Raw genomic sequence first — 144,179 nt, forward strand, 5'->3', positions numbered from 1 at the left:
ATGAATGCAACCGATGTCTAGATACAACGTGGGAAAAATTTGTATGTACGTATGTATAAGCGCACGGAGAGTCACCTCGGGAAACACCACGTAATTTCGATCAAACTTAGTTGAAGCACATTTCTTTGCCAAGCCAATAACCCTTAGGGATTGTTTCCACGTGTAACGAAGCTACGTATGAACGACACTGTCTACTACAAAGTGCTAAAAATGGCATTGGGGACGCACGTAAGTGAACAGAACAGACGTTGTGAACAGAATATTTTTCGGATTCAAACAGAAGAGTGGTTGACGTCCACGCCTGGGTCGACCGTCAACTAGTATAACATCGTGCAAGAGCGACAGATGATGGCACAATACAGGAGACGATTATGTGTCTGACATCGGAGCAACTGGGTGCCGCAAACACGATATTATACTCATCATTCACAGATATTTCCTTGTAAGTAAAAGATTGGTTTCTAATTTGAACCATGCAAACTGTGTGGAGGCAACATTGCTAGCAGCTGGCAGTGGTGCTCGTGAGTACGGTCCATCTTCTCTGCCGAACATCATCAAGGGGCATGAGTGTCGTGTTATCAGTTTCATCCGGAGTGGGATTACCGAAAGGATGCAGTTAGAAGGTATGTGAGAGTAAGTCTTCGATCGATTAAAATAGAAACCATTATGACAATTTTCACTAGTTTATAGATGGTGCCGCATGCATTTTGTGTCCAGTGGAAATGATCTTGAAGCCAAATGAAGAGTTTTGTAAGAACAGTTTTCGTCTCTATTGAAAACTTTCACTAAACTGTTCAAGAATGGTTTCCATAACAGATTCCATCTTATTTTTCAGAAACAAAAGCAATGTATCCCATCTGTAAAGCAAGCATGGAACTTTAATTTACTACAATGCAAATAAAGTAGTACATTACTAGTCCATATAAAGACGAAAAGCTTCCTAGAGACAACGCTCAAAGAACGTAAAATATTTAAAACTTTTGATCTAGAATTGAATAATTTTTAGCGTTATTTCATAACATACTTTTTATTAAGAGGATATTAAACACAACTCCTCATTGCGATATCAGTTTCAGAATCCTGACTGCGTCTTTACATTGTTTCTGTACAATCATTTTAGCAAAACGCTATCATTTACCCGAAGCCTTGCAACTACTTTAAACTGAGCTACGAGCACAAACCACTTGATATTAATCATTGGAATGAGTTTTTCAATAGCTGTAAACATATAAGTGCTATAATCAATTTTTAGCCATCTGCAACTTTGTTCGATCCTGAACAGCATCCTGGTGGAGCATCCAATTTCAGTGTGACAGAAGTTTCATTTCATAGTAAACTCTTGAGTAAAGTGAAAGTTCCATATCGATATGAAATGCTCGGTTTTGCCTAAATTTCATGCTGTCCGTTTTACATTGGGTGTTACTCCGCCAATATATGCTAGAAGGTTTCGTAGAGTTAGAAATAAGTTGTAGAGATTTGCTGGCTGAGAGCTGCATTGGCGTCACCAAATAGCTCAAACTGCAGTAAGGTGTTTACGAAAGGACAAGTTTCCAGGTCTAATATAGTTGTAGGTACATACTTTTAATCTTCCAGGATGTGTGAATCAGCGTACTTTTAGTAGTGTATTCCGCATCCAGTTATTAATTTTAATAAACTATTAGGTGAAGTAAAACGTATAAATCGGATATACCAATATAGGTATGTAGCTTTAATCTTTCAGGAGATTTTACTCTCTTTATATCTATCGTTACAGTTACAGTATTCTGCACCCAGACTTTAATTTTAACGTACAGTGAGGTGATGTAAAACGTATAAATCGTATATACAAATGCAGGTATATAGTTTTAATCTATTAGAATGTATTAATTTCCCTAGTTCTATGGTTAAAATTATGGTATTCTGCATCCAGAAATTAATTTTAACGTACTGTGAGCTGATACAAAACATATTAATCTATTACAAAGTAAATTCACTAACTCACATACGCCTGGAGAATGTTCAGATGCTTTATTCGAAGCTCGTATTTAGGGCGTTTTATCTATGAGATTTTTAAATATGTTAATAGTAGTTGGTGTGTGTTTATTTTCATCGAGAGCTAACATGATATGAAAATTTAGGCAGTCGAAATTTTATCATATTGTATTGTTTCGCCGTTATTGTATTGCAGTATTTCTTCAATGATGGCACGCACTCTCAGTTATCAGCATAGACAGGAACGGATCATTTGATTTTGTGGACGCGTGCCAATTTTTATGATATTCTGCTCTGGTTTTTGCGATATCCGTTTATTTCGGTGATTTGCGTTCTTTCTAACGTTGCGTTGTGAGCTTTCAGGCTTCATTTATTACTAATCCAATAATTACCGATATTTCATTATGTCACATCGGGTGTATAAAATGTTCTCTCTCTTTTTGTGGCTGATGGTGGAAAATGTGGCTCGGAAAACTGGCATATTGCAGTAATATGACTCATTCAGACTGCTCAATTAAAAAATTGCTGGACCGTGTCTAATCTGGCAATGAGCCCACGTGAGTCACGTTAGATATACGTGATGGGAATACGAAAGGTATAAAATGGGCGCCAGTGTTAAAGATCATAATTTTCTTATTTCCGTGCACAGAGAATGGATAATGGTGTTGCTTTAAATGAGAAGAATCGATTGTGACCGCCCGACATTTGAGTATGAGTATCAGGGAACCATAGAAGCTTTTCGGTTTTTAATACACCGAAATCATCAGTAAAAGAAAAGAAGAAACGACAGGGGCTAATATTCCGTTGAAGTCAGAGTCTTTATAGTTGTAGCACTGGCTGAGTTGGAAAAATAAAGTGAATAACATCGCCTAAAATTACAACAATTGTGGATAAAGAGATTTAGGGGAAACGCACGATCACTGCGAGGAGTAGTCACAAAGGTGTAATTACCACCTCGAAACATTCTGGCGCGCCCGCGTGTGTGTGTATGTGTGTGTGTGTGTGTGTGTGTGTGTGTGTGCCCGTATGAGAACACAGTGTCACGATGCTGTGGGGGGATGACGTCAGACTGTCACGACTACAGACATTTATCTGCAAACAAACAAAAGCTGCACTACACAACTTTATTTTTTCGAGGTGATGATTAAAATTTTATGACTACCCCTCGTAGCATCTATTTAAAGTGATTGTCGATACTGATCTAGCAGATGAGACGGCTTTAGATTTCGGTGCTTCATTCAAGAGCGTAAACGCTAGTCGCTTGTATAAATTATAAACTGATATACACGCCGAGATGTGGTACAACTGACAGCGAAGTACAATAGCGGGGCACACGTAAATGCTTCGAAGTTCCTTGTTTCAAATTGGCCTCCAAAGCACCCTTGTTGTTTCCTGTTTCAGTGCAACAGACACATGAACACTGTGACTGGATCTTGGAGCACTGAAAAATAATTGGCTCTTTAATGCATCTCGTCTCCTGTTAAAATACGTCTACGGTCATTCGAGAGAATGGTTGATGGACAGAAAACACACACGTGTTCTCTGTATTATGCATAGACACTTGTTGTGTTACGTAGTGGTAACAACTATAACACTTCATGACCAAATGAAGATATCTAGCAATAATATACGACATATGGTAGATTCCCAAAGGAGTGAATATTTTGCCTCATGATTAACGCTTTGTATATACGAGGTACTGAAGCAATCATGTTTTTTAATGAACTATTTGCGTTTCTGGTGTAGAGGATCTTAAAACTGGCTTATCGCTACATAGCGTTTCCGTGATTTTGCACTGAGAATTATTGCCGAAAAGGTGGGAATATTAGACGTACAGTATGTGTTACCGGAGGACATAAAGGATTATTCGTAAGTACCTCCAGTGTTTCAGATGACGACTGCACAAAAACTACAAGACAGTGAATATAGACACACATCAGTGGACACAGCATCTCCCAAGTTTATAGCTCACCCTAGAGGTGCTCAATATGGGCTTCGTTTTTGGCATGGGAAGTGTCAATTCTTGGGTGCAAGTCGTTGGCGCGATGTGTCTGGGAAGGAGCGAAGGCATTCCACGTTGCGAATCTGGTAACTGAGTTGCCTATCTGCAGGTGTGAACTAATACGATGTGACAATACGGTGACGAGACTCAACACTGAAGTTTGTGAACAGCACAACCTACTGGTGTAATCTGTAATTATATGTATTCTGCTAAGCGTCAGTAGGCTTCCTTTTACCAGAGGGACACTAATACATAGCAATAACAAGAAACAAATTCCTATTGGTTCTCTGATAACCTACGTTGGGACACATATGTCCTGTTGTTAGTCAAAGGGTTGAGTTGTCACTTGACACCTTTGTCGAAAATTATGTATCTGTGGTTGTGTGACAAATACATTGTAGGTGTGCGCGGAATCTGGGAATCCAGATTCTCCTCGTTTTTAAAACGTTGTAATACAAGATAGATCAAAAAAAGAAGAGAGTCATTGTCTTCGCGAATATCTAGTGAATCTTTGTACTGAGCATCACACTGAATGATTATTGAATGGCTTCGGATTAATCAGAAATAGGAGACAGTTAATTAAATTCATTTATTGGTGATTAAGTGTAATTTTATTTACTTATCTCTGGTTCAATGGGAACACGAACCCGAAGCTACTGGGTAAAAACGCAGTGTTCGGAATGCTAATAAAAAACTAAAATTTAATAAATCACTAAGAAACTGACGAAAACAGGAAACCATCAGCTGCTATTATTTAGTATCAGGCAGTCATAGTTACTTAGTATGATACAAAAAGATCAAGATTATATTAAAATTGAATTAAAAGCAGTCTTGACCACAATATTGCAGTCAAGACTGTTTTAATTCAACTTAAAAATATAATTTAGACCGCTGATATTCTCCTCGAGCAACGTTTTCAAAAATTATAAAGATTGTAGGTTATGATGAATATAGTAGGCAACAACATACGACTAAAATTAATCATTCTCTGGCACATCATACTGCGTCGGTTTTCTAACTAACCTTGCTGAAGATCATCTATTGTATTCCTGTGTTATCACTACACTTGTTTCAAAAATTATAAAGCTAACATAGGAAAGCTTTATAAATTTTGGAAAACAACTGCTTTGTCATTAATCCCCTTTGAACCAATAGAATATTAAGTTAGGGGAGTAGCAAAGCCTATAGCTATTTAAGAAACCAAAAGAAAAGCTCTGCAGAGCATTTGATGCACTTGAAAATGCCTTCTGTGGTCTCAAGAAGTCGTTAAATTATTCACATGAATTAAAGAATTCGGGCTGTGGAATGAAATGGGCAAAAGCGACCGAGAAAGTAGCAACACGAAATACTGCTCTCCATTTACATAATCCGGTGAGTTTTTCGCGAGCCTTCCTTTTATATTTTACTGGCAAATGGTGAATTAATGCAACATTCAGTGTGCTTCTGTTAGTACCGTGCATTTTCGACTGACACGAAACTTTTCCTGGTGTAACAGCCTGAAGGGATTAACACGTTCTGGAAAACAACGGAACGAAAATTTTGGAGCTGTTCCTTTCTCTGGTTACCAGCTGCAAAACTAAATGTTACAGTGAACCAGCAGTCATTATATCTGAACTTGTGGTCGCTTTTAAGCGTTTGACGAGCGTCCTTCATCTTGTCACGTAGTAGCGTACAGTAATGAATGTAAGTTTAATATCATATGGAAGCATGTTCCACTGAACTAAAACTAAATGATGGCACTTTCATAATTGTAACAGTGTATAGGTCCCACTCAGGGAATTTCCAGCTATTTCTAGAAAACTTGGATGCTTTGTTGTGCTATCTGTCAGACAGGGGGAAGCAAATTATCATTTGTGGGGATTTCAATGTTGATTCCCTGAAAGAGTGTAATAGAAAGAATGACCTTGTAGTATTACTCAGTTCTTTCAATTTGAGCTCCGTCATTGATTTTCCTACTCGGATAACAAAGAACAGCAGCACATGTATAGATGACTTTTTTATAGACCAAGATAAGTTTAAGGACATAAATGCTTATCCTGTTGAGAATGGTCTTTCAGATCATGGTGCACAGCTAGTTACAGTGCATGACATAGCTCCATGCAGTATATCAAATCAGAATTTCAAAGCAGTGCGTTCAATTAACAATATAAATATTGCAAACTTTAGGGAAAGCCTAAAGCAGCTAGACTGGGATGAAGTGTATAAGGAACCCGATGCAAACTTGAAATATAACTTATTTCACAATACATTTTTAAGGGTATTTGAAAATTGTTTTTCCAAGAAAATAGTTAAACATAATTCCAAGAAAACATATAAAAAACCTTGGCTAACTAAAGGCACAATAATATCTTGCAACTGTAAAAGAGAACTGTATCTAACAGCAAGAGGGAGTACTGAGCCCGCAATTGTTCAATATTATAAAAACTATAGTGCGGTACTAAGAAAAGTTATTAAAAAGTTCAGAAGCATGTGTATCATGTCTGAGATCAGTAACTCTGATAATAAAATTAAAGCAATTTGGAATATTACTGAAAGGGAAACAGGGCAACCAAGACCACAGGAAGACTTTAGTGCCATAAAACTGAATGACAAGTGTACTAACAAACAATCAGAAATTGAAAATATTTTCAATAATCATTTTTTAAATGTTGTGGAGAAAATAGGATCTAGTTCTTCACTAGAAGAGGCAAGGCTTCTAATAGAAGAGGCCATACCTGTGCAGTTTGAAACAACTGTATTTCCACCAACCTCTCCCTCTGAAATCAGTAAAATAAAAAACTCACTGAAAAGTAAAAGCTCTTACGGAATTGATGGCATTTCCAGCAAGATACTTAAAGCTTGTTCCCCACAGATAAGTAGGATTCTCAGCCACGTATGTAATAGCTGTTTGGAGCAGGGTGTTTTCCCCGATAGACTGAAATATGCCACTGTAAAACCATTGCATAAAAAGGGGGATACGTCGGATGTCAACAACTATCGCCCAATCTCTCTTCTGACAGCTCTATCAAAACTTTTTGAGAAAGTAATGTATTCAAGAGTAGCCTCCCATATTTGTAAAAATAAAGTATTAACAAAATGTCAGTTTGGTTTTCAGAAAGCCTTTTCAACAGAAAATGCTATATACGCTTTCACTGATCAAATATTAAATGCTCTGAATAACCGGACATCACCCATTGGTATTTTCTGTGATCTCTCAAAGGCCTTTGATTGTGAAAATCATGGAATTCTTTTAGATAAGCTAAATCATTATGGTTTGAAGGGGGCAGTGCACAAATGGTTTAATTCATACTTAACTGGAAGAATGCAGAAAGTTGAAATAAGTGGTTCATGTAATGTTAAAACAACAGCTGATTCCTCAAACTAGGGGGCTATCAAGTACGGGGTCCCACAGGGTTCGGTCTTAGGTCCTTTACTGTTCTTGATATACATTAATGACTTACCGTTCCACATTGATGAAGATGCAAAGTTAGTTCTTTTTGCTGATGATACAAGTATAGTAATAACATCCAAAAACCAAGAACTAAGTGATGTAACTGTAAACGATGTTTTTCACAAAATTATTAAGTGGTTCTCAGCAAACGGACTCGCTTTAAATTTTGATAAAACACAGTATATACAGTTCCGTACAGTAAATGGCACAACTCCAGTAATAAATATAGACTTTGAACAGAAGTCTGTAGCTAAGGTAGAATTTTCAAAATTTTTAGGTGTGTCCATTGATGAGAGGTTAAACTGCAAGCAACACATTGATGGTCTGCTGAAACGTGTGAGTTCAGCTACGTATGCTATTATGGTTATTGCAAATTTTGGTGATAAGAATCTCAGTAAATTAGCTTACTATGCCTACTTTCATTCACTGCTTTCGTATGGCATCATATTCTGGGGTAATTCATCGTTGAGTAGAAAAGTATTCATTGCTCAAAAACGTGTAATCAGAATAATTGCTTGAGCCCACCCACGATCATCCTGCAGACATCTATTTAAGGATCCAGGGATCCTCACAGTAACCTCACAGTATATATATTCACTTATGAAATTTGTTGTTAATAATCCAACCCAGTTCAAAAGTAATAGCAGTGTGCATAGCTATAACACCAGGAGAAAGGATGATCCTCACTATGCAGGGTTAAATTTGACTTTGGCACAAAAGGGGTAAATTATGCTGCCACAAAAGTCTTTGGTCACCTACCAAACAGCATCAAAAGCCTGACAGATAGTCAACCAACACTTAAAAATAAATTAAAAGAATTTCTAAATGACAACTCCTTCTACTCATTGGCTGAATTTTTAGATATAAATTAAGGGAGGGGAAAAAAAAAGAAAAAAGGAAAAAAAACCAACTTAAACATTAGTGTCATGCAATATTTTGTGTAATGTAATATCTTGTACAGACATCTTTTATTAACCTGACACGTTCCACATCATTACGAAGTTTCGTATTCATGATCTATGGAACAAGACTTAATCTAATCTAATCTATCCTACAATTTTTTATCTAATGTTCGTCTACTTTACGCAAGGACTACTTTACTTCCATAATATTCTACTCGAGAGGATGCCATCATCATTTAACCATACGGTAGAGTCGCATACCCTCGGCAAAAATTACAGATGTAGTTTCCCCTTGCTTTCAGCACAGCAAGGCCGTTTTGGTTGATGTTACAAGGCCAGATCAGTCAATCATCCAGACTGTTGCTGTGCAACTACTGGACAATCTGCTACTCCTCTTCAAGAACCGCACGTCTGTCCTCTCAACACATACCCCTCCGTTGTGGTTGCACCTACGGTACGGATAACTGTATCACTGAGGCACCCAAGCCTCCCCACCAGTGGCAAGGTCCATGCTCCATGGAGGGAGATAGGAAAAAGAATAATCCAAGAACTGTAGCGCTGTAACAAACATTCTTACTTCTTACTCAGTAGCTTTTAGGGCAGTTTCGTTGGAGGCAGCCTCTGAAGGTGTAAAATGTTGGCGTAGGTATGATGGGAGAGTTTTCTAGACTGTCGCCGAAGATGACGTTTCTCGCCCGGCATTACCTCGTGAGGTTGTGGAGAAAGTCACTTTCGTCCCCATTTACTACCTTCTTCCATTGAAATCAGTGTTATAGCAAGAGCAGAAATGGGATAACTACTGATGCTGAATAGAATGATCAACCGCATTGGTTGAAACAGTGAATTTCATTGAAGAAGAGTTGCTGAAACCTTGTAATACGTTTTCTGTGGGCTTCTAAAACACCTTGGGGCTGATTATTTAACAAGTTCATGGTCACAATCTTACCCCTGTTTCTTTAGATTGTAACGCCGGAAATGCATTGTCTGAGGATGTTTGTGTAACCTAAACAGACTCAGAAGATGAGCTGGTGCTCTGTTTCTATAGAGGTAGTCATAATGATCTAATGACCACCTAGAAACAAATTAAGTAACGAAATCAATTTTGCTTTGTTTGTAGGTATGTGTATACAACCCTAGTACACATTGGAGCGCTTGCGCCGCTAGAGGAGCAAAAACAAAACGGAACAACCCATTGATAAAATTGAGTAGCATCCTGTAATTTGTTGTCTTTATTCATAGGGAAACAACGCTGCAGCAGTCCATGTTCAGTTGGCGGAAGTGTACGGCAACAGTGCAGCGTCATATGACATATGTTAGGCACCAGAGACACTTCCATTGTGGTTAAACAAGTTTAACTGACGAAGAAGGAAGTGGCAGACCATCTCTCTGTGAACAATAGTGATTCACTCTAGAACTGTAAGCCACGACGCTCGAAGACCGGCGTGGTGATAGTGGAAAAAGTGAAAATCAGTCACGGATAACTTTTAAACACTTTGTGCTACATTCTGAAAACGACAAAGGCCACCGCCCAGTGGATTTTGCCGCTGCTCACACTCATTCAAAAACCCTGTCGAACCGAGACAGCAGCGGAAATGCTACAGCTGTATCAGGCCAATCCACGTGACTTTCTGAGCCGCCTAATCACCACGGACGAGTGCTGGCTGTTTCACTATGACCCCGAGACGAAGACACAAAGCAATCAGTGGAAATAAGTGGCTTTCTACCTCATCGTGTCAAGTGACGATGAGTATTTTTGGGGACTGCCACGATATGGTGCTATCGTAGTATACTGGTAAAGGGAAAACGTCACAGTAGCATAGTATCTAAATCTTCTGACTAGGTTAGGGGAGGCTGTCAAGGCGAAGCTTCGCGATAAGTTCTTTCTGCACAAGATGAAGTCGCACATGCTGCTTCTTTGGGTTATCAGGTCTTGGCATAAAAAAAGAAAGAAAATGGTTCAAATGGCTCTGAGCACTATGGGACTTAACATCTATGGTCATCAGTCCCCTAGAACTTAGAACTACTTAAACCTAACTAACCTAAGGACAGAACACAACACCCAGCCATCAAGAGGCAGAGAAAATCCCTGATCCCGTCGGGAATCGAACCCGGGAACCCGGGCGCGTGAAGCGAGAACGCTACCGCACGACCATGAGCTGCGGGCTCTCGGCATCCCCAACCCCTTATTCGTCTGACATGGCAACCAGCGGCTTCTTCCTCTTTCTTGGAATATGAAACCACTGTGAGGCAGACGTTTACAGAATGTCTATGAGGTGAGTATCACGGTGGAACGTTTCGTGAACAGCCAAAATTCAGACCTATACAGCCACAATCTCCGGCAATTTATCCGTCGTTGAGAAAAATGTGGTGCACTGAAGGATTTATACCTGGAGAAGAACTAACAACGTCACTAAGTTTCATGGTCATAATATGATTATTTTTCGAGTTTAGAATTAGAACCTTGTGAGTATTCTTTGTAAAGCCATAAATTACATTTTAGCTCAAATGTTCGTTTTTCCCCCGGAAAAACTGATCAACACAATAAATATTAAAACACAAAGTAATTACAGACATGGGCAGCGAGTGGGCGTTGATTTAAATCAACGGGGACAGTTAAAAATTTTGCTGGACGGGGTTCGACCCGGGTCTCCTGCGAACTAGGCAGATGCGCTAACCTCGAAGACATCTGGACATAGTGGTCATCGAACTGCACGAACTACCTAGCACGCCTCCCATCACACCCAGCTTCTTAACTTACGCGCACACTGCCATCGTAGTGCCCCTTGTCCAGCATCATCGTTACTCAAGGCATTTCGCCGATTCCCATAAGAGTCCGCGCCTGGACATGTCCGAAAGAACAGACACCACATATATATGATAAATATTGTTCTTCAGATGGTTCCAGTCATATTAATGTGACTACTGTCTATGGTCGAGTCACTCACAGAGGGCAGGTGGCAGCACTAACACTAGAGCACGCGGATATCAGTGCAGTCGTTGTTGCAATGCGGAAACGGAGCGATTTATCTGACGCCCATAAGGTCTCGATCATTTGCTTTCGGGCCAAGGATGAAAGCATTTCCGAAACGGCTAAGGCTACAAACTTTTCCTGTGCCGCCGTGGCTAAAGTACACTCCTGGAAATTGAAATAAGAACACCGTGAATTCATTGTCCCAGGAAGGGGAAACTTTATTGACACATTCCTGGGGTCAGATACATCACATGATCACACTGACAGAACAACAGGCACATAGACACAGGCAACAGAGCATGCACAATGTCGGCACTAGTACAGTGTATATCCACCTTTCGCAGCAATGCAGGCTGCTATTCTCCCATGGATACGATCGTAGAGATGCTGGATGTAGTCCAGTGGAACGGCTTGCCATGCCATTTCCACCTGGCGCCTCAGTTGGACCAGCGTTCGTGCTGGACGTGCAGACCGCGTGAGACGACGCTTCATCCAGTCCCAAACATGCTCAATGGGGGACAGATCCGGAGATCTTGCTGGCCAGGGTAGTTGACTTACACCTTCTAGAGCACGTTGGGTGGCACGGGATACATGCGGACGTGTATTGTCCTGTTGGAACAGCAAGTTCCCTTGCCGGTCTAGGAATGGTAGAACGATGGGTTCGATGACGGTTTGGATGTACCGTGCACTATTCAGTGTCCCCTCGACGATCACCAGTGGTGTACGGCCAGTGTAGGAGATCGCTCCCCACACCATGATGCCGGGTGTTGGCCCTGTGTGCCTCAGTCGTATGCAGTCCTGATTGTGGCGTTCACCTGCACGGCGCCAAACACGCATACGACCATCATTGGCACCAAGGCAGAAGCGACTCTCATCGCTGAAGACGACACGTCTCCATTCGTCCCTCCATTCACGCCTGTCGCGACACCACTGGAGGCGGGCTGCACGATGTTGGGGCGTGAGCGGAAGACGGCCTAACGGTGTGCGGGACCGTAGCCCAGCTTCATGGAGACGGTTGCGAATGGTCCTCGCCGATACACCAAGAGCAACAGTGTCCCTAATTTGCTGGGAAGTGGCGGTGCGGTCCCCTACGGCACTGCGTAGGATCCTACGGTCTTGGCGTGCATCCGTGCGTCGCTGCGGTCCGGTCCCAGGTCGACGGGCACGTGCGCCTTCCGCCGACCACTGGCGACAACATCGATGTACTGTGGAGACCTCACGCCCCACGTGTTGAGCAATTCGGCGGTACGTCCTCCCGGCCTCCCGCATGCCCACTATACGCCCTCGCTCAAAGTCCGTCAACTGCACATACGGTTCACGTCCACGCTGTCGCGGCATGCTACCAGTGTTAAAGACTGCGATGGAGCTCCGTATGCCACGGCAAACTGGCTGACACTGACGGCGGCGGTGTACAAATGCTGCGCAGCTAGCGCCATTCGACGGCCAACACCGCGGTTCCTGGTGTGTCCGCTGTGCCGTGCGTGTGATCATTGCTTGTACAGCCCTGTCGCAGTGTCCGGAGCAAGTATGGTGGGTCTGACACACCGGTGTCAATGTGTTCTTTTTTCGATTTCCAGGAGTGTATATAGTGCATGGTAAAACGGAGCTATCCAAAACCGGCGCCATGGCAACTGTGGTGCACCGCTGGCCATAGATGAGAGGGGTGAAAGACGGCTGCAGAGATTTTTTTCGAGAGAATGGACATGCAACTGTTGAGTAACTGACCGCCCAAATGAACCAAGGGTCTACCAACAGTGTGTGAACCTCCGCAGCAGGCACCCTGGTTCATACACCCATATCGACTGCCGCTCATTGGCTACGAAGGCTGGAATTCACACGCCAGGACAGCAACTGGACGTCCAGTGAGTAGCGACAGGTGGCCTTTTCAGACGATTCACGTTTTATTCTCAGTCGAAGATAAATGTTTGAAAGCAAATAGCCTGCAACAATCGTCGGATGGGTCCAGCCTGGAGAAGGGAGCTTTTTGATCAGAAGAATGTTTTCGTGGCGTTCCCTGGGTGGTCTCTTCATTCTGGAAGGCACAACGAGTCAACAAAAATATGAACCTATTCTTGGCGACCATGCAGTCTGGGTTTCCTCGGCATGATGGCATCTACCAGCAGGACAATGCAAGTGTCACACAGTTCGCAGGGTACGCATGTGGTTCGCCGAGCACCAGGATGTGTTTATCGTACTACCCCGGCCATCGAACCCAATCCAGGAACTGTGGCTCCACCTCGATCGGGTTACACGCATCATGAATCCTCAACCGAAAAATCTAGCGCAGCTGGCCACTGCACAGGAATCGGGATAGCTCCACATCCCTGTCGGTATCTTCCATAACCTCATTGACTACATTCTTGCGTGTCTGTCAGCGGTCTCCGCTGCAAAATTGGTTATTCTGGCTTTTAGACCTGAGGCCACATTGATATGACTGGAAAATGTAAATGCAAACGGAGAAGGAGCGTGGCTATATACAGGGTGTTCTTAAGTCCTTCCATCAAACATCTAGTGGTAATAAATCACGTTATAGAGCACAATATGTTCGCTGTCGCTTTCCAGTGACACTAGGCGACCTTTTGTATTTGTCGTCCCTGGGACAGTGCGATTTCTCTGAACTATGTGGGTCTATTAATGCGATGTGCTGCATACTACCTACCGCAGTAAATTGATAGATTGGTTTTCAACAAGAAAACCTTAAGAATGAGTGTCTCTAAAAGGCGAAGTATATTTTAGAAGCGAATCAGGAACTTAAATTTTGATGGGCCTACCCCTTTTCATACGCAGCAGATGACTGGATTATAGACAAAACACATCGTATATGCACGCAACAGGCACATAATCAATACAAAACGACGCCAAGCAGTTCCGGGAAGTGCCAGCGAATATTTTTTCTTTCAGTTGCTCGCCATCACATTATCTATCAACCACAGACGGTTGATGCAAAGATTTTGGAACATCCTGTGTGCCAGATAACATCTAGAGTGCCGGCCATGGTGGCCGAGCGGTTCTAGGCGCTTCAGTCCGGAACCGCGCTGCTGCTACGGTCGCAGGTTCGAATCCTTTCTCGGGGATGGATGTGTGTGATGTCCTTAGGTTAGTTAGGTTTAAGTAGGTCTAAGTCTAGGGGACTGATGACCTCAAATGTTAAGTCCTATAGTCCTTGGAGCCATTTGAACAATCTAGAGCTACGAGTCCGGATGGCCTCGTCAATGCAGTCACGTGATGGTATCTGTGATGGTAGTGGTGAGAGTTGTGAATTATGCACAAATTCATCAGTGTACGCACTGTCATTTCCAAACTTATTCTGCAGGTGGATATTATAAAGCTATCATCGCTGCGCTCTTCGGTTTGCAGCGTTTACACTCACCTGACAACTGCACTAAAATTCTAAGACGTGCACAGAGTGGTATGGTTTCATGTCTCACTGATGCCTTCAGAAACACCTCAATTAAGGTATTTCTAGTAGTTTTGGTCAGATGACCGGTGACATCTCCGTCGATGACTTGCCGTCCGGTTAAGGCTCTGCAGGGTGGGCGTACCGAAAATTAACAAATTTAGAGGCTGTCACACCTCTGTTGACGAACACAGGCACCTAGATGGCAAGAGGTTGGGATTCAAATCTCATAGGCCACTGGACTTTTGAACTGATGCCTAACGGATGAAAATCAAACGAATCATATAAGTAGCAGTAGGTGGAAAGTAAACTATCTAATCGGACACGATGCTTAACCCCAATATCTTACAGGAATTAGGAAGCTATGAACAGTCTCCAGAACATGAAATATTGTACTACACCTAAAACATGAACGTAAGAGACGAAGCCATTTATAATCATGATAAAGCAGAAAATACACGAATTCCCAACAAATGGTCTAAAATTGGTCTAGTAGAGAGTGTTTTGTTCCACTACGAGCTACAACAATTGAGATGTGAAGGGCCATCAGCGTAAACCGAAATTTAAGAACTGGAGAATTGTTAGAAAAATGGCTCAAATGGCACTGAGCACTATGGGACCTAACATCTGAGGTCATGAGTCTCCTGGAAGTTAGAACTACTTAAACCTCACACATCACACACATCCATGCCCGAGGCAGGATTCGAACCTGCGACCGTAGCGGTCGCGCGGTTCTAGACTGAAGCGCCTAGAACCGCTCGGCTACTCCGGCCGGCAACTGTTAGCAAGAAATACTAAAAACGATTAAATGAAAAAAAGTCTGATTGTGGCAGTGAAATTACAAGTAGTAGGAATCCTATCGAAGAGGCCACAATATCAGCCTCAACGTCAATGACGTCCGCCAAGAACACAAGGAGAGCAGCAATACCAACAGACTAACACGTCCCATCACAATGATCCCAAGACCCAAAAACGGCCAATAAACAAGATTTTAGTGTGTCATGTCAGGGACAGGCCTCTGTACTACCATTTCTTGGAATCTGCAGGCTTTGCTGCTGATTGGCACATCTCTTTTAATAGAAGACAACCATAATCAAAATATGAACTGAAGCACAGTTAATGAAGCATACATGAAATTCAGAGTCTCTTGGAAGAACCCCGAGATAGTTCATTAACAGGCACATGTGTAAATACACGCACATGCCAAATGCATCTGAAACACATTAATAATTAATATGCATGCAGGCCGATGTATATGATAGAGTGTAGCAATTCGTGTTCCTACTTATGCTTCAAGGAGCCTGGAGGTCTACAGTGAACACTTGCTAAATGCCGCGTAGCTGCCTGTCGTCCACTAGAATGTGAGGTTTGTGGGGCAATGATTCAAATGGTCTCTAGCACTGAAACCATGCTTTTCTGCACGCATATTCGTTGCACCTAATTTGTTCCTTACCATCAGAGATTGTTTCCAAGAGTTTGTCTCCGTTTTTCAAAATGGTTCTATGTAGTTAGTACAGAAGTCATTAATATTTTGCCCTTGTTACGCATAGGGCCAGCCTTATGTAGATAACAACATAATAAAAATGGGAATGGTGCTACTCTGGTGAAGGGAGACAAGATAGTTACAATACAAACATCTTCAAACTATGAGGAACATAAATGTAAACTCCGTCCACAGGTTCTGTCGGGCCCATCTGCACCGACCGACCGTCGTGTCGTCCTCCGTCGTGGGGAAAGCACGCCGCTATCCTGACGGTGCCTGTTAAATAGCTCCTCAATTGGCATCACGAGGCTGAGAGGACACTCTTCCAGTTTTCCCGCCACCGAAAAACTCCTGGCAGCATCGGGAATCGAACCTGTCTCCTTCGCATGGCAATCAGCCACGCTGATCACTTAATTGCGGAGGCGATCTAATCTAAGACTTAGCTGGTAAACAAGAACTCCATTCTGTTCGTGGCAGACAATGACGGATTAAAAATGTACTCTCGGTACCGGAACGATAATACTGCGAAGGAAGAAAGGAAGATTTAGGTTTAAGGCCCCTTCGATATATGTGTCGTTAGAGACTGACCACAGTGATTCAAGGATGAGGAAGTAAATTAGCCGTGTCCTTTCAAAGGAACCATCCCGGCATTTGCCAGGAGCGATTAAGAGGAATCACGGAAAACCCAAATCTCGATAGCTAGACGCGGATTTGAGCCCACGTCCTCCCTAATGAGAGTCCAGTGTGCTAGCCACTGCGCTACCTCGTTCGGCGATAACACTGCTATAGTACATTCGTATCACACTATTATCTATTCGACGTCCAGTTCCGTGTCTTCCAGGAAGCAACAAACCATGCGATGTAAAATCTATATTTGAATCCCTTTCAAATACGTACAGAAGAGCGTCGCCTCCGACCATAAACACACAGCGGGTAAGGACCGGAAAGCTCGGCTTTCGTGTCAGGCTGCAGTTTGGTGTGGCCAGCAGCATGTCGCATCATTTGCATGGTAACTCCGACTAAAAGTTTCGGTCGTAATATTCTTAAGTGTGCCTGAATATTTAGTGTTTCGGTCACAGATAAAGATTAAAACACGGAACTAGCGAGTGGCGCAATGCGGCTCAGATGCCTTTCTGCGGGTTCTTTACCCGCCTAGCACGTTGTTTTGGGGAATCTAATGGGTTGCGCTTTTGTCCACCCAACATTGCTGCACTGTTCATGTGCTGTCAAACAAACTGTAGTCTAGTAATTCTAAAGATACTGAAAAACCACGAATACAAATACGATTACAGATTACCCCGCTACACTACGTCAGTTCCTTTTATGAGTGTTAACAGCGATACATTATTTAATAGGAAATCCTAAAAAGCGTAAAATACACTACTGGCCATTAAAATTACTACACCCCAAAGACGACTTGCTACAGACGCGAAATTTAACCGACAGGAAGAAGATGCTGTGATATGCAAATGATTAGCTTTTCAGAGCATTCACACAAGGTTGGTGCCGGTGGTGACACCTACAACGTGCTGACATGAGGAAAGTTTCCAACCGATTTCTCATATACAAACAGCAGTTGACCGGCTTTGCCTGGTGAAACGTTGTTGTGATGCCTCGTGTAAGGAGGAGAAATGAGTACCATCACGTTTCCGACTTTGATAAAGGTCGGAGTGTAGCCTATCGCGATTGCGGTGTATCGTATCGCGACATTGCTGCTCGCGTTGGTCGAGATCCAATGACTGTTAGCAGAATATGGAATCGGTGGGTTCAGGAGGGTGATACGGAAAGCCGTGCTGGATCCCAACGGCCTCGTATCACTAGCAGTCGAGATGACGGGCATCTTATCCGCATGGCTGTAACGGATCGTGCAGCCACGTCTCGATCCCTGGGTCAACAGATGGGGACGTTTGCAAGACTACAACCATCTGCACGAACAGTTCGACGACGTTTGCAGCAGCACGGACTATCAGCTCGGAGACCATGGCTGCGGTCACCCTTGACGCTGCATCACAGACAGGAGCGCCTGCGATGGTGTATTCAACGACGAACCTGGGTGCACAAATGGCAAAACGTCATTTTTTCGGATGAATCCAGGTTCTGTTTACAGCATCATGATGGCCGCATCCGTGTTTGGCGACATCGCGGTGAACGCACATTGGAAGCGTGTATTCGTCATCGTCATACTGGCATATCACCCGGCGTGATGGTATGGGGTGCCATTGGTTACACTTCTCGGTCACCTCTTGTTCACATTGACGGCACTTTGAACAGTGGACGTTCCATTTCAGATGTGTTACGACCCGTGGTTCTACCCTTTATTCGATCCCTGTGAAACCCGACATTTCAGCAGGATAATGCACGAACGCAAGTTGCAGGCTTTTCTGGATACAGAAAATGTTTGACTGCTGCCCTGGCCAGCACATTCTCCAGATCTCTCACCAATTGAAAACGTCTGGTCAATGGTGGTCGAGCAACTGGCTCGTCACAATACGCCAGTTACTACTCTTGATGAACTGTGGTATCGTGTTGAAGCTGCATGGGCAGCTGTACCTGTACACGCCATCCAAGCTCTGTTTGACTCAATGCCCAGGCGTATCGAGGCCGTTATTACGGTCAGAGGTTGTTGTTCTGGGTACTGATTCCTCAGGATCTATGCACCCAAATAGCGCGAAAATGTAATCACATGTCATTTCTAGTATATTTGTCCAATGAATACCCGTTTATCATCTGTATTTCTTCTTGGTGTAGCAATTTTAATGGCCAGTAGTGTAATTAGTCAGCTCCTGTTATACACCCCTGACTGGAGACGGTGCATCTTAATCACCTATCGAAAGAAGTACACCTTATCCTCAGGTGAAAGACTGCCTACAGGACTGAATAGGAAACAGTAAGGTTTCCCTAGAGACAAAGTCGTTATTGTCTCAACACATAATGTGCTTCTAACTGCTTTCCGAAAGACGGTGTACTGAGTAATCGATGAGAGTTGGTAACACTGGTATTATTACCAATTCGTGAAGTTGCAAGAACTGGAACTGATAATACGCCGATACGCTAGCTTGTAGGATTACTGACGGTGAAACATAGCGTGTTCAGACCGCACGAGAATCAACCGTGACGCATTAAGTTGCGCGAGTGGGTACAGTTTTCGTTCGATTATTGTCAATTAATGACTGAATTGCACTGAAGCACATAGATTAACAGTATGCAGCTTACATCGTTGACAATGTTATGATAACGACAAAAAGCAACATGCAGTCTCAGTTCCAACAGAGAAGCATACGAGTTTACAATTCCTGTAGGGATTCTAATTTAAATTCCTTCCATGAATTCGGACACAGCTGCCGACCCGCCTTGAGCAGCAGCGAATATTAAGTCTAACGGCAATAAATAAATCAATGAAATGTAGTACTTACTTTGTTAAGGAGAAGGGTAACGTAAGAAAGTTACATTAGTAGAGGGAAGTCGTAGAAGCAGACGGGTCTTAGGACTTACGGAACGCAGAACGTTTTAAAGGAGACGGAAGAAGAGGAAGCACATTGAAGATGCAGACCGAGGAATAAATTATGAGACTAATTTTGAATCATTCATGAGTACTTAATGAGGTTTGAAAAGAACAGTAGAGGAGACAAAGCCTCAAGCAGGTAGCGAGAAATGAAATCAGAGAGCTCTCCACATTCACAGAGGCCTGTATGCAACATTAAGTCAGCCGGGACACATATGCTGAGAAAGTCTCTAAAATCTCTCCTACAGACTGCGAACTTGAAGCCCTTTGAATATTTACAGGCAGATCACAGTACTAGCTGTGGCAGCAATGAATCTTTCTGAAGACATTGTTATTTGTAGCAGTACGAATGCTCGAGATTAACGCAGTTAAAGAATGGTCACAATGCCACTCGCGTTGTCTCGTCGTTGTGCATAACCTACCTTAAGCATGTCTCAGTTTCGTACAAGATGATTTTAGAGTGCTTATGAAACATCGGTGTCTATGTATCGGGCAGATACTGAATAACTTTCGCGACGAAATCTTTCGTCAGTCAGTTCGCCCACTTACGTCAAACGTTTTTAAAATATTAACAATTAGTACAAGGGTGAGAATTTACGTAACGCAAAAGAAGGAGATACATGTTATGTACGCAGTTTAAAGTGCTAATGCTTGACTCTAGAAAGTAACTTCCGCGTTAGACATAATCGGTACAGATGAGAGATAGCTGTAGTTAAGGCACTGATAACGAACTACGGCTTTGGAACAAGTTTATTTGTAATCTTCTTAATAATCAACGATAGATGATCGCATATCTTCATCGTTGTCGACTAAAAACTAGTGAGACCACATCAGCTGTTTGAAAAAAAATAAAAGAAATAACTATTGTTCACAGACGAGGTGAGTGAATACACTCGCCATACTTCATACTCTCCCGGTTACACTACATTATATATAGATACGGCTACCAGTGAGACCGCTGCGTTTGTGCCTACGTGCAAGAGCTCGTTTCCGTTAAGAGATATAATGCAGGAACAGACACTGTTTACAGTATTCTTCGCTTAAGGAAAGATTTGGACTCAAATGATAATTAGTGTGCAAAACTTAAGAAAGAAGGGAAATTTCGCATTATCCAAGTAACATAGCTCGATGAAACTTGGATCACACGTAGAAAGAACTGCTGCAGTACTGCACAGTACAGTACAGTACAGTACAGAAGGAAACTGAAAGAAATACGCAATGAGACGAACATAAATAACTTTACTCAAAGAGAATAATTATTAAGAAGTCACAGCGGTTTGTGATGGTCTCCTGAACATTAGCAAATGCGCGACATGGTTCTTAAAAGGGTGAGTGACCACCACGAATGGCAATGCATGCTCCAAAACGTGTTCCCATTCCGGCCACAAGGTGGGGAAGAAGTTTCTATAACAGAGCTTCCCATTCCTTCAACAGTGTGGTTGACAACTGTTGAATGATCGTTGGTGCATGCGGACGTGCTTCGATACCTCTACCCAACACATCCCACACGTGCTAGTTGGGATTTGAGGCTGGGAAATGAGCAGGCCAGTCTATTCGCTCAGTGTCTTTCCAGACCAAGAGTCCCTCCAAGTGTGCTGTTAGTTTGTCATCCATAAAGCTGAAGTTAGTGCCGAATGACCCCTCTCAGGTGCCAGTTATAGGGGGCGATTTATATCATACACTATGTGATCAAAAGCATCCGGACACCCCCAAAAACATACGTTTTTCGTATTAGGGGCATTGTGCTGCCACCTTCTGCCAGGTACTCCGTATCAGCGACCTCAGTAGTCATTAGACATCGTGAGAGAGCAGAATGGGGCGTTCCGCGGTACTCACGGACTTCGAACGTGGTCAGGTGATTGGGTGTCACTTGTGTCATATGTCTGTAGGCGAGATATTCACATTCCTACACATTCCTAGGTTCACTGTTTCCGATGTGATAGTGAAGTGGAAACGTGAAGGGACAGTACAGCACAAAAGCGTACAGGCCGACCTCGTCTGTTGACTGACAGAGAGCGCCGACAGTTGAAGAGGGTCGCAATGTGTAATAGGCAGACTTCTATCCAGACCATCGCACAGGAATTCCAAACTGCATCAGTATCCACTGCAAGTACTAAGTCAGGCGGGAGTTGAGAAAACTAGGATTTCATGGTCGAGCGGCTGCTCCTAAGCCACGCATCATGCCGGTAAATGCCAAACGACGCCTCCCTTGGCGTAAGGAGCGTAAACATTGGACGATTGAACGGTGGAAAAACCTTTTGTGGAGTGACGAATGACGGTACACAATGTGGCGATCCGATGGCAGTGTGTGGGTATGGAAAATGCCCGGTGAACGTCATCTGAGGGTGGGTGTAGTGCCAACAGTAAAATTCGGGGGCGGTGGTGTTATGGTGTGGTCGTGTTTTCCATGAAGAGGGCTTGCACCCCTTGTTGTCTTCCGTGGTAATATCACAGCACAGACCTACACTGATGTTTTAAGTACCTTCTTGCTTCCCACTGTTGAAGAGGAATTCGGGGATGGCAATTGAATTTTTGAAGACGATCGAGCACCTCTTCATAATGCATGGCCTGTGGCGGAGTGGTTACACGACTATAACAATCCTGTAATGGACTGGCCCGCACAGAGTCCTGACCTGAATCCTATAGAACACCTTTGGGATGTTTTGGAATGCCGACTTCGTGCCAGGCCTCACCGAACGACATCGATATCTCTTTTTTTAATATAATCCATTATGGAGTCGAGGTAGCAATTGTCGTTATACTGGTTATCACTGTTAGCATTCAACCGCGATTCTTATACATATTTTAACAACGCGTTTCAAGAGACAATGCTCTCATCATCAGGTTGTAAAGTCTATGTCATGAAATTAAACGGACTAAAAAGACAAAATAGCATCACAAACAGTTGGGAAGTCCATATAGTAAAACAGAATTAAAAGTATATTGGACTGTGGGTCCTCGTCTTACATTGAAGTTGTTGACACAAGTCGATGGCCGTCCCATAGCTACCAAGTATGCTGTCGCACTGTGCCGGCTCGGGAGCTGTTGTGGACTGACGTGCCTAGGTGTTGTGGCGTGGTTACAGCCGTGTGCTTGACAGTAACGCTATGCTATTGGGCGCCTTATTTCCTTATTGCATTGGTCTGCCATCGTCAGCCTCTAGCAACTCCGTCAGTGACATGCTACCAACTTAAAGTCGCATACCTACCCTAAAATAATTCTAAAAACCCGCTAAAAAATCTCATTTCTTTAAAATTATCTTGTGTACTTAGAATATTGCTTTGTTTCTTTTCATGGATAGCTATCTCGAATTCCTCTAGTAAATCAAGTTTCCTCCCTTTCTTTTCTACACTCCTGGAAATTGAAATAAGAACACCGTGAATTCATTGTCCCAGGAAGGGGAAACTTTATTGACACATTCCTGGGGTCAGATACATCACATGATCACACTGACAGAACCACAGGCACATAGACACAGGCAACAGAGCATGCACAATGTCGGCACTAGTACAGTGTATATCCACCTTTCGCAGCAATGCCGGCTGCTATTCTCCCATGGAGACGATCGTAGAGATGCTGGATGTAGTCCTGTGGAACGGCTTGCCATGCCATTTCCACCTGGCGCCTCAGTTGGACCAGCGTTCGTGCTGGACGTGCAGACCGCGTGAGACGACGCTTCATCCAGTCCCAAACATGCTCAATGGGGGACAGATCCGGAGATCTTGCTGGCCAGGGTAGTTGACTTACACCTTCTAGAGCACGTTGGGTGGCACGGGATACATGCGGACGTGCATTGTCCTGTTGGAACAGCAAGTTCCCTTGCCGGTCTAGGAATGGTAGAACGATGTGTTTGATGACGGTTTGGATGTACCGTGCACTATTCAGTGTCCCCTCGACGATCACCAGTGGTGTACGGCCAGTGTAGGAGATCGCTCCCCACACCATGATGCCGGGTGTTGGCCCTGTGTGCCTCGGTCGTATGCAGTCCTGATTGTGGCGCTCACCTGCACGGCGCCAAACACGCATACGACCATCATTGGCACCAAGGCAGAAGCGACTCTCATCGCTGAAGACGACACGTCTCCATTCGTCCCTCCATTCACGCCTGTCGCGACACCACTGGAGGCGGGCTGCACGATGTTGGGGCGTGAGCGGAAGACGGCCTAACGGTGTGCGGGACCGTAGCCCAGCTTCATGGAGACGGTTGCGAATGGTCCTCGCCGATACCCCAGGAGCAACAGTGTCCCTAATTTGCTGGGAAGTGGCGGTGCGGTCCCCTACGGCACTGCGTAGGATCCTACGGACTTGGCGTGCATCCGTGCGTCGCTGCGGTCCGGTCCCAGGTCGACGGGCACGTGCACCTTCCGCCGACCACTGGCGACAACATCGATGTACTGTGGAGACCTCACGCCCCACGTGTTTAGCAATTCGGCGGTACGTCCACCCGGCCTCCTGCATGCCCACTATATGCCCTCGCTCAAAGTCCGTCAACTGCACATACGGTTCACGTCCACGCTGTCGCGGCATGCTACCAGTGTTAGAGACTGCGATGGAGCTCCGTATGCCACGGCAAACTGGCTGACACTGACGGCGGCGGTGCACAAATGCTGCGCAGCTAGCGCCATTCGACGGCCAACACCGCGGTTCCTGGTGTGCCCGCTGTGCCGTGCGTGTGATCATTGCTTGTACAGCCCTCTCGCAGTGTCCGGAGCAAGTATGGTGGGTCTGACACACCTGTGTCAATGTGTTCTTTTTTCCATTTCCAGGAGTGTATATGAAACAGGCCATCCCCTTAATAGCATAGAAGATAACGTGGAAATATTGCACGTAGAAAAGAAAGGGAGGAAACTTGATTTACTAGAGGAATTCGAGATAGCTATCCATGAAAAGAAACAAAGCAATATTCTAAATGCACAAGATAATTTTAAGGAAATGAGATTTTTTTAGAGGGTTTTTAGAATTATTTTAGGGTAGATATGCGACTTTAAGTTGGTAGCATGTCACTGACGGAGTTGCTAGAGGCTGACGATGGCAGACCAATGCAATAAGGAAATAAGGCGCCCAATAGCATAGCGTTACTGTCAAGCACACGGCCGTAACCACGCCACAACACCTAGGCACGTCAGTCCACAACAGCTCCCGAGCCGGCACAGTGCGACAGCATACTTGGTAGCTATGGGACGGCCATCGACTTGTGTCAACAACTTCAATGTAAGACGAGGACCCACAGTCCAATATACTTTTAATTCTGTTTTACTATATGGACTTCCCAACTGTTTGTGATGGTATTTTGTCTTTTTAGTCCGTTTAGTTTCATGACATAGACCTTACAACCTGATGATGAGAGCATTGTCTCTTGAAACGCGTTGTTAAAATATGTGTATAAGAATCGCAGTTGAGTGCTAACAGTGATAACCATCGATATCTCTCCTCAGTGCAGCACTCCGTGGAGAATGGGCTGTCATTCCCCAAAAAACCTTCCAGCACCTTATTGAGCGTATGCTTGCGAGAGTGGAAGCTGTCATCAAGGCTAAGAGTGGGCCAATGCTATACTGAATTCCAGCATTACCGCTGGAGGGCGCCACAAACTTATAAATAATTTTCAGCCAGGTGTCCGGAGACTTTTGGTCACATAGTGTATATGGATTTGAGTATGGTACTCCTGAGCCAGTCGATTACATACGGATATTCTCATGACAATATTAGTACCCTGACGAACGCGAGCGGAAATATTGTGGAACGATTTTGATCCTGCCGCTGTCCAATTTGCTGCTGATCGTAAGGATTTCTATTTCTTGCAAGAGGCATAACACAACCTTTTTCAATGACAAACAATATTCTAATGCGATTTCTGAATGAGAAACGTGCTGCGTAAATTTCCCTCGTGTATAGATGGCTTTATTACTACCTAATTTGTACAGATGTGCTGATGCGCTAATCATTTGTAAATAACCGAGGATGTAGTACACTTGCTGAATGTCGCCTGCATAGTTTTGTTACTTTGGTGGCCAACAGGGTACTTTAGATATAACCCACTATTCACACGTAGCGGAGGAGGTGTTGTCTATGTCTAGGTTCTGGAAGAAATGGAAGAATTTTCTTGTAAAAACATTCTTCTGTAAACTGGAGTACTTATACATAAAAACTTACATATAGCGGATCTCTATGTGTACCATCGAGCATTACTTACAGAGTTACGTGCCTCCATGTCCTCCTTGACACCTTGTGGAGCATCTCATAAGTTATGCTTTGAAAGGTTACCTCAACATTTTTGTGCAATTCTTCATTATAACTGATCCGATGCTGAGTCACATGGGACATGATTTTTTCCCATATTAAGTTGTCTTGGGTAGTAAGGTTCGGGCTTTATGGTGGCCATTTCGATGAGACTGAGATCTCACTGAACCACGCCCAATCCAAAAGTCTCGAAGTAGTGCAACAAGGAACTCGCGCACCTGAATAGCAATGTGCGATGGAGTTTCACCGTGGTATAACCCCTCATGATACGTAGCCTTCGAGCTGAGTTATTAAATATTTTGCCATATGACTAATACGAATTTCCATTCATTTACCTTTAAAAAATATGGTCCGGAAAAATATTGTGATAATATTTAGGCCCACATCATAATACAGGGTGATTCAAAAAGAATACCACAACTTTAGGAATTTAAAACTCTGCAACGACAAAAGGCAGAGCTAAGCACTATCTGTCGGCGAATTAAGGGAGCTATAAAGTTTCATTTAGTTGTACATTTGTTCGCCATTTCAGCCAATAAAGTTTTTGTTCCCTTTTTCTTCGAAAATGCTACTGTAACTGGACTACAGTATCTGGAGATGTTAGAGAATTGGCTGTTCCCTCAGCTCGAACAAGAAGCACAACAATTCATATTTCAGCAGGATGGAGCGCCACCACATTGGGACTTATCTGTCCATAACTACCTGAACGTCAACTACCCGAGGCGATGGATCGGCCGCCAGGCAGCCCGTGACAGAGCTCTTCATCACTGGCCTCCAAGAAGCCCTGATCTTACACCCTGCGATTTTTTCTTATGGGGGTGTGTTAAGGATATGGTGTTTCGGCCACCTCTCCCAGCCACCATTGATGATTTGAAACGAGAAATAACAGCAGCTATCCAAACTGTTACGCCTGATATGCTACAGAGAGTGTGGAACGAGTTGGAGTATCGGGTTGATATTGCTCGTGTGTCTGGAGGGGGCCATATTGAACATCTCTGAACTTGTTTTTGAGTGAAAAAAAACCTTTTTAAATACTCTTTGTAATGATGTATAACAGAAGGTTATATTACGTTTCTTTCATTAAATACACATTTTTAAAGTTATGGTATTCTTTTTGAATCACCCTGTATAAGACGCGTTCATTTCCAACACGTGCACGAAATTTGGATTTTCCTTGGACCGAAAACCACAATTATTCATGAAAACTGCGATATTTCGCACGTTCATCAGAAAATGTCAATGTAATTTGGAAATTGTGCAGACAAAGCACGGTAGGCTGTAAGTCGCTACTCCATATCGCTGTCAGATAATTAATCCACAAAAAATGTTCCCAATGTCTTCATACAGTACTGACAACAATGCTTTTCGATATATTCAAAGCTGGAAACCAATAAAACAATTCCTTGCTTAGGGCAGATGACTGATTACTTTATAATGTCTAGCTGTGCGGAGTTGTTCGTTGGGAGAGTACTTATTTGTTTTCGAAGAAGTGGTTTTCAAAATGGGTTTCAATGTTCTTAGCTTTGCTAGTGGTTTGTAACATCATCCTTCTATAATCTCATAGACAAGAGTAACATTTTGGTCCAGCACACAATAAAACTGTCGGAGCACCATGCTAAGCATCGATTCTGAAGCGCGCACCGACTACGATTTCAAAACGGACGGTAAACAACAGGCAAATAAAGATCGAATGTTGTAATATGTGACGCCCTGAGAGTATAGCCGTCGTAACTTGGATGAGTGCGGGTAGGTTGTGGTCTCATGTTTTTGTTTTGATGGTGGTAATGAAAGGAAAAGAACAGAGTGAAACGTACATTGTCTGATCAAAATTATCCGGACATCACTACGTAATGCGGAATTGACTACTAGATGTTACGAGAGGCGAACCCATCAGTAAAAAAGATGGCGGCGACTATTGTGTTGTCAGTGGAGAAGCAATAAGAGCAGCAGGGGTCGGTGAGAATAGCTCGGTGCCTTCGAACGTGGTCTATTTTCTGGATGTCATCTGAGTAACAAACCCCTCAGGAACATTTCAACATCCCTATTGGTTCCCAAGTCGATTGTTGGTAATTTGTCTGTGAAGTGGAAGCGCGAAGAAGCAAACACAGCTAAATCAAGACCTGGCAAACCTAATGTACTGACGGCCAAGGACCATCGACTGTCATGGTGGGTGGTTGTAAAAAATAGCATGAAATCAGTGTAAGGAATCACTCGTGAGTTTCCAGTCGACGGATGCATCTTCGTCAACTGTTTCACAGTTCGGAGATGACGATTGTATCAGCATGACAATGTACCGTGAAATAAAGCAGCATCTTTGAGGCATTGGTTTGTGGACAGTAACATTCATAGACTGCTCTGCTCAGAGTCCTGATCTGAACCCAATGGAACACCTTTGGGATGAGTTAAAACGTCGACTTCGTTTCTTGATCCACGCGTCAAGATTATCATCATCACTGATTTCTGCTCTTGAGGAAGAATGGCTGTCATTCTTCCACATACATTCAGACACCTCATTGAAAGTATCCCCGACAGACCTCTAGCCATCGCATAGCCGAAGGATGGACACATCTCATATTAATATCCAACAATCGTTGTCCGAAGCTTTAGAGGAGATAGTGTAGCCTGTTTCTGTGAAACAGTACCCGCGGGCCCCAAGGTGAATGTTTCCAGTCGACGGATGCATCTTCGTCAACAGTTTCACATATCATTTTTGTGAGACATTCCATGGAGGTTTGGAATTATATACAAGACACTGGCGCAATGTCTGGTGGTAAAGGACCATACATCAACTCTCCTCTTACCCTTGCATGTCAAATACTGGCAAGTGAAAAATTCTTCCAACACTAGGATTCGAACTGAGAGTCGAGAGCCACCGCACAAACGTGCGTAAGTAGCCTCAGTTGTCGAGGTGGATCAACATGAGACGATAGTTTCAACGAAAGTTACAGCATTGTTAATTCTGTGTAATCACAACCGAGTCAAGAAACACACCGACAAGAAACACTGCATCCGCACAGGATGGTTTTCTTAATGGCCCGTCAATTTCTCCGTCCTTCGTACATTCGATCTTGTGATCTATCTTCAGTGACGTCGTCATCGACGGGACATTACAGCCTATTTTTTTCCTTCATTCTTTCGGTTTATTCAGTAATGACCAGTTACTCGGCGCACGCCAGCCGCTGTCGCCGAGCGGTTCTAGGCGCTTCAGTCCGGAACCGCGCGACTGCTACGGTCGCAGGTTCGAGTCCTGCCTCGGGCATGGATGTGTGTGATGTCTTTAGGTTAGTTAGGTTTAAGTAGTTCTCAGTTCTAGGGAACTGATGATCTCAGGTGTTAAGACCCATAGTGCTCAGAGCCATTTGAATCATTTTTACTCGGCGCATGCTCCGCTGTACTGAGAGCACATTTATGCATCTGAACCACATGAAAGATGCTTCAGTTCGTTATATGTTTCATAGTACTTCGTTCTTTCAAGACACATTAAATCGTACTACAGAAACGACTTGTCCCCTTAATAAAACAATTTGCGTTTGCGCAGCACCAGTGGTAGAAAAGAACATTGCTTGTGTTAAATGCAGCTTTGTAACTAGCGTGCATGATATATGAGTACAGAGTTCGACGCTGGTCTCTCTCCAAAACCCTTCCTTAATTTTTTATTACACAGCGGGAGCAACCTGTTGCATGCGGTCCATTCATCAGAGACGTGTAGGCCGTATGCTACTTGCTTTTAATAGTCATTTTCCAATGAAAATTATCTTGGTTTTAGTGCTCTACTCTACACCTAAACTCCGAAAGTCACCTGCTGATGTGTCGCAGACTCTACACTTCACTTTACGGAATGTGCAGGAGGGTACGTTTGATACCCACTATCGTTTCCACCATTTCGTGTTTCATCCGAGAATCGTGCGTGGGAAGAACAGTTGTCGGTGAACCTCCCTGTGAATTTCAGTTTCGCCAGAGGTAAGTTTCAGGAAGTAATGTGTTGCCCCACACTTCTTGGAACGTATGCTCTCGGAATTTCAACAGCAACCCTCTCCGTTATGTGTGTTATGGAACAGAAGGAAGCAATTTAAGGAGTGAAACAACACTGCATTTTCTTATACATTGGCACTGAGGTTTGGAAATGTTGAATTGAAGCCGATACTGAATGAGACCGTGCATATATACTTCCAGAGAAAGATAGTGGTGCACCCAGAAGACATGGATGTCAATGTAATTTTGTACATTTACACAACATCGGCGGGTATTTAATTGATTTGAGTAGTAACTCTTTGTTACAGGTAGAACGGCCCGCAGAGAGCCTTAGTGTTGTTCGTATTGTTACCAGGCCTGGCAGGCTATAAAAGCGGCGCGGAGAACTCCAGATCTTGAGTGATCACTGTGAAGGACAGAGAGATGTTGGTTACTCGTGTGAGACAGCGCTATGAGCACCTGATATAGTATGCAGGGAATCTGTGGGTCTCCATTTCGCCGGCTGGTCGAATGGTGCAATATACAAATTTGTGGGTTATTTTGATGTGACAGTGGCCTGATGTTTGACTGCATCGGATCGTGAGGGCAGGTATACTCGCTGTCAAGGTTCCAGTCGACGACGTCTGATTACCACAATGGGGGATCGCTGTATTGTGTACCAAGCACTTCGCCCTAACCCCCTTCACAATGCACTCGCCATCCGACAACAAGTAATGGACTCCCTGGAACAGTCTGTGTCATTACGCACCACTGGATGACGACCAGCAGGAGCCAGACTAGGGAATTACAGTCCCTTGTGTAAGCTGCCTTCAACACCAAAACACTAACGGCTAAGTTTGGAGTGGTTTGTAATCTGCCCCCTCCTTCCTTCTTCCATCTGTTGTCCACATCCAATAATGCCCAGTCCAAGTAATTAATAAGCAAAGTCTTTTATCTAGACTCGGGAGGAGCGAAGATTACAATAAAGTTTCAAGTTTACTTAGCTTGTCGTGTTGAGATGGCTCCAGTTCTTCTTGTCTAGGGGTCTGATTCTTGAGCTGAAAATCTAACGTCACGTCCTCACGGTTGGTTTGAACTAAATAAATAGGAAAATTGTTGTTGCAGAATGTTTTACGTAAATATAATTTCCACTGATTTTGTCACGTTTTAGTATAACATACAGTATATTACCAAAGCCGAAATTACATTATTCGCAAGTATTATACAAAAATACGTCAGATCACATCAGAGACAAGCTAAAGACTCTCACACTCTGCGGAAATAACAATATTCCAATGGGTTTACAAATTTTGTTAAAAATGAATTCCTACTAGTTTTCGTTACGTTATTAATTTCAATTATTATTTCATTTATTAAAACAGAAACAAACACAGTAAACAGAAAATGATTTCACCATTAATAATAGAAATTTTAAGTGTGCAAATAATTCGTAATTTCAAGTGTTTCTAAAAGAAATAATTATAACTGTACATTCAGAACTAGTACTTATCGGTTATAACATCTAAACTAAAACATTTTATAAATTAATTCGTTTTCATAAGTTTTAGCTTGAAATATAACATACTGTGTATAAAATTATATGAAAAGTTTCAGAAAAGCAACTGAGGTTACACTGGCCGGTGTAAAATTCGAAAAATAATATTAGTATCGACAACTACTGTTGAGGAAAACGTTACAGGTTCCATGACCGGGAAACATGGATTGATGATGAATACCGTCGTATTGTGTTGATCAGTAAATCGCAGATCAACGCTACCCCGGATGACCATCGTCGCCGAGTATGGCGGCGACGTGGAGAGAATTCCCATTTTTCTAATGTTTTGGAGAGGCACAGCGTCATTGTGTAGGGAGCCATCGGGTATGACTTTAGGTGACGGCTAGTGGTGATTGAGGCAACTGGGCGCGGTCAACGGTACGTGTCGGACATTCTGTGTGCTCATGTGTCACCTCTCATTAGTTAGGTTTAAGTAGTTCTAAGTTCTAGGGGACTGATGACTATAGATGTTAAGTCCCATAGTGCTCAGAGCCATTTGAACCATTTTTTTTGTCACCTCTCAAACGACAGTATCGTCGTGTCATTTATCAACAGAACAATACCCTTACACGTCCACACGTGGCTCGCATTTCCACGAAATGTCTGCATGTTATTGAGGCACTCCCGTGTCCAGCAATATCCCCAGATTTGACGCCCATAGAACATGTGTGGGACCAGATCTGACGTCATCTCCTTCCCAGTGCCAGTATCCAGTATATCGAGGACTAGTTACTACAGGATACAACAGCTTTATGGCACCCCTCCCAATCCATTCAATGCATTCTTTCAGGCCAGAGGGTACTCAAAATCGTACTGAGAAGTGGGCTCATACTGCCAAGTTCTTTGTAGGCTGAAGAGCCAAAGAAACTGGTATACCTGCCTAATATCGGGTAGGGCCCTCGCGAGCACGCCGAAGTGTCGCTGCACGATGTGGCATGGACTCAACTGATGTCTGAAGTAGTGCTGGAGGGAACAGAAACCATGAATCCAGCAGGCCAGTCCATAAATCGGTAAGAGTACGAGGGGGTGGAGATCTTTACTGAACAGCACGTTGCAAGGCATCCCAGATATGCTCAATGATGTTGGATGCCAAGGGAAGTGTTTAATCACAGAAGAGTGTTCCTGGAGCCACTCTGCAGCAATTCTGGGCGTGTGGAGTGTCGCATTGCCCTGCTGGAATTGCCCAGGTCCGTCGGAATCCACAATGGAGATGAATGGGTGCATGTGATCAGACAGGACGCTTACATAAGTGTCACCTGTCAGAGTCGTATCTAGACGTATCAGAGGTCCCATATTAATCCAACTTCACACGTCCCATACCATTACAGAGCCTCCACCAGCTTGAACAGTCCCCTGCTGAGATGCAGGGTCCATGGATTCATTAGGTTGTCTCCACACCCGTATACGTTCATCCGTTCGATACAATTTGAAACGCGACTCGTCCGACCAGGCAACATATTTCCAGTCACCAACAGTCCAATGTCGGTGTTAACGGGCCTAGGCGAGGCGTAAAGCTTTGTGTCCTACTGTCATCAAGGGTACACGAGTGAGCCTTCGCCTCCAAAAGACCATCTCGATGATGTTTCGTTGAATGGTTCGCACACTGACACTTTTTGATGGCCCATCATTGATATCTACAGCAACTGCGGAGGAGTTGCACTTCTGTCACGCTGAACAGTTCTCTTAAGTTGGTCCCGTTCTTGCAGGACCTTTTTCCGGCCGCAACAATGTCGGAGACTGGATGTTTTGCCAGGTTCCTGATATTCACGGTACACTCGTGGAATGGTCGTATGGGAAAATCTCCACTTCATCGCTACCTCGGAGATGCTGTGTTCTATCGCTCGTGCGCCGACAATAACTCGACGTTCAAACTCACTTAAATCTTGATAACCTGCAATTGTATCAGCAGTTTCCGTTCTAACAACTGCGGCAGACACTTATTGTCTTATATAGGCGTTGCCGACCGCAGCGCCGTATCCTGTCTGTTTACATATCTTTGTATTTGAATACGCATGCCTACACCAGTCTCTTTGGCGCTTCAGTGTAAATCTCACTCTGTTTTGTAATCACTGATATAAAATCACGTAATCCCCTCAACCCGAGAAGCTTCATTTCGTTTCCACCTCCCAGTGTGGGTGCTTCACTTATTTTGTCAGGCTGTACATTATTAAACTTAACTGATTTTAACAATAGACCATTTTGTACTGTAACCTCTCAGTAGCACCGAATATTGAGGTATAGTGCTGCATCTTTCACCACCGGGAATCATGTACAGCTTCTGTAAAAATGTACTGCGCCGCTGAAAATACGAACATCGGTGTGTAATAAGAGAGCCGTGAAATTCTGCCGACCGGGCACTGGTAGCGGGCGTGCCCTTCGAACTGGAAGTTATGTACCTGTCGATAAAGCGAAAGCACAGCGGAAACCAGAGTCTAGGTCGTCTCTCTTCCAAGCGGCGTTCTCTCGAAAGCGACGGGAGATCTTGCGTCGCACTTAATCAGCAACATGAAAAAAGAAAAGACTGCGATTCAGAACCCCAAACGTTGTAGTAAAAAAAATTATCTCCGTTCACCGTGAAACAACAGGGGTCAGGTGCCGTTCGTACACGAGTGCAAGCTGTGTGTCTCCTGATACGTTATAAAGATTGAATTATTGAACCCGGGCCTGAGAGCAGAGGGGGCTTGACAGGCAAACACGTAAATGGGAGAACATAAAAGCCCGCGGGCTGTTTGCACGGTTTAAGAAAACATCCTCTGTGTCAGCTGTTTTCTTACTGGAAGATTCAACAAAGCGTTATCGATCACCTGTCTGTAGCCCGCATCTCCGTACGTTAAAACAGTAGGTTTCATTTCTAGATGGCTGGGAGACATAACTAATTTTTGCAACAGTGTGGCGTGCAAAATAATATTTCTGTGCTGAATAGTATTTATTCTGTGTATTACAGCCAATAAATTGAATAAAGGTGCTCTAATTATTCTATACAAATTTCTTACTGTATGCACGGTGCTTGCTATCTTCCGTTCAAAGAAATCACGCAATTGTCTCGGAATGATATATTATTACATATGTTGGAGACGTCGCGTCATTAACTTAAGTAATGTATGTTACTCCACTTTTAAATTACTATAATTAGCTTTATATCGAATTATTCATCCAAAAGAAATAAACATTGCTCTTGATTTGTGTGACTGTCTCTCACCATTCATATTGTTCGGATTACTTACTTGGTCTGTTACTGTACTGCCTTAAGGACAAAACATTTCATTCGATTATATCATTATCCGTTCGTAGACTTTTTCACCTACTCCACTTTTTTCAAATTAATGTTCAATGCCCCTTCGAGATCGGTATCATTATAGACTCATCATTAAAGAAGACAGACGTTGAACGGGGATGTAGGCGCACATTCCTTCTCTGACGAATCGTCACAAAATTTTCCTGAAAGGATATAGTGAAATAGTGGTTAAACAAAGTTAAGACGGCTCAAAGGTGCTTCCGGAACGTGCGTTTCCTACGCAGAACTTTAAAACATTTAGGGAAATTATGTCATCCTTCTTTTCTTGAAACAAGTGAGGTTTTCTCCATTTGGACGTGATACATTCTGTATTCAAGCATACCTCATGCTTCAGAAGGAGAAAGGAAGGATGTGATAGTAACCCCACATAAGAAACTACGTTTCATCGATCAGGAGTGAGAAAGAAAAAATCTAGAAGATTCAGATTGTGTGTCCCATGTACTAATATTTTTCAGATGAGGCAGCTTGCTCGATGGGGGATTCCTTGCCGACACGTTGTCTTCATTTCCAATGTCCTTACACACGGAAAAGATCATTTAAGAGCTGTAGATAATAGAAATGGTAACAGAAAATAAACAATGGAAAATCCAGGATGGAGTGTAACAATTCTAAAAGAAAATTATTGTCTTATAGACCAGGATTTGATTTCAAAGAGTAGTGACGGACTGATTCAAAATGGTTCAAATGGCTCTGAGCACCATGGGACTTAACATCTGTGGTCATAAGTCCCCTAGAACTTAGAAATACTTAAACCTAACTAACCTAAGGACATCACACACATCCATGCCCGAGGCAGGATTCGAACCTGCGACCGTAGCGGTCTCACGGTTCCAGACTGAAGCGCCTAGAACCGCACGGCCACACTGGCTGGCACGGACTGATTATCTGTACGGTCAAACGCGTTGTTATGTGTCCGGTAATGTTAGTTTTTACTAACCCTTCATCGGTGAATGACTGAACATTTACAAAAGCCTCCATATTCAGAATACAACTTGGTGAACCACGTAGAATGACCCGAATAAACATGAAACTTAAGGTTACATGCAAGAGTGAGTATAATCACCAAACTACATTGCCCACTCACATCAATGTGACCACCTGTCAAAAGCATGAATAGTCACATTTTGAAGGACGGGATGCTATGAGGTGTGCAGGAAGAGATTCAGTGAGGCTTTGCAATGTACTGACTGGGACGTGAAGCCATGCCGACTCCATTGAGGTGGCCAGCTGCGTTAAGTTTCTCGGTTGAGGATCCATGGTGCGAACAGCCCGATCGAAGTTGTCCCTCAGATTCTGAACTGGATTTTAGTCCGAGGAATCAGGTGGCCAGGGATGAATGGTAAACTCATCCTGGTGCTCTTAGAAGATGATCCAGTGTGCGTTCGTGAATGAGCAGATCACCCAGGGAACGCCATGAAAACATTGCCAGACCATAACGCTCCCTCCTCCGGCCTCGACCTTTTGCTTTCAAATGTATCACGCCGTACACGCCAATTGCCATCTGTCTGATGGAGCATAAGATGTAGTTCATCTGAAGAGTCCATCAGTCGCCACTCAGTGTACATGCAATTGTGGTACTAGTGTGTGGACTCCAGCGTTTGTCGCCAATTAACAACAGTCAGTAAGTGTGCATCAACCAGACCCCTGCTGCAGAGACCCATACGCAGTGATGTTCGTTGAACGATCATTGAGGAGACACTTGATAGCACCTTGGTTCATCTGGGTAATCAGTTACTCAACAGTTGCACGTCTACAGGGTGAAAAGTATTTAAACCGAGAACCTCTTGTAGGTTGTAGGGGATATCAAAACAAATATTTTTCCCTAATGTCATTTTTTCCTATGAGGATTATTTAAACCGGTGGAGGCCGTATTACGCTCTTCAGTTGTTAGGGGCCGTATTACGATCTTCAGTTGTTAGAGGGTGTATTACGCTCTTCAGTTGCAGGCAACTGCTGTCCACCAGTGTAGTAGTGCTTTGTCTCCGTTTACGAATGGTGCGATACACCTGGAGTTAGTACACTGATATGATTGGTGCGTACTACGTAGCGCACCACAATGGACGAAACGGTCGAGCTGCACAGCGGGTTTATCAACAACACTATCCTAATCGTCGTATCCCGCATCATACGATCTTTGCTGCAGTGTACCAACCTCTGCGTGAGACCGGGTCATTTAGCAGATTACCTGGACAGGGACGCCGTCGCACGGTAAGAACGCTGCAATTTGAGGAAGCTGTCTTGCAGCATGTGAAGCGGGACCCTTCAATCAGCACTCGTGCGATTGCACGTGACACGGGGACGAATCAGACGAATGTAAGAGCAGTCCTTCGAGAGCAATTGTTACGTCCATTTCACTCACAGCGTGTCCACAACTTGGAACCAGTTGATTACCCACCCAGAGCACAGTTTTCGCAGTGGTACCTAGAACAGTGTGAAATGCATCCTACATTTCCATCCTTTGTGTTGTTTGCCGATGAAGCAAAGTTCGGGCGTGATGGAGTCTTCAACATGCACATTGCGCATGTTTGGAGTGAGGATAACCCACATGCCACAGTTACTAGCGCTCATCAACTGCGTTTCTTAGTTAATGTGTGGGTCGGTGTTGTTAGGGACTGTTTAATTGGGCCGTATCTGCTACCTAGACCATTAAATGGCAAGCAATATTACAATTTTCTCTCCAGAGCATTGCCACAATTGCTGGAAGATGTCCCGCTCCCTACAAGACAACGCATGTGGTTCCAACATGACGGGGCGCCGGCACATTTCAGTCGTAGTGTGCGTCGATTGCTGGACCGACTGTTCCCAGAAACGTGGATTGGCAGAGATGGTCCTGTACCATGGCCTGCTCGATCCCCAGATATGTCTCCTCTGGACGTTTTTGTGTGGGGAGAGATGCGCAACTTTGTTTACGCAACTCCTGTTGCATCAGAATAGGATCTGGTTGCCGGATAGTAGCAGCAGCAGGAACAATTCAGGATACTCGTGGAGTTTTTACCCGTGTCAGACAGAACATGATCCGACGGTGTAACCTTTGTTTACGTGTCATTGGAGGCATTTTTAAAACTCTACTGTAACTGAAATTGGGTTGTGTTAATGTATGGTCTCTTGGTCATAAAAAATGGAAAGGTGTTTGTTGGTTTAATTAATTTGCCGCCAGAGTAATCTCCCTCCACCGGTTTAAATAATCGTCATAGGAAAAAATGACATTAGGGAAAAATATTTGTTTTGCTGTCCCCTACAACCTCCCAGAGTTTGTCGGTTTAAATACTTTTCACCCTGTATTCGCCCGTACACATCACTGTAGCCATCGTTCACTCCTGTCATCTAAGGTCCGTGGGCTCCACAGTTGACTCGGCGCCAGTTTTGGATAGCACCATTTTGCCATGCACGGAAACTGTAACCAAGCGAATAGTTTATAAGCTTAGGCGTTTCGGAAATGTTTCCACCCTTTGGCCGAAAGCCATTGATCATGTTCTTTTGGACGTAAGAAAATTCGCTCCATTTCCGCATTACGACAACGACTGCTTTGTTTTCCGCGTCTCCCGGACACGATTAATACAGCGTGATCAGAAACAGCCTGAAAAGCGTGTGAGGGTGTTGCAGGGTAGGTTTTGATGAGAAATAAATGTAAAGAAAAAGTGGGATAAGCTGCGCCTTTTCCAGGTCGATTAGCATTGAATTTAGCCTGTCAGGCCGCTGCGTGCGTAAATTCAAGCGGTCCGCCAGAGATGGTATCGCCAAACGTGCTCTTCGTCTGGTTTCCTAAAACCGAAAAAGAGAGCGGCACAGAAATTAGACATGGACGGTAGTTAGTCTCGAACCCAAGCCAGACACTGAGCAGTCTCGTGCGCTATCAACTTACGATATGAGAAAAGCTGACTTTAATTGTATGTGGAGAGCCATTTGAATTTACACGCACTGCCTAATTAGCTAACTTTAGTGCTAATTTACTCGGCAAATGCTCAACGTATTGAACTTTTTAGGTAAGAATTATTTCTCACCGCAACCTACTCTGCAACAACCTTACAAGCTTTTCAGACTGTTTCTGACCACCCTGTGTACTTTCCACTGCTATTGCTGCCACCTGCCGTCTGTGAGGAGTTACTCCACACCGACTTCGAACGTAGGGGGTGGTCGCAGCAACGTAACCGAATCGTGTAGTATAAGCATGCAATTTCAGTGTGGTGGCTGTGGCGACACGAGCCGCTTGGTAGTATCACTACTACTGTCCAATGGCTCTCTTTCAATGTAACTGAACGCAACCCTTTCCGGTGGTGCGACTGTAGGCGCGCGGCAGCAGATACCAAAGCGGTACACGGCTACAGACGCGCCATTGGAAAGGGCTGCATTCTATTCTCTCTATAAAAAAAAAAAAAAAAAAAAAAAAAAAAAAAAAAAATGTGCCATTGGACAGGATCACGAGCACTACAGCGCGGCTTCTGTCGCCACAGCCGCAGCATGCCGTCTTGAGACTGCAGGAAGATTATGTACACTCTTTGACATAAAACTTGACCGGCGACCGGCCGTGCAGAGGCTAAGTCCGCGCCGATCGCGACATGGGACAAATAAACTGACCAACTCGCTAATTCTCTAAGTCCGGCTATCTGCACGATCTGGCAACACAGTAAACTGAGGCACTTCCTGGAGGGCATCTTGTCCCATGTTAGAGAAAATGTGTTATGTTTATGCCCGTGGTCTAGCGGTAGCATGCGCTGTTTCTATCTACAAAGTCGGTGGATCTAGAGCAGCTGGCACAAAAGATTTTTATAGCCTCTTCTGTCTGAATGCTGAAGACGTGAATTTAATGATAGCGCAAATTCAATCTATTTCACTTTCTGACACACCAATAACAAAATTTTAACCAGTAACGATTATGTGGCAGATTTCTCGCAGACTGTCGTCGTCAGGACTCCGTATGCCCTAAAGCTCCGGGATCCATTTGCTAGCTACCGGCATAGGCCGTAGCAACAGCAGCGGCGCTGCACTCCCCCGTTCTTTATCGAAAGCGCCTGCTCCGCTCAAAGCTTTTGATAATTTAAAACGCTTTATTTTTATTAAATGTTGCTCCACATAAAATTTCTACGATTTCCAGTCACGCTCGAAAGTAACGGAGATTACTGTATTACATCAATGGGCAAAAGCTGAGTATGGCCCGAAATTAATTTTATAGACTGGGACGAAATTAAGCGACCTCACTACATTCGATGAATTTATAATTGCTTCATACCTCGTTTCTTTTTCTTTCAAAGTCAATTATTTGTGCAACTTTTGGCCAATATTCGGATGTTTTCGTCAAGGCAGAGTGTGCGTCTGCTGTGTAAAGTGTATTACAGTTTTTTTTTCATTCCTTATGGTAAGTCTATGCGGTAAACTGTGTGAATACCTTGCAATGCTCTGTAGCAGTGCAGGAACACTGCACATTTGGAGTTCTATGTATGGATTCATGAAGTATTTAACGTAGATCCGAAGTGATAATTAAGGTCATCGGATCTAAACCAGAAAAAGTTATCGTTTTTGAAGTTTCAGAGAACGGAAAGGCATTGCTAACGCCGGCGTCAGAAAACCTCTACAGTTAAATGCTACTACCGGCCGGGGTGGCCGAGCGGTTCTAGGCGCTACAATCCGGAACCGCGCGACCGCTACGCTCGTAGGTTCGAATCCTGCCTCAGGCATGGATGTGTGTGATGTCCTTAGGTTAGTTAGGTTTAAGTAGTTCTAAGTTCTAAGGGACTGATGACATCAGATGTTAAGTCCCATAGTGCTCAGAGCCATTTGAACTAGTTTACAGAGACGCACCTTGGCATTTGCAAAGCAGACATCCGTGATATTAACATAATTTACTAAGTCGAAATTGCACGAACATTTGTGTGTAAAGGCATTCTTCAGATTTCCTATAAGGAATTGTTACTAGCAGTTTGTAACTCCATTAATTTGAAATGGCAGAAATTAAATATACTTTCTAAGTGTCTCATCTTACAGTGGATTATATAGTATGAGTCTTCGGTATGGGAAACGAATGCCAAGTGAATTTAGCGAGCTAATGCCGGGCTAAACCCGGAAGTGAATGCACTATCACAGTGTTGACAAATACTTGCTACGACGCTGCCAATTCTCAGCTCTCTTACAAGGCAGCTGTTTAGCGCAATGCTTGTCGGAATAATCCGATACGGTTCTTCAGAGGGGAGACGAGAGCGCACATTTAGTTTTCATGCGGCGTTCTCCCCTGATAGTTTCTGACGTCGCCTTATGGGCTATGTGTACATTTCAGGCATTCAACTATCATTAATCCAGAGTGTTACATGTTCCAGCTTCTGGCATGGAAGAAGTCTTTTGACGGTGACATTATATCATTTCAACATAGGGAAATCAAAACGGATGATTCAGTGTTTCCCATTCAGCATAAAGCATGTGAGACAATTTTCCGTAAGGTTCATAGTAATCTCAAAATACTGACGAAGTAAAAATACATCGAAAGCTTATTTGAATTGAATATAATGTAAGATATCAAACGTTTTGCACCTCGATGTCGAATGTGTCCATGTGCAATCTTTTGCAGCATACATATGTCATGATTACCACGAGAATGAAGAAATATGTTGGTAGGGATAGAAGCAAGAAGACACGCAGACAACAAATATTCGATTCCTCATGGCATTCATTTCGTTTGAGATTTAAGAAGGGGTAAAGCGGGATATTACTTTCGTTAACACGAAAGATATGTCGCACATATGGATAACGAGGAAGTCTGCGTCTTCATACGTTTCCTCCTTGAAATCTGTATGCTCTATTATATACTAAGTAGCCTGATCATTGTTTCCGTAGTGTTACCCTCTTGTTTGGCTCCTAAACGATGATTAGACTGTAACCAACAGCTGACCCAAGGGTAATTCACGGTCATGGTCCGAAATTAGCAGCACTCTACTACTGTGGCAAAGTCCGTACTATATTTTCGATTCCGCAGCACCAGTTTATCTCGTAACACTGTATTAAATCCACTGGAGTAATTGCAGATTTGTGCCAGAGTATCTGTCCTCCCATTGTCAACTTTATGTATCTCACTTCTCCTGTAGCGTTGATCACGAGGTGCCGAAGTAAATGAGTGTATTCTGCATGACGTAACATTCAGTATTCTCTTCTTTCATAGCCACTCTTCATGTGCATGCATCGATACCAAATAGGGATGTGAAATGTCTTGCGAGTGAGAGAATGACAATAATAATCGTAACAAGATCAAGCAGAAAATGAGTGAAGCTTATTGCAATGCAGAACGAGAATGACTGTGAAAATAAAAATCTATAAAAATAGGCTAATCGTAGAGTTGGCACACTGCAAATATCTTCTTAGCATTTTGTTACTGAATTTAGTTCTGGATGTTTGCAGAGAAAAACGAAAAACGACGGTTAATGCAGATAGTTCCGATGATGAAATACAAAACGTATTGTAGGTTAGTTCCTAGGATCGTAATATTAAATTACTTGAGTAACATGTTGAAAAAACACAGCGCCCTCCTGACACGGCCACTCGCAGCATGCGACGTGGTGAGCAGTGTGCCCAGTCACGTGGCGTTTGTGTTGACGAAACAGGAACGCTGCGGCAGCCACTGTGATGTGGAAATAGCAGCCGGTCTTGACTATGACCACATCACTCGACTACCCAAAAACTGACTCCCATTCTTAAATCCAATCCGTCATCAGAGCAATGTCAGAGTACAGAATGCAGCAGCGCCTTGGTAGCTACTTGGGGACCTGCTTGAGTCGTATTCTAAGGAAAGAGTAGTTGCTGGTTCACATTAAATTACACTAGCGAGAAGTAAGGAATTTTCGTTTTTCTCTGCAAACATCCAGAACTAAATTCAGTAACAAAATGCTAAGAAGATATTTGCATTGTGCCAACTCTACGATCAGCCTATTTTTATAGATTTTTATTTTCACAGCCATTCTCGTTCTGCATTGCAATAAACTTCACTCATTTTTTGCTTGATCTTGTTACGATTATTATTGTCATTCACTCACTCGCAAGAGATTTCACATCCCTATTTGGTATCGATGCATGCACATGAAGAGTGGCTATGAAAGAAGAGAATACTGAATGTTGCGTCATGCAGAATACACTCATTTACTTCGGCACCTCGTGATCAACGCTACAGGAGAAGTGAGATACATAAAGTTGACAATGGGAGGACAGATACTCTGGCACAAATCTGCAATTACTCCAGTGGATTTAACACAGTGTTACGAGATAAACTGGTGCTGCGGAATCGAAAATATAGTACGGACTTTGCCACAGTAGTAGAGAGCTGCTAATTTCGGACCATGACCGTGAATTACCCTTGGGTCAGCTGTTGGTTACAGTCTAATCATCGTTTAGGAGCCAAACAAGAGGGTAACACTACGGAAACAATGATCAGGCTACTTAGTATATAATAGAGCATACAGATTTCAAGGAGGAAACGTATGAAGACGCAGACTTCCTCGTTATCCATATGTGCGACATATCTTTCGTGTCAACGAAAGTAATATCCCGCTTTACCCCTTCTTAAATCTCAAACGAAATGAATGCCATGAGGAATCGAATATTTGTTGTCTGCGTGTCTTCTTGCTTCTATCCCTACCAACATATTTCTTCATTCTCGTGGTAATCATGACATATGTATGCTGCAAAAGATTGCACATGGACACATTCGACATCGAGGTGCAAAACGTTTGATATCTTACATTATATTTCTACTGGTCCCATGATTTACATACCAACGTTACATGTCACTGAGCGAACATAAGCACACCATACAAAAAAGTACTTGGTCCAGTCACATTAATGAGACCACTACCCATGTTTGACGTCGAAGTGCAATAACCACTCTCAGGCGGAAGTAGCAGTACTAGCAGTGGAGGGTACATAAAGCGTGTTGGAGAGGAGTGACGCGGAGAACAGTGCAGTCGTTGTCTCTTTGTCGTAATGCGAAAACGAAGCGATTTATCTGGTGTCCGAAAGGACATCGATTATTGGTTTTCGAGCCAAGGGTGGAATCGTTTCAGAAATATCTAAGGTCGTAAACTGATAGCGTGTTGCCATGGTTAAAGTATACCCTGCATGCCAAAATGGTAATATCCAAAACAGGCGCCAAGGTAACTGTGGTGCACCATGAGCCATGGATGACAGGAATGAAGTAGGGCTGTGGCTATGCGTACGTGCGAATAGACGCGCATCTGCTGAGAAATTGACTGCCCAAATGAACCAAGAGGCTACCAACAGTGTCTTTTCAACGACCGTTCAGTGAACATTATGCCATACGGGCCTCCATAGCAGGCGCATGGTTCATGCACCCATGTTGTCTGCTGTTCATCGCCGACCAAGGCTGGAATTTACACGCCAGTGCCACAACTGGATATCCAATTCAGATGAATCACGTTTTAAACTCCATCGGACAGTTGCCCGTTGGCATGTACGACTGAAAGCTAAGGCTCCTGGACGGGTGAGGTGCGTTATGGTCTGGGGAATGTTTTCGTGATATTTTCCTGAGTGATGTCATCATTCAGAGACACACACTGTATCAATACAAGTATGCATCTATCCTTGGGGACTCTGTTTCCCCCTACTAGCAGTTAGTTTTTCCTCGGCACGATGACATCTTCCAGCAGGCCAATGAAATATGTCACACATCTCGTAGTGCACGTGTGTATTTCTAAGAGCACCAGGATGAGTTTACTGGCCACCAAATGTCCAGGATTTAAACACAATCGAGAATCTGTGAGACCACAGCGATCGGACTGTTTGTGCCATGGATCTTTCACCGAGAGACGTAGTGCAGCTGGCCACGGGACTGGAGTCAACATGGTTCCACATCCCAGTCGGTACCTTCTACAACCTCATTGCTTCTCTTGCTGCAGGCCGGCTGGAGTGGCCGAGCGGTTCTAGGCGCTACAGTCTGGAACCACGCGATAGCTACGGCCGCAGTTTCGAATCCTGCCTCGGGAATGCATGTGTGTGATGTCTGTAGATTAGTTAGGTTTAAGTAGTTCTAAGTTCTAGGGGACTGATGACCACAGCAGTTAAGTCCCATAGTGCTCAGAGCCATTTGAACCATTTTTTTCTTGCTGCAGGCCTTGCAGCGGTGTGCACAGAACAATATGTGCGTTCAAGAATTTTGCTGATGGTCCCAGTGACATGACTGGACAACGTAGTAACCCCAGGAGACATAAAGGTAACACTGCGTAACACAGCCTTTAACTTGTTCACGGTCAGTCTGGCGAGGAGGAGAGGCCAAACCTAGCCAAAGCCACTGTTTGGTCATGAGACTTCGTAGAGCTACCAAATTTTTGACTGCAACATTTCATCCACTGTTTCTAACAGGCTACCAAATTGCAAGGTTGTTGACTGCTACGTTTCATTCACTGTTTCCAACAGTCCCTGATATGTTTTGTGGGATTAATTAACATCGAGTGATTTAGCGGGTGCGTCGAAGTGTCAGTGGGTGCCTAATAGTTCGTCAAAAGAGGAACACATGCGTGCAGTCCTGTGAACACGGTTAATGTTGCCTTTGAAGGCAGTAGTGTCTTTATCATAATCGTGACGAGGATGTAGAAGAAAGGTCAACACTTCATCTCCCACATAAACATCTAGGTTCATATTTAGTGTAACCTGAATGAGTGGACTCAAATCACGGAACGACTATGCGTGAACGGTTCTTGAGTCTGTAAGACCCTCCTTGTTTAATATGTTGAACGTAGTGCACCGGCACCTGTAAAACGAGCCACATACTACGACTGAGGCTGGTGTGCCCACATTTAAAATCAGCTGGCTATTCCTGTCGTTGCGACAGGTTTATAAGGCGTTATCTACGCCTCAGATACCTGCGTACCATACCGTTGCTCGGCCACCAATGCAATGACTCTTAAATAATCGACAGCGGGCAAGGAAGTGCTACGGAATTCGCATGGAGAATTATCTTTTAGACAGAGACGGGTGTGGTTAGTTTTAAAATTTTACATCAAGTTTTGAGCAGATCTTCATCTTAGCTTCTAAAGAGGCCAATTATTTTCTTTAAATCTTTGTATTATAACATGTTAAACAGGTACCACGTTTTTAAAATAGTGTACGCTGATGGCTCAAACTAGGTGGCTCCCTTCGTTGTGTTTCATGACCGTGTCTGCAGGGTTAACCTTCCTCCTGAATATTCAGTTTTTACTACAGAGCTCCATGCAATCCTGAAGACACTTGAGCAGGTGAACGTCATCAGAACAAAAAGTATCTCATCTGCACCGATTCCGTTAGTGCTGTGTTGGCATTACGCTACATGTATCCAGCGAAGAAAATGACGCAAAATAAATTTGACGTTCCTTTCCTTGCCGCGCTGGATTAGCCGAGCGGTACGGGCGCTGCAGTCATGGACTGTGCGGCTGCTCCCGGCGGAGGTTCGAGTCCTCCCTCGGGCATGGGTCTGTGTGTTTGTCCTTAGGATAATTTAGGTTAAGTAGTGTGTAAGCTTAGGAACTGAGGACCTTAGCCGTTAAGTCCCATAAGATTTCACACACATTTGAACACATTCCTTTCCTTCCTCGACAGAAAGTGAAACACGTATCATTTTGCTAGGTACTACGACATTTGGGAATCTGAGGAAACAAGTATTCAGACGAAGCAGCCAATTAGGACTGCAGAGAACACAATGGAACACAAAATGTCATGTCTCTGCTATATCGCCGTTGAGTCGGAGAGGCATGCAACTGTGGGAGAAGTGGCTAGCCACGCAGGACAATAAACTGCGGTCGATGAAGCTGGCTATGCGGCCATGGCGCACCTCATACCAGTCACTCCGGCCGTATGAAGTAACCCAGGCCAGAACAGGGCACTGTCTCCTAGAATGTTTTTGTACTCCAGCGAGACGACATCCAACGCAAAATCAGTGATGCTTATGATGGTGGCGTTCAACTCATTGTGCGCCTCATATTAACAAAGTACATCTTATATTGTGATGAGAGGGGAAAAAATTTTGCTGGGGATCTACCCTTTATTTTAGCTGATGTACTGATGACGTGACAAGTGTGGTAACGCTTTTAAAAGTTGATGTAGCGTTTTTAGGCGCATATTTTTTCATTTCAGCGATCAACGAGCCACATCTCTCTGATTTACTATTTCAGCTCTTTCATTTACTTTTTTCTCTCTTTTGTTCTAAATTTTAGAACTAATAGAATGTGTGATTTTCATATTTCTCTCTCTTTCTCTCTGCGTGTGTGTGTGTGCGTGTGTGTATGTGTGTGTGTGTGTGTGTGTGTGAGTGTGAGTGTGTGTGTGTGTGTGTGTGTGTGAGTGTGTGTGTGTGTGTATTTAGGACATCTTTATACTTCAATTCTTGTTAAAGTTTTATTATTTTACCACTTTTATCCACACTCATCTCATGAAATTTTAGTATAGACATTGAAGACATCACTGTCGTGCACCCAAATAAACTCATTTCCTAATGACACGAAAAAAATTGTGACATCGGCCGTAATTGGGCATTGAAATGAATTCAGTGGCGACAAGTGAAAATTTTTACTGGGGTGGGATATGAACCTGGATTTCCCGCTTTACCCGGGCGGTTCCCGTAACCGCTTTTTTTTAAATTGGGAAATCAATAGTCGGAAATTTTTGTATTTTTTATTTTTATTTTTATTTATTTATTTATTTGTTGTAATATATTTGTAATTTGTATGTCCTGTATACCACACCGAAAATAAATGTACCTAGCACCGCATCGTGCTGTGAGTACACAAAACAAATATCTTAGCACTTTCCTACACCGAGGTAATATGTTCAGAACGTCTCTCCGCAGTGCCGTATGATTGTTAGCCGCGCGAGCCGTATGCCGCATTGAACATACCGAAATGAAACTCTGTGAAATACAAATTATTAATTTATTGAATATTCATTTTTACTTACAAATTTTCACATTAAATGTTGAAAGTGTCCCCACTTGAAGGGAAGTAGCCCTGCTGGCGCGGCTAACAATCATACGGCACTGCGGAGAGACTTTTTGAACACCCCGTATATATGGGGAAACGAAAAATGTGCTTCGTGCACGATGAAGAGAGGTGTGTCGCTACTCTCCTTACGCTTCATCATCCAGGTACGTCTTCACGCATGTCGTATGTTATTCCACCAATAATCGGACATGTTCTTGTCAGCTCAGTCAATGGGTATCTTCTCCTACCTGCTGATGATACAGCTGCGCGGTGGGTCGCATAGGGCACTCCCTAAGTAATTAGAAAAATATTGTTCATATTTTGGGTTCCTTACAATTTTGCAATGACGTTGTAGGTAGTTCCAAAAGTCCAGTGCATCCTTAGGTCCATCGTGAAATAAGTATTGTACCGCATGCCTACGGACCCACGTGATGCGTTGGTTTCGGTGAGCGGGAAATACTGTTCATCCGGAAATAGTAGAAGCCGAGGTACGATGTGTTCCGAAGTTAGTCGTAGAAAATTCGACAAAATTTATCGCTCCAAGCGCCATACTTCTACCGCGCGACATGTGAGACGGTGTTCGTCCGTGTCCGGTACTTCGCAGTCTGCGCATAGAGGCAAGTCCACCATATTTGTCTTGTGGAAGCGTGATCGGGTGATTTTTTTACCGCTGACTGTGATGTACCATGTGGACCGCATGTCTGTATCCAGTGTAGCCGTGTGTATCGTCCGACACACCACCTTCCAACTAACCTGAGGGTTTTTGGCCTCCACGATGTTTGGTGGGCGCCTCTGCTGTAGGACGCTATGTATATCCCTCGCCGACGCGTTTCGTTGATGGTACTGCGAGACGAACATAACTGCGTTCAATGTAAAAGTGCCCGGAGTAGTAGAAGGGTGGGGGCATGTCTTGCGTCGTCAGGGGGGGTATAAGGGAGGACGGAGCTAAGGACTCCAGCAGCAAACCTGTCAAACTTTCCGAGTGGTGGCGCCACAGCTTGATGTGCCAGCTGACAAGCAGGACGACCGCTCTGTCGTGGACATGGATTAGGCCAAGACCTCCCCTTTCTTGGGGAAGGGTCAACGTCTCATAACTGACTTTGAGGAGCATGCCTGTACTGACGTAGGCTCCGAATGCTGCTCATAGACGTCGTGCCATCAGTAACGATATTGGAAGGACAGCGCTATGTGTGGAAGGCGCGATGCGAGGTAAACAATGACGAAGTGTGCCCTTTGGGGAATGTCGAGGGTCCGCAGACGAAGATTGGAGACCTGGATCCGAATTTGTTGTAATAAGCGGCGGTAGTTAAGAGCCGTAGTGTGCCGTATGTCGTCGTGAAACTCTATTCCGAGACATTTGACAATGCCACTATGTGGTAGGGGGTCGACTCACGCCGGGGCTCAACCCGTCTCCTATGGTCATTGTGACCGATTTGGTGACTTTGAGACAGCTGCCGGAAGCCACACCGTATGTGCTAATCCATTTTAGTGCGCTGGTTACATCGTCGCGATTACGAAGCACGACAACCAGGGCGTCTGCATATACTGTACAGCGAAATGGGACGTCACGTATGCTGAGTCCGGTGAGGCGTTGACGGACGCCACAGAGGAGCGGTTCCAGTGCCAGAGCGTAGAGTAAGGTCGACAGGGGGCAGGCTTGACGCACCGATCTGAAAATCGGGAGGGACTGCGTGAGACGCCCGTTAACGAGCACCCTGGAAGTCGGCCCTCGAAGGAGGCGCATCACGGCGTCTGTGAATTGCTGTGGGTACTGCATGTGTTGGAGAACGGACGTTAGGTACGTGTGATCCACTCGATCGAAAGCTTGGGTAAAATCTAGTGATGCCAGTGCTCCCAGGAAGCGGCGTGTCTTCGCTAAGGCTATTATGTCACGGTATAGACACAGCGCTGTGTGGATGTTATTGGTACCCCCTAAGGAAGCCTGACCTGATGAGATGACGTGGGGCAGGGTCGGTCGTATACATTTTGGTAATAAAAAAAATGGCTCTGAGCACTACGGGACTTAACATCTTAGGTCATCAGTCCCCTAGAACTTAGAACTACTTAAACCTAACTAACCTAAGGACGTCACACACATCCATGCCCGAGGCGGGATTCGAACCTGCGACCGTATCAGTCCCACGGTTCCGGACTGTAGCGCCTAGAACCGCAAGACCACCGCGGCCGGCCATTTTGGTAATAGTCTGATGAATATCTTCATGTCGCAGTTGAGGAGTGTTAGCGGGTGGTTATCATGTATTCGAGCCCCACCTTTAGGTTTGTGAACCGGTATAATTAGTCCTCCTACGAAGGCCGCGGGGAGCCGTACCGCGGGGGACATAAGCTCCCAACAGATGTCTCTCAACTTGGGAGCCAGTAAATACTGGAAAGATCTATGAAGCTCCACGGAGTGCTCATTGGGGCAAGGAGACTCGTTTGCCAGTTCTTTACCCTTGGCGTCGATAACTTCGTCTTACGTAATGTCGTTCACTAATTCAGTTTGCAAATTCTGTGGGACAGTGCCATAAACCAGTCGTGAGACTCGTGTCACCGTCGTCGGGTTGGAACATTGAGCAAAATAAAGTCGTGCGTAATGGTCGAAAAAGGCTGCACCAATATCGCGTTGTGTGGTGTGGTGACGACCGTCCTCAGTGGTGATGACCTGTATCAGCCCCCGTCTTCGCAGTTTACGCTCTCGAATGACGTGGTACATTGTGGGTCGTTCCGTTGCGAGTCTGTCATGTGTTCGCGCTCGCACTATCGTCCCTTCGAAGTTTCAGCACATATGGGCTACGATGTGTGCCTTCGCATGCTGTACTGTCGTCTGTCCTTCCGGTGTGAGTGGCAAGGAGACACATTCGCGAAGGATGGTGAAATAAAAATCGAGGGTCTGCCGCCTCCAAGCAGCGGTCTCATGACCATACATAATAAAGGTTCTCCGTAGGGCCGGCTTGGCGCAGTTCAACCAAGGAGACACAGTTGACTGATCGATATAGGATACGTCGGGAGGCGGCGGACGCGTGAACGTCACGTGTCCTCTATGGCGCGTCGACAATCCGGAGAGGTGAGATGAGCAATGTTTAATTTCCAGGGGTGGCGGCTGCGTCACACCCGCTGGCGACGAAGGGAGACGGCACATACATAGGAAAAGGCTACTGGCCACATCTTCGCGTCGCTCACTGTTGCTGCGAGAGAACGGGAGAGGTAAATCCTATCAATGCGACTAGACGAGTGACTCGTGAAATGAATCGATTTCGTCAGACATGTTCCCGTGTATCTCTTGCTGGAGATCACTGATAAGTGTTCCAAGTTCGGGGCACGGTGAATGGCTTGGCAGCTGGTCTTTAGGTACTTGGGTGCTACTGCAGTCTCCCCCTAATACGAAGTCATCGTACCCGTCCTGAAAATGCGGTGCTACTCCTTCTGCGAAGAAGAGCGATCGGTAACCACGGCGTACACATTGATAAACTGGACGCCTAGCACCGTTACGGCCATTCCTCTTGCGTCGGGGACATATCGTAGATCGTCCATCTCGAGGCCCTTTCCTGAAGAGAACTGCGACGCCACTGTTAGCTGTCGAGACGTGTGGCATATGAGCAGTATAACCATACATACCCGGGAAATCGGCGACGAAGACTTCTTGGAGAAAGACAATGTCAACGTCTGCTGCATTGACCATGTATGGGAGGAGAAACCCCTCTCCTCATCCACCACAGTGGGCGTAGAATCGTCTTCAGTGTCATCTGCCAAAGATCCGTAAGATAACAGTGGCTGCGGGAAAACACTTATGAGCTGAGTGGCCAAGGGTGAATCCGCAGTTGTTTCTGGTTGTGCACCAGTGACGGGCGCTGTGCTTTTGATCTGTTTGCCAGAGAGAGTGGAGACGGGTGTGTCGAAATCAGAGAAAGTGACAGGTGAAGGTGATCCCGTGTCATCCATTTTTCTCGTCTCGTCGGCTGTCCAGTCATCAACTGGAGAAGATGTCCGCTGGAGGCAATCGTCTGAGGGTGTGCGACGTCGCTTTCTATGTTTCGTCGGTGACCTTTGATTACGGACGTGGGTTTCTGCGTCCGAAAGAGTGCGTGGCTCTCGCATCACATCCACCTCAGGGAGAAAAGCAGTGGTCGGTACAACGCTGGCGTCGAGGTCCATTCTTTCGGCCGAATCTGCTTGTGGAGTCGATGGGTGGCTTTCTGCATTTCCTGCGGACCCCGTAATGGTGTCCGTCAATCCAGGACTTGCGGCGGGTGTGCATTCTAATGCTTGCTGTCTTCCAAGTGGTCTTATGTCTGCTATGACGGTCGATCGTGTCACCCCTGCATAATTGAGGGGGAGGGTCGTGAGCGTTGCAGGTGGTGCCGCGTCATCTAATGGAAATTGTGTAACACGACGTTGAATACACGCCGAGCGTACATGACCCTCCCGGCCGCAACCAGAACAAGTACGAGGCTGTCCATCGTGCATTACGATTGCGCGTCATCACCTATGACTAAGTAGGATGGCACGTGTTTCTTTAATTCAGTGTTGACTTGTCGGACGCCGTTGAGGACCTGGTATGTCTGGAAGGTGTTCCATTTTTCAGCCACGTGGCTAATTACCGTCCTATTCGGACGGAAAGCTGCGGTGACTACGTCCGGCGGCACTTCGAACGGGAGTTCGAAAACTCTTAGTGTGCGCAATCCTAGTCCTGCACGGTCAACGGTAATCGCCCCAATGTGACATCGGAGTGCTTGAACTTGGGACTGTTCGCACATCTGCTCACAATAGCGTGACATAACTCGTCATCGACCATCTTGACGTAAACGACGCTACTTGTGATGGATAGGTGGATCCCAATGATGTGCTGTGGTGGTATCTGAACTTCGTCACGGATGAATCGCTCGATTTCAAAGGCTCGTGGTCTTGCGTGGTCGGGCTAGAAGCTGATCTTGATGGCAGCTTTTCTGTGCGAGTGAGACATAGCGACTCAATGTCAACAGACGCGAGAACTAGCTGCAGCGAGGAAGTAAACAAATTACGCACGGTTGCAATTCTGCGGACGGGACGTAAACAAGACGTCCTCGCCGCTCACCTGCAGAAACCAGACTGACGCTTCGGATATCCGAGCACGATTTCCATCCGACCCAAACTCCTAATCCTTCACAAACTACTTAAATAGTGCCCGTTGTCCACTGTACTGATTGCCCGCTGCATCACGCAGTGGTTCAGGACAGAGTGTAGCTGCACTGAAATGATCTTAATGGCCGTCAAGCCGTATATATGTATGTATTTGTGGTGTCCTTTTTTTCTGGACATGTCCGAGAGAAAAGGCGCCACACATGTGTAGAAACTTATTACCACTTAGCGGGCCTGTTGCAGTACATTTCACAGTGTTCGCACGGAAAATCATTGAATGTATCTGCATTCATTGACAGCAGTTATTCCATTCTGCATTGAAGTTCTGGTGGTAAGTTCCTGTGGGACCACACTGCTGTGGTCATCGGTCCCTATGCTTACACAGTACTTAATCTATCTTAAATTAACTTACGCTAAGGACAACGCACACACCCATGCCCGAGCGAGGACTCGAACCTCCGACGGGGGGAGCCGCGCGTACCGTGACAAAGCTCAGCACTGAAGCTGATTGTTATTGAGAAAGAGTGACACTCATCTCCAGTCCTTGTTTAGGATCTTTCTACGACCACTGTTTTTACGCTGTGTGATGCTGCCACGAGTGGTGCACTATTACTAGTTCACACGTTGTATAGCCCCCGTTGAAAAAACCAGAAAATGGGTGGCTATGGGCACGTCCAAACACGATAGTACCTTTCTGCCATTCTGTCACGTCTCCACAGCGTCCCATCTTAATGTTCTGATTCCATGCAGCCAACTGGCACCTACGCGCTACTTCAATGGTATACCGTACGTCAGCGTTGGAGTGTAACGTGGCTCTCTGTTACCCGTTCAGCACCATCTACAATGCTCCAATTTGACCAATGTGTATTTTATGGAGGTGATTAATATTTTACTTGGCGAACTTATCTGAGATACTGCTGGCCGGCCGGAGTGGCCGAGCGGTTCTAGGCGCTACAGTCTGGCGCCGCGCGACCGCTACGGTCGCAGGTTCGAATCCTGCCTCGGGCATGGATGTGTATGATGTCCTTAGGTTAGTTAGGTTTAAGTAGTTCTAAGTTCTAGGGGACTGATGACCTCAGAAGTTAAGTCCCATAGTGCTCAGAGCCATTTGAACCATTTGAGATACCGCTGGTCAGTAACTTGCTCCTCACATCTATCCAACAGAAGAATACGGTGGTAGGTTTGTAGAACTGCTTCAGTTTCTTCTAACAACCACCCGCTGATGCGTCGCAGACTCGTATGTACACCGTACTGGTGACGACGCGGGGGAATAAACTCAGGGCCGGCCGAAGTGGCCGTGCGGTTAAAGAGGCTGCAGTCTGGAACCGCAAGACCGCTACGGTCGCAGGTTCGAATCCTGCCTCGGGCATGGATGTTTGTGATGTCCTTAGGTTAGTTAGGTTTAACTAGTTCTAAGTTCTAGGGGACTAATGACCTCAGCAGTTGAGTCCCATAGTGCTCAGAGCCATTTGAATAAACTCAGGCCCACCTTCAATCCTGCACCAAGACGTTTAGTCGCATTGATTCCATTACGTCCTGCCCTCAGATCATTCCGAAATCCGAGACAGAGATCATTTACTGCTTCGTAATTCCAATCACATTCGTATTAACATGTACTGTATGCAACGTTAAGTACTTTGCAGTCAGATGTATCCTTCTTGACGTTTAATTTCCAAGAGCGTTAGTGTGCGTTGATTCTGTTTCCCCGTTAAACATTTACTATTTTAGTTACCAGTAAAATGCTGATTTCATCTTCTTTGAAGAGCATCTATACTAATGATCAACTGAATTATAGGTAGCTTTAATATCTGGTAGATGGAGCTTCTGTTCTTTCCATTACTTTGTATGTCAGCGTAGCATGTGATAGTGATTATCATGAACTTCCTTCTAGACGTTTGAGGGAAAAGGGGTTTAGGATGGACAAGAAACTAAATCCAGTACATCTGAACATAACCATATCATTCAGACCAGTCACTCGGGGCACTCCACTTCCGAAGAGATTTGGGTAAAAACAACACAATGAACAAGTGAACGGCAGCAATGACATGGCAGCTCTCGAATGTAGAATAAGGTTTTTTTCTAAATTTCGGTTTTGTTCATGAAAACTTGTGATACTAGGTCGGAGTGGGGTGAAAAAGCGTGAAAATGGTTGCACATATTTTCAACGAACAAACAAAACACGTGAAAGATGTACGGTACGATGGAAAACGTTAAGGACAGACCATGATACTCTGTTACTCTCGTAAAAGTATTTAAAAAGTCTTTGAACGAATTCTTCCAACCACTTTGCAGATAAAATGCTGTCAAACTATAAAAAGGCATAAAAGTAAGACAACCTGTACAAATCTGTCTTCATAATTAATGTAGTTTCAAGTGAGAAATCAAAACAAAATAAAAACACACGCGATACAATTTTACACGTAAATTAAGGGAGTTTGTGTAATATATTTACAGAAATTGAGGGAGACCTACTAAAGTTGACGCATAGGTGTCGAAACCTCTTTGGGTAAGAGACAGGAAAAGGAACACACTATGTTTCGCTGTATTAAAAACCTAAATTTAAAGCCTAGAGAAGGTTACCGTGCCAATTTGTTGAGCGTTTCTCTATTAACCTCAATGAATGGTTGTTCAAAAATTATTCATGAACTGCGTTTATCGTTTTTTCTTATTTTTCTTTATCTGATCTCTTAGTGACTTCAATGAAACGAACTCAACACGCTGGTGAAAGCACATTGTTTCTAGCGTGCATTTAAGCGTGAGTGGCGGAACAGCCGCTGAGGGTCCACGCAGTTTGTGTCGTTTGAACAGCAACTCTGTTTTTCACGCGTTTTCGTTCCATTGACTGGCAGTGCGGTGCATGCTGGCGTGACCAGGTATATATAGGCAGCGACCTTTCGCGACAGCCGCAACGGCGACAGGCCAGCGATGCGTCTATGGCGGCCACCGTTGAATTTTATAGGGGCCACTGTTATGCCTCAACTGCAGCTGTCCTCAGAGTGCAGCTCAGCTCTCCACTCAGAATGAATGAGCTACGTGACAGATCATCTGGTGACGGTAAATCAGTAACTGAGGGGACAGTTGTATTACACAATAATTTCAGGATCTTACAGGCTGTTAGTTGACGAGTGATTCATTTGCCGATTAATATGTCGTCATAAGAGAACAACTCTTGTTTGTCTGACGATTTTAAATTAACGCGAGGCACACATATTGAGTTACATATACTTAATATTTAACCCACTATCTGTATAATATTAAGTGGTGGCTAAATTATGACCGCTTCAGTAGCCTGTATATTCGGCCTTGCAGTTTATAACCTGATGGCGGATGATCGTGGAACCCGATGGTCTAGTCAGTGAGCAGGCGATAAGGGTGCGAGTGTTATGGGTAAACGAAACATTAGAACACTTCCTGGAGGCCTGCAGGTGTGGAGTCTCCATCTCGTAAACGTGTGCCCTTGTGGATGCTTCAAAGCTGTCGTGGTTTAAATATACCTTGATCGATAGTAATACAGCTGAAACACAAAACGCCGTGACAAATGTAGAGATCAGAGAATTACTCATAGTCGGCTCGTGTGTAGGTTCCGTCGATTGGAACGTATCACCGTGTAGCATCTATGAAGGCAGCAGGAAGATACCATACCGAACGCTACATGTTCTCGCATATGAGGTACTAGTAATAGACTGGCACTGCGGACTGATGAATGGAAACAGGTTGCCATCCTCATGGGGCTGCTGAATTTTAGTTTCGTCTAATGTTGTTGTTATTATTGTGGTCTCCATTACGAGCACTGTTTTAACGCAGCTCTCCAACCTACTCTACCCGCGGTAAGGCTCTTCAGGTCCGAATAACTACTGCAGTCTACATCCTTTTGAATCTGCTTTCTTTATTGATCTCTTGGTCTTCCTCTACAATTATGATCCACAGACCACCCTCCAATACTAAACTGATGATCCCTTGATATCTCAGAATGTGTCTTATAAACTGATCCCTTCATTCAGTCAAGTCAGGCCAGTAATTCCTTTTCTCCCCGATTTTATTCAGTACTTCCTCATTGGTTACATGATCTACCGATTTAATCTTCAGCATTATTCTGTAGCACCACCTTTCAAAAGCTTCTATTCTCTCCTTTTCTGAATCGTTCATGTTTCACTTCCATACAAAGCTACGCCCTAGACAAATACTTCCAGAAAAGACTTCGTAACACGTAAATCTATATTCGATGTTAAGAATTTTGTCTTCCTCAGAAACACTTTTCTTACCACTGCCAGTCCACAAATTGTGTCCTCTCTGCTTCGGCTTATGTCCTCTCTGTTTCAGCCATCACCAGTTATTTTGCTGCCTAAATAGCAAAATCCATCTACTACTTTTAGTGTTTCGTTTCCTAATCTAATTCCCTCAGCAACGCCTGATTTAATTAGACTATATTTAAGTGCTCTTTCAAGTCCTTTGCTCTCTCTGAGATAGTTACAATGTCATCGACAAACCTCAAAGTTTTTGTTTCTTCTCCCTGAACTTTAATTCCTTCAAAATTTTTTCTTTGTTTTCTTCACTTTCTCCACAATATTCAGACTAAATAACACGGGGATATGCTACAACCCAGCCTCACACTCTTCTCAACCACTGTTACCCACTTCATGGTCTTCGATCCTTAGAACTGCCACTTGGTTTCTGTACAAGTTGTACATAAAGTTTCGCTCCTTCAGAGAGTGTACTTTCTCCAAATCCACAAAAACTATAAGCTTAGGTTTGCCTTTTTTAACCTACCCTATAAGATAAGTCTAATGAGTACTCGCATATCTCTAATAAGATGACTGCATTGTTAATTTTACTTTCACAGCTTTCTTTAATCTCGTGTTTTTAATTTGCTTTTAATTATCGACTTACTTAAAGTTCATGTTCTCCAGAAGAAATGTATTCTTCAATTTTTAAATATAAGAGTAAAATTTCCATAGTTTCCTAGTCTTATTGCAAAAGTGAAAGCAGAGAAAGAACATTTTTTATTTCCTGTCAGGGTTTCACGTGCTATCTTGGTGTTGCATATGTTTTCAACAGGATTGTACAATGCTAAGTGTGTCGGAATCATTGATATCTGAGACTTGGAGACACATTCTGCTGTAAGTCGGAATATTTCAAAGTAACATACGAAAGAAATTTTCAAGTTACATGTATATAGATGTTTTGTTTCTTATTGAGGCAGGCTCATATATATATATATATATATATATATATATATATATATATATATATATATATATATATATATATATATATACTCCTGGAAATTGAAATAAGAACACCGTGAATTCATTGTCCCAGGAAGGGGAAACTTTATTGACACATTCCTGGGGTCAGATACATCACATGATCACACTGACAGAACCACAGGCACATAGACACAGGCAACAGAGCATGCACAATGTCGGCACTAGTACAGTGTATATCCACCTTTCGCAGCAATGCAGGCTGCTATTCTCCCATGGAGACGATCGTAGAGATGCTGGATGTAGTCCTGTGGAACGGCTTGCCGTGCCATTTCCACCTGGCGCCTCAGTTGGACCAGCGTTCGTGCTGGACGTGCAGACCGCGTGAGACGACGCTTCATCCAGTCCTAAACATGCTCAATGGGGGACAGATCCGGAGATCTTGCTGGCCAGGGTAGTTGACTTACACCTTCTAGAGCACGTTGGGTGGCACGGGATACATGCGGACGTGCATTGTCCTGTTGGAACAGCAAGTTCCCTTGCCGGTCTAGGAATGGTAGAACGATGGGTTCGATGACGGTTTGGATGTACCGTGCACTATTCAGTGTCCCCTCGACGATCACTACTGGTGTACGGCCAGTGTAGGAGATCGCTCCCCACACCATGATGCCGGGTGTTGGCCCTGTGTGCCTCGGTCGTATGCAGTCCTGATTGTGGCGCTCACCTGCACGGCGCCAAACACGCATACGACCATCATTGGCACCAAGGCAGAAGCGACTCTCATCGCTGAAGACGACACGTCTCCATTCGTCCCTCCATTCACGCCTGTCGCGACACCACTGGAGGCGGGCTGCACGATGTTGGGGCGTGAGCGGAAGACGGCCTAACGGTGTGCGGGACCGTAGCCCAGCTTCATGGAGACGGTTGCGAATGGTCCTCGCCGATACCCCAGGAGCAACAGTGTCCCTAATTTGCTGGGAAGTGGCGGTGCGGTCCCCTACGGCACTGCGTAGGATCCTACGGTCTTGGCGTGCATCCGTGCGTCGCTGCGGTCCGGTCCCAGGTCGACGGGCACGTGCACCTTCCGCCGACCACTGACGACAACATCGATGTACTGTGGAGACCTCACGCCCCACGTGTTGAGCAATTCGGCGGTACGTCCACCCGGCCTCCCGCATGTCCACTATACGCCCTCGCTCAAAGTCCGTCAACTGCACATACGGTTCACGTCCACGCTGTCGCGGCATGCTACCAGTGTTAAAGACTGCGATGGAGCTCCGTATGCCACGGCAAACTGGCTGACACTGACGGCGGCGGTGCACAAATGCTGCGCAGCTAGCGCCATTCGACGGCCAACACCGCGGTTCCTGGTGTGTCCGCTGTGCCGTGCGTGTGATCATTGCCTGTACAGCCCTCTCGCAGTGTCCGGAGCAAGTATGGTGGGTCTGACACACCGGTGTCAATGTGTTCTTTTTTCCATTTCCAGGAGTGTATATATATATACAGGGTGAGTCACCTAACGTTACCGCTGGATATATTTCGTAAACCACATCAAATACTGACGAACCGATTCCACAGACCGAACGTGAGGAAAGGGGCTAGTGCAATTGTTTAATACAAACCATACAAAAATGCACGGAAGTATGTTTTTTAACACAAACCTACAGTTTTTTAAATGGAACCACGTTAGTTTTGTTAGCACATCTGAACATATAAACAAATACGTTATCAGTGCCGTTTGTTGCTTTGTAAAATGTTAATTACATCCGGAGATATTGTAACCTAAAGTTGACGCTTGAAACCTCCGACGTTCATTGCGTGTTGTAACAAACACGGGCCACGGTCGGCGAGCAGCATCTGCAGGGACATGTTTACGATGACGACCGTGTTTACGAGTGTGGCTGTAGTGCACTGTTGTGGTTTGGTCTAGCTGTCGCAGTGTCCGCATGTAGCGCTTGCTGCTATTGTTATTCTGCATTCGTCTCCGCACGCAGACCAACTGTAGTACACCGTGTTACCAGACGTCTGTGATAGTGTAGTGTTGTAGGAACTGTGAACATGGTGTATTCGAACTCTGAAAAGGCCGGAGATGATGCTCATCTATGGCGAGTGTCGACGAAATGCAGCTGAAGCCTGCAGGGTGTATGCAGAACGGTACCCGGACAGAGAACATCCAACGTGCCGCACATTGCAAAACATCTACCGCCAACTGTATGCAACAGGTATGGTCTAGCACGCAAACGGGTCCGTAACAGGCCCGTCACAGGAGAAGCGGGTGCAGTTGGCGTGTTAGCTGCTGTTGTCATGAACCCACACATGAGTACACGGGACATTGCGAGAGTCGGTGGACTGAGTCAAAGTAGTGTCATGCGCATACTGCATCGTCACCGCTTTCACCCGTTTCATGTGTCGCTACATCAGCAATTACATGGTGATGACTTTAATCATCGAGTGCAATTCTGTCAATGGGCATTAACAGAGAATGCGTTGCAGTTCTACCTGTCTACCGATGAAGCGGGTTTCACAAACCACGGGGCAGTGAATCTACGGAACATGCATTATTGGTCCGTGGACAATCCTCGCTGGCTCAGACAGGTAGAGCGACAGCGACCGTGGACTGTAAATGTATGATGCGGAATCATTGGCGACCACCTCATTGGTCCTCACTTCATTGCAGGGGCCCAAACAGCTCCAACATACATCGCGTTTCTACAGAATGATCTGCCAACGTTGCTCGAAAATGTCCCACTGGAAACGCGTCGACGTATGTGGTTCCAATGGCTCTGAGCACTATGGGACTTAACATCTATGGTCATCAGTCCCCTAGAACTTAGAACTACTTAAACCTAACTAACCTAAGGACATCACACAACACCCAGTCATCACGAGGCAGAGAAAATCCCTGACCCCGTCAGGAATCGAACCCGGGGACCCGGGCGCGGGAAGCGAGAACGCTACCGCACGACCACGAGCTGCGGACCGACGTATGTGGTATCAGCATGATGGTGCACCTGCGCGTTCCGCCATTAACACTAGGCTGACCCTTGACAGGATGTTCGACGGGCGTTTCATAGGACGTGGAGGACGCATAAATTGGCTAGTCCGTTCTCCTGATCTTACACCTCTGGACTTCTTTCTGTGGGGTACGTTAAAGGAGAACGTGTACCGTGATGTGCCTACAACCCCAGAGTATATGAAACAACGCATTGTGGCAGCCTGCGGCGACATTACACCAGATATACTGCGGCGTGTACGACATTAATTACTCCAGAGATTGTAATTGTGTGCAGCAAATTATGGCCACCACATTGAACATCTATTGGCCTGACATTTCGGGGCACACTCTATTCCACTCCGTAATTGAAAACGGAAACCACGTGTGTACGTGTACCTCACCCCTCATGGTAATGTACATGTGCGTCAGTGAAAAAGACCAATAAAAAGGTGTTAGCATGTGGACGTAATGCGCTGTTCCAGTCTCTTCTGTACCTAAGATCCATCACCGTTCCCTTTGGATCCCTACGTAATTCGGTGCTCTCCGATAGACACGATCGAACAGCGGAGGAGTGGTACTCAAGCGTCAACTTTAGGTTACAATATCTCCGGATGTAATTAACATTTTACAATGCAACAAACGGCACTGATTACGTATTTGTTTATATGTTCAGATGTGCTAACAAAGCTAACGGGGTTCCATTTAAAAAACGTAGGTTTGTGTTAAAAAACATACTTCCGTGCATTTTTTTAATGATTTGTATTAACCAATTACACTAGCCCCTCTCCTCACGTTCGGTCTGTGGAATCGATTCGTCAGTATTTGATGTGGTTTACGAAATATCGAAATATATCCAACGTTAATGTTAGGTGACTCACCCTATATATATATATATATAGGGTGAGTATATATATATTTCGTAAACCACATCAAATACTGACGAATCGATTCCACAGACCGAACGTGTGTGTGTGTGTGTGTGTGTGTGTGTGTGAGAGAGAGAGAGAGAGAGAGAGAGTGCCGTTGTTATTTTGGTTCAAATGGCTCTGAGCACTATGGGACTCAACTGCTGAGGTCATTAGTCCCCTAGAACTTAGAACTAGTTAAACCTAACTAACCTAAGGACATCACAAACATCCATGCCCGAGGTAGGATTCGAACCTGCGACCGTAGCGGTCTTGCGGTTCCAGACTGCAGCGCCTTTAACCGCACGGCCACTTCGGCCGGCTTGTTATTTTGTATGCAACAGATATCAACATATGAACAGTAGGGTACTAGATGAAATGTAGGAACACGGTTACATGTTATGGGCTATATCGTTAGCTCTGAACTCTAAAGATACGCAACAGTTCATGGTAATGTGACAAAAGTACGTACAATTTCTAAGATGTAGTACTGTCCAGTGAATGAGCCATGCTTGTTTCGACACATGGGTCTCTGTGTTCTTTAGAGAAATTTTCGACGTGCAGTAGCCTGCTCATCACCAAGGACCACATGTGCCATTTACACGTTTTCTGCAGCGTGTATAGCACAATCGTTAATGGGGTCGACTGTTAGTTACCAGTGAGGCCGGTGACTTGAGCTGGGTTCCGAAAACTTCGCGACTACCTTCTCCCCGGAAGAGTCACGTCGACAGTTGCGGAACTCTCTCTGTCTTTTCGTCTCGTGGACCTTCTAAAGGTTGTAACTTCTCTCAGGATCATTGTTGAAACTTCTGCAACCTAACGAGACCTAAGACTATCCACAAGTTGCCACATAATGTTCAGAAGAAAGTGTATGGAGAATATTCGACACGTTTGTATTCGAAACGGATTCAACGACGAGCTGCAGTTTATAGGATGTTACCCTAATATTGCTCAACAAGTACTACCAGTGCTATAAACACTACATCAGATATATAACTACAGAACATCTTTAGGCTGACTAGAATGCTGTGTAGTAAGATCACTTCTAAACCACGGAAAAACGTACTTCTGTTGCGAATTTCCTAATGTATTATGTTAAAATCATACATTAACTGTGGCAACATAATGTAAAAGAAATGATAAGCATTTTCTTCAAGTGATACAATCGTATTAGTGTCACGTGATTTTCGCTAATTTTTTGTTGTTGAAAGGTTTTTCATGTCTCACAAACTACTTATTAGTCGCATCATACCAAATGTAATCGATTTACAATATATGTAAATCAAAATACACCATCGCTGGACTTGAAACAAGCCTTCATAGACAAACTGTATGAAATATTTAAAGAAATAAAATTTTTGAAAAAAAAGACTGTGAAAAGATTTTTCTAAAAGTAAGAAATAAAATAGACTAAAGAAACATTTTACACACCTTTGAATGTGTTCAAAATTATGTGCAGCAGTAAGGTCACAGTTCGTAATAATTGGCGGAGAGCTATCGAGTGAAACAGGAGTAATATCTGGCATCCCACAAAGAAATGTTGCAGGCACTCTGTTGTTCCTGATCAACACAAACGATTTGGGAGACAATCTGAGCAGTCCTCTTACATTGTTTGCAGGTGACGCCGCAATTTACCGTCATATAAAGTCATCATATGATCAAAACGAATTGCAAAATATAATTTAGACAAGATATCTGTATGGTACAAAAAGTTGCAATTGACCTAAATCACGAAAATTGTGAAGTCATCCAAGTAGCTCTGAGCACTATGGGACTTAACTTCTGAGATCATCAGCCCCCTAGAACTTAGAACTACTTAAACCTACCTAATCTAAGGACATCACACACATCCATGCCCGAGGCAGGATTCGAACCTGCGCCTATAGCGGTCGCGCAGTTCCAGACTGAAGCGCCTAGAACCGCTCGGCCACACCTGCCGGCCATAAATTGTGGCATCTCCCTCCAATGACCTAAATCGTGATTAGTCTCTTTACATGACAGATTCCACTAAGGTTTCTTATATCTTCTTCTGTTTCTTCTTCGTTGACAGCAGAGGTGCTGCAGCTTGCGAAGTCATCCACATGAGCACTAAGAATAATCCACTAAATTTCAGTTACACGATAAAGCATACAAATCTGTAAGCTCAACCAAATACTTAGGAATTACAATGACGAAAGACTTAAACTGGAGCCATCACATAGACAATGTTGTGAGGAAAGGAAACCAAAGATTGCGATTTATTGGCAGAATACTTAGAAATTGTAACAGGTCTACTAAAGAGACTGCTTACACTACGCTAGTCCGGCCTCTTCTGGCGTGTTGCTGTGAAATGTGTGATGCACATGAGACAGGACGGACGGAATGTATCGAAAAAGTTCAAATGAGGGCAGCTCGTTTTGTACCATCGCAAAATAGGGGAGAGAATGCCACGGATATGATAAACGAACTGGGATAGCAGTCTTTAAAATAAAGGCGTTTTTCGCTGCGGCACGACCTTATCATGAAATTTTCGTCACCAACTTTCTTCTCAAAGTGTGAAAATATTTTGTTGGCGCCCACCTACAGAGGAATAAATCATAGTCATAATAAAATAAGATAAATCAGAGCTCGCCCGTTAAGATATAAGTCTTCGTTTTTCCCGTGCGCTGTTCGAGAGCGGAACGGTAGAATGTCCTAAAATGTTCAAATGTGTGTGAAATCGTATGGGACTTAACTGCTAAGGTCATCAGTCCCTAAACTTACACACTACTTAGCCTAAATTATCCTAAGGACAAGCACACACACCCATGCCCGCGGGAGGACTCGAACCTCCGCTGGGACTAGCCTCCCAGTCCATGACTGCAGCGCCTTGGACCGCTCGGCTAATCCCGCGCGGCGGAACGGTAGATAAGTGGCTTAAAAGTGGTTCGATGAACCCTCTGCTAGGCACTTTATTGTGAACTGTGGAATAATTATGTAGATGTAGATGCAGAATTGTAGACTGAAAATTTAAAGTTCCATCAGAAGAATATCCTCCACTACTCTTTAAAATTCCAAGATTCTAAGCTAAACTTTGAATGTTAAATTCTCAGTCGGCACGTCACTTGCTGTACATGATTTCAAGTGTCAATCAAAGGCAAGTCAAATGTTTCCCTAATCAGTTTTATTTCTCAGTTTCAGACAAATTATTTCACAAACATTGGCCCGCCTTCTTCGTATTTTTTTATTTCTTTTTTTTACATTTGAAGATCACACCAATGTAACTCTTTATCCTTGAAATAGTTAGGTCCAGAAGAGATGAGTGTATTAACTCTGTATTTACACAGCTAGCAGCCGCTATTCGTGAAATATTTCTATTTTCCTTCAAATCATTAATTAAGTTTTTCTCAATTGCCTTGACGACTTTTAGGTGATTAAATCTTTCGTTGCAACAATAAACTTCACGCTGATGGATTTGATACCACATTTCCCCATTCTCCACTCTTCGTTTGGCTGTGATAATTAGGACCAAAACCGGTTATGTAATTTCTAGGGAGCCTTGTTTTTACTCTGCTCAGATATCGGAACAAATTCGATTTATATAGTACTTCCTGATGCATTAAAAATGCGTTTACGGTAGCCGTCCCACTTTCATTGATCGCTACTCGTTTAATCAGTCTTTTACTCACAGCGTACTTTATTGAGACCAGAATATGGCAAGATCGGGAACGACTCAAAAATCGATAGAAACAGGCCTACCAGTCGAGGGCGTTGCAGCAAGTCGCCGGAGAGTAAACCAGTGGACAACAACTAGAGAAAGACAAGCAACGAAGACGGCACGGCAGAATAATAAGTCCAGCCAGTAACCAATATCGAACTGTAGTCCGACTCAGTAGCTGCCCGGTCATTGCAGAGGATTGGCAACTGAAGGGGCCTGGGTTCGATTCCCAGACGCGTCGGAGATTTTCTCCTCTCGGGGACTGGGTGTTCTGTTGTCCTTACGTTCCTATCGTCATAGCTGATATTCAACTGTTGAGGTGGTTGTATGGTTACGTAACGGAAGCCAATAAATAGAAAAATTTAAAAATTCGAAACCGTAAGAAGTAGTGAATTCAGAAAGAAGGCAACTACGTGTAGCGTGATCAATACAGCAGCGCAGAGAAATCACAACTGACTGTGGAGCTGTTGCTGGCGTTAAATACCAACCGCGGCTGCTGATTGGATGACGTGTCCTTGCGGCGCCACTCACAGCGGCAACACCAGCCCTCACTGATATAGCAGCACCGTCTAGCAGCTGTCATAGACTTCCCTACCTTCCTATGGGCCTTCAAACTCGCCGGTTCGCGATACCAGATCCTTCCCCCTGAAGTAGGCACTTAGGATTGGAAGTGCTCGGAACGATGCTTGGGAAGCGAGCTGGTGAAACGGATGGAGGCCCATCACACAAGCACGCCGGCTGGGAGGAAGAAATTGGAGCGCCTGGCAACGTGCTGGGGCGCGGCGGTGTGGGCAGTGGCAGTGTGGGCGACGATGGCCGAGAGGGCGGAGAGTGCACGGAGACCTCCACTTCCATGCCCGCGTGCTCGGGAAATGGTGCTGGTGCCCTGGAGCGCCGATGTGAGAGAGGCAGAGCAGGTCGACTTGAGCGCAGTCGGTAGGCGCGGACTGAGCTGGCCAGCGCTCCATACCTCTTGGAGTATCAACCGTCATTAGGCACTGCCTGTGGGTGGCAACCACTGTGGCCGGCATCCGCGAGGGTCTTGCACCATACAAGTGTGCTCACACAGGTGAGGCCAAGAGATGGAGAAGAGCACGTAGCTGATACCCAGTAGGATCTCTGCCAGGCTACGGTCACGGATAGTGGTCGTCCTGTAGGTGCTCAGAAACATCGTGGAAGTGTCCACCGCTTTCAGCATCTATTGTTTAAACATTCGCACCATGTGCTCCACTTCGCCACTGGAGGATGGGTCAAACTGTTGACTAAACAAGTGCTTGATGCGTTGCAGAACTGTTTGAAAGCTGTCGCCATGAACTGAGGCTCATCGTCCTACATGATGTTGTGCGGAAGCCCTCTACGGCTAGAATGTGGATGGGAATATCGGGGATGGTATCAGTTGCGGAGGACGCCATGATCACCACATATGAGTAGTTAGAATAAGTATCAACGACAACTAGCCGCTCAGTGGCTCCAGAAAGAGGCCAGCGAAGTCCATGTGAATTTGGTCCCAGAGGCAACTGGGGGCTTGGCCCAGTGGGTGAAGGACTGGGAGGAGCAGCCTGGTTCTGGGCACAAGCAGAAAAGCTGTGCACCATGGCCTCCACGTCTTTGTTCAGTTCATGTCAGTAGGCATATCACCGCGCAACAGTTTTCATCCATGACATACCCAAATGCCTACAGTGGAGGTGTTGCAAAAACCTGAGGGTGCAGGGTAAATGAAATGAGAATCCGCGTCCACGTCCAGACGGAGAACATCGGAAATGACCGAAAAACAGTGGGAGAGGGGAGCCCAGGCCTAGAGTTCCAGAATGGTGGCCTTTGGAAAATAACTGAGCTACCCATGGAGCACATAATGCACAACGTTCCATGTGACAGAATGACGACGTGTGTCTGCAACGAAATAAGTAGCCGTAATGGGAAACCCAGCCAAGGTGTGGTTATTCCACATCAGTGTGGAAACAGGAGAATTCCTGTTGGTCAAATACCAGGTCAGGCCCCGAAGGCAGACAAGAGAGAGCATCCGAATTTGCGTGTCGAGTCGTGAGCCTGTATTTAATAGCATAATACGAGGAGTCGAGGAAGAGCTGCAGCCGTTGTGCCATCCACTCCTGAAGCTAAGAGCTTGGCCCAAAGAGCGTGATTGGTGGTTTGTGCTCTATAACGAGGTCCTGAATAGGTCAACGTGGAACTTCTTAACGGCAAAAATGATTGCCAATGCTTCTTTTTCGATCTCCGAATAGATATTCTGAGCAGGTGCCAGCATCTTTTACCCATAGGTAATCGGTTGTTCAGTACCGTGATAGTTCCTACTTGTATGCGCCAGCACTGCACCATTCCATAGGAAGAAACACCAGCGGCCAAAACCAGTGGTCGTGACAGAGAAGGTAGGTCGTAATCATTGAACATAAAGTATGTTCTAGTATTCCAATAGAAACACTGTGCAAGCAGAGAGTGTTACAACATGTACCTCAGTGAGATATTTATGAAACTTCGTAGAGATGTTAATCACATAAGTCTCATTCTGTTCGGAACCGATGCTCATCGTCAGCATAAGTCTGAAGTGTGACCTCCACAAGCACAAATACACTGTTTTAATCGTTATAGTATGGAAGCAAACGATATCTTAATGTCATCAAGAGGAATTTCTTGTCATGCCTTAAATACAAGCTGAGATCGTTCATGAAGATTGATGGCTGGGAGCTAGCATGGAACTATAAATCCTCTCATCGCATCCCAGACGTGTTTCATGAGTGACAACTTAGGGGACGGTGGAGGTGAATCAAGGATTCGTACATTCCTCAAGACATTTGTGGCGTGAACCGTAGTGAGGGTTCTTGCATTATCCTTTTGAAATACGCTATTTGGTACACTTATCATGAATGGTATGGCAGCAGGATTTATATTAGTACCACATACTGGCGAGCATTCAGCCTCGCTTCAACAATCACCAAATCAGTCCTGTTCTCATACGCAACAGTTCTCACACTATTATTTGAATAGTTGGAGAGGCATGGTTCTAGAGGATCGCTGCTTCCTCTGGCGTTTTACCAGGTTCTCCACGGTCACGATGGTGTCACTCTGACCGCCAAAAACTCGCGTAAGACTCATCACTGAACATCACAGAATGCCATCCAATGTATCAGTTGTCTCTGGCTCAACGTCAGGCTAGTCTCTGTTGCTTGTGGCATGGCGGCAGTGGTAAACTTCGCTTGGCAAGTCGAGATCGCAACTCAGCTTCAAGCAATCTGTTACTAACAGTTGATGGTGACACTCTGCTGATCCGATTTAAGGCCATGACGAATACAAGCGGCCGCTAGGAGTGTCAAGCAGAGAGGGCGCCAGAAGCGCCCCCAGTGCAAGGTTTGTACACAAGGTGCCTCATAGTAGCAAGGCAACCATTTCCACGCTCACTACATTCAAATTTATTTTTAAATGTCTTTCAAGAGCCCAAGGAAGAGCAATTTATGTATGAATGATGGGGAGAAGGGGGGAGGAGAAGGAGCGCCAAATTATATGCAACTAATGCTGACTGCAAAACGGAGGTGGAGGGGCGCCAAATGACATGTCGTGTGTGTGGGAAATGTTCTCGTAGGGTCCTGCACTCTGATACTAACATCTGTCCGGATTTCAGCTGTTGCTAACCGTTTATTTATCTGTGAGTCGAACAATCCTACGCTCTCCTCGTGGTGCAGTCCTTCTACCACATTGTGGTGAAGAGGCTAATATTACACATGGAAATTAATAGTTCTATACAAAATTTCGGACTTGTTCCCTTTCCTTAGTACGTTACACCGTTATCGAGAAGTCGCAATGAATGTCATTCAGTGTTTTCACGATTTTAGGCTTTCATTATTGACAACAGATTTTGTTATGATAGAGTTCTTGTCAAAGATATACTTTATTTAACTTTTATTCATTGAATTTTTCATGATGTGTTGAGTACAAGTATTCAGAAGCCTCCGCCTTCCCATATATAGGTCGTATTCTTTTCCTAACAGTCAATATCAGTTAACTAGCATCTCTAGTTAAGTATCAAACACAAATTGCATGTAGAATCGGCAGTAAGAGGTATCCCCCACATTTCAGTTTGGTCTCATCACACAGTAAAAAGTGTAGAAACTAAGTATGTTTCTTGGTTGTGGAGCCCTCCTTTGTTGATAAATTGTATAAAATAATTATCGCGGCCTGGTTTGGAGCATTCTTTAGAAAAACTCATTTGGTTTTCAATAGCAAAATATTCTGCTATAAATGCCACTGCTCTATTCTGTATTCTGATGTACTTTTAGTAAGAAAAGTTACACTGTCTTATAGTCTATAGTTATTACAAAAAGATAAGTCAGGTTTTTTGTAAACAGTAATTACTTAACTTTCTGTTATTATATTATTTTCTACTTTTTCCTGTTCATTTTATAAAAGAGTATCAGTGTAGTACAATGGACTAATACTCGATATTTTTCGCATTAATACTTTGTAGTTCCATTGACTGCAGATTTTTCGTGGCTTTCAAAGCTGGTATTAATTCTTCTATAGAAATATATTCCACCCTTTTAAATATTCGTGTATGATATGGGGTTCGCAAGTATGGATGTAGGTGTAGTCGTACTCTGAACCGTTGCCATATCCTCTGTAACGAGGTGACGTTGTATTTTGTTGTTCCATTGTACACATTACAGCATCTCTGAAAGTGCTCTGAACCGCCAGGAAGCCTGCGATTGTTGTGTTGCGTCGATCACTAGACTACTTCCAATAAGGATCTTGCAAAGTGACGAAAATTTAAATTTAACCAACTTTATCTAGACCACCTGTATCTCGTGTTATGACAACACACAGAGTTAATGATTAAAATTCTTCAGTTAAATAAAACTTTATAAACGAAACAAAATTTCCAATTAAATATAAAACATGGTTATAATCTCTAATAAGTTCACTTCTATCAATGTACGCTCTGAGGTTGATATGGGTCTGGAGAACACCAAGTCAAAGAAAAGGTGGGAGGAGGATCATATAAACGATACGTTCACCACTGTACTGAAATTGACAAAAGGATTTGTAGAAAGACGTGAATGTAAAAAAGAGGATACAGTGGCATAAGTAGGAAAAAGGGTTGAATGTCAACCAGCGCAAACATATAATGTGACTCACCTAGTCTAATTATTCCATCCAGCGGAACGTTCTTACGTTTGCATAACACCGGGCAGATATTACCATCCAAGTCCCAGGATTTCCTCTCCCAACTGTGAAACAAGTTTGACGTTGTGCAATACATTGGGTGGTTCAAATCAAATGGCTCTGAGCACTATGGGACTTAACTACTGTGGTCATCAGTCCCCTAGAACTTAGAACTACTTAAACCTAACTAACCTAAGGACATCACACACATCCATGCCCGAGGCAGGATTCGAACCTGCGACCGTAGCAGTCGCGCGGTTCCGGACTGCGCGCCTAGAACCGCTAGACCACCGCGGCCGGCCATTGGGTGGTAATGACTTGTTTCATAGTGAGGCATAAAACGCCTTTGATTTACCGTAATACACTTTGTGTGTTTGTTTGTGTGTGTGTGTGTGTGTGTGTGTGTGTGTGTGTGTGTGTTGTGTGTCGCATATGCGAATGGCATGCACCAGCACGTGATACGTACCTTATAGAGAAAAATGTATACTGTATATGGAGAATGCTTAGAAAGGTAAGACCTTGTGGTAGGCTAAATAATGGAATTATAACAACCACACGAGCGTAATAAATAAATGAGGTGAAGGCAGAAAGATAATCTGGACAAAAATAATTGCGATGAATACAAAATTAGGAATACTGAAATGAATGGACGGAAATACCAAGCAAGCACAAACTGCAGGGGATTTATCCATACGTAGCTTTCCAGTACTGGAAATCACACGGACACTGTTTCTTCCACAAATATCAGATTGCTGCTGATGGAAATGCATCTCTTCATTCGGAAATGACAGTATTTTGAAATGTGTTTGCTGTGTAATTATCTCGGCTTTCACTATGAATCATTTGAGAACGTCAGGCGAAACATGAACTGAGATAGCTACACATAAGCTCCGCTCAGCTGTACCCCGTGAAAGTTTGACAGTTCTGTAATTTACGTGCTGCGGCGGACTAAATGCAGGCGAGGTGGTGATCCAGAGGGCAGTAGGCAGCGTACTGTGCTAACGAGGAGTCAGAATGAGAGCTCACGTTCTGTCTATTCACCGAGCGCATTTGTTCTTCTTAGTAGTGAGTACTTAAGAATTAGTACTGAACGCATATGTCCAACCTGCTCAAAATGTGCCGATTGGTTCCTCTTGTGTGATGTTCCACATTCAAAAGTGTTGAAAACAATTAGCAATATCGAACTTCCTAGTGCATATAAACATTTCATAAACTGATTATCTGGTATGAAGACATCCGCAGAGATACATTATTTATTTCACAAAAATTTCGATAAACCTAAAATTTTGATCTACTGTTACGGATTTGGGACATTGTAACTGACTTTTACCTAATATTTACATGTTAAATGCTTCATAGTCTCGTGTCTATTAGTCGTAGATTATGATAGAAGTGCATTTCTGCTTATATGCAAAAATTTGTAATCTGTGGCACAAATGAACGCAGAGTATAATTCTTGGAAAGGCGAAAGTTCGCCGTACATTGTTACAAAATGGCTCAGCAACAAATATCACCTAAGTACATAGGTAAGATTACAGTGGATACGAAAATATCGAAATGGTCTTGGCGGTGGAACAATGTAAACTACATTGATAAAAAAATCCTAACACTAAGAAATAAGTAATATAGAGTAACGAAATTTCTGGAATGCATTTGTCTAGGTAACATATCTAAGTGATTAACATTGCACTACCACAGGTTAATGAAAGCGCGAGATACGCTATTGCAAAATTGAAATACTGATTCGTTAACAGCAGGAGTAACCGCCAAAATGTTGAATGCAAACATGTAAACGTGCATGCATTGTGTCCTATAGGTGCTAGATGTTTGTGGGGTGGAGTTCCGTACCTGTTGTACTTGCTGGGTCAATAAAGGAACGGTTAATGCTGATTGTGGATGACGCCGGAGTTGTCGTCCGAGGATGCCCCATACGTAATCAATTGGAGATATAGCTATTGACAGAGCAGGGTGAAGCAACATTCGACACTCTGTAGAACATATCAGGTTACAACAGTGGTATGTCGGCGAGTGTTATCCTGTGGACAAAAAAGAAATGGAATGCTATTCACGAATGGCAGCATAACAGGTCGAATCACCAGACTGACGTACAGATTTGCAGTCAGGCTGCCTGGGATAACCATGAGAGTGCTCCTACTGTCATATGAAATCGCACCCCAGACCACATCTTCAGTGTGTGTCTAGGCCGCAGACGGGTTGGCTGCAGGTCCTCATCTGGCCTTCCCCTCACCAACACATGGTCATCACTTGCACTCAGACAGTATTGGCTTTCACCAGAAAACACAACAGACTTCCACTCTGTCCTCCAATGAGCTTTCGCTTGACACCACTGAAGTCACAAACGGCGGTGGTTTGGGGTCAGTGTATTACACGCTACAGGGTGTCCATGAAGAAATCCATTTCTATCAGTTCGTTATGTCACTGTGATACCAACAGCTGCTCAAATTGCAGCTGCAGACGCTGTACGATGCGCCACAGCTATATGCCGAACATGACGGTCTTCCCTCTCGATAGTACCTCGTGGCCGTATGGAGCCCGGTCTGCTTGCGACCGTACAAATACATTCTCGTGATCACCACTGCGAGCAGTCATGTACAGTAGCTACATTTCTGCGAAGTCTTTCAGCAATATCTTGGAAGGAACATAGAGTTTCTCGTAGCCCTATTAAACGACCTCATTCAAACTCAATGGGGTGATGATAATGGGCGTCTTTGTTACCTTAAAGGCATTCTTGACCAATATCACCTCACTACGCCAGTCTCAAAGCTAACAAACGCCCACGACCCCTGCGGTTCGTATTTAAAGGAAATCTGATTTGCATCCTCGTAGTGGCAGTGGCACTACTAGCATCACTCTTATGCGACTGGTGCTAAATTTGAATAGACATCATCTTTCAGATGTAGAAAGACGCCTACCAACTTTCGTTTATGTCGCACAACTCCTACTTGGTGATAGGATGTTTTTCCTTCAGTGTAGTTGCCTGAATAACTTTTCCTGCTACACAATGTGGATATTCTGGTAAGGACAAGCCTTCTTCCTAGAACAGTCTTCTATGGCATACAATATCTGGTCAAAAGTATCCGGACACCACTGTGTAAGCCAGAATTGACCACTAGATATCACTAGAGGCGAGCCCGACTGTTTGAAAGAAGGTGGGGAGTATTTCGTTGTCCGTAAAGAAGCAGTAACAACACAGTGGATTGGTAACGAGATCTCATTGAGTTGGAAGTTGGACTAGTCATGGGAGGTTACCTGAATAACAAATACCTTAGGCATTTCAAACTTACTACAGCTGCGCAAGTCGACTGTTGGTGGTGTGATTGTGAAGTCGAAAAGCGGAGGAATGACCACAGCTAAACCAAAACCAGGCAGATCTCGTGGGCTGATGGACAGCGACCGTCGAGTCTTGCTGAAGGTGGCTGTTAAATTTCACATGATATCAGTTGAAGGAATCAATTGTGAGGTTGAACGTGTTACCAGCAGCCCAGATAACTCAATGACTGTGCACAGGGGGTTAAAACGAACGGTGTACAAGTGCCTAGCTGGTCCTCATAAGCCACAAATTTCTGTAGTCAATGACGTTTGAGGTGGTGTAAAGAGTGACGCTACTACACTGTGAATGACTGGAACCAGTAATTTGGAGTAATCAGTCACGTTATACCCTATGGAAATCCGGTAGAATGGTTACCTGCCGTCATGCGTAGTGCCAACAGAGAAGTACGGAGCAGGTAGCGGTACTAAAAAAAAAAACTCTCTCCTCCCGAACAGGCCATGAAGGCCCAACGGTACCGACCGGCCGCCGTGTCATCCTTAGCCCATAGGCGTCCCTGGATGCGGATATGGAGGGTCACGAGGTCAGCACACCGCTCTCCCGGCCGTATGTCAGTTTCCCAGACCGAAGCCGCTACTTCTCAATCAAGTAGCTCCTCAGTTTGCCTCACAAGGGCTGAGTGCACCCTGCTTGCCAACAACGCCCGGCAGACCGGATGGTCACCCATCCAAGTGCTAGCCCAGCCCGACAATGCTTAACTTCGGTGATCTGACGGGAACCGGTGTGACCACTGCGGCGAGGTCGTTGGCATAGGTTGAGGTACGGCATGGGGGTATTTTTCTCTTTTAGGTTGTGGTTCTATTATTCTGGTTCAGAAAATTCTAAATGCAGAAGGGTATGAATACGTTTTACAGCCGTTGTGTACTACGCAGAGTAGTGGAACTGTTAGGAGATGGTGATTGTTTGTACCAGCATGACAGTGCACCCTGTCACAAAGCAATATACGTGAGGCAACGGTTTGTGGACATTACATTCCTAAAACCGTCTGGCCCGCCTGAACCGAATGGAACACCTTCCCTGGTTTCTGCTCTTGAGGAGAAATGGGCTGCAATTCTTCCAGAGACCTTCAGACTGCTCAGTGAAACTGTTCCCAGCACAGTTCAAGAAGTCGTAAAAGCATTACACGCCCCATATTAAAGTCCACTAATAGGTGTCCGGATACATTTGATTAGATGGTGTGTGTAATGGGGATGAACAAACCCTGGTGGTAACAACACTCAACAGTAGGAAACACTGAGGTCGAGCTTCCGTGGTTGTTACAGAAGTATGCCTGAAACCTTCGGCCTATGTCAGTATGACAGCTTGTCTTCCCGACTGAATATGACATGGATAAAGACTTTTCTATGCCGCAAGGCCTCAGTTGTGTCAAAGTAACTTAAGGAGAATCATAATGAATTACAGTAGAGTTCCTGTCTTCCAGTTTCGTCGTACATCATAAATATGCAACATCTGTAACATGTTATCGGGTGCCTCGATGAAAAGAAAGTATACATTGAAGATTAAAAACATAAAATAACAAAATTCAAAAGTTATTTTAGCATTTTCGTCATTTCGATGATTACAGCAAAGTAAGGCCTTAGACAACTTAATTGTAAGAAAATATACTGATACCACATCTCCTTCTTCCCCTGTTCGCCTGCCACTTCATTAGGTGGCGGGAAGTTGCTTTATGTACGTAATTATTTTAAAATCCTCCTTAAATATAGGTCTATAAATTTAACCAGCGGGCTTTCGGAAGAGAAACTGCATTTGCCTTCCACACACTTCCACTAAACAGGCATTTTACAATATTGAAAGCACGTCTCTCAATTTCATTGATACGTTTCTTCAGTCACAATCGTATATCGTGCAAACTAGCCAACAAAATTTAAGAACAGCTAGTATAACAAACATAAATGTACTCAGCTTCGCACATGTTCAATATATTCGCAGGATTCTCAAAGGAAATCGCGTCTTCCTACAATTGATCTTACTAATCCTTTTTCATTTTTTCCGTCACAGAACTGTCTGTTTCGTTGACGAGCGTTATTAAGAATCTCATCAATATAACACAGTACAGTAGTTATAAGTGATGGTGCAATGAAGTATTACAGGTTTCCTTCTTTCTTTTGATGTACTTTACTAGGAAATCATGGACATTTAAGACGTCCAGATATTTGTTACACGAACTCAGTCATGATCTACTTAGAGTTGAGCGTAGATTATGACTTTCTGCAAGCAAAAGCTTTACTGTGAAAAAGTATGACAACAATCCTCACTCTACGTCTTCGATTGTTTGTACATAGCAGAAACGTGAGTGTGACTATCACGCTTCTTCGGGAACCATTGTCATTAATTTCGTATCTAATAATGAAATGCCGTCAAAAACGCATATTTTGTTTTACCCAAAAAGAGCTATGCAGGCAAACTAAATGTTTCTGAATAACGCACATACTTCTTAACCGTCACTGCTTATGCTGAGGTGACAGAATTCGTGGGATTGAGATATGCACATACGCAGATGCGGCTAGTACTCGGTACACATGGTATAAAAGGGCGGTTCATTGTCGGAGCTGACATTTGTACTCAGGTGATTCGTGTGAAAACGTTTCCGACGTAATTATCGCCGCAAGACAGGGGTTATCAGACTTTGAACGTGGAATGGTAGTCGGAGATAGACGCATGGGACATTTCATTTCGAAAGTTGTTAGGGAATCCAATATTCTGAGACCCGCAGTGTCAAGAGTGTGCCAAGAATAACAAATTTCAGGCATTACCTCTCAGCACGGACAACGCTGTGGCCGATGGCCTTCACTTAACGACCGAGAGCTGGGGAGAGTGCGTAAAGTCGTCAGCACTATAAGATAAGCAACACTGCTTAAAATAACCGCAGAAATAAATGTAGGAGCCGGCCGCTGTGACAAAGCGGTTACAGTCGCTTCAGTCCGGAACCGCGCTGCTGCTACGGTGGCAGGTTCGAATCCTGCCTCGGGCATGGATGTGTGTGATGTCCTCAGGTTCGTTAGGTTTAAGTAGTTCTTAGGCTAGGGGACTGATGACCACAGATGTTAAGTGGTTCAAATGACTCTGAACACTACGGGACTTAACTTCTTTGGTCATCAACTTAGAACTACTTAAACCGAACTAACCTAAGGACATCACACACATCCATGCCCGAGTTAGGATTCGAACCTGCGACTGTAGCGGTCGCGCGGTTCCAGACTGTAGCGCCTAGAACCGCTCGGCCACTCCGGCCGGCAGATGTTAAGTCCCATAGTGCTTAGAGCCATTTGAACCATTTTTTGAATAAATGTGGGACGTATGACGAACGTATCCATTAGGCCTGTGAGGTGAAATCTGGCGTTGAGGGGATATGGCAGAAGACGAACGACACGAGTGCCTTTGCTAACAGCACGACATCGCCTGCAGCGCCTCTCATCGTCTCGTGAACATATTGGTTGGACCCTAACGACTGGAAAATTCGTGGCCTGGTCAGATAAATCCCGATTTCAGTTGATAAGAGCTAATGGTAGGATTCGCGTCTAGCGCAGACTCACAAAGCCATGGACCCAAGTTGTCAACAAGACAATGTAGAATCTGGCGGTGGCTCTATAAAGGTGTGGGCTGAACCGATCTTTGACGGGGAATGGTAATATTTGGCTACTTGCAGACCATTTGTAGCCATTCGTGGACTTCATGATCCCAAACAGCGCTGGAATTGTTATGGATGACAATGCGTCATGCTACCGGGCAAGAATTCATCGCAGTTTGTTTGAAGAACACTCTGGACGGTTGGAGCGAATGACTTGGTGGCCACCCAGGTCACCCGACACGAATCCCATCGAAAATTTATGGGACATAATCTAGAAGTCAGTTTGTGCCCCAAGTTCTGCACTGGCCACACTTTCGCAGTTATGGACGGCTGTAGAGGCAGCATGACTCACTATTTCTGCAGGCGACAACGACTTGTTGAGACCATGGTATGTCATGTTGCTGCACTGCGTAGGGCAAATGGAGGTCACACACGATATTATGAGGAACCCTCTGACTTTTGTCACCTCAGTGTATAATTTGCAAGATTACGTGCACTAAGAGTCAGCAGCTTTAGAATATCATGTTTTGACACCTCTGTAGTGAATTTGGTATTCTAAGTCGTACTGGAGGTGTCTTTAGTAACTTGTGCCTGCATGACAATCTTCGATCGAGTATGAAAAAACCTACAGTTCTCTTTGGGATCAGAAAAAAGTAGGGTTCTGAATTTCCATGCCTCGGAAGATAATACAGGAATAGCAATAATTTCCAATGTTTTCGAAGTCAGTAAGCGAGTTCTAGAGACTAGGCATCGTACCTAGAATTTGGAGGGACTGGATTCAAACACCCGTCCGACCGTCCTCATCACGGTTTTCTGAGATTTTCTTTAATACCATTAGGGAATTTTAAGTTAGTTGACTCATTTCCACAGTTTTCTATAGGCGAGACGTTAAAATCTTACTTGCCTTTTCTTCTTTCGAATTCCATGAGGTGTGTACGTGGTGAACAGAGGCGGGAAACAGAGAGAAAGTGAGAAAGGAGAGAGAGAGAGAGATTCAGTGGGTTTCGGGAGAGAAACCAGAGAAAGATGTGTAAGAAATGAAGGTTTTGTGTGACAAAGAAAAGAGCCGTCGGAGATGGCGTAAATGAGAGTGGTGGGAAACTATCGATTGTCCGCAGTGGTGGCGGTGTCGGCGCGTGCCAATTTCCTGGCTGCCGTGACGCTGCTACCTGCGGCCTGCGGGCAGAACACAGCAAATCACGGGCTCGGCTTTCCTCTCTTCACGTTCCACACAGAAACCTGCTTCCAAGACACGATACGCCTATCAGAGGCGCCATCAGCTTTATTCGTAGAAGCCGCTGTTTCCGTGATCTCGGGCGGAGAACGTCGCAGTGTAGTGGCTGGCATACATCCCATTCAACACAAATTTTAATAAAGACCAGCAGTTACGTACTACAGTCCTGGCACAAAATTCGACATCCATAATTTTATTACCGTGCTTATTTCTGTCTCTTGCAATAAAATTTCTGAAACGTAATTGAGAAGTACGTGAAAACAAGCGAGAGGAAATCATGACTCCATCCACAACTATAAATACTGTTTCTATTTACTTTTGGCCAATTCCGGCTCGTGCGCCATTCTCAAGCGGCAATTGTTATGCTTGCGTGCCTGTCCCCTCCCCCCTCCCCTCCCCCCTGCTGTCCAGCGCCCGGTATCAGTCAACGAAATATAAAACTAACGACCAGCACTCACGCATACAATTGTTATACACGGTCTAGTCACATTATGTGATCACCACCAACGTTCGACGTCGACCTGCAGTAACCACTGACACGGCAAAACTAGTAGCGGTGGGTATATAAGGGGTATGGGGGGGGGGGGGGGGAGGGCGACGCGGAAAGCTGTGCAGTCGTTGTCGTAATGTGGCAACGGAGCGATATTCTGACGGCCAAAAAGGCATGATCATTGGCTTACGATCAAAGGGTGGAAACATTTCCGAAACGGCTAAGTTTGTAAACTATTCGCGTACCGCCTTAGTTGAAGTACACCGCGAATGGCAAAATGGACGAGGACCATAGATGACAGGGATGAACGACGGCTATGAATATGTGTACTGGCGAACAGACGTGCAGTTGTTGAGCAACTGGCCGGCCAGATGAACCGAGTGGCAACAAACAATGTTTCCTCATCGACCGTTCAGCGAACGTCGCTGTTTGTGGGCTCCACAGCAGACACCTTGTTCATATACCCATGATGACTCCTGTTCGCCGGCCGGAGTGGCCGTGCGGTTCTAGGCGCTACAGTCTGGAACCGGGCGACCGCTACGGTCGCAGGTTCGAATCCTGCCTCGGGCATGGATGTGTGTGATGTCCTTAGGTTAGTTAGGTTTAATTAGTTCTAAGTTCTAGGTGACTGATGACCTCAGAAGTTAAGTCGCATAGTGCTCAGAGCCATTTGACTCCTGTTCATCGGCGACGAAGGCTGGAATTTGCACGCCAGTAACACAAATCGACGTCCGCTGAGTGGCGACAAGTAGCCTTTTCAGATAGAACACGTTTTATGCTCTATCGGGCAGAAGGTCCTTTGCGTGTAAGGCGTGAAAAGTCTTTAAGCAAACACCCTGCTACAATCGTCCTGACTGGAGGGCATTCCATCGGTGATCCCGGCACCCTGGAAGGGATAGACGTATTCATCTATGCTTGGGAACCATGTCCACCATTACATGCAGTTTGTTTTTGTGTACCAACAAGACAACGCAATTTGTCAAAAATTCAAATGGCTCTGAGCACTATGGGACTTACCTACTGAGGTCATCAGTCCCCTAGAACTTAGAACTACTTAAACCTAACTAACCTAAGGACATCACACACATCCATGCCCGAGGCAGGATTCGAACCTGCGACCGCAGCGGTCGCGCAGTTCCAGACTGAAGCGCCTAGAACCGCTTGGCCACTCCGGCCGGCGCAACTTGTCACACAGCACGTAGTGTACGTGCGTGGTTCGAAGACCGCCAGAATGAGTTTTCCGTGCTTCCCTGGCCACCAATGTCCCAGGATTTCAACCCAATTGAGAAACTGTGGGACCCTCTCGACTGGGCTGTTAGTGCCATGGACCCTCAACCGAGAAACCTAGCTCACATGCTCACGGCACTGGAGTCGGCATGGTTCTATATCCCTGTCGGTGCCTTTCAGAACCTTACTGGCTCTCTTGCTGCACGTCTAGCGCTACAAAAGGTGATTATTCAGGCTTTTGGCAGGTACTGGACAGGATAAGTGTATTTTAAAATCATTACACCACTCGGTGAGGAGAGCCATTCTTCCGCAAAATAGTGTCTAAAAGTGCGTCAGTTGTGCGACACACAATAGAGTAGTCACTGGGAGTACACTAAGGATCCGTTCTCGCTTATGCCACCACGAATTGCCGTCAGGTAAAAACCTGTTGTCACCGACAACGCTAGACACTCGTCTCCGGTCCCTGTCTGTTGGGCTCTTTTTTCCTATCACTGTATTCAGGTCGTGTTAAAGGCTGCGGGTGGAAAAAATAATACCTTGTAGACATGTTGGACAGTCCACGTTGATACACCAACTAATGGGGCAACCTCATTCTGTCTGCCATTCTACTATGTCTGCTCGTCGACCCGTCTTACTGCAGTAATTTCATACGTCCGACAGTCACATACATACCGTTTCCCAATCGTGACTTGTGTCAGTGGTGGAGGGTCACGTGACCGCCTGGTACCTGTTCTTCACCACCAACGACGCTTCAAAGGCACCAGTGTTTTCTTTTAATTGGGTGAATAATATGAGATATTTCATATCGTGAGTATAATTTAAAGTACGCAGCCGTGCTTTTCTGTCTATATGTGAAAGCTAATCTCAGGATCTACTGTGGGGATTCAGATACGATATTCATTAATACGAGGGTGTCTTGAAATGTAAGTCCTCCGAATTTTGTATGTGAAAACCCTTAGTTTTTTTAGACGAAATAAACTTTATTAATGTTCTACGTCTTTATTCTTCGTGTCTACATATTGAAACCTTCACGTCTCCTCTACACCTCTTTTGTTAATGATAACCTTCCCTGTTACAATAAACTATGAAACCTTTCCATAGGATTTCTATCTCTTGCTTAATAATAACAAATAGAATCTTCCCTTTGAAATTTATTCTCTTTCTCTATCTTCGCATACAAATTTAATTGCTCAATATTAAAAGTGATTTTCTGATTATTTCGACGAAATATAGAATGTGTCGTCGTCGTGGCTCTCAGTCGTTATCTGTAATACCCAAAACTGTTCCTTACCCTTTTTTGCTGTTACTGGATCGCCATCTGACATGAATATACTTACTCTGTTTTACTATACTCTATTAGCTGCTGCTGGGCTTTCATAATAAGTGGCTGTATTTATTACCAAAGCTTACGCTATTCTTTAATAGCAAAGCTGACGTTATTCTTTAATTAATTTGACCGAAGTTACGTAATTCATAGTTAAACTTTTTCTTGACAACAATAAAATTTTGCAAAGTTTTACGTTGATGGTTTTTGAGATGGATTATAATTAGAAATGCAATATTGCTGGCAAAAGTTAATTATATTCTGAGTGAAATGATTTTACAAACGTTCAAATGGGACTTACTTTTTACAATAATCTTACAACTAGCAATGCGCAAACATACCTTCAGTAGTCTTGAGTTTCTCAAAGAAAATAATTCAATAATATTAGTTCCTCTTATGATAATAGTTAGTTGATGTCTCTGTACATCCGTTTATAATCTCTTGTAAATCATTGCTGGTGGCTGGCAGGCACACTACTCCTCTCAACCTCTCGCTTCAGACCTGCTACCAACTCGCTTAACATCTCGCTTACTACTGACTTCCTACGAACGCTAAAGTGCAGTCTCTCCTGCCAACAATGCTTTCTGGTGCTGACAATCCCTGCTACCATTACAAAATGTATCAATGCGCGGTCTTTCCCGCTCTTTTCTTAAAATGTATCCATACGTGGTCTCTCCCGCCCTTTTTAAAATTATATCAATTTGCGGTCTCTCTTGTCAACAATACTTTGGTGCAGACATTCCTTGCTATCACAACTATTTCCAACATGACAAATATTAATTATTCCTACTTAATCCTATTAATAAAATATAACATATTTCATAAATTGTGGTTTGACAATAGACAATAGAAATATACACATCTTACAATATTTATTTCTCAACGCTGTCATCCCGTGCGACGGAAACGTTTCTCCCGACAGACGAGTTTTTTGACACCGTAGCAGTACAATGTTTGACTTTGTTGCTGTAGCCACAATCTCACCTCTGCTTGCTCCCCTCATCACCATCAAAATTATGACCTTGAAGGTGTTCTTTAAGTTTTGTAAACAGATCAAAATCTGATAGGATCAAGTCGGGACTGTATGGAGGATGATCGATGACCGTGAACCCGAGGCGTCTTGCCGCTTGTGTGTGGTCTGGCATTGTCATACTCAAGGACAGGGCGCTCCATGTGTGGATGAACACTTCGAATCCGAAACTCGACTACAACAAGACGCATTTACGTCACACACCGCCATGTTACACGCTACAATTCGGAGCCCTCTAGCGGCAGAGGTCTGCGCCAAATACGTACTCAGAAAGAATAATGATGTAGAATGTTAATAACGTTTGATTCATTTCGAAAGCTTTAAGAGTTTTCACACAAAAATATTATTAGGCATTACTTTCGAGCATAGACAGGCCGATTTACGATAGTCTGCGTGTATAATTTGTTATCTATTCCACATTTAATTTGCGTTTGTAATGACGTCTCGTGCCAATGATGGTAGCTGACGTCACATCTGTTAGAGACAAGATGTTCGAAATGTTCGCTAACGCATTTCGGCGACGCTAGGCATCTTTTATTTAATTCGCCAGCCCTGGGACGACGACATTCCACCGAACTAGTGAGGTCTACTAACAAGGCGATCTGCAGCTACATATTACTCACCCCAGTAAATTACTAGAGTGATTTACATCAAGAAAATTTTAAGGATGAGTGTTTCTAAGTGAAGAAAGATATTTCAGAAACGAATTAGGAACTTTAATTTCGCTTGAGCGAACCCCTTTCACGCAGAGCATATTACTAGATAACAGGCAACCCACACTGCATTTGTACACTGCAGAGTGCCTACATCTTGCGGCCTTTCGTGGGTATGTAACACCAAGAAGGAGTTGTGCGACATAAACTAAAATTGGTGGGCGTGTTTCTGCATCTGAGAGATGATGTCTATTCAGATTTCACGTCAATCGCATGAGAGTGGCTCTAGTAACGCCAGTATGAGGATGCAAATATTAGGTTTGCTTTAAATACACGCCGTAACGGTTGTGACCGTTACTTACCTTAGGCATTGGACGTAGTGAGTTGGTGATAGTCAAGAAAGCCTTTAAGGCGACCAAGACGCCATTATTAGCACATCACTGAGTTTGAAAGAGGTCATGTAATAGGCTTACAAAAACCTGAATGTTTCTTCCACGATACTGCAGAAAGACTTGGCAGGAATGTAGCCGCTGTACATGACTGCTGGCAGCAAGGGCACAAAAATGTACGGTCGCGAGAAGTCCAAGCACTACCGAGATGGAAGACCATCATGTTCAGCGTATGTCTCTGGGGCATCGTAGTGCATCTGCATCAGCAATCTGAGCAGCAGTTGGCACCACAGAAGAAGGCCAGTTGAGGGCCTGCAGCCAACGTGTCGGCGGCCTAGACACACTAGACGTTCACCTTAAGGTATGGTCTGGTGTGCGATTTCGTATAACAGCAGGAGCACTCTCGTGGTTATCCCACGCACCCTGACTACAAATTTTTACGTCCGTTTGGTGATTTGTGCTGCCATCCATGAACATCATTCCAGGGAGTATTTAACAACAGGGTAAGGCTTCCCCACACACCACTGTTGTAACACAGCGTGCTCTGCAGAGTGTCGACATGTTGTCTCGGTTTGCTCATTCACCAGATCTGTCTCCAATCGAGCACGTATGGAACAACATCGGAGGACAACTCTAGTGTCATCCACAAACAGCATTATCCGTCTCTGTATTGACTGAACAAGGGCAATAAGCAAGCAACTCCGTATCACAAACTGACATCCGGCACCTATGCAACACATTGCATGCACGTTTACATGCTTGCATTCAACGTTTTGGCGATTGCATTGGTTATTAATGTACCAGAACATCACATGTATAATGGCTTATCTCGCGCGTACATTAACCTGTGGTCTTGCGACGTTAATCACTTTTACCTAGAGAAATTTATTCCCGAATTTTCGTTAGTCTACATTAATTTTTTTTAGGTGTTAAGATTTTTTTCCGTCAGTATACGGGGTGATCAGGAATAGCCTGAAGAGATTTTAACGGTGCTGAGAAATAATTGTTAAGAAAAAAATTCAATACGTTGTGCCTGGGTTAATTAGCATTCAAGTTAACCAATCAGGCCACTCGGCGCGCGAAATCAAGCGGCCAGCCAGATGCAGTTAAGTGTCAGTAATTCTTATAGCGTCGATGATAGCGCCTGCTCAGCCTTTGTCCCTGGTTTGATCCTTACTACCGTGCCATGTTCAGTTTTTGTATCGCTCTCTCGTTCGGTTTTAGGAACCAAACGAGGAACACGTTTGGCGACACCGTCTCGGCGGGCCGCTTGAATTTTCGTCCAAACGGTCTGAGTGGCTAGCTACGATGCTAGTTAGCTCGGAAACGGTGCAACGTATCAATTTTTTTTCTTAACAATTATTTCTCAGCACAACATACCCTGCAACACTCTTGCAGTCTTGTCTTCTGTTTCTGAATTTATATACGGGGCCTGTTCAGAAAGTAAGCTCCGATTGATTGCCAAATTGAAACCACAGTGAACATCAGAAATGTTTTACTTGTAACAATTAGCTAGACCTTTCAGCTACTTCTCTAAGTAGTCGCCGTTCTGACTTAGACTTTTGTCATAGCGTTGTACCAACTTTTCAATAGCCTCATCATAGAAGGCAGCCGCCAGTGCTTTCCGCCAATTCTCCACGCTGGCCTACACCTCGTTGTCTGTGTCAAAATGTTGTCTTCAAAGACAGCGGTTCATGTGACCAGAGATGAAACTCAGGGGGAGACAATTGCGGACTGTATTGTGGGTAATCTAACATTTCCATTTGAAAACGATGCAGGAGCATCTTCATTGCACCTGCAGAATGCGGCTGAGAATTGTCGTGAAGATGAAACAGCACGACAGTTATGTAATGTTAGCTGCATAGCTTCAGGCGAAATTTCTCACCAGGCCCTCGTACTTGGCGGCAGACACTATTTTCTAGACATCTTTACGCACTCACTGCGAGCTCAGAAATGAGAAGAGCGACGTGATGCTAACTGGGGTTATACTAGAGACACTACCCAACACATCTGTGCAAAGCTTTATCGGATTTTCATAGTCGTTTCCATTTCGCGACCGATCGGAGCTTACTTTCTGAACGCCCATCGTATATATGTCTGTGTGTTCTGTTGTGAAAGTTATTTTATTAGTATCAACAACACAGCCTATTACCCGAAATTCGAGTGTCCATTTATCGTACAATCCGTGTTATAGACGCTACCATTTCAGGAGGAGGTAAGTCGCTGTGTAGTATTCACCTTATTGCTTGTGATTACTCACAAGCCAGGCGCTGCCCACATAATTCGTACAACTGACCTGCAACTGTCTAGCTGTTTCTGTCTCGCTTCCCCGACAGTAGAATAATACGTGAGACCGGCTCGTGTACATGGTCATGTGTTCGGCTACTGAGCTTAGCCCTCTGCACTGTGCACTGTGCTTTTTCAGCCTGTCCTGGCCGCGAAGTCCGACTCTGGGAACGCTCAGGCCGAAGTGACTCACAGAAAAAGCGGCGAAAAATAATGGCGAGAGCAGACTCGTGTCGCCTCGTCGTAGTACACTCACACGTAGCTGAGCTATTCCAGATGCAGCCAGCGCTCAGTATGTATCGTGGCCCACTCTAAGTTCCATAAATACCCCACAGCCTGCCCTTTCAGGTATAATGTGTCATTGATTTCACAACGTAGAAAGATTATTTATTTATTTGTTTAGCATGTGGCAATACAAACTCACGTGCGACTAACATCCATGTCTTGCATAATTTTACAAAATAAATAGAACTCAAACATTAAATCTGCCTATCAATGTATAAATTTTCAATCCATTCAAGGGTTGCGTCTGTCACTTCAAGGAAATCTTCTAGATTTTCATGGTAAGGTCGTCTGCTATAGCTTGTTACAATGTGTCTAATGGTCTAATATTCATTGCCACAGTCACACTGACAGGAAGAAACCTTTCCCAATTGGTGATTTCCTTTTGCACGGATGTCATGGCCTGTGCTAATCCTGTTAATTGTCTTCCTAGCACGATCGCGATAAATCCATGCCAGGTTGCCTTTTACGAGAGCTTAAGAGAGTCTGAGGTTCCTCATGGGCAATGTTATTCCACGTTTCTGACCATTTCCCGTTCATATTTAAATCCATTGCTGCCGGCCGAAGTGGCCGCGCGGTTCTGGCGCTGCAGTCTGGAACCGCGAGACCGCTACGGTCGCAGGTTCGAATCCTGCCTCGGGCATGGATGTGTGTGATGTCCTTAGGTTAGTTAGGTATAAGTAGTTCTAAGTTCTAGGGGACTAATGACCTCAGCAGTTGAGTCCCATAGTGCTCAGAGCCATTTGAACCATTTTTGAAATCCATTGCTTGCAGCGATTCTGCTAGTATAATGGGTGGCTGCCAGGATTCCAATTGGCTCATTCTAAGTGCAGGCACTCAGAGTGAATTTGGAACTGGGGAAGTTTAATTAATCTTATAGAGGGTAACCAGCGAAGAGGAATAGACTAGATGTATCCTGTTATTGTCCTCATTGCTGCATTTAGCTTAAAATCGATTCTTCTCAGATGCGAAATCTTAAGCCACATTGAAGCACAGTATTCTGCATTTCGTATGAATCTAGAGCATTATTAGAAGTAAATTCCAATTTTCTGTTTTTTTTTTAATGTTTCCCGGACACTCCCATGGAAAATCGTTTAATTTTACTCTTTTGAATATATTAACTGTTGTTGGTCACACAGGAATTGGTGTGTGTTGACAGGAGAAAAGTAGGAGGTAGCAATGATCACATATTCAAAAATCTAAAGATATATCGTTTTTGTTATTAATTTCGAACTATGCATATATATCACGAACAGCACTCCCCTTCGAAGTGCAGCTTACGTTATTTTGGCTTTGGCTCCTTTTCTGCATAAGGAACGCATTCTACTTCATAGCGGAGGTAATTGTCAATTTCTCTTCGTGTGGGGGTCATAATGAAATACTCAGCTGAGAACCGAAATTGGATGTCGTGTATTGTATAACATCAATGACAAATATGTGAGTATGAAAGCTGGAACGTTGAATTCTACATTTCATCGCCTATACTGAAATCTTCAAATCTCTCCGTTCGTTTCTAAGCTCAAAAACAGGGAAAGTTCTGCAGGTGTAAGATCATGGTACGCAGAACACACTGCTTCACACTGAATTAAATGGAAGGCTTTCATTTTGTCAAACTCCTTCACATCAATCTAGGTACGCCTATCGCACTTTAAGCTATAACGGTTGTTATTAAACCTCACTAAAAAGAACGAAAACTATAAAATACCGTTTCTGTAAACAGGACTCAGCGTGTAACCTGAAACCGCTTAACTCCCACATCCTTTTAGCCAGATTCTTAGAGCGTTCCTAACCCTTAACTTCCACACTCCCTGCCGTGCCGAGTGGCCGCGCGGTTTAAGGCGCCATGTCACGGATTGCGCGGCCTCTCCCGCCGGAGGTTCGAGTCCTCCCTCAGGCATGGGTGTGTGGTGTTCTTAGCATAGGTTAGTTTAAGTTATTTAAGGTAGTGTGTAAGTCTAGGGACCGATGACCCCCGCAGTTCGGTCCCTTAGCAATTCACACACGTTTGAACATTTCCCAACTGCTTGCTCATGCTTTGGAATTAAAAATTCATATTTAATGTAGAGACGTTGTTTATATTACTATTATTATTTCTTTCTTTTCTCAGACGTTATGTCTGGTCAGAAATGGAAAGTGACGCGGACCTTCATCAAGTGTGACTTCCTTTTAACTGTACGGTATATGTTGTATTGCGTTTAGGAACTTTCGGGTAATTGAACATGTATCAATAATTACGGATTTCTGTAGTTGTATATATAAGTTTGGATGTAGCTGTATTGCATTGATGTACTGGTGGATATTGTGTGGTATGACTCCTGTAGTTGATAGTATAATTGGTATAATGTCGATTTTATCCTGATGCCACATGTCCTTGACTTCCTCAGCCAGTTGGATGTATTTTTCAATTTTTTATCCTGTTTTCTTTTGTATATTTGTTGTATTGGGTATGGATATTTCGATTAGTTGTGTTAATTTCTTCTTTTTATTGGTGAGTATGATGTCAGGTTTGTTATGTGGTGTTGTTTTATCTGTTATAATGGTTCTGTTCCAGTATAATTTGTATTCATCATTCTCCAGTACATTTTGTGGTGCATACTTGTATGTGGGAATGTGTTGTTTTATTAGTTTATGTTGTATGGCAAGTTGTTGATGTATTATTTTTGCTACATTGTCATGTCTTCTGGGGTATTCTGTATTTGCTAATATTGTACACCTGCTTGTGATGTGATCTACTGTTTATATTTGTTGTTTGCAAAGTCTACATTTATCTGTTGTGGTATTGGGATCTTTAATAATATGCTTACTGTAATATCTAGTGTTTATTGTTTGATCCTGTATTGCAATCATGAATCCTTCCGTCTCACTGTATATATTGCCTTTTCTTAGCCATGTGTTGGATGCGTCTTTATCGATGTGTGGCTGTGTTAGATGATACGGGTGCTTGCCATGTAGTGTTTTCTTTTTTTCAATTTACTTTCTTCGTATATGTTGATGTTATGTGATCTAAACGGTTGTAGAAGTGGTTATGAAATTGCAGTGGTGTAGCCGATGTATTTATATGAGTGATTGCTTTGTGTATTTTGCTAGTTTCTGCTCGTTCTAGAAAGAATTTTCTTAAATTGTCCACCTGTCCATAATGTAGATTTTTTATGTCGATAAATCCCCTTCCTCCTTCCTTTCTGATTAATGTGAATCTTTCAGTTGCTGAATGTATGTGATGTATTCTATATTTGTGGCATTGTAATCGTTTAAGTGTATTGAGTGCTTCTAGGTCTGTGTTACTCCATTTCACTACTCCAAATGAGTAGGTCAATATTGGTATAGCATAAGTATTTATAGCTTTTGTCTTGTTTCTTGCTGTCAATTCTGTTTTCAGTATTTTTGTTAGTCTTTGTCTATATTTTTCTTTTAGTTCTTCGTTAATATTTGTATTATCTATTCCTACTTTTTGTCTGTATCCTAGATATTTATAGGCATCTGTTTCTTCCATCGCTTCTATGCAGTCGCTGTGGTTATCCAATATGTGATCTTCCTGTTTAGTGTGTTTTCCCTTGACTTTGCTATTTTTCTTACATTTGTCTGTTCCAAAAGCCATATTTATATCATTGCTGAATACTTCTGTTATCTTTAGTAATTGATTGAACTGTTGATTTGTTGCTGCCAGTAGTTTTAGATCATCCATGTATAGCAAATGTGTGATTTTGTATTGGTATGTTACAGTAATATTGTATCCATAATTTGTATTATTTAACATGTTGGATAGTGGGTTCAGAGCAAGGCAGAACCAGAAAGGACTTAATGAGTCTCCTTGGTATATTCCACGCTTAATCTGTATTGGCTTTGAAGTGATATTATTTGAATTTGTTTGGATATTAAGTGTGGTTTTCCAATTTTTCATTACTATGTTTAGGAACTGTATCAATTTAGGATCTACTTTGTATATTTCCAATATTTGTAGTAACCATGAGTGGGGTACACTATCAAAAGCTTTTTGGTAATCAATGTATGCGTAGTGTAGCGACCTTTGTTTAGCTTTAGCTTGATATATCACCTCTGCATCTATTATCAGTTGCTCTTTACATCCTCGTGCTCCTTTGCAACAGCCTTTTTGTTCTTCATGTATAATTTTGTTCTGTGTTGTATGTGTCATTAATTTCTGTGTAATGACTGAAGTTAATGTTTTGTATATTGTTGGTAGGCATGTTATGGGCGATATTTAGCTGGGTTTGCTGTGTCTGCTTGATCTTTAGGTTTCAGATACGTTATTCCATGTGTAAGTGTATCAGGGAATGTGTATGGGTCTGCAATGTGACTGTTAAATAATTTAGTTAGATGTGAATGTGTTGAGGTGAACTTCTTTACCCAGAAATTTGCTATTTTGTCTTTTCCCAGGGGCTTTCCAATTGTGAGTAGAATTAATTGCTTGGGTGACTTCATGTTGCAAAATTATCACTTCAGGCATTTGTGGTATCATCTTGTATGTATCTGTTGCTGCTTGTATCCACCGTGCATGCCTGTTATGTTGTACCGGGTTTGAACATATGTTGCTCCAGAAGTGTTCCATGTCTGTTATGTTTGGTGGGTTGTCTATTTTAATGTGTGTGTTATCTATTGTCTGGTAAAATTTCTTTTGGTTTGTGTTGAATGTTTGGTTTTGTTTCCTTCTATTTTCACTTTTTTTGTATCTTCTAAGTCGTTTGGCCAATGCTTTTAATTTCAGCTTCTTTTCATCTAATTGCTCTATCGCTTCTTGTTGTGAGATTTTACCTAACCTTTTTCGTTTTTTTCTGACATTTCATTTCCTATAAATTGTGTTAGCTGTGCGATGTCTTTTCTCAGTTTTTCTATTCTGATTTGTAGCCTGTGTTGCCATGCTGGTTTTGTGGGTTTCTTCTGTGTCTTGGCTGGTTCTGATCTCTGCCTAGTGTGTATATTTAGTGTAGTGAGTGCTCCTATATAAACCAGTAGTTGTAACTCTTCCATAGTTGTGTTTTCATTTATTTTGCTGTGTATGATTGTGTTGATAGTTCTTATAGTTGTTTCGACTTGTAGGTTATTTGGCGGTCTATGCAAGAATGGTATAATGTCTGTATTTGTGTCTTTGTATTCTATATATGTCAGCTGAAATTTTTCTTCTATATCTAACATGTGTGTTACTTCGAGTTCTATTTGTGCTTGTTCTGGTGGCTGTCTTAAGATTTCGTTCTCCTCTGATTGTTTAATTGATGCGTGTTGTTCTTTGTTTGTTTGGTCTGGGATGTTTGAGTCCATTACTGTATTTTCTTCATCTTCTGATTGCACATTATTTTGTTCCAGTATTTGTTATACTTGTTGTTTGATGTTTTCTAATTGTGACTGGGGTATCCTGTTATTTTTGATTATTATACGTATCTGATCAGCTAGTCGTTGTTCTGTTAAAATTTTTAATTCTGGGTGTCTGATAATAAATGTTGTGTATACTTGTGATCTGTATCCAGTTGTGTTGGTTCCTAGGTTTGTTGCTTGGTAATAACAGAACATGATGTGTCGATTAACTTCATCTGACCATCTCATCCTCTGTCTCGTTTTCCTTCTAGGGTGGTTGCAGGAAGCATATCCTGCAAAACACCTCTATTTGGATTTAAATCATTTTCCAGTTGGCTAGCAGTGTCGTTACTATTGTGGGCGGGCATAGGGTTCAAACGTCGTCCCCGACCATGACGGCGCTTGTCCGAGGCTTCTTTAGTTCTATCCTGAACCAACTAATCACACTAACAGGGGGGTTAGCCCTATTAGTGGTTTGTTCTTTTCGTCGCCTTTTACGACCGGCAGAACATACCGGAGGCCTATTCTTTTCCCGGGCCTTTATTATTATTATTATTATTATTATTATATTTGGCGTAAGTAATCATTATACTTGTATTTAGTTGATACCCGAATGGGACGCAAATCTCTAGATGTGATGTACATGTAAAGACAAACTAATGATTACAGCTTCAGAAAAATTGGATGATTTATTCAAGAGGAAGAGCTTCACAAATTGAGCAAATCAGTAAAGCGTTGGTCCCCCTCTGGCAGTTATGCAAGCAGATACTCGGCTTGGCACTGATTGACAGAGTTAGTCGATATCCTTTTGAGGGATATCTTGCAAATTCTGTCCAATGGGCGCGTTTGACGGTTCAAAATACCGAGCTCGTTGGAGGGCCCCGTCCACAATGCTCCAACGGTTCTCAGCTGGGGAGAGATCCACTGACCTTGCTGGTCAAGTTACGATTTGACAAGGTCGGAAACAAGCAATAGGAACTCTCGCAGTCTGAGTGCGGGTATTATGTTACTGAGACGTAACCCAGTCTCGCTTAATATGAAAGGCAAGAGAACGGGGCGTAGAATATCTTCGACGAATAGCTGTACTGTAAGGGTGCCATGGATGATAACCAAAGCGGCCCTGCAACGAAAGGAAACGGCACCATAGACCATCACTTCCAGCTGTGGGGCAGTATGCCGGACAACAGTCAGGTTGGTATCGCACCGCTGTCTGGAGCGCCTACAGACTCGTCTTCGGCGTGAAATCTCATTAACTGGAGTAGAATTGTTTTCAGTGATGAGTCTCATTTCGAACTGAGCCCCGATGACCAGAGAAAACGCGACTGGAGACTATAGACTCCTAGGGCAGCGGTGGGGTAACGGCCTGAGTGTCGCCCGTCATTCGGTTGAGAACCATGAGTGATTTTCTCGGGTGTCACGCTTTTTCATAGGAGGACCCTTTGTTTGTCAGCGTCGGCACCCTTACGGCACAGTGGTATGTCGACCATATTCTTCGCCGCATTTTTTGGCATTGATGGCGAGCCACCCTGGGCTTGCATTTCAGCAGGATAACGTCCATCCGCACACGGCGAGAGTTTCTACTGCTTATCTTCGTGATGCCAAACCCTCTCGTCAAGTGAGAACGTTTGGGGTATTACAGGCAGGGCCTTTCAACCAGCTCGGGATTTTGACGATGTAACGCGCCAGTTGGACAGAATTTGGCACGATGTGTCTCTCAGAAGGAGATCCAACAGTTCTGTCAATCAACGCTAATCCGAACAACCGCATGCACAAGGGCCACAGGTGGACTAACACGCCACTGGCTTGCTCAGTTTGTGAAGCTCGGTCTCTTGAATTATTCATCCAGTTTTTCTGAAAGCGTAATCATTAGTTTGTCTGTCCATGTAAATCAGATATACCAGTTTTTGGCCCATTCAGATAATTCCTTCGTGGTTCATAGTTTTTTCCGTAGAGTGTAAAATTACACTTTGATTATTCTTCAGACTCTGATAAAAATAACTTTTTGTCATCCTTTATCCCATAGCGAATGGTGGGATCTTTTCAGTTGCTGAAATTCGTGCAGTTAGGGTTGTTCGGGTACTCCAGCACTAGTAGCAAAATTTGATTATGACATTTCGCGTCAGTTGCGATTACGTCTTCGCTACTCATCACTGTACTACTTTTTGCGAGAACCTTATGCGAACTTTTGAACTTTATGTGTAAGTACCCAAAGTGACATTAAAGGAGAACTCTTACGTCCATCAGCGGAAAATCGTACGGCACTAACTAGCCATTAGCTTTTTGTGAATGAACTTTCATATACACATAATTGTTTGGCGTTATCTGAAAGACTGAAGGTAAACACCAGATATCCGTTACTAACACACGAGTGTCACTGTGGTGGAATGCTGTACTTAAAGAGATTAACAGGCTTGTAATGGAAGCAGTTTGAGAATTCCACAAGTGTACTCCGGTAGCTGCTCCTTTATCTGATGCAACACCGTGCCGACTGAAGCAGGCTGAGGTCCTCGAGAAGAAGGCACTTCTGCCAGGAACCCTCTCAGCGGCCATCGAGCGAAAACGACAGTCCTTCGTTTCTGCACGATCGACAATTTTCCTTCCCACATCGAAGCACTGGTTCACCTTCGTTTACTTTTGTCATACCTAAATGGGCTACTCCCACATGCATTCCATAAGTGAAATATTACCTATCTATAATGCACCAAAACAAGTTTTTGTCATAAAATCTTAGAGAGTCTGCCTCAAACTGTTTGTTTTAGTCTTGCAGAGGTATTCCCCATCAAAACAGCGCATCTTTAGATTGTTTCAGATGTATCATCCCAGACAAACGTGACATCAAAATACCGTAATAGACGTTTTCTCTACCTTAGATCTGAAATTTTTCCTCTGTCGTTCGTACATAACTCGTAGATTTCTGCTACTTCGGTTCTTAGGAAACCAAGGCCCATTCGCAATTCCATATGCGCTTAGTTTCGTTTTCAACTGTTATGTCTCACTCATCTAGCCCCTTGTTTAGCTCGTAATATCTATTCCTGCACCTACACACTGTTCACATACCCATCCAGTACATCTTCAACCGACTTCCATTCCCAAACCACGCCATATGTCCTAGCGCGTAATATTCCTTCAACACATAACAGACCTCCTATTCCCTTCTCCACGTTGCAGTTTCTCTCTTATCGTTTGTTTCCTGTTGAAAAACCTTAGCTCGTGATCCATGCCTAATTTATCACCAAGAAATTTAAATTTGTAACTTCAAAAGGCCCTCTGATGCATGTAAGTTATGTATTGCTAACACTTAGTTTACGCAACGGACTATTTACAGAATAGAAGAATTTGATGTTTCCAGAGCAAGTCTGAACAGCTTCACTAAACGTTAACATTTTATACTCAACTACGTCGCTTCGAAATACTCTAAATTTCTGAGAATGTTCCCATGATCAATGTCTCGATGAACAACAGGAATATAGATCCATTTATATCCATCAGCAATTTATATTTCCTTTGATTAAAAATCAAATTTCACAGCACAGTCAATTCGTAATAATACATCCAGTCTCGATTCTTTTGTCTAAAAGTGCTACTTTAAAAATACTTTTATAAGTTATCGTCTGTCTTGATCGTGTAAAAATTGCTGGCTGTGAAGTTGTTGTAATAGTTTCACTCGCACCTCGAAATTTAGTAGCGTGTGGATAGTCGGTATAATGGCAATAAAGAGGGAGAAATTCAATCACGTAAAAGTTTGTTCAAATGTGTGTGAAATCTTATAGGACTTAACTGCTAAGGTCATCAGTCCCTAAGCTTACACACTACGGTACTTAACCTAAATTATGCTAAGGACAAGCACACACACACACTCATGCCCGAAGGAGGACTCGAACCTCCCCCGGGATCAGCCGCAACAGTCCATGACTACAGCGCCCTAGACCGCTCGGCTAATCCTGCGCGGCCGTAAAAAATTCTTCTTCTATATTGCGACTCTGTCTTAGACCATAGCTGCAAGGAGTAATAAATTACTACGTTTCGTCTCTCCCAATAGAAATATTTTCTCAAAATTGAACAGAAAATTATTTGGTGTAACTCTGCTTTATGATTTACTTAAATAACCACCACAACACACAGTTAAAAGTTCCGTGTCAAATGGCCAATCATTTCTGAACAAATAACAATGAATTGTGGATGAAGCCCGACCAACAGGCAGTACATGCACTGATCAAAAATGAGAGTACAATGAGAATGGCTAGTTTCTAGCTGAAATCTAGATCTGCCAATAAAATTTCAAAAGAATGACTTATAGCTGAAATCTATTATTTACAAGTCAATATAACAGTCGCTGGTTGCAACAGCCTCTGGAGGGTAACCTGATAAATAATAATGTAATATTTCGGTAACCGTCTTGAGGTTGAAGCTATTCTGTCCGTATATGCTTACAAAAATGGCTCTGAGCGCTATGGGACTTAACATCTCAGGTCATCAGTCCCCTAGAACTTAGAACTACTTAAACCTAACTAACCTAAGGACATCACACACATTCATGCCCTAGGCAGGATTCGAACCTGCGACCGTAGCAGTCTCGCGGTTCCAGACAGAAGAGCCTAGAACCGCTCGGCCACCACGGCCGGCGTATGCTTACAAATACATTTGCTTTTGGAGAGGGTCGTCTTGAGCAAAAAATAATTTTTCAATTTCTTTTTATTTCCCAGATAGGTTTTTCTTAAGTTTCAGCATCATAAGTGGATTTTTTTACTATCTTTCCATAAAACAGGAAAAATGCTTTTTATTACTTGTACAGAAGTGGTGGAAAAATGGCAACGTGTTTTAAATTTTCAGAAATGTAATATTAAGCTCTTCGCAAAACGCAAAAACGAAAGAGATTCGTTACGGATCAGCCTGCCCCGATAGCTGAATGGGTCCGCCTCGATAGCTGAGTGGCCAGCGTGACGAACTGCCGTCCTACGGGCCCAGGTTCGATTTCCGGCTGGGTCGGGGATTTTCTCCGCTCAGGGACTGGGTGTTGTGTTGTATTCATTCTCATTTCATCCCCATCCGGCGCGCAGGTCGCCCAGTGTGGCGTCGAATGAAGTAAGACCTGCACCAAGGCGGCCGGACCTACCGCGTAACGGGCCTCCCGGTCAATGACGCCAAACGCTCATTTCCACTCCAGTCATGCTAAACATTCTAAAATATTGCACTAGAATGTGGGAACCACACCATGTAGGACTAACAGAGGATATTGAACGAATACAGCGTGCCCCGGGAGGAAGGGTCAATAGTCAGGAAAATGACAGGAACGATCATTCGAAGCAAAAAAGTCTAGTAAACATGGTATCTAAATGACATACCTTAAGTGTTAGCAGCACTTATTCATCTTCGTTACTGTGAAACACATCTCTTCTACCGAACAAGTGCTCATAGCTCTTTAGGTGTGCATTATAGAGCTTATGTTTATTAGATGATTTTTTTCTTGTTTTGGTCCATACCATCCCCTCCCAAACTACGGAAGACAAAGAGCTTGCAGTAGAAGAAATTATTTTCACAGTATCGAAGGTTAATAAGTGCTCACAGCGCTTAAGGTGTACATTTTAGAACCCTTATTTGCTAGACATTTTTTTGCTTCGAATAATCGTTCCTCTCATATCCCTGAATGTTGATCATTCCTCCTGGTGCACCACGTACAGCGACGGTCAGCACGAGTGGTCACAGATTTGTTTACCCAAAGTGAGAGCAGCACAGAGACGTCGACTACCTCGCGAAAACCTCCTTACAAAGTTTCAAGAACTAACTTTAAGTAAAATCCCTAGCAGTATACTGTATCCCCTACGTATCACTCGCGTGGAGGGGCATTTACACAGTCATTATTAGCGCAGTTCACAAGTGAAATTAACTAGAGAAAATCACTAATATATGTTATATTGTGGAGTACAAAACTGCTTAAAGGAAAACCTTTACGAGGACATAAGAGGTTTCAGCTTAAATCTCTGAATATACGTTGCTATAGGTACGGTACTGCAGTTTAATAGTTACTTCTAATGACATTGTGATTACAACGAATAATTTATCGAGACCCGTCAATAAGTACATTTTTTCGAAAGCCGTCCTTTTCTTTCTCCTTTCCCTCTTCAACTTGCAGAAGTGAAATATTTCTCTTCTTTCGGCTGAAATTTGCTGCATAATTGGCCCTAAATGAAACAAGAAACGGTCTATTGAATAATTTAGTGGTGCAAACGTTACCAACAATGACTGCATCATTTGTGGCCCATGACTAAATATTTCATCTTAAGAGGTGGAAAATTTAAGTAAATTTTGCAAAGTTTGCTGTTAATAATAATAATAATAATGACAACAATAATATTTCCGATTTCGTCTCTAAACGATCCTGTGCTAGCACTGCTTACTTAAAGGCTGTCGCTTACGAATGTGTCGCACCGACAAGTTTTCCTACCCAGCAGCTATCAGCCACTTAAATGTGACACTTTAATGACTTTGTTCCTGGTTGATGTAAAACACGCACACACAGACAGATCGTGCGCAGTAGTGTGACAGTCATGAAGATAATGGCAACTTCCTTTTGCTTTTCCATAACTTTCTACGTCTCGGAACACTTGATGATTTGTTGCGGTTATATCAGACTAGTGGGTCAGCTTGATATATCATGCGAATATGCTATTTAATTTTAAGTACGCATACAGACAAGATCAGCCATAATACAAATAATAACAGTCACAGTGTGTTCTATAGTAAAAAGTAATGACGATAACTTGGTGCAGTGTTCCACAGCTGCACTGTGTGAGCTGCACGGGCCTCCGAGTTCCCGCCGGAAGACCATCTCACCAGTCAGATCGGGCTGACGAACGGGTACGTTCACCACGGAGATGAAATTGGCAGCGCCAGGCAGCCCGTGCGAGAACATCCGGCAGCGCCACGCTACACGGAAATAACGCGATTGCCTTCCGCGCGCTTCCTGAAAAATCGAGATGGCTGACGCTGCACCACTCCACCAGGTTTTCTGCGAGCAGTTGGCAGTGTATCACTGCTCTCGGAATAAAACTGAGCATTTGCCTCTTCCTGTTCTCGTACCAGTATACAGCAGAGTATTTACTTCAGAAGCGAACGGAGCAGCCCATCTACTAAGTGTTTAAGAGGGAAAATACAAGGTAACTAAAACAGGACATCAGTCTCCCCTGGAGGTGAATACCCTAGAATCTCTGATTTAGTCTTAAAAACTACAAGAATCTTAAGATATTGGGTCGCCTTTCTGCTGCGTGGCGCTATGTGTTTGACAAATTTTATCAAAGATCACTGGATGTGAACAGAACATACGAACTAATCCACATATGCAATCAAGCAGTAACGGCACACTCGTGCATCAAACATATTTTTCTCGAAAAATGAGCTATAAAGCACGTACAAGTTTTCATTCGAATGGTGAGTGCGCCACGCTCAGTTCACGATTCTGATTCAGTAGAATATTTGGAACGCAGCTTCACTGTTTTAGTTGTCTTGAGCAGAAACTTTATGGTAACACTTTTGACACGCTATTTAGCCCAATATAGGATGCCTAAAGTTGTGAGTTACTGAAGCAGTGAAAGCTTAAATTTATTTAAGAGTCACCCGTCTCCGTAGCCGAGGTCACTGACCACGCCTGTACCGTGGCGCTCGAATTGGACGTCAGCTGGTTCGAAACCTGGTGGTGGGAAACTTTCACAGCCAACATTTGACTGGCACAGGGGGAAAGGCAGGGCGAAAAGTTTCTAATAAGCAGTGTTCGCACCAATGGCCTGGATCAAATTCCAGACCTCTGTGCACTGTCTCATGAAGTGAGGGCACATGACACTGTTGTTGGTGATCAGTACGTCTCGTGTCGGCGTTAAGTCTGGCGGCCCTCTTAGTGCTATCTGACGGGAGTAGGCTATGCCCCGAAACCGGCTTTCACCCTCTAACTTCCATTCATCCATAACAACACAAGCCTAGCACTACACTGTACAGGCACTCATTACAGTATCCATACGACACAGATACACATTGACACTTCATAACAAGTCGGAGAAGGCGACGGCAAACCTTATCCACTAGGATCTAATCTACACTGAAGAGCCAAAAAAAAAAAAAAAAAAAAAAAAAAAAAAAAAAAAAAAAAAAAAACTGGTACACCTGCCTAATATCGTGTAGGACCCCCGCGAGCACCTTAGGTGTCGCAACACGACGTGGCATGGACTCGACTAATGTGTGAAGTAATGCTAGAGGGAACTGACACCATGAATCCTGCAGGGCTGTCCCTAAATCCGTAAGAGTACGAGGGGTGGAGATCTCTTCTGAACAGCACGTGGCAATGTATACCAGATATGCACAATAATGTTCATTCCCGGGGAGTCTGGGGGCCAGTGGAAGTGTTTCAACTCAGAAGTGTGTTCCAGGAGCAATTCTGTAGCAATTGTGGACGTGTGGGGTGTCGCGTTGTCGTGCTGGAATTTCCCAAGACCGTCGGAATGCACAATGGACTACAATGGATACTGGTGATCAGACAGGATGCTTACCTACGTGTCACCTGTCAGATTCGTATCTAGACATATCAGGGGTCCCATATTACTCCAACTGCACACGCCCCAAACCATAGCCGGCCGAAGTGGCCGTGCGGTTAAAGGCGCTGCAGTCTGGAACCGCAAGACCGCTACGGTCGCAGGTTCGAATCCTGCCTCGGGCATGGATGTTTGTGATGTCCTTAGGTTAGTTCGGTTTAACTAGTTCTAAGTTCTAGGGGACTAATGACCTCAGCAGTTGAGTCCCATAGTGCTCAGAGCCATTTGAGCCAACCCAAACCATAACAGAGCCCACACCAGCTTGAACAGCCCCCTGCTAACATGCAGGGCCCATGGATTCATGAAGCTGTCTCCATACCCGTACACGCCCACCTGCTCGATACAATTATAAACATGACTCTTTCGACTAGGCAATATGTTTCCAGTTATCAATAGTCCAGGGTCGGTGTTGACGGGCCCAGGTGAGGCGTACAGCTTTGTGCCGTGCAGTCATCAAGGCTACACGAGTGGGCCTTCAGCTCCGAAAGCCCATATCCATGATATTTCGTTAAATGGTTCACACGCTGACACTTGTTAATGGCCCAGCACTGAAGTCTGTAGCAATTTGCGGAAGGCTTGCACTTCTCTCACGTTGATAGACTCTCTTCAGTCGTCGTTGGTCCCGTTCTTGCAGGATCTTGTTCTGGCCGCAGCGATGTCGGAGATTTGATGTTTTACCAGTTTCCTGATATTCACAGTACACTCGTGAAATGGTTGTATGGGAAAATCCCCACTTCATCGCTACCTCGGAGATGCTGTGTCCCATCGCCCGAGCGCCGACTATAACACCGCGTTCAAACTCACTTAAATCTTGATAACCTGCCATTGTAGCAGCAGTAATCGCAGTAACCGATCTAACAACTGCACCAGATACTTGTTGTCTTATATAGGCGTTGCCGACCGCAGCTCCGTATTGTGCCTCTTTAGATATCTCTATATTTGTATAGCATGCCTATACCAATTTCTTAGGCTTGTCAGTATATAACTGTGATGGAGGATTTTTGCATCTACTCCCCTATGCTCATTCCATGAGTATGGAATTACTTTGACTTTGGCTTTCGATGTCAACATTAGCTTTTAGTGTGATAATATTATTTCAAGATCAACCTTGTGAGAATTTTAGGTCTTTTAAAACTGATTGTTGTGGTGCAGAAGTTAAGCACTGGCCTTGTGTTCACAATCAGCACTATTTAAGTCTCCGTTACTCATCCTGACGTAGCCTTTAAGTGGTTTCCCCAAGTCACTTTTCGGCGAATGCCGGGATGTCTCCTCGAAAACGGCCACAGTTGATTCCTTCTTCCTCACTCAATCTAGACTTCCGCTACTGATTGCCCCTATAGTAACAAGATATTAAAATCTAACCGTCTACTTCTGACATTGTATGTTTTGAAGAAGAAGTTTTCTGAAGTAAACTAATTCAGGAATTTGCCAAGTAAGGGTGTGCTAATAAACCAGCTAGAGTATCTCATAATTTACACACCGGTCCTTTTATCACGAGTGTCATTTACTCTGAAATGACCACAGAGGAAACGTGGCAACTTCCGCAGTACTCCAAGGTGTGTCAGTTGAAAATATTACTCCTTCCAAAATATTCTTGAGTAATGAACACGAAGGGAAAGTAAAAGAAATTAAGATTAATGCAAAGAGGTCCTGGGAAAATTTCTTTCGGTACCATACATGAATGAGACAGAAAAAAGCCGGACCGATGTTTCTGGGAGCAATACATCCTTCACCACACACGGTGCAATGACTTGAGAAGTGCAAATGTAAACGTAGATCTAGACCAGAGATGAACCTAAAGTTTACTTTGACACCGATTAGCTAATTATTTGTTGGTAGCAGTGTTAAGACCACTGTCTATTTGTTCATGTTCCACCTCGTTAAGTTAAGTCACATTTATTTTGCAGGTTTCCGCAGCATTGTGAAATGTACACGGGTACTCCAGACTTGGTACAAACACTGCATTATTCACTCTTTCACTGATGCTTGAATGGAGTTTAATAGAATGAATAACAGTTTGTTCACGAATGAATATATTTTTCTCTGAAATCTGCGAACTTACATTTACAATCGTTTCTGATAATGTTGGTCTATGTCTTACGGAGAACAAATTCGTCTATGAAGTGTTAACTTCTGGAGTACTTTTGTGCTAGTGACAGAGACATTTCACTATTTTGTCGAAAGTCGACATGTTAAGAAACGTGGCTGTTGTGCTTAGGGTTTATAATTTATATAAAAAACAGCTACCAGCCACATGTATGGTTTAAAAAGGTTTATTATCTTCAGACCACGACCGGTTTCGGATTTTTCTTTGAAGATGGATTTGTAAAGAAAAATCCGAAACCGGTCATGGTCTGAAGATAATAAACCTTTTTAAACTATACATGTGGCAGGTAGCTGTTTTTTTATATAAATTATAAACCCTAGAGACATTTCAAATTTTGGGTGCCGTAAGAGCATTGTGTCAAACTATAGTTGGCCCCATTATTTATCTGCAAACATTGTTCTCGATTTACTAGGTGTTCGTATGCGGTCTGTGTATTGTATTATGGCGAAGAAGGAACGTTGATTAATGTGTACATCGTCCAAAACATTTCTTCACTTACTTGAATTAGACATACAGTGAAAGAGAGGAGACCACTGCTAGAATGGAGGAAGATTATTGTATAATATCCCGTCGACATCGAGGTGATTAAAGACGGAGAACAAACTCATATTAGGGAAGGATGAGATGGAGATCGGCAATGCCCTTTCAAAGGAACCATTCAGGAATTTGCCTTAAGCGACTTTGGGAAGTCACGGAAAACCAGCCCTCTACTAGAAATCTTATTAGACTGGGATCTGACCGATGGTCAGAAATTTAGTCAGAAGTGATTATAGAACGGGGCATTGTTTCGGCATTCTACCTTGTTGTCATTTTCAGGCAAAACTGTGCATCTGTCACACCAAGATATTTTTGAATTACTGTTTCATTTTCTGCTGTTAATTTTTTGTTTATTTTACGTATTATCGTACAACTTCGGCCCTACGTGACTTTGCAGATACATAGATATAAACTGTGACAGCAAGGTCATAAAAAATCTGTGTTGGAAATATTGTCATTATGGTCTGTTGCACACCTTCAATAAAACTCATGTCCGTAGCCCTCTACTGCCGAAAGTGAATATCGTATTTTCTTTCAGCCTGAGTCCACAGTTGTTGAAGCGTTTTTGAATAGTTTTATTATGCCTGCAACTTTAATTTATTCTCGTATTATTGTACAGTTTCGGCGTTAGGCTATTTTCAAGTACGTTCGGTGCATCATTTCTAGTTAAAGTTAAAAGCACTGACTGCCCAGAACTTAAGTTACAGTTGATGTAATAACGTACTGATAACTTTGCTAGACCTTTTATCATAAAATATCAGCGAAGGTAAATATTTTCAGTTTACTGGAAGGTGCTGTTACAAAGAACATATGCCAGCGGTATACTACATATTTACAAAGATAGTTCAAATGGCTCTGAACACTATGGGACTTAACATCTGAGGTCATCAGTCCCCTATAACTTAGAAATACTTAAAACATCTAACCTAAGGACATCACAGATATCCACGCCCGAGGCAGGATTCGAACCTGCGACCGCATCGGTCGCGCGGTTCCAGACTGAAGCGCCTAGAACTGCTAGATGACATCCACATGGATAATAGAGTTCCTGTATCTATACAGAAAACGAAAAGTCTTTATCGTGCATATAAAACGAGGATACACACTGAAGAACCAAAACATTACGCCCACTGCTCACCGCGAGACTCAGTGCCACATAGTAGTGCTGTTGACGCGTGGCGCGGTAACGGAAGTACAGGATGGCTGTAACTAGATTTTCGCTACTTGAGCCAGTGTAGAAGGAAAAGTATTTACTGTAAGTGTACCAAACTTTATAGGTATGATGTTCAGACTGTGCGCTCCAGGATTTGCGTCAGTGTCGTGACTCGCCTTTACGTTCCGGTACTGAATCTCTCTCTCTCTCTCTCTCTCTCTCTCTCTCTCTCTCACACACACACACAGAACGAGAGAGAGAGAGACAGAAGGAGAGAGATGTAAGTACATACTTGTGGAATACCAGAGCGTTGAAAAGTGCGAGTAACAGTTCACATTCCATACTTGCTGACAAACACACACACATAAAGAGAAACTCGAGCAAATGTAGATACCGTTCATTCACAAGGTCTTCCCAGTGCATGTGGAATGTTGAGAAACGTAAGGCTTCAACGTATTATATTTGTGTAGTACATTTTACCATGTCGTTATCTTTTCTACACCTGTTTCGGGCTGTATTTTTGCTTCTTCCGTCCCTGTTTAGCAGCTTCGGCATTTACAAAAAAAAAAAAAGGTTCAAATGGCTCTGAGCACTATGGGACTCAACTGCTGAGGTCATTAGTCCCCTAGAACTTAGAACTAGTTAAACCTATCTAACCTAAGGACATCACAAACATCCATGCCCGAGGCAGGATTCGAACCTGCGACCGTAGCGGTCTTGCGGTTCCAGACTGCAGCGCCCTTAACCGCACGGCCACTTCGGCCGGCGGCATTTACAAGTTTATTAATATCGTCGTAAGACTTGTTTATCGTCACCCTAAAAAGAGTAAAAGAAGTTGGGCTGCAAAACAGCGTGAAAGCTAATACGCTGTCATCGGAGCCAGGCACTCGTCGACACCACCGGCGGAAGGCGGGGATGCGACGCGTGACATGTTGTCGCCCATCAGCCACGGTGGCCTGAATTTTTCAGACAATCGATTTGCGGGCTCACCGCTGAATAGGACCACATCTGGTGCCGCGTGCGGGGGGTGCGGGGGCGGGGCGCGGGCGCGGCGGCTGTCAACCGCCGGGCGAACAAAGGGCTAGAGCCTCCTCGGCGCCGAGGCGCTCTCGCCTGCTGGCGGAAGATCCGGGGGTGCCCGCAGGCCGGCGGCGTGTGTCGCCCGACAAGTGCTGCCGCCAGCACATTATCTGCTTGCGCTACGCGGCCAGACTTTACCCGAGTTAAGTTCTGTCGTGCCCAGGCCTGTAGTCTAATTCGGTTCAGCTCACATGTTTCCGAACAGATACCTCGTCGAGACAAATGCTGATGTGGATTTGTAGCATATGCGTAAATTTCTTCCCACATCAGATTTGTATACAAAGGCAACATTTTGACGACTTCCTTTGCCATCATTGCCAGGAGATTTCTATAAGATACGTAGACTACTGGCCATTAAAACTGCTACACCAAGAAGAAATGCAGATGATAAACGGGTATTTATTGGACAAATATATTATACTAGAACTGACATGTGATTACATTTTCACGCAATTTGGGTGCATAGATCCTGAGACATCAGTACCCAGAACAACCACCTCAGGCCGTAATAACGGCTTTGATACGCCTTGGCATTGAGTCAAACAGGCATGTACAGGTACAGGTACAACAGCCCATGCAGCGTATTGTGACGAGCCAGTTGCTCGACCACCAATCACCAGACGTTTTCAATTCGTGAGAGGTCTGGAGAATGTGCTGGCCAGGACAGCAGTCGAACATTTTCTGTATCCAGAAAGGCCCGTACAGGACCTGCAACATGCAGTCGTGCATTATCCTGCTGAAATGTACGGTTCCGCAGGGATCGAATGAAGGCTAGAGCCACGGTTGGTAACACATCTGAAATGTAACGTCCACTGTTCAAAGTGCCGTCAGTGCGAACAAGAGGTGACCGAGACGTGTAACCAATGGCACCCCATACCATCACGCCGGGTGATACGCCAGTATGGCGATGACGAATACACGCTTCCAATGTGCATTCACCGCGATGTCGCCAAACACGGATGCGACCATCACGATGCTGTAAACAGAACCTGAATTCATCCGAAAAAGTGACGTTTTGCCATTCGTGCACCCAGGTTCGTCATTGAGTACATCATCGCAGGCGCTCGTGTCTGTAATGCAGCGTCTAGGGTAACCGCAGCCATGGTCTCCGAGCTGATAGTCCGTGCTGCTGAAAACGTCGTCGAACTGTTCGTGCAGATTGTTGTTGTCTTCCAAACGTCCCCATCTGCTGACTCAGGGATCGAGACGTGGCTGCACGATCCGTTACAGCCATGCGGATAAGATGCCTCTCAACTCGACTGGTAGTGATACGAGGGCGTTGGGATCCAGCACGGCGTTTCGTATTACCCTCCTGAACCCACCGATTCCATATTCTGCTAACAGTCATTGGATTTCGACCAACGCGAGCAGCAATGTCGCGATACGATAAACCGCAATCGCGATAGGCTACAATCCGACCTTTATCAAAGTCGGAAACGTGATGGTACGCATTTCTCCTCCTTACACGAGGCCTCACAACAACGTTTGACCAGGCAACACCGGTCAACTGCTGTTTGTGTATGAGAAATCGGTTGGAAACTTTCCTGATGTCAGCACGTTGTAGGTGTCGCCACCGGCGCCAACCTTGTGTGAATGCTCTGAAAAGCTAATCATTTACATATCACAGCATCTTATTCCTGTTGGTTAAAATTCGCGTCTGTAGCACGTCATCTTCGTGGTGTAGCAATTTTAATGGCCAGTAGTGTATTCTGTACACTGGGGTGACGAAAGTCATGGAATGCCTCCTAACATTGTGCCCCACCTCCTTATGCCCGAAGTAGTGCAGCAGCTCGACGTGGCATCGACTCAAACAGTCGCTGCAAGTCCCCTGCCGAAATAATGAGCCGTTCTGCCTGTATAGCCGCCCATAATTGCGAAAGTGATGCCAGGGCGCGATTGTGAACACATCTCGATTATGTACCACAAATGTTCGGTGGGATTAATGTCGGCGATGTGGGTGCCCAAATCATTTGCTCGAATTGTCCAGAATGTTCTTCGAACTAATCGCAAACAATTGTGGTCCGGTGACATTTTTGGGAATATGAAGTCATTGAATGGCTGGAAATTGTCTCCAAGTAGCCGAACATAATCATTTCCAGTCAATGATCGGTTCAGTTGGACCAGGGGACCCATTCTGTTCCATGTAAACACAGCCCACACCGTTATGAAGCCACCACTAGCTTGCGCAATGCCTTGTTCAGAATTTGGGTCCATGGCTTCGTGGCGTCTGCGCTACACTCGAACCCTACCATCAACTCTTATCAACTGAAATTGGGACTCATCTGACCATTCCATTAAATTTCCTGACGTCTAGGGTCCAACCGATACATTTACGAGCCCAAGAGCGGCGCCGCAGGCGTTGTCGTGCTGTTAGCAACGGCCCTCGCGTCAGTCGACTGGTACCATAGCCCATTAACGCAAAATGTCACAGCGCTGTCCTAGCGGATACAATCGTCGTGCATCCTAAATTGATTTCTGCAGTTATTTCACACGTGTTGCTTGTCTGTTAGTACTGACACGTCTTTAATTCAAGCCCGTCGGCTAGTGCGTTGCTAGTCATGAGGGATAGTGCTTTAATTTGGTGTTCTCGGCACACTCTTGACGCTGTGAGTCTCGGAATATTGAATTCCCCAACGATTTCCGAAATGAAATATCCCATGTGTCTAGTTTCAACTACTATTTCGCGTTCAAAATTCGTCAGTTCCCACCGTGAGACCATAATCACGTTGAAAACCTGAAAGCGGGAAACAAATGGTTCAAATGTCTCTAAGCAATATGGGACTTAACATCTGAGGTCATTAGTCCCCTAGACTTAGAACTACCTAAACCTAACTAACCTAAGGACATCACACACATCCATGCCCGAAGCAGGATTTGAACCTGCGATCGTAGCAGCCGCGTGGTTCCGGACTGAAGCGCCTAGAATCGCTCGACCACAGCGGTCGGCAAAGGGGAAATATTATCCATTTAGTCACAACACGGATGAAAGTGAGTGTTGAGTGATCAACACGGATGTTCACTGAAAGGGTTGTGACGAAAAAGAAGAGAACGACAGCCGCAAAAGTCACTGCAGAACTTGGGACACAACAACATACTGCTTCCCGTATTCTACAGTCAATTAATTCTATGATTTTCAAACCAATTCTTTTTGTAATTATCTCTACTCATGAGTTTTGTCGGTAATTAGTGTTTATGAAATTGTAATACGATGCTAGAAGAGAAAATGAGAAATAATTATGTCGAAGATTTGTAGTAAACAACGCTGGCGATATCAGGGAAATTCATACACTACGGAGCCCAAAGAATATATTTTAATGAAACAATAACGACGTTGGCGCATACGCGCTCAGTCGTAGTAGTGGAGGCAAAGCGGAGAGTTGCAAATCATTTGTGTTGCGGTATGTACGTGAACTGCTGGGGCACTAATGCCAAACGGAGATTGTTCTGGAGTTGGTTTCGTAATATGTGGCAAGACAAAATATGTAAGTGAGCGAGCACGTGTATGGGCATAGTACATTATTGTAAGAAGATTTGGTAATTGAAGGAGATTACTACCGTGTGTATTAAAGTTATTCAAGCTGCTCGCTAACCAATGGATACCATAAAAAGCATTACGTCGCACCACAAACAACTCATTGCAAAGTAAGGCCAAGTTGTAATTGTGTACAAGGCTTGCCAGCGTAGTAATTAAATTTTGAACATTACAGTGTTGTTTAGTCAAGTCATAAACATAGTAAGTGAAGCTAACTGATCCAGGTCATTAACCATCAGCAAATTCTCATCCTTTCACCAAAAAGTCCGAGAAAGTCACAAGTGAAAGACATAATTGAAAGAAAAAAATACAATTTATTTCATAGTTCGTTCAAATAATTATTGAAATCAGAGGCATTATCAATTACAGTTCTTCATACAGTGTTCCACTACTACTGCACACAATCAGTCAAACCAAAAGGTATTTAGAAGCAATTAATATTTCAGTAACAAATGTAGTTTCACGCTTATTTTTATATCTACGTGACATTGGCACTGCCAAATGAAACCATTTATGACCTTAATTTTGGAGCAGCTATTAAGTAACAGCAATTAGTTTTGTTAAAGTTTTTGCAAATTTCCAAACAGAGACCATTACTGTGACTTCGTAAATCGGCACAGAGTACATAAAGTGTTATTGGTGTTCGCTGCTATAAATATATCAGCGTATTCTAAATTAACGTCGTTGTGTTCATGTTACACGCTTCTTTAACATCAGTGGTGGTGCGGTTTTATTTTGTTCCTTTGCTACATTATTAGTCACTCCCACTTATTACGTGATTTCAACGTCACGTCAGTCATTAACCAAATTTAATTTTTGCTCGCATTCGAGCTTGCTACCGAAATTATTCTGCACTATAAATTTATTCAACCATTGTCGTATTTAACGAAACCCCATGTGGTAACGATCAGTATATAGCTACCTGTATTCTTTCGTTAAGCATTGTTCTTCGGAATTGTTGCCTTGTTTCCGTTAATTGCGGAACATTAGGTACATCCGTCACAAGGCCGTTTATGCACTGGAGAGAATGGGCACGTTATAAACTGAATGTCGCCCTCATGACCGCTGTCAGCAGAAAAACAACACGAAGTTAACTTCGTTAAGTTTGGAATTGCACAGCAATCGCCACTCATCACTGATGATAGTGCCCGTAATAGGAAAACGTGCTGTGGAGCAATCGAAGAAAGTTATTTGGTGGGATGAGTGTAACTAACCTGTTTCTACGGGTTATTACGTTAAGAGTGGAAATGGATACGCCTATTGATTGTGAAATTAAAGTGAGAAGATTAGGATCGCCACCGACTCTAACCATGCAACTAATCAAGGTTTGGCCGAGTCGGAAAATAAATTAATCTGATCACAGACCAAAAACTCATAAAAATACGTATGTCATGATATCGCTCATAGAGGATGCGACGTAATTAATAGTATTTCCCGTGCACTGTTCACGAGAATCAACCATTTAAAATAAAATAGAAAATGCATGAACACTGCAGAAGATCAGCTCCCAGCAACACACCTGAAAATAAGACTTAATCTAAAGCATTTCTTTTAAAATAAAAGGGTAAACTAATCACTGGACCTGTGCGTAAGGAAACGCGTTGGATGTGCTAACAGGAAAGCTACGAGGTGAGTGGCTTAGGTGCAAAATCGTAACCTCGGAATGCAAGAGAAAATTGTGTATAAAATCATTTATTCCTAAGATATGGATGTGAGGCATGTACACAATTCCTGATAACATTAATTCTTAAAACTTTAAAGAAAAGCATCGAAACATACACCGTTATAATCTACACCTAAAATCATTGGTGTGAATCATTCATACAACTGCTGTTGCCTGATAACTGATCGCAATAACTCGTGAAACGGTACACGTTTCGCAGTACACCCGCGTGCCCACGTGGTTCGTGGAGACGCAATTTCTAGGTATCGTGGCCAATTTGCAACAATATCTCATCACACAATCATGAACAGTTAACATTCTTTAAAACAAACATGAGACCGGACAGTTAGTGATGATGGTAGCCCAACAAACTTTAATGTTCAACCACGTCGTCGGCACCCCACGGACGAAAGATACATAAAGCAAGGAAAATTTACGAGAAGGCAAAGCTATAAATATTTAGAAAAATGAAACCTTATACAGGCACAGCTGAGGGCAAACAGACATTCATACAGAAGCGAGTGCTCACTTCTTATCGACACCTTTGTGTGGCGCTCTGCCGGTGGATCCAAGTCTGCTACAGAAATTTACTAAAAGAAAAATCTACCAAAGTTTTACATTCCTTGCTGCGACAAGGCAAAGCAATCTTTCAGAGTTGAAAACCGAGACCAAAAGCTAATAGCTCTCCCCTCGCCAAGTAACAACGCGCCACGCGTCAGTCTAACTCAGCCTTCTTCGACTGGAGCACAGCTGTGGACGCTTCCCGCGCCGGCGGCAGACTGCCTCCCTTTTTCCTCTCCAGCCTCCTCCACGCTCCGCGTGGCCCGGAAAACCCAAGGATGCCATTTCCGCCAGCAACCTAACGCAGGTGGATTTCTCACCAGTAGCGCAAACCTCTTTGCCTACTTGACCACTACGAGAGTTGGCTACTCTGTACACTTGCTGCTGAATCTGCATCACTATCGCAGACTTTCTGCAGCAGACTACACCATCGTCTAGCAGCGTGACACACAACCACATTCATTCAATCACACCACTATGAGATTTATGAGAAAATATAAACAAGGAAAAGAAAGAGAAATGCTAGTGAAAATGGGCTACCGTACTAATGAAAGGTGGCTACAGGACCCTTTCATGAGTTTTGTTTTACACTGTTTCCAATTTCTGGCCAAGTTTACATCCCGTGAGTGACACATGTCGAAGGTTCCATGATGCTGCTGTATCGTGGTATTCCTCGGGCCTATGGGTATTCTGCAAGTTCTCATTATTGCCAACTAGTATGTGACCATTTTGGCTGATCAGGTCCATCCCGTGGTTCAATGTTTATTCCCCAGTGGTGATGCTGGGTTCCAAGACGACAGGTCGCCTGTTCACATAGTTCTCATCGTCCAGTAATGGTTTTGTGAGCACGAGCCTGACTTATAGCATCTCCCCTGGCCGCCACATTCACCAGGTCTCATTAATGTTGAGCCTTTCTGTTCTACTTTGGAGAGAAGGGTGTGTGAACGCTATCCGCCTCCATCATCATTACCTGAAGTTGCCACTATTTTGCAGAAAGAATGGTATACAATTCCTTTGAAAACCATAAATGACCTTGTATTTATCCATTCTGAGACAAATGGAAGCTGTTTTTAATGTCACTGAGTTTCTTACACTATATTAGGCATGGTCGTGTGATGTGTTGTCCATCCCTTGTATATCATGGAAACGTCATGAAGTCGCGGTATGCTTCCATATGCTACCAGACATTATGTAGATGCCTATGATTCCTGAAAATAGGAAGCGATGCTCATTTCATAAGCTGGTGGATAATTTACCTCATTACTCTCTGGACTTTCGTTATGAACGCCCGTTTCAGTATACCACTAAGGATATGGTCACTGTGACGGTTAAAGTTGTTGAAAATCTTGATTTCAACGGCTTTTTGATGACAAAATGCCAGTAGGTTGATGCGTAGTATAAAATTCCCGTTTCATGAACGTAATTTTATGTTGGTTTATGAGGCTGCATTCAGCATATGGCAGTTCCCTAACTTCGTGACGTCTACAGAATATAACCTGACCATCTAAATATGAGGTGCATTCAGTAATTAAAGAGACAAATTGATGTAGAAATGAAACATCTTGTAGGAGGATCTTTATGCTTCCATGACCTTAGGTTGGCATCATTAGGATGTGCTGAGAACAGCTGACGGATAAAAATTGTTTTCTTTATAACATCAATATTGCCTTTAACGATGGCGTGGCCGCTTGAAGTTTCCACATTAGTCGAACAACGTTCAGTGATGATTTTATTTCCTCCTGAGGGCGAAAAGCTGGCTAAAAATGATTTTGCAGTATGAAAAAGTTGTATGAATCGGGGAAATTTTTATAAGATTGAAAGTGTGTACAGATATGAAAGAACGCTATGAAATGGATGATGACCCGTTTCTAAACAAGATTTTAACGTGTACTGAAATTTGGATTCATTATTTTTAACCAGAGTCAAAAGACCAGTTCAGAAACGTCCGAACCTCAGTGACTGATAAGAAACGTTCTGGCCGACCAGTTGCAGTGTCAACTCGTTCACTTGAAACTATAACTGACGACATTATTCGTGACGATCAACTTGTTAAAGTTGAACATACAGCAAGAACAGTTGTAGTACGTGTTGGTACAGTTCATAACGTTATCACTAACAGACTTAAGCACAGCAAAACAAGTGCAAGGTGGGCCCCGAAAGAGATAACTCAACAACATGATGAAACAAGGCTAAAAGTGTGTACAGAAATGAAATAATACTATAAAATGGGTAGTGACTCGTTTCTAAACAATATTTTAACGTTTACTGAAATAAGGATTCATTATTTTTAACCAGAGTCGATAACAGCTGCTCACCTTTCCGAAAGAAATTCAGAATGCAAGCATCAGTGGGAAAAGTCATGTTGACCGTCTTTTGGGATGTTCGAGAAGTCGTATTCCGTGATTATTTGGAAGATTACGTAAAATAAACTGTACATAATACTCAGACGTACTGATGAACAAAGTAAATCCAGCAATGAGAGCAATCCCGGATCTGGAAAAAGGCGCGATTTTGCTACACGACAATGCTCCCCCTTACACCGTACAGCTGTCGGAAGAAACCATTGAGAAACAGGATTGGGAGATACTACGTCATCCTCCCTATATTCCAGATTTTGCTCCTTCGGATTTTCATTGGGTCGGTCCACTCAAGGAGGCATTAATGGAAAAAAGCTCAGAGGAGGTCAAAGAATTTGTGGAAAAGCAGTTCAAATAACAAGACAGTGCTCTCTTTGCCGCAAGTATAGAAAAACTAGTTCGTCATTGAGATAAGTGTATTAATGTTGGTGGGGATTATATTGAGGAGTAGTATAAGTTCCATTTCATGAAAATCAATTGGTCATTTCAATTATTGAATGTCCCTCGTAAAATACCACACTGCCTACAGATAACTCCTGGCGATGAAGGCAGAGGATGTCAACCACAGCTTGAGTTTGCATACAACCCTGAAACGCCAAGTAATCCGTGAAACATATATCCAAGAAAATCGCCGCGAAAACCTACATTCGCATATCCTCCTTTACTTATTTCATTTGTTGTTGTTGTGATCTTCATTCCGAAGACTAGTTTGATGTGGCTCTCTTCTCCGCAATACCCTGTACAAGCCTCTTTGTCTTTGCATAGCTACTGACACCTGCATCCTTTTGAACCTTTTTACTATAGTCAAGCCTTGAGCTGCCTCAACAGTCTTTATTCCCCACACTTCCCACCATTGCCAAATTAATGATTCTTTGTTGTCTCAAGATGTGTCCTATCAGTCGATCCCTTCTTTTACACAAGTTGTGCCATAAATTACTGTTTCCCATTTCAGTTCAGTACCTCATAACCAGTTACCAGATTACCAGTATAACCTTGAGCATTCTGCCTTTGCACCACATTTCAAAAGATATTCTCTTGTTGTCTCAACTGTTTATTGTCCAGGTTTCACTTCCTGACTAGGAAGACCATCCCATAGTCTAAACAGTTTCGAGACTTGATCGATAGAAAATATATAAAAGTTGAGATGGCGGTTTTAATGCTCCAGATGTTCTACATAGGCTCCCTCTGAGCACAACGCATAGAATGTTCGTACAATCTTGTGAAACCATCATAAAAGTCCTTGTTTGGGATGTACTTCAATTCGAGCGTCACATCGGCTTGAATGTCGGTTATGTCGTCAAATAGTGGAACCATCGCATGAATTTCTGCACATTTCCGTTTTTTGGCAGGTTCATATTGACAACACAAAGTCTCGTCACCCGTGACGCTTACTTCCAGAAAAAAACTGATCACATTTTGCATTTAGATCAAGTCACGACAGGCGTCTAAGTGTCGTTGTTTTTGTTCGGGCCTTGCGGTGTGCAGAACCAAAATTGCATACATATTTCTTCTTCAGAGTATGCTGAAGAATCTTTTAACCCATAATTTAGAGATATTGCTCCATTGTGATTTGTGACACAAAAATAATAACACATTACCACTGCATAACCACTAATTAACACTTCCTGCTGACAAGTGACTGGTCGAATGCGCAATTGTTGGTTCAAATGGCTCTGATCATTATGGGACTCAACTTCTGAGGTCATTAGTCCCATAGAACTTAGAACTAGTTAAACCTAACTAACCTAAGGAGGCAGGATTCGAACCTGCGACCGTAGCGGCCTCGCGGTTCCAGACTACAGCGCCTAGAACCGCACGGCCAATTCGGCCGGCCGCATTTGTTATTTATAGTCCTTAGTTGAAGATGCTGCTGCAGTTACTGCGCTGAGGTTGCTTTATAGGCCAGGAATAATGTAAGTCTCTGGATTTTTTGCACGTAAGTTTTACCTTAGACGTATACTTCGGATGGAGCTAGTTAATTTAAGCACCTATCAGTGTCTTATCCAGAAAATAGTCTATTGAATCTGAAAATACACAATTCTTCTCATCCAATGAACAAAAACTACAGATAACATTATTGTACACCTTACTGAGATCTCACGTAGTCAGATCGTGCTGTGATTAAGACAATATCCTAGCATTCTGAAGAAGAGAATTTCCAGTCTTCATCCACTATCGCGGTTTATGTTTGCAGTTCTTTCAGTGAAGTACTTCGGGGAAAGGATGGGAGTATTCCTTCAAGAAGAACAGTATGAATCAGTTTCTCTTTGCTTGCACATACCAGGTGCTGTTCCGTCTCTGCTGAACTCTATGTCGGCGGAACGCCCGGGCCCAACGTCCGCGTTCTCCTCTAATCAGATCCCGTCCCCACAGCTACTGCCAAACCGTGTGACTTGCACACTAGAGGTGAGAAGGGGGGAGGGGGGGTGAAGTTAGCAGAGAGGAAACGTTTGTGAGTTATGTTTATAAAGGTCGATTGCTGGGCTACTACCTAGATTAAAAATTGTGTTAAAATTGTATGCAAACAAGAGCTTGGAGATGCATCCCGAGAACCACATTTAACGTCGAACGCCCTACACTGAATCATATATGCTATCTTTTGCCGCCAGTCGAACAACGTGGACGTCAAAATTTGTTCTATCGTGCAATGGAATAATCCTTAAACATCCAGATTTCTTTAAATATGAAAAACAATTGATCACGGATATGCATGAGAAATAGGGGAAAATGTGACGAACAAATTCTGTTCACACAAAATATGTTTACTACTGTTCCAAATGATTTTGGGACTGATACAAATAGTTGATGTTGCGTCTCATTCGGGTAGATCGTCTACAGATTAACAACAGATGATGTCAACAAGCGAAATGGTTAAAAATGGCTCTGAGCACTATGCGACTTAATTTCTGAGGTCATCAGTCGCCTAGAACTTAGAACTAATTAAACCTAACCAAACTAAGGACATCAAACACATCCACAATCGAGGCAGGATTCCAACCCGCGACCGTAGCGGTCGCTCGGTTCCAGACTGTAGCGCCTAGAACCGCAAGGCCACTTCGGCCGGCACAAGCGAAATGCGGGAGATGTTAGTATTCATTCTTATACTGTTATTGACTGACAAGCAGAAGGCCACTCGAATTGATGCTGGCAAACACCTCAATGACACGTATGATAGATGTTCTTCTTTTGTTCTCACCTCCATATTGGCCTACGATTTTCATCCAGCGCAATGCAGGACAGCGAATCTGCAAATATTACTCTATCCTTCCTTTTTTCCCCTTTATTTTGGATACTGAATGTATAACTTCAGATCAAATTTTTTTTATAAAAGTGAAAGATATCTGTCATGGAAGTGTTTTCAGTGGTTATAGAGAGTATTACATTTTCACTTAAAGACTTCGTCAAATGCTCTGAATTTGTAGATGACATTTCAGATTTTGGTCCATCGCACAGGTTCACTACAGACGATAATTAAGAGGGTGGGGGAATGGGTGCAAAAACTGGTTTAAGACTTTCGACAAAAAAATTAATGCCTCTTGATCTCAATTGTTCGCGTCGTGTTCTTAATATTATTGAACTAAGATAGGGGACAAAATTTTCAAAATTTTAAAGTTTATAGATTCTATGATGTTTCTGGGTTTCGATCAAAAAATGGTTCAAATGGTTCTGAGCACTATGGGACTGAGGTCATCAGTCCCCTAGAACTTAGAACTACTTAAACCTAACTAACCTAAGGACATCACACACATCCATGCCCGAGGCACGATTCGAACCTGCGACCGTAGCGGTCGCGCGGCTTCAGACTGAAGCGCCTAGAACCGCTCGGCCACCCCGGCCGGCGGGTTTCGATCATAAATGTATCTTTTTACCTATTAGGGATTTGAAAACTCCGCTCTTTAAAGCACATAATATGTTGGGCACAGGACACGGCGAGAAGAATAAGCTTGCCTACCCTAATTCTACAGAATATTTGGCCGGTCACGATACCGAATGAGGTGTCTCAGTGTTGTGGCACTGCTCTCTCATTAGCTAGGAACGGGGTTCAAATCCCAGACTGGCCACGTAGATCAATATTTATCGTAGTTTGTTTAAGTTGCGTAAGGGAAAAATCCTGCATAAATGGCCCACAAACCTCATTTGATCACTTGCAAAGCTGGTTACATTGTTAAAAGTCGCTATTAAATTTGGTTAGAACAGAAAGCAAAATAATCGTTTATGTAATGTCAGCTACTGTTCTTGGACGGCACTACCACCACCCCTAGCAAATCTCATAATAACTGGATAAAAACGACAGTTTTTTACACTGCCTGACAAAAAACAGCACCCAGAAAGGGGGGGGGGGGAATACACACGAAATGAAACTTCACGGCTTGACAGGGTGTGTACGTTATTTGTAGTGATTACAAAATCAAGTCAAATTTATAAAGAAATTGGCAGTATGGGCCCCACTTATCAATATGTAGATGTATCCCCTCTGACATGGATGCAAGCACTGATTCGGTAGTGAAGGGTGCCATGAAGCAATTGTGTCCTCTCAGAGGCAAGCTGACCATCAGCGATAGGTCTGTGGATCCTGCTGGACATAGGAGTACTCAGAATCACGCAGGCACTTCAAAGAGATACGTTTCTTGTGCGGATGAGCGTTGCTCTGTTGGAAAATGACTCTATGGTACTGTTGAATGAGAGGTTACACATGAGGACGCAGGATATCCCTGACGTACCGTTGTGCTGTCAGAGATCACTCAATCACTACCTGCCGTGATCTAAACTCATCCAAACGGTTCAATGATTCTGATCACTATGGGGTTAACATCTGAGGTCATCAGTCCCCTAGAACTTAGAACTACTTAAACCTAACTTACCTAAGGACATCACACACATCCATGCCCGAGGCGAGATTCGAACCTGCAACCGTAGCAGTCGCACGGTTCCGGACTGAAGCGCCTAGAACCGCTCGGCCACCGCGGCCGGCTCTGAAGCTCTTCCCGACGGCTCCCCACTGCATGACACAGAAAGTAATACCGCTGCGCCTCACCAAAACATTGGAGCACTGGGGTTTCTCCGTAGCTCTACGCCATACTCGTCGACAATGGTCATCTGGGGTAGTGCACAACAGCCATTAATCGCTAAGAACAGAGTAACACTATTCATCAGTAGTCCTTGCTTCCCGATTACGCCGGCCGGAGTGGCCGAGCGGTTCTAGACGCTACCGCTGCGGTCGCAGGTTCGAATCCTGCCTCGGGCATGGATGCGTGTGATGTCCTTAGGTTAGTTAGGTTGAAGTAGTTCGAAGTTCTAGGGGACTGATGACCTCAGCAGGTAAGTCCCATAGTGCTCAGAGCCATTTGAACCATTTTTCCCGATCACAGCACCAATCCAAACGCTTCCAATTGTGCTGTTGCGTTCACGGCGCCCTATACGAGTGGCAGTAATTCGCAAGACCAGATGCAGCTAGTCGCCGAACAACGGTATGGGATTACACAGAAAGCTGCAGGGAGTCCATTACTTATCCTCAGATAGTAGGCGAAGATGTGAAGCGGTTATGATGTACTTGTTGCTCAATACGGCGATCCACTCTCGTGGTCGACAGACGTGGCCAATGGCAACATTGACGACGAGTATGCCGGCCGTCACATTCCCTTATAATCGGGCAAGGGGCCACAATTACATCCGTGTGCCCACAAATCTGGATACTGCAGGATTCGATCAGCCGGTGAACTAGAGACCCACAATGTGGCCCCTTTCAAACTTTTTCTTACATGAGTACACGGCATCTCTGTTTCCTTGACTGTAATCACTCAACATCTGACGCTGTTGACGCCTCTTATATAACCTATCAGGCCTGGTAACAACGTTAGCGCACCCTGGTGTCCGTTCCACCTGTCGCAGAGAATTACAAATCTAATCAGTTACGTATCCGCCGATGTTTTTGTGCGTGTATAAGTTTACACTAACTTCCAACCATGTCTTCTGGTTGCCTTATGTCAGGGAACGTTCTTTCAGTAAGAATCAGTCTGTATTATTGACACATTCAACACAATGTTCGACTAAGTCAATATACGCTATTACAATTTAGCATTTGGCTATACGAGTATGCCAGATTTTAGCCCGGATGTGTACACGATTATAATCATGTCTGATGTTCTGAAATTTCAAATTTTCCGTGATAATTTAACCTGAAGGCGTTCATGTATTTTTCATAAACGTGTTTTGGAATTTGGGCAATGATAATATTAATGGACTGGCGCCAGTATTTCAATTTTACGTCACTCTGGCGACCTTTGTGACGCTAACATATCGCAGTTATGTAGCTGGGGACGAGGAACCTGAAGTTTGACTGGATTTCGGACCATGTGTTGCTTGTGGCGAATCTACACGTCATTGAGAAGTGTGTGCAAACTGAAAAATGAATGCTCCGTCCGAGATTCAGTCCCTCGGCCTTTCAGTATTCAGACACGCGCATTACCGCAGGACCACCAGGTCTGTCAACTTGGAACTTGTAATTTACTAACTCCGCTGTTTCTTCTTCTCCGTTTCTTATTTGGAAGTAGAACAATTAATGACCTCGTTTAATTAATGGCGAATATTTAGATTTCAAATTTCCTTACCAAACATATAAGCAACTGTTTAGAATTGCAGGGTTTGAGTGTGGTAGCTAACTGTCGATATAAAGGGTATCGCCCAATACCCTCCACTCTCAACAGTTTGTTACACCTGTTAGTTACAATTTAACAAATAACGAGTTCGTAACAAGAATGCGCTCTTCAGCGAACTCAAAACACTCAAGAAAAAATGCACAAAGATGGCAAATATGAAGAATAATCGAGTGTCTGGATGGAGATCTATTGCTTTTGCTGTAGGGATATTTCTGAAAGGCACACTTTAGCAACTCTTTTGTGCCTGTACTATATCGATGCACCTCCATCCGTTCTTAAGAAATTAATGCGCACTGTAGTCTAAATGGTAAGCAGTAGGGAAGTGGAAAAGAGCTTTTTGAAGATTGGGCGAATGGGCTTTTGTGAACAATATGGAGGCAATATAAGAGGATTAGAGGGAGCTGCTCGGCTGTAGGTGGAAGACAGGGCGGGAATCTGCGCAGCAGCAGAGACTGAAAGCCACGACAGGGGCCGCCTCCCTCCCTTGAATTATGGCCTGGTGGGGCCGCAGCCCAAAAAGAACAAACCTGCGATGGAAACGATAGAACCGGAGGTTAGCACTAAAGTCCTATTCCCGCAAGGGGAGCAAGATTTGCTCGGTTACTGGATTCTCTGAGAACATCCGGCGAACGCGGCCAGAGATCGCGGCGGCAGTCTGTGGTAAGTGGAGGCTTTAAGAAGCTATCGTTAGCGTTATCATTACATCACATCCGAATTACGGAGTTTGTTGAAATTCCTCTGGCACTAGTGTACATTTTCTGTTCAGTGTAGTGTGCAACCCTTCGTCTAACACGAAGGAATCGTATGGGAAGACTACTTCCTGACGTGATTGTCCCTGTTTCTAATACCTCTGTAACTACGGGGAATTAAGCCGTAAAGAAAGAAGAGTGGTGTAAGTTCGAAGGAAGCTATAAAAAAAAATTTCACCCTGAAAACACACGGCCCCTTCCTATAATACTACAAGTGTTCTGGAGTAACCCTGGAGGTATTCACAGTGGTGATCATATTTACGTTAACGCATGAAAATAAAGCACTCCGTCCTCAGGCCACAAGTGGCCCATCGGGACCATCCGACCGCCGTGACATCCTCAGATGGAGATGCGGATAGGAGGGACGTGTGGTCAGCACACAGCTCTTCCGGTCGTTATAATGGTTTTCTCTGACCGGTCGAGTAGCTCCTTAATTGGCATCACGAGATTGAGTGCACCCCGAAAAATGGCAACAGTGCATGGTGGCCCGGATGGTCACCCATCCAAATGCCGGCCACGCCTGACAGTGCTTAACTTCGATGATTTGACGGGAGCCGGTGTATCCACTGTGGTAAGGCCGTTACCAAGTTAATGGATAGGTGAATGCAAATTGATGCAGGTATTGTCCATACAGATTTAAATTAACACCGAGACCAAACTGTGCTGTTAGTATTGTAGTTTCAAGTTGATCTCTATGTATACATGGTATAAGTAGTATTGGGAGAAAGTAACGGGAAAGTCACTAAATTAACGATGCCAAAAATACGTGAAGTGTCGTGCAATGTAATCGACGTGTAACAAAGCGAATGTATAACTTGTAAACAACATTTCACTTTGCGTAAGATATCCTAAAATTGATACTGGGACAACTTTCAAAAAATGAAGAAATGATACTCCCAGTCTGTTCATAAGAAATCCATACCTATCTCAATCCTTCTTGACGGTAGATATGCTGCCATTGTCTGGGAATAGTGAGTCATAATTTGTTTTTACATTAGAAACTTCACATTAGAGATAAAAAATAATTTTGACAGACTGCATTTTCAGACTGAAAATACATATGCGCACAGCTTTATAACATTTGCCACATTTACGCAAATATTGACTTAACACCTATTGTTGTATCTGCTGAATTATTCAATACCGACATATGTCATATTGACATAATTAATAGCAGTCAATAGAAGCTTTAAACATGGTACACTTCATTCCAAAATGTGTTACAGCAGATTCTTAAAAGTGGTACACTGTCACCTACTCCATATACACCAACCACGCTGCGTTGTATCGCGGGTTGCCGCACATCCCATACGCCAAAAACACAACCGCGGTCGTGAACTAATGGCTGAAAAAAAAAGCTTTCAAACAAAAAAGAACTAGACCAAAAGCAGGAGAGCCAGGGAGATATGCCTGTGACCAAACCTGTGGCAAGCACACATAAAATGAAGGAAGCTGAGGAGACTGATTCGGACATCTCTTTGAAGAATGAGAACGGAATGGATGATGTCGCCCTTTGACGAATCCACACCAGAGTCTATTGTAATACCTGATTCAGCACAAGTAGGTGGAGGAGATTATATCTTAGGAAAATTCGGAGGAGTAAAGAGGAATTCATACAGCTACAGATGTCTGCTCGATACAAAAGGTACAGGGAAATGACCTTCAAGGTATGGCTCTAGAGTATGTGGATAAGGACAAAACAGTTTCCAAATTAAATTAAAAATACATTTCTTTTATCAATAAGAGTCATACGATGGGGAAATTGCCAATAACTCATGTTCCTACCGGGTGGGAAGTATCAAACGAGTAATCTGCTTCGTGTGTAACGGTCCTGTTGATGTTCATGGAGAGAAAAAGAAAAAAAAAAAAGAAGACAGTGATTCCCTTTTGTGTATCTCATAACTCTGCAGTTAGTGTCAATATATTAAGTATAATTATAAACAGTTTCTATCCAGTTTGGGTTAACTAGAAAGCAAATAAGTAGTTCACTCTGATTCATGTTTTCTGCCATAAATATCCCAGAAATGACCCCAACAAAAACAAACCAGTTACACATAGGTATCGTTTAGTGTATTCTCTAACTCATTTTTAAGAACTAAACATTCTGTCTCCAACGTACATAGCAGTACCACATGTGTATCATATCTTGGAGTAGCCGTATCATATATGAAAATTTCATTCCAAACAAGATACACAATTTTTATTTTTCCTAGTCTACATTTGTAACTTTAAGGAATTAAATAATGTGTCATTTTAAATCATTTTGTACTCACTAACATTTGCAATATTTTTTTCTAATATTTGCTATTATTATTTCAAAACCACAGAAAAACATTGTCGTCCTTTATCATATTTAGTTCGCCTTATCCTACGTATTTATGTTTAGTTTAAAATATCTTTACTATGTACAGAAAAGATGTCAGTTTGTAGTTTGAAGTGCGACCATGTGGAGCAGTGATTCAACACGTGCAGTTATGTATATTGTTGTTAATGACGGTGTTTATGAGCTCCATAGAAACAATTATCCCTTCTTTTGTAAAGCTGCTCTAAGCACGCCAAGGTTTTGAGATGGAGTACTGTGAGCAGCTACACGTCTTTGGAGATCATCCTAAAGATACGATACTGTAGTGCCTGCATTATTCTGAATTACCATGCAAAGTTGCTTCGGACATGTACGCATGTCCGAAGGAAAAGGCACTGCGGCGACTGCGCCTTTATGAAATATAGGAAATGTATTTAGAGTCACGAATATGGACAACCATCAGCTGTATAATAGAATGACGACAATGAAAATTTGGTATGCCGGACTTTTGACACGCCGGACATTTGCCACGCCGGACATTTGCCACACTTGCCGCTTCGCCAGGTAGCTTGAGTAGCGATCCCTCAGGTAAGGGACGCCCTTCCTCGTACTTCTTCTGTCCGCTTTCAAACCGCCGTCTCCACATCTTACTCGATACAACCAGTACTTAAGGGACCTTCTTATTCGACATCTTGGCGAAATACAGAGCTTCTTTTCCGAAATCGAAATATTTATAACTTTTGGGAAACGAAAGCAATACCGACGGTTATGTCAGTATGTAATTAGTTCTGCCAAATATAAATATAGATCCCTCTGCCTTTCACGCTTACTAATTGCGATAGAAACAGTCCATCGGCAGGGGAGCAACAAGAAAGGAACGATGTAAAGAGAATACGAATGTACGCTAATCATTTCTTTTTGATTACTGCATTTGTGCGTACTTTAATTACTACGGCTGCATCCCTTAAAGACAATAAGGAAAGAAGAAATGGGAATGTGAATGTTTGAAAAGAAGAACGACATACTCCATATTAATTTACTCTCTAAAATCCGATATCCCTTGCTGCGAAACGTTAGTTAATAAAGTGTAGCGGGACAGTGTTCAAAACATGACTGAAAATACGTTCACTAAATAGAGATAAGAACGTCTATGATTGACATGTCATCTAAAGTCGACGTTCAATTTTAAAATGTTAGAAATAAGGAAATGAAGTAATACAGAATGCTATGCTTGTAATGTACGTTGTTGTTCTACATTGTTTAGCTCTGGTATTTACAGGGTCACAGAGAAATCATCCTAGGTTTTGGAGGGAAAAGCCGTAATTGTAATGATCTGCACCACAACAGAAACAAGAAGCACAGCTTAAGGAAAAACAATGTAATGTGTGTTTGAGTTCACAAGCGACATTGAAGCAGATAGTACCTGTGACTTAAGTATGGGCAGAGGTTATATTCGGCAACCGGAATAAATTAATAACTGGCTCCTTTTACCGACCCCCGGTCTCAGATGAAACAGTTGCTGAACAGTTCAAAGAAAACTTGAGTCTCATAACAAATAGGTACGCTACTCATACAATTATAGTTGGCAGTGACTTCAATCTACCTTCCGTATGTTGACAAAAATACATTTTCAGGCCCTATTGTAGATAGAAAACAACTTCCGTAATTGTTCTAAACGCTTTTTTTAAATTATTTTGAACAATTAGTTCACGAGGCCATTAAAATTGCAAATGGTTACGAAAACACACTTGACCTCTTAGCCACAAATAATCCTGAGCATCACGACGGATACAGGGATTAGTGAACACACAGTCGTAGCGAGGCTCAATTCCGTAACAAAGAAATTCACCAAAACTAAACGCAAAATATATCTATTTGTAAAAGCAGCTAAAAATTCGGTTGACGTCTTTCCGAGAGACAGTCTCCAATTCATCCAAACTATGTAAGTGAAGAGCATATGTGGCTTAAGTTCAAAGAGATAGTATCAACAACACTCGAGAGATTCATACCAAATAAATTAATAAGAGATGGAACTGATACCCATGGTACACAAAACACGACATAAAGCTGCTGCAGGAGCACCGAAAAAGGCACGTATAATTTAGACGAACGAGAAATCTCCAAGATTGGCGAAGTTTTACTGAGGCTCGAAATTTGGTGCGGATTTCAATGCGAGATGGATTCAACAGTTTCCACAACGAAAGTCTCTCTAGAAATGTGGCGGAAAATCCAAAGAGATTCTGATCCTATGTTAAGCAAACCAGCGGAAAGGCTCAGTAACTACCTTTACAGAGCGACAGCGATGAGGAGGACGAGGGGGAGACAAGGGATCCAACCCTTCGGACCATGTAAAATCGTGGCAAATGTCCGGCGTGGCAAATGTCCGCACACCGAAAATTTGTGCCGAACCTGGACTCCAACCTGGATTTTCCACTTATTGTGAGTGGTCGCCTTAGCATTTGGCTCTGCGGACACGACTCAAGACTAGAACCAAAGTTTCATATATCGTCAACCACCTTAGAGGGGAGATATTTTGCTTCCATGCTTGCATGTCCGAAGTAGCTGTCCATCGTAATTCGGAGCAACACAGGCACTGAAATATCGTATTTAGCTGCCAACATTGAGCAGGCGACTTTCAAGTAAAATGTCTCTCCTCTACGGAAATATACATAGTGGATGTAAGAGTACAGGTTATAGAAACATGTTTGACGACATATGTAAGTTTGGGTTTGGCCATGAGTCGTGCTGGAATCACCAAATGGTAAGGCGACCGCTCACGATAAACGGGAAATCTGAGTTCGAATCCCGGTTCGGCAGAAATTTTCATTGTTATCATTCCATTACACAACTGATGGTTGTCCATATTCTTAACTGTGAATACATTTCCTTCATCATAAAGATGGCCTATGAGACTGAGGTTAGAAACATGAGCTTACCTCTATGTGCACTGAACTTACTTGTGAAGAAGTTCGTCCACGCAAGGAGTCCTGAGCGACAGTACTGTTTAATCGGTACTAAATGATTCAGGCTCCTCGCCAGGTTATTACATGTCTACTCAACCTGGACCTATCTGTGAAGAGTATGGTCGCCCACCGGCCTTAAGTTCAAGATACTTATCGGAGTGCTCGGTGCAGGCGCTATTTCCTGATAACATCGATGTACATATCTGTCACTAAACATACATACCACCTACATAAAGAATTCCACGCACATTAATCCATAGCTCAAACATCGCCTGACTGTCATGAAAACAGTTCAGAGTTCTATTTCTTCAAGTATAAAATAGATTCAACAATCATTATTATGCATCGTAACCATTGGTTGAATTTCGGAATGCCGACTCTATGTTTGGAAGATTTTTTCTACGGTCTATGAATATCTAGTACGTCAAATTTTCGGTAGTTGTATGCTGCGCACAGTTGTAGCAATTAGATTACAACTATCTTTCTTGCATGTGGTAATTTAAGGCAACGCTATGGCAACAATGACACCTTCACTTTCGTATCAATTACTTTACGTTTTCCAAACTGTTGCTATTTTTATGCTGTTCCTCTTATTTATGGAAATCGGTGTAACTTTTCACTCCAGAGGGATTGACGTGAACACATCGAAGTCGTGATACACCCGTGGCATTAATGATGACTCAGATGCTGTTGGTATGCAATTTTCCACGCCCATCTAACTGTGTGTCTGTGTTTCTCTCTAACTTCGTTTCAGACAAGCAGTTTGAAATGGCATAAAAGCGCATAAAATGTTCTGAACCGAGCCTTCTACAATCTACAGACAGCGACTGCACGCGAATATTTTTCACTCTTAGAGATTGACGCGGTATAGGTTCCGTCTGTGAGGCAGTGGTAAGAGCCCCCCACAAGCCGCAGAGGGCTGACGAAAAGTTTCCAAGTCGGCCACAGTGAGGAAGTATACGGACCGCCTGCAGAACTCAATAAACGATGGTGAAAGGGAGAAAAGACGAACGGACGTCTGAGGACAGCAGTTAGGAAGAAAATGTCAGCGAGGAGTGATCTAACTAAATGCTTCATGGTAACAGCATACAGCACAAAGCGCAATGACTTGTGCAGTTACGAAGTCACCTATTTTTTCGGAATTATAATAATGTATGTTTCTAGCTAACCGCAGTTCCTCTGAACATTTCTTTGCTCAATCTGTTTAAGTTTCTGGTATTTGGAGGTACATTACCGAACAGCAGAGAATATAAAGGTCGTCTCATCGCTTTAATTTTACCACAGACAAATTATTTAATTACTAGAGGGTACAACATCGTGCAAGTGAATTTTTTAAAAAAAGATCAGTCAACCGTTATTCAATATGTGTAACTTCTAAACTATGTGCAGAGCTGAAAAGAAGGCTCTGAGAAACGAATGTTAAACTCAATGACATGTAACAGAAAATGGTTCAGTCTTCCCTTTTACAATTTTAGCAGTGCTAAATCACTCATCTGGATACGAACTCAAGTTCCCTCCTCGCGTCTGTCTTTACGTGTAGGCTATGCTGCAATTATTGTGATTGCCGGCCGCGGTGGCCGTGCGGTTAAAGGCGCTGTAGTCTGGAACCGCAAGACCGCTACGGTCGCAGGTTCGAATCCTGCCTCGGGCATGGATGTTTGTGATGTCCTTAGGTTAGTTAGGTTTAACTAGTTCTAAGTTCTAGGGGACTAATGACCTCAGCAGTTGAGTCCCATAGTGCTCAGAGCCATTTGAATTATTGTGATTCGGTTATCACTAATATATACACTAATTCGCGATGGACGTTTTGTATATAATTTATAAATATTATATAAAGCTTGTCTTATTATCGTGTATTAAAATTTGAGTGATGCCACTGCAACTTAGTGAACAGCTGCCATAGCTCGAAAGAACAGCAATACCTTGACACAGTAGAAAGCGTGACCAGATTCGCATCTGGTGTGATGATCTAGTGGTTGAAGTAATGAACGTCGACTCAAAAAAATTTCTCGGATTACATCTCTCGATCGTCTCCAGCACGGTTTACCTGAAATTTGTCGATGAAGCAGATTGCGCATGGCCTATTCGCCGTTCCGCCGCTGGATATCGTTTCCATCACTCGGACGACAATGTGGGCGTAGTGAATGTCGACCAAGCAGGACTCGGCGTTCGAACCATACGAATCTTGGGCTGCTGCCTGTAGTTCCTGTCACGGTTGTTTCTGACGCGTTGCGGTGTTATGGGGAAGTATTCTGTCATGTGGAAAGTGGCACACATTCGAGACGTATCCTGTTCTGAACCGAATGTGTCAGGTGAGAACTGAACTGCGAAAACACATCACGTCGTACGTTACCGTTGGTGACTGTCGTCATTTATGACGGTCAACCGTGGACTTAAAGATCGAGCAGGACGGGCATATTCGCTTCGGATGCCTGCAGGGACGCCTCGCTCAGATACCTCGTGCTGACACAAAGCCTACATCGCAACCGATGACGCCGCCTATTACTTACGTTGGAACAGCGAGGAACACGACGAACGCGGAAGTTGTTGCGTACCAGTTACCGACCCCCGCGGGCTCGGTTTCCGCCTCCGAGATGCCACGGCCTCCATCTGAACCGTCGACGTGCTCGACAGCGGCAACCCCCTCTGCGCTTCTTCCGAGTGGAATAGAGGAGCACCTGAAAGGTCGATTCACGCACGGACGCGGAGATGCGGGACGTGCATCCTGTTCATCGTGATCCAAAGGATACCGTCAGGCGTACTCGGAAGCAGAAGTTGCCCAAACGCCGAAAGAACAGGAGGCAGTCCGCAGGAAATGTTTCGCAAGATGGTGAGACGTTGCAGGAAGATGAGGATAATCCCTCTGTGGCCCGAGATGTGGATCCAGTTCCAGCGGTTCCTGGTTCGCTACTGGCAACGACCGCCAAAGGACAAATATACTTTGACGATGCTCAACCGACTGACGGGCTTCCTGGCGGTGATGCTGCTAAGACACCAGATGAATGTCATTCATCACCTAACATACCACACTTCATCCTTGGTGACCGGGCGTCTGATGAGGTGGAAAGAATGATGTCAGACTCGAGCGACCTCCTGTCGCCGGCGGCCGGTGGATCGTCGGACGGGCATCTTGTCTCGATCGATCACTGATATGCATGTTTCCGGTGACAGTCAACCAGGCGTCGAGGCGCTTACTTGCCCCAACGTCTGCAGGATACATCATCCTATCCAACGACTCAGGTGTATCCGATATGTACGGTCTACGTGAACGGCATTAATTCCACGATCAAAACCCAACTGTTAATTCGGGTAGTGGACATTGATGTAGCGCTTCTTCAAACGGTCCGGCCAAATCTGCGCGTGGATGTTTATGGATACACTCCTTACGGCAACCCGTCTACCGAAGGTGGTGGTGATACGGCCATTCTAAGTAATACACGATGTCATAGAAGCAACAGATATTCAACATTTCCCATCAGCATCAGTCGCTGCGCTCACCATCGGTGCGGTCCGCATTATGTACGCCCTATCTGGAACGGCGAAACGTAGGGAGCGGACAGTCTGTTATTCTACCGAGGTAGCTCTGTTGCCAGGCGCCACGAAGCTCTTAGTGGTGGCTGGGTACCTTAAAGTGTCTTACGCCCTGAGGATCAAATCACTCATCGTGTCCCATGTCCGGCCTCGTCCCGCGATGGTCAGGGACCTAGTTTTGCACGATACATTGAAAATCATCCACGGTGAACGACGCGGATATACGTACTTCATCATCCACTCGGCCAGCACGTTGGGCAGGATTTACGTTTCCCAAGGTCTACGGCCAGGGACTGTCGGTGCGGAGCTGCGGCCCACCGCGTACACCTGCCATTAAGCCTTCAACTGTGGCATAACCGTGCCACAATAGACGAGCCGTAGTAGAGGACCGTGGACACTTAACGTCAACATTCTCCTGATAGAGGCTTGCCATCTAGCCATCACTGATACGATGACGTCATATCAATGATTCTGCCATACTGTGGTGGACCCACTGCGACAAACCAGCTATTTGTCGCACGCTCATGGCGTACGGGTGAGACAGGGCGGTTTGGCGACGGTCGAGCTGTGAGTTTTACTACACGGTCCTGAGGGAACTGGAGTTGCAACCACCTTCGTTGGAGCGCCAGAAGGCCGTCTACCAGACACTGGAGCAGCCTCAGCAGATCATGGCAGCCAGCTTGGAAGGGCCGTGGACTCGAACGAGGCTACAAGATTCAGTCCCAGGCGAATGTACTTCCCTCTATCACGTCGTAAGAGAACGGAGTCATCGTAAGAGGCGACTCATCACGAAAGTTATTGCGGCGGACGTTCAACGTCCAGAGACACAGATCACCATCTCCTGTGTCATCACATATTACTACTGCGCTCTCCATCTGACCGTTCAACAGCTTGACGATGACGTTGAGGACGTCCTGCCCGACCTGCCGCCCCAGGAAGGGCAGAAGGAGACAACACATCCTTGGAGGCCGTCACGCTGGAAAAAATATGCGTGGCCCTATCATAGGGTGCGAGAAACAAATCACCCGGACTTGTCGGCCTTCCACTTGAATTTTATATCACTTTTTCTACCGTGATGCGGGAAGTTTGGCAACAGATATGCTGTGAACTCCCGTATCCGTAATTTCACGTCCCCTTCCCCACGGGGGGGCCCTTCCATGGTCCTGGTCAATGGCTATCGCTACTGAGCACTTTGTACGACAACGCTGCACATTGTCAGCCTTTCGCTTAACCGTCACCCTCGAGCCTGCACCTTATGATATATGTCCTTTTCTGAGGGTATTCGCCTCCACAATGTGCGGTTTAAGTGTTGTGCCTGCGTGGACGATGTAGTTTTCTTGGCGAGGTCGGCAGAAGACGTATGTACGAGGGCAGTTCAATAAGTAATGCAACACTTTTTTTCTCGGCCAATTTTGGTTGAAAAAACCGGAAATTTCTTGTGGAATATTTTCAAACATTTCCGCTTCGCCCCGTATAGTTTCATTGACTTCCGACAGGTGGCAGCGCTGTACGGAGCTGTTAAAATGGCGTCTGTAACGGATGTGCGTTGCAAACAACGGGCAGTGATCGAGTTTCTTTTGGCGGAAAACCAGGGCAGAATGTCTACGGTGATGTGGCAGTGGACAAAAGCACGGTGAGTCGTTGGGCAAAGCGTGTGTCATCATCGCCGCAAGGTCAAGCAAGACTGTCTGATCTCCCGCGTGCGGGCCAGCCGTGCACAGCCGTGACTCCTGCAATGGCGGAGCGTGCGAACACACTCGTTGGAGATGATCGACGGATCACCATCAAACAACTCAGTGCTCAACTTGACATCTCTGTTGGTAGTGCTGTCACAATTGTTCACCAGTTGGGATATTCAAGGGTTTGTTCCCGCTGGGTCCCTCGTTGTCTAACCGAACACCATAAAGAGCAAAGGAGAACCATCTGTGCCGAATTGCTTGCTCGTCATGTGGCTGAGGGTGACAATTTCTTGTCAAAGATTGTTACAGGCGATGAAACATGGGTTCATCACTTCGAACCTGAAACAAAACGGCAATCAATGGAGTGGCGCCACACCCACTCCCCTACCAAGAAAAAGTTTAAAGCCACACCCTCAGCCGGTAAAGTCATGGTTACAGTCTTCTGGGACGGTGAAGGGGTTATTCTGTTCGATGTCCTTCCCCATGGTCAAACGGTCAACTCTGAAGTGTATTGTGCTACTCTTCAGAAACTGAAGAAACGACTTCAGCGTGTTCGTAGGCACAAAAATCTGAACGAACTTCTCCTTCTTCAAGACCTCACACAAGTCTTCGCACCCGACAGGAGCTCACAAAACTTCAGTGGACTGTTCTTCCTCATGCAGCCTACAGCCCCGATCTCGCACCGTCGGATTTCCATATGTTTGGCCCAATGAAGGACGCAATCCGTGGGAGGCACTACGCGGATGATGAAGAAGTTATTGATGTAGTACGACGTTGGCTCCGACATCGACCAGTGGAATGGTACCGTGCAGGCATACAGGCCCTCATTTCAAGGTGGCGTAAGGCCGTAGCATTGAATGGAGATTACGTTGAAAAATAGTGTTGTGTAGCTAAAATATTGGGGAATAACCTGGTGTATTTCAATGCTGAATAAAACAACCCCTGTTTCAGAAAAAAAAAGTGTTGCGTTACTTATTGAACTGCCCTCGTATCGCGATCGCGTGGCTTCAGCGTTATGGCGAGGTGGCCGGCAGCCTGTCAATTTGCGAAAGTCGCACAACATGGACGTTGGCACAGGAGTGACTATCAGTATGCTGGTGCCCACTGCCAACGTCCCAGCGAAGAAATGTTTGGGAGTGACCGTCCATGGGAACGTGCAGTTTACAGCAGCAGCTACGTATCACCGACTGCTTTATAAAATCCGCGTGCAATTACGTATCCATACCTATTAATAGTTTAATTTGATCATGTGGGTACATTTCGCGAACATCTACCTCGCCTGAAACTTAATCATTACACACACGCTCTTCCACTGCCCGCTGCAGTGGCTGCCTAGTTACAGGTGGCCGTCGGTCATTTCGTCAGCTATGGTAGGGTGTTCAAAACCCGTAACGAGACACTAATGATGCCGACACGTGCGGGAGGCTTGGAGTGATAAACGTGCACAATAGGGCGCCTGCTATCCTTCTGTCGACGATGCATCACCTATGTGCTTCGGACAAAGATATCATCACTGGTACACTCACTGAGGAGGTAGGGCCTCATACCCTCTGGCCGCCGATTTATGTTGGACACACTGCGCTGCTGCTACGTCACATTCGCACCTATTTGATCTTCATAAGTTATCTATTCGATGTCCTATCGACCACAAGGGCGCCCAGAGCCAAGAACGTCTAGTGCCACTTTCAACAGACACTGACTGCCAACGTGACTGAACGCCGACATCCGACAGTTGGCTGCAAGCTGGGTTTGAGTAATATACACTCTCCTTTCCTTCAAACCGCGGTGAGGACGCTGTGGTATGTGATAACGACTGAAAAATTCTCCACCCGACAACGTTTATTCACTATACATCTTGCCGACGACCCTCTCTGCCCCAGGTGAGCCACTGTAGACACCAACATGCACCATTTCGTTTTTGATACGACTGCCGACTGTTGGCTCCTCACATGCCGCATGTTGGCATTGTTGTTGCGGCGGACACCTCAGTCCGTAGAGTCCACCGAACTCATTCATTCTGACGTCACTTGCTACCCTGTTACTCAACATAACGAAACAGTGTAGCTTAAAGGTATGGCATTGTCATACTTTTTAATGAGGACTTTGCAGAGTTGATAGATTTTTGGCACTAGTTAACGAGCAACTGCGTGGTTTTGCGGTATAAGGCGTCGTATGGTTCAGTCTTTGCGAATTGCTTGAATTCGTTGTTTACGCATCCTCCAGAGCATTGGGGTGTACCGGGTGCGGGAAGTGATTGAAGGATGGATTGATGTGACACATCAACGGTAATCATAGGGTGTTTAACCCGTTCAACTCTCGATGAACAAGAAGATCGCCTGGGCACCGATGTTGGGTAACTGGTTAGGGACATGTAAGTCACCTAAGTGACATTCAGTTGATTGCGATCGTCTCAGAACAGCTGCATAGCGAAAAAACATGTGAGTCAAAAAACTATGGCTTTCAGTTATTTATGCATAGAATAAAACCGCTGCAAGGGATTCTGCTTTATTTCGTTTGCATAAAGAAAGGTTTGCAGCAATGCAGCAGATGACTCAGCTTCCAGCTCTCTGCTTTATTTGAAACAAATCTAGACGTAGACACGATTCTTTGCTTGGCACTGCTAAGAAATCTGCCATAAAGAGTCCACAACAAAGAATTTCAGCAATGAGTCTCAACAATGCCTCACAAGGCGTACGAAGCTTCACAAGAGGAGTGCTGTAATACGAACTAAACACATAGACCATGCCTACTTTTTCTTATTTGTTTATTTAATCTGTGGCACCTTAGCCAGCGTACTGGATAACTCACACACTCTTACACCCATGATTCGGATATAATATTTACATTGGCTGTAAACATGTTATTTACATCACGATGTGCTCCGATCACTGGCATGAGATGTCATTCCAAACGCCAATTCAATATGGAACATATAACAATCATGCCCACAGACAACTTTCCTAGTGAGCACTGCTTACATCGGCGTAAGTTATATGAAAATGATGATATTCATTTAATTAACGTTGTTCTCTGAATGTTATTCGTCGCCCCCAAACAAACGCTACGCCAGTCAAGTCGTCTGCCCGTAGATAATTAATACTACCCTAGCGAAGCCGGTTCGGTTCACTAGTTCATCTTATATTCACTATATGACGGAATTGTTCAAGTAACACGACATGGACACTAAAATAATTCTGAATCCCCCGAAAATCTGACACCCATTTTCCTCGATAGCATCCAAACACCATATCAGAAAACGATGAATAGCTTGGGCGTAACTATGTCACTTGGGCACAAAATAATCTCCTATACAGTTAGCTTACAAAACTCATGAAATAGCGATGTGCACATATACAAACGGCGGTAGCATCGTGTACACACGGTATAAAAGGGCAGAGCATTGGCCGTCATTTGTACTCAGATGATTCATGTAAAAAGGGAATTAACGGACTCTGAACGCGGAAAGTTAGTTGGAGCTAGACGCATAGGACACTCCATTTCAGAAATCGTTAGGCAATTCAATATTACGAGATCCACAACGTCAAGAGTATGCCGAGAATACCAAATTTCAGGCATTACCTCTCACCATGGACAACGCAGTGGCTTTTGCGTAGAGTTGTCAGTACTAAACGGCAAGCAACACTGCGTGAAGTAACCGCTGAAATAAATATGGGACGTACGGTGAACGCATCCGTTAGCACAGTGCTGCGAAATTTGGCGTTAATGGTCTATGGCACCAGACGACCGACGCGAGTGCCCTTGCTAACAGTACAACGCCTGCAGTGACTCTCCTGGGCTCGTGACCGTATCGGTTGGATGCTAGACGACTGGAAAAATGTGGCCTGGCCAGATGAGTCCCAGTTTCATTTGGTACGAGCTGATGGCATGGTTCGAGTGTGGCGCAGACCTCACGAAGCAATGGACACCAGGTTGTCAGCAAGGCACTGTACAAGCTAGCGGTGGCTTCATATTGGTACCCGTTGTGTTTACATGGAATGGACTATGTCCTCTGGTCCAACTGAACCGACTGTAACGGTTATTTTTAGCTACTTGGAAACCGTTTAAAACCATTCGTGGACTTCATGTTCCCAAAAATCATGGAATTTTTATGGGTCACAATGCGCCGTGTCAAATGCTCAAAATTTCCATAGCTAGATGTAGAAATCCGCTGTCTGTTGTATTTTTCATCTGAGGGCATATCAGAGCTGGGCCGGACTACTTTTCCCTCTTAAAACTAGCGTCTTAAGCTGTAAGAGAGGATCAATATGCGACTTAGTATTTGCTAATTTCGATGTCTGCGTGAGCTAATATAAATATAACTTAACCTCTGAGACAGTCTGAGTAGTTTAATCGTAAATCGAATTGATTATTTGCCGTTCCCTGGGATGGTTTATCAGTCAATTCTCTACACACAACAGCGTCGTTGTCTGGCGCTCCATTCTTTCGGGACAAAGTTTAATTACAAGTGCTGTTTAACTTGTATTGATGCATTTAATGTCCTCGCAACGGTTCTTTGCTGCCCTTTCTGCTTACACGTGTAAAGTTTGCCACACGGAGATTGTCTTTCCACAGAATACAGCGATTTTTCTTCAGCTTCTGACAAGAACATTCAACTATCAGTAGAATCACCTACAAAGTGCAGCACAAACCATTGTGAAAGGATAGGAGTTACTGATATGCTGTTTACACAAAAATAAAATTTTGAAATGGGTGGAATATAGAGCAATTGCTCATGAAAAGCACAGGGGGGAAAGCAGGGTACCACGTAATATTTATTACAAAAATCACTGATAACACAAATAAGACAGGCAGGCCGGAGTGGCCGAGTGGTTCTAGGCGCTACAGTCTGGAACCGCGCAACCGCTACGGTCGCAGGTTCGAATCCTGCATCGGGAATGGATGTGTGTGATGTCCTTAGGTTAGTTAGGTTTGAGTAGTTCTAAATTCTAGGGGACTGATGACCTCAGATGTTAATTCCATTTGAACCATTTTGAACAAATAAGACACTGATTAGCTATAAACAAGGGATAGTTTAACGGTCGCCAGCCCACTAGGGCAACGAATCTCCAGAGTCTTGAGAAAGGTAATGGCAAAGAAATTTAAGCATACAATCACCGGCTTACTAGCGGAAGGTTGTCACGCTTTTCCACAACACAACAGTACACGAGAAAATAAGTGAATCAGAAAGCACTGAGTTTGCAGTTAATTATTCTGAAATACTAAATTTAGAAAGTAAAATTAAATGGAGTTGCTGGTTAAATGGATGACTGGATTAACTTAAACTCTATTAAGTAAAAAAAAATTACTTTCAGTAACCTCAGTGTGACGTAATGAAAAATTTAGAAAAAGGCAAGCAATTTACTTTTGATTATGGAAAGATTGAACTGAATTTACTTTAAGCAAATGAGCAAGTGGTTTTGATTTTAAAATAACAACAATAAAATACATACCAAGCCAGCAAAAGCCACTCGCCAAGCAAAATACGGAATGAATGTAATTGCGCACTCTTAATTTGTGCTGTATCTTTAGATATTAGTTTTGCCAGTGAAATTTTACTTTACTTTAAGTAGCTTCTGTTATGTAGTACAAGACTGAACAGTTACTGAGGCAGAAAATTTAGACTGAAAATGGTCATTAGCAAACACATAAAACTTTCAGTAAATAATTAATTAGTTTCCATATTCTTACGATACTCGGTGATAGCATGGAAAGGAAAAGGGACCCTGCACGGTAATAATGTATGAGGACAATGACAACATAGGTGCCCTACAAGTTTTAAGTGTTGCAGGTTGTCATTCGGGTTAGCGACACTTTGTGAAAGAAATGTTGCTGGGTAATGCCTACGTAAGTTTATAATTTTTCACTTAACAGTCTTACGATGTTGTAACTGTGCGGACGTCGAAGAATGTAGCCGACGACTGTGCTAAGCTGCCGTTGTCGCTGCTGCTGCTGTTAGATGAGAACCCCGAGTCGCCTCCAGAGCCACGGATAATTATGGGACAGGCAATAGTTGGAACTGCAGCTTCCTCCGCCTGTCCACTCCTGCCGTGCGCTCAATACTCGTGGGTCAACAAATCAGACGCGTCTACATTGGCGCGAGCATAGCTGCACACCACGTCTGCGGGAGCGCCCAACAAACACTTCTGCACTCTTTCATAACTCAAGCTGCTCTGCCTCCTCTCTGCTCACAAACGCGACAGAGACTCTCCACACGCAATGATAAACAACGACACAGCTACTGCCATTTCGTCGTTGGTATCGATGCATTTAAACAAAGTTCCTTGGTTAATACGCAGAAATTTACAATATTTTCATTATAATTACCATCAATTATATACATTCAGAAATAAATGCACTACTACATCGGTTACTTATTAAATATAGTTTCTGCAATACAGCTTACAGCTTCAGAATCAGAAGTACAGGCCGGCCGGTGTGGCCGAGCGGTTCTAGGCGCTACAGTCTGGAACCACCCGACCGCTACGGTCGCAGGTTCGAATCCTGCCTCGGGCATGGATGTGTGTGATGTCCTTAGGTTAGTTAGGTTTAAGTAGTTCTAAGTTCTAGGGGACTGATGACCTCAGAAGTTCAGTCCCATAGTGCTCAGAGCCATTTGAACCATTTTCAGAAGTGCAGTATAAGTTAACAACGGATATTAAACGGAAAATTTTTTGGATTGTGCAGAAGGTACTTTATCTGCATTATCGGTGTTACGCGTCTATACGGGAGTCTGTCCAGTGGTCAAATGACGATATACGACGAATCGCCTGCGTAAACGATTTCTTGAACGTGAATCTTAAAACTTCAGCTTTCGTTTTGATATCTTGAACTGCCACACCAGACTGGTCAACAAGGGACTGAATGGAAGCCTTAGACCTGCTTAGCGATTTTACATACAACCAGAATTTTCTCGGGTTCTCTACCGGATCTTTCGCTAAGGTATGACGGTGATTGTTGCTGTTTGCTTCGCCCATAAATCTTTTCACAGAGGCACGAATCTCTATTAACCTTTGCTTGTCCTCATTTGTACGTTCTCTTTGGAACCGTGAGTGCCACAGCCGCTGCTTACTAAGCATCTTCTGAATTTTGTTATTAAACCATGATGGATCTTTTCCAGTCTTTATCCACTTACTAGGCACATAAATCCCCAGACCACGATTTACAATCTGCTTAAACTTTGCTCATAATTCCTCCACGTCTGTCTTACTATAAATAAGTGACGTCAATTCACTTTCTAAGTGAGATGCTAACAACCACTTATCTGCTTTATCTAGCGGAAACACTCTCCTAGCCTTCTTGACTGATTTATTAACTTTCGTAACCAGTGTTGCTATAATGACATTATGATCGCTAATGCCTGTTTCTATACTGACACTGTCGATAAGGTCCACCTATTTGTAGCTACTAGGCCTAAGATATATCCAGTGCGTGTGTTCTGCCGAGCAGCTAGCTGTTCAAGACAGTTTTCAGAAAACGTGTTCAACAGTATTTTGCATGACTGTCTGTATGCATCCACCGCAATGAATCCATGGACATCCCAGTAAGTTAATGTTGCCTGCAACTAGTATTGCATGATCTGGCCATCTTACGATGACTCTGGAACTGTCACTGCAGAATCGGGTAGCCGGTAAAAACATTCAGAATTAACTTGACATCACCTACAAATGTTAAACGCAACCAGATAACTTCACTGTCACACTTAACTTCGACCTCAATAGAGACAATATTTTTGTCGACGGCAATGAACACTCCCACTCCTATGAGCTCTAATCTGTCTCTCCGATATACACTCCTGGACTCGTTAAATAACTCAGAGCTTTCCACTTCAAGTTTCAGTCAGCTCTCGGCCCCAAGAATAATTTGAGAGCGAGAACGTTCCTGGAGGGCAGTAAATTTGGGGAAAAAAATGAGCGAATGGCATCGATGGCCAGGAGGCCCCATCCGGGGAAGTTTGGCCGCCAAGTGCAAGTCTTATTTCAGTCGACGCCACATTGAGCGACTTGGGCGCCGGTAATGAGGACGAAATGATGATGAGGACAACACAGTACCCAGTCCCCGAACGGAGAAAATCTCCAACCCGGCCGGGAATCGAAACCGGACCCGCTTGTAAGTGAGGCGAAAATGTTCAACTGTGTGTGAAATCTTATGGGAATTAACTGCTAAGGTCATCAGTCCATAAGCTTACACACTACTTAACCTAAATTATCCTAAGGACAAACACACACACTCATGCCCGAGGGAGGACTCGAACCTCCGCCGGGACCAGCCGTACACTCCCATGACTGCAGCGCCTTAGACCGCTCGGCTAATCCCACGCGGCAAGTACGTGAGGCGGGCACGTTACCACCAGCGAAGCAGGTGGACTAAATTTCGGAACTTTATGACGAATACCTCGACAATTTACTGATAAAATTTAGACAGTTGAAGTGCCTTTCTGTGAACGCGGTCTTACTTCCCTTGCTGCGTATCGACTGGCGACTGGTCATTAAAGCATCTCAAACTACCGTCTAGCCTAAGAAACTCTCATGCGCCCTCAAGAAGTACTCTGATACCCGAGTATCTACTACCTTTGTGTACTGCACCCCTACAAATCCCCATACGATACCGCAGGTCTAGAAAACTGCAACCAAGACTGACACAAGAGTCGACGAAGTCTTTGGTTGAGACCCTACATTCGGCTCCAAACCAAAGAACCCCGATCAACTCTGGGAACAATGCTGCAGACTGGGAGCTCTGCTTGCACCCCCGCGTGCGATACCAACAGTCTTCACCACCTCCACCAGCCGCCTGTGTGAAATTAGCCTCAGAACCCATGCGACAGGCGCCGTTTGTGCCGTCGTGAGCCACGACTTGCAGACGACTGCACCCTGCAAGCTCGATAGCCTTAGACGAGGTCGCCTCCACATCTCGGATGATGCATACGGCAGACATACCGAGCGTACATTGGCTTTCTTTCCAGCCCTGAACGCTATCTGCCTAAGAGAATCCGTAACGTGCCTAACGTTGGACCTCCCAATACTAGGGAACTCCTACCCCCGTGTGCTTAGTCGGACCCTTCTGAAGGAGCGACCACTTGTCCACTCACAGGGGAACGGGCGAGGCCAGGGGCCCTATTCTGTATCGTTCATACCGATCGGTGTAGCAGGTTAGTCTCGGTAGTGACGTCATTTTCGGTTCTTTATCGAAATATCCTATTCAGTAAGTTTCTGAGACTCGTTACCGAACGGTCCTCCCACCGATTTTACGACAATTGTACCGAGAGGTTTTGGATTTCGGTCTGGCCCTGCCGAACGGTGAGCTGTGGTTTATGTGCACCTATACTTTGTTATTTTAAACATATTTAGCGGTTTTAGCTTTGGATTTAGTGATTGTGTTACTAAAGAATCACCGGAGCACGCCTCCAGTTGGAAAGTGACTATTTTCCTTTGTTAGAAATATGGTTAGGTTAGGTTGTTACTGTGAATGATTGCAATAGTCTCTCAAAATTCGAGTTATTTTTATGCAAATAAGAGTTCAAATATCATTAAATATCAAGACATCGGCTCTACTTATGTATATTACATGAGTGCGAACTGACGTTACTAGTGCCTTTGTGTACTTTTTCCCACAAATAGGTTAGTTAGTAACTATCGAAACGCGTTTACAACTTTCAGGTAACAATGGAAAGCAGTTATTTGAAGCCCGATATTGGAAACCTTCCGAACTATCACGCATTTATGGCTTAACGGAGCACCGTTTCGCAACAAAGTCAGCCTACGTTCCTCTACAAAATACAAATGATCACTGCGTGTCTATTGTTTGGCGTGGCCAAGTGAACGAACAATATAGAACAAAATGAGATCAAGGAAAAAAAAGTGGTTTGCACGCGGGAATGCGATCCAAAGGTCACGGGTTCGCACATGGGTGCATGCAAAAAAATTTTTTTCCCTCTTCGTATATGCTACACGTTCTGAGACATTGTTATTTGTGTAAGTTAAGATTTTTCTGCAATATTCGTTATTACCTACATGTAAGAGCGCACTTCCTCAGTAATGATTTCGTGATTTCTGTGTGTTTAAAATACGAAATATGAAATTGCTGGAGATGAAATTGCTGTGAGTGAAACAACTGACAGTGACCTTTATATTTTTTCTTGTCAGAAATAATTCACCATTTTTTCCGAATATGTAGCGATTTCCGAGTATGCGTTTAGACAGGAATCTAAGAGCACAACTTAAATTACTGGGAATGTAACTAGCAGCAGTCATCTTCATAATCTTGCTTGTCACAAGTATTTATCTGCGGCCGAATCCTCAGCCACAGTAGACAGAGATGAAAGATATCTGCCGTAATATTTTTAGTCTGTAGCACGATATACGAAACATTTTCATTCGTGAGATGCATGTTATAAACTACGACGAACTGCAGGAGCTCTCGAAAATGCTTTTTTTTCAGTTTTGGTTTTAAGACCCAAATCGTTGACGCATCATATAGGGACGTGGGTTACTTAACCATTTGGATCTCTAGGAGCATGTTATAACCACATTCTGTTTATCTTCTTGTTCTTTGAAACTATCATAATCAATGTTTCGGGTGTTTTTATAGATGTATTAGTTCAATGTGATACTACACACTATTCCTCACTCATTTTCGGAAACGTAAAATCCAAAACGCGATGTCAGTGTGAATGAGAATAAGATTACATAATGCAGCATTTACGACAATCTGCAGAATACAGTTAAATACGCTATCGTTATTATGTATGCATGGAAACATGTGGTCAGAGAAACTGTAAATTTTTTTATAAATTTCAGCTGAGAATAATGGAAATGGATATACTGCGCATGATACTGTTAAGGAGGAGCCAAGGACGATGAAGGCAGGCACGTCAGCTCGATGGAACGCGGCGTCATGCATTATGACATCGCAAACGCAATTTTCGGTAAAATGGTGCAAATGGCTCTGAGCACTATGGGACTTAACTTCTGAGGTCATCAGTCTCCTAGACTTAGAACTACTTAAACCTAAATAACCTAAGGACATCACACACATCCATGTCTGAGGCAGGATTCGAACCTGTGACCGTAGCAGTCACGCGGTTCCAAACTGAAGCGCTTAGAACCGCACGGCCACACCGGCCGGCAACCAATTTTCGGTACTTGGAAGAATAGCGCGGCTGTGTCGTCTGCTAGCCGCTTTGTGTTTGTGGCGCTGTGAGTGCTGCAGTGCGCATGCGCGGATCTGTGGCTGCTTGCTTTTGATTGGCTTGCGCGATACGAACCGACAACAGCGCTTCCGTTCTCTAGACCCGAACGGTATCGCTACCGAAATGCATACTAAATAACACAGAGACTCTAATTCGAGTACTATACCGTTCGGTGCTATTGAGTACCGAAACGATCGGCACAATGGCGGAAAAATACAGAATAGGCACCCAGGCAGCAGGTCTCCACACCGGCCCTCCGCCACGAACGACGCGAACGCGTTACCGCCCGCCACTCACCCCGCTGTAATGGCGGATCCACCGAGTCGGGTACACAGGGACGTGCTTGGGAAGCAGAGCCCGTGGGCAACACAAGCGACACCTGAGGTGTCCCATGCGATGCGCCAGATTCTCCGCCACGGCCACACCCCGAGGCAGCAGCCTGCAAATGACTGACCGTAGCCAAAAGCGCATTCAACTGTTCGCGAACTGCGGCCAGCTCCTCCTGCGTCCGCACACAGCATGCACACATCCTAACCATCCTAGCAAGACTAAGACGAAGTAAACTATAAAAGCAGACAGAATCCTAGATACTCAACTTGCCACCTTCCTTATGTGTCACCAACCGACGCCGATGCGTTAATGAGCTGTTTAGCTGGTTGTTCAGTGAGCAACTATTGCGATACAGGCTGTGTGAATTTACACAGACAGAAACGCGAGATTAAACCTGTTAAATAGAAAAACACCCACTAAATTTAATAAATATACTTCGAGGAAAACACAGAAAAATAACAACACTTTCTCGCCGCTCTGTAGATGTGAATCACCTGAGAGCTGCTGCTTGACTAATTTACTAAACTAACGGACGGTTCTCTTCAACTACTATGCTACAGTCTGACTGAATTTACACTTACAAAAATGCGAGTTAAAACCTTTTGAACAGAAAAACACGCACGAAATTTAATAAACACATTTCGAGGAAAACACAGGAAAAGATACACTTAACTCGCCGCTCTGCAGATGAGAACCAGTTGAGAGCTGCTGCCTTTTTGTAAGCAAGTTTAAAAGTGCATAACGCCTGCACTAAATAACATCAATAAACGTACTGTTGCTGCCTGTGCTGAAATTTCTGATGAAATGCTAGAATGTGTGCATCATTCTTTACAACGCAGGTAGGAAGCTTTTATTAAAGTTGGTGACTGGCATTTTGAATGCCACCTTTGAAGGTTCATCGCCAGCATATGTTATTCTTTTTCTTTGCCGGCCGGAGTAGCCCAGCAGTTCTAGGCGCTACAGTCTGGAACCGCGCGACCGCTACGGTCGCAGGTTCGAATCCTGCCTCGGGCATGAATGTGTGTGATGTCCTTATGTTAGGTAGGTTTAAGTAGTTCTAAGTTCTAGGGGACTGATGACCTCAGAAGTTAAGTCCCATAGTGCTCAGAGCCATTTGAACTATTTTTTTATTCTTTTTCTTTTCCTTATGTTAATGGTTACATATGCAGCAGACTGGCATTTATAAGTTTTAAACAGTGATTTTTAGTGGACTGACTACTTGTAATAGAGTCATGATACCATTGTAATTCTAATTTATTTGTTTTTTTTATGAATTTTGTTATCTGCAAGATTAGGACCTTAGGTTCCTCTCTTACATCTAATAATAATAATACCGCCTATTTACGTTAATGAATATATTTCATTACGTTCTTCTTGAATG

The 144,179-nt window shown here is 43.9% G+C and overlaps 1 pseudogene; it reads right to left on the bottom strand.

The window, feature by feature from the left end:
* Positions 1–74,678: 74,678 nt before the first annotated feature.
* On the bottom strand, positions 74,679–74,796 carry LOC126471881 (5S ribosomal RNA; annotated as a pseudogene).
* Positions 74,797–144,179: the final 69,383 nt, after the last annotated feature.

Source organism: Schistocerca serialis, chromosome 3, assembly GCF_023864345.2.
Source record: "Schistocerca serialis cubense isolate TAMUIC-IGC-003099 chromosome 3, iqSchSeri2.2, whole genome shotgun sequence".
Lineage (NCBI taxonomy): Eukaryota > Metazoa > Arthropoda > Insecta > Orthoptera > Acrididae > Schistocerca > Schistocerca serialis.